This window comes from Vulpes lagopus, chromosome 15, assembly GCF_018345385.1.
Source record: "Vulpes lagopus strain Blue_001 chromosome 15, ASM1834538v1, whole genome shotgun sequence".
NCBI lineage: Eukaryota > Metazoa > Chordata > Mammalia > Carnivora > Canidae > Vulpes > Vulpes lagopus.
This window is the reverse complement of record NC_054838.1, coordinates 42,208,189-42,352,367: the sequence shown is the minus strand read 5'-3', so window position 1 is coordinate 42,352,367 and position 144,179 is coordinate 42,208,189. Positions and strand designations below refer to the sequence as shown.

Here is a 144,179-nt window from a genome sequence, read left to right as displayed (position 1 = left end):
ATCTGGGATGGGGCTGCAGAATTTGCATTTCTCACAAGTTCCCAGAAGTTGCTTTGAAGAGAGTCCAAGAATCATACTCTGAGAATCACCAACCTGTTATTTTTTTCCACTTAAAAAATACTATTTATTTTCTTAACATAAGAGCCATCAATCCTTGCTTCCCACCCTTAGGAACAAGTAGAAGTTTCAACTTGTATTTTGTACAAAGCCTTCCTTGATCAAATTCCACAAGCGGAAAAGAATATATTTACTATGCTCCCTGTTCTGTAAGAAAGAAGAAGAAACACAAATTTAGACATGTATCTCCACTTCTTGCAAAAAAGAAATTCAGGAAGGATAAACCAGAAACTGATAGAATTATTTACCTCGAGTGATTTGGAGAGGACAGTAGACAGGGTGACATTTCTCTGAGTATATTTTTGCCTATAGTTTTGACTTTTGGAAGCACGCTAGTATATTACATATTTAAAACATTAAAGTCAATCAACCAGTTTGGGGAGAGAAGCCTAGAACCGAATAAAGACAGAGACAAACAAAACTAACAATATATCAAGTGGTTGACAGAACTACACAGAAGACAAAAAAGGAGAATAAATCCAAGTCAGCTGGAAGACAGAACTTAGATATATACCTTGAATCTAAAGGGGAAAAGAAATACAAATGTTTTGATAGTGCTATGGGTACAGCAATTCTGAGGCTATTTTGTGTATATTTTAGGATTGAGCAAATGAACAAATATAATGATGCTTCTGGGGGCCAGATTTTTCACTGTGGAAAAAAGGTGATACAATTTATGGAATAGGGGGGAAATTAGGAAGAACCTATGACATTTGCTTAGCAGGTACCAGGATGAAATCATGATTTAAAAAACAAAATTAAAAAGTAGGTACAGGGGGATCCCTGGGTGGCTCAGCGGTTTGGCGCCTGCCTTTGGCCCAGGGCGTGATCCTGGAGACCCGGAATCGAATCCCACGTCAGGTTCCCAGTGCATGGAGCCTGCTTCTCCCTCTGCCTGTGTCTCTGCCTCTCTCTCTCTGTGACTATCATAAGTAAATAAAAATTAAAAAAAAAAAAGTAGGTAGGGGCATGTGGGTGGCTTGGTTGGTTAAGCATTGACTCTTGATCTTAGTTCATATCTTGATCTCTCAGGGTTGTGAGTTCAAGCCGTGCATTGGGTTCCACGCTGGGTGTGGAGCTTACTTAAAATACACACACACACACACACACACACACACACACACACTGGAATATTCCTCAGCCATTAGAAACGACAAATACCCACTATTTGCTTCAACATGGATGGAACTGGAGGGTATTATGCTGAGAGAAGTAAGTCCATCAGAGAAGGACAAACATTATATGGTTTCACTCATTCAGGGAATATAAAAAATAGTGAAAGGGAATAAAGGGGAAAGGAGAGAAAATGAGTAGGAAATATCAGAGAGGATGAGAAACCATGAGAGACTCCTAACTCTGGGAGACGAACAAGGGGTGGTGGAAAGGGAGGTGGGTGGGGGGTAGGGGTGACTGGGTGAAGGGCACTGAGGGGAGCACTGGACGGAATGAGCACTGGGTAATATACTACATGTTTGCAAATCAAACTCCAATAAAAAATATACAAAACAATAAAATAAAAAGTAAATAAAAAATAATAAAAAATTAAAAAGTAATATATGTGTATGTATATATATTTCCTTGCCCTGCATGCTGAAAATGTCCTGAAGTAAAGTTACCCCAGTAGCAATTGAACAATCTAGCATTAGAGCTTTTTGTGTCAATATCACTCCCTGTTTAGAATAAAAATAGCTGATTTTAAAGTATGAGATACGATTAGAACCTTTTGTTGTTCCAGAAAATAATGAAACGCTTAAAAAAAAAAAAAGGTGGGGAGGGTCAGAAAGACAGAGGAAAAATACCTGAAGGGACTTCTATTAGCCAAATCACTGACGATTTGAGCAAAAATAATACGAGAGAATGACAGAAATGAATTATGGCACTGGAGGAAGAAAACACAAAAATCTGTGAGTCCTTAATGATACTTAAAAAGGGGGGAAAAGAAAGAAACATTTAAGGATGACAGAATAGCTTTTCTTTACGGTAGAACACCAACTAATAAATATAGAGGTAATAATAGAATTAGAAAATCACCAATTTGGGGCACTTGGGTGGCTCTGTGGTGGAGCGTCTGCCTTTGGTTCAGATGGTGATCCCGGGGCCCAGACCCCTGCTAGGAGCCTGCTTCTCCCTCTGCCTGTGTCTCTGCCTCTCTCTGTGTGTCTCATGAATAAATAAATAAAATCTTAAAAAAAAAAAAAAGAAAATCACCATTTTAAACCATCATAGTATTATTTGGTTCAGGTAAGAATTATCAAGGGATACTAAAACCATTAGGTGAAAGTTTGTTGGGGATGAGCATATTTACACAGTCTGAAAATTTGTTCTCCTAGATTCTTAACTACAAAGGGAAAGAAAGTACTTTTACAGTAGACAACACTGTAGCTAAATGATCACAGACCAACTGGTATCATGTTTTCTGCAAAGATACTCTCAGAAGGGCAAAACACCACTTATGTAACATTCTTGCCAAAAATGTATAACCTGAATCTACATAGTTGACAAACTGGTCTGTAATTTTCAAAAATCTCAACCTCAGAAGAGACAAAGAAACGCTGGGGAACCATTCCAGATTAAGGGACACTCAAGAGCTAAACGCAAAGCATGATTATTGATTAGATGCCCAATAGGAAAGAAAAATCCAACATAACTAAAAAAGATATTATTGGAACAAAAGAAAAAATCTGTAAATGAACTACATATCACATAATACTATTATATCACCATTAAATGTTCTAAATGATGAGTGCTCCCTGTAAAGGAATGTCTCTTTTCTTAAAAGATAGATGCTAAAGTATTTAGTAGTGAATGGACATGATGTCTGCAACTTGTTCTCAAATGATTTAGCAAAACTAATGACAATAACATAGCAATATATGGAGAGAGATGAAGCAAATGTGGTAAAGCATTAGCAATTGGTCAATCTCAGTGAAAACCTTCACTTTCAACACCTACAGAGTTCCGTGCTCCAATTTGCAATTCTTTTGTAAGTTTGGAACTTTTGCAAATTAATGATGTGAAACAAAATTTTTAAGTCTATAGGTGAATTTCTCTTCCTAACTAGCTGGCATAAAAAAATTATTCTTCCTTTAAACCCAGTATTATTTTATCATTACCTTTTTTTTTTTGTTATTATTAACATGAGACAGGAGCTCAAAGGAGAGTTCTAGGCTAAAGAAATGGGATTGTTGGAGTACCTGGATAGCTCAGTGGATAGCTTTCAGCTCAGGTGGTGATCCAAGGGTACCGGGATTCAAGTCCCATGTCGGGCTCCCCAGAGGGAGTCTGCTTCTCCCTCTGCCTATGTCTTTGCTTCTCTCTCTGTCACCTCATGAGTACATAAATAAAATTTAAAAAAAAAAAGAAATGGATTTGTCAGATGGTGTTACCCCCTTGAGAATTTTGGGAGGAGCTTAGAAAATAAGAGTGACACTTATGAAGGACACTAAGAGTAAATGGTGGGAGAACCCAGAGGAGCTACATCCTAGAAGAACCCAGAGTGGGTGGGGAGTGGCAGAGAAGGACAAAATTTCAGTATGCAAGCCATGGTCAAGCCATGGATGTGAAATGCCTCAAGGAGTAAAGCAGACACCTGCAAAATCCACTGGATTTGGTAAATAGGTGGTCCTTGGTGACCTGTGCAATAGTAATTTCCAGGAGAGGTGAGCAGGGTCGGTGATGAAACCACACTGTGCTGCATGAAGGGGTAATTAGTAGGGAGTGAAATGTGTTGAGTCAACTCTTCCTATAAGCCTATTTTGAAGAATAAGAGAAAATGCAATAGTATCTGTCACAACAGTTGGGCAAAGGCAGAGTTTTAATTTTTGATTAAAAAAAATGCTTATTTATTTATGAGAGAGTGAGCATGAGTATACACACACACACTGGGAGAAGGGCAGAGGGAGAGAATCTTCAAGCAGACTCCCTGCTGAACGTGGAACCTGACAGGGCTGGATCTCACCACCTGATCATGACCTGAGCCGAAACTAGGAGCTGGATATTTAACTGACTGAGCCACCCAGGGAAATGTGATTAGGTAGCTTTTGTTTTTCATTTCATTGTTGTTGTTGTTGTTGTTGTTGTATGTGGGTTTGCTTGTTTGTTTTGGTCCGTTTGTAAATATTGTGGCAAAGATTCATTTAGCAGTTATTCATCAAAGGCGTACCACATGGCAGATCCTCTCTAGGATGCGGCAATGTTCCAGTGACCAGTAGACCCAGCTGTGGCCAAGAATGTTCTCTACAGCTGCTGGCAGGGGACTGGGCAGCTACACAGGATCACGTGGGTTTTCCTGTTTGGGGGCAGGGGGGTGGGACGGAGGGGTGGAAAGCCCATCCACACAGACATCATGGACTCTGGCTGTAGTTTGAATTGTAAAACATGTCAATGGAAATCAGTTGGCAAGGATCACAATGAGATAGATCCCTGTTGAGAACAGTTTTATCGGAATCTAATTTTCCACTAGGTGACAGCAGAGCCCGTTGCATTATTTTAATCATTCCTCTTGAACAAATAGTGTTTGAGAACCTTCTGAAAGAAGACACCCTGTCTTTCTGGAGAGAGTATTTATTGCTAAAACGGTGATACAGGCCCTGAGATGCCATTGTTGCTCTCTCGAGATAACTAAATCCCAGATTTTTAAATGGATTTTAGTTTTTGACATACTAAGTCACTTGAATTTATAGACAAAACTACTAACATTTATTAAGCATTTACTATGTTCAAGCACTGTTATAAATGTGCAGACACTATTTCTTAGAGATGTCCTCTAGTGAAGGGCTAAGGCTTCCCCAGGCCAGCTCCTGTAACCATAGCTCTAACTACATGAATATGTGCTCACAGCTTAACCGCACTGCCCAGGAGAGGAGGAAACTGATAAAGCATGGGCATGGTTTAGTCAAGGGCCTTTTACAGGGTTTTATTTTATCTTATTTTAAATATTTTATTTATTTATTCATGAGAGACACACAGAGAGAAGTAGAGACACAGGCAGAGGGAGAAGCAGGCTCCCTCCGGGGAGCCTGATGTGAGACTCAGTCCCAGGACCTCGGGATCACCCCCTGAGCTGAAGATGGATGCTCAACCACTGAGCCACCCAGGTGTCTCTTACAGGGTTTTAGAAACAATTTTCAGTTCCAATTGGCCTTTTTTTTTCAGTGCATTTATCTTCTTTTTTTAAAAAAAACTTTCTTTCTTTAGACTCTATTTTACTTTTCCCATTGGTGGTTCACTTATCTTGGGAACATCTCATGAGCTTCTGGGTAACCCAAAGTAGTCTTTTTTTAGGGCCCAAGACTGAGAAGCCAGGTAGACTGAGTTTGATCATCACAGTACAGAGTCTTAACCATCAGAGGTCAGTAGGAATTAGAGCAAATGGTGGGCATAGGACTCTGTCCCCAGGTCCCTAAAGACTTGCCTTGATCCTGAGCAGAGCAAGCCAGAGGAGTAAAATAACAGGGCTGTCTGAAACAGGCTGATACACAGGCAGGCCTGCTTAGTTTTTTCCTGTCACAATGTTACATAGAAACTGGGATGCCTGAGTAGTTCAGTGGTTGAGAGTTTGCCTTTGGCACAGGTCGTGATCCCTGGGTCCTGGGATCGAGTCCCACATCAGGCTCCCCTTAGGGAGCCTGCTTTTCCCTCTGTCTATGTCTTCTCTCTGTGTCTCTCATGAACAAATAAATAAAATCTTTAAAAAAGCAACAACAACAAAACAATGTTGCATAGAAATCAGAGAGCCATTCTAGCTGGTTCCTACACAGCTCTTTAAATTTTTAAATTTTTTCTATCTCTAAAAGAAGGTTATGAGAACATAAGCAAAATTTCAAAAGGGCATATAGTTAAAAAGTAAGGTTTCCCTCCTATACCTGTTAACAACAGGAATCCACTGTAACCCAGTTACCAGTTTCTAATGCTGCCCAGCTTTGATCCCCAGTGTATCAAAGGTATACTGAGTATGCTCTGCTTGGTGGAGCCTCCGTGAAGTTGCTGTCTCCTGACACATAGCTCAGGTAATGGAGTTTGTTAAGCATGTGACACCTCTTGATCATTCTCAAGGGCCAGGAAATCATACCATGTGGGAAAATGAGCCATGGAAAATTGGCAATTAATGACAAGGTGGCCTTATTGGTGGTACTCATAGACTAGTGTGGCCCAGGGAAACTCAGGGTACTATTATTATAGAAATGGCATATGTGGGATCCCTGGGTGGCGCAGCGGTTTGGCGCCTGCCTTTGGCCCAGGGCGCGATCCTGGAGACCCGGGATCGAATCCCACGTCGGGCTCCCGGTGCATGGAGCCTGCTTCTCCCTCTGCCTATGTCTCTGCCTCTCTCTCTCTCTCTATGTGACTATCATAAGTAAATAAAAATTAAAAAAAAAGAAATGGCATATGTTCTCAGATGAAAGTTTAAAAATACAGGTAAGTATATCTCCTCAAGTAAGTGCATATATGTGCACAAATATATATATATATATATATATATATATATATATATATATACATATATATATATGTGTGTGTGTGTGTGAGAGAGAGAGAGAGAGAGAGAGATACAGTTTTTCCTTCTGTATAGAGCCCAAGCTCCAGTCTCCAAGTCTTAGAGCAAGCCAAGTATTAGCAAACAGTATCTCCATGAGAGAGAAGCTGAGACTCCTAAGGTCACCCAGAATCATACCCCACAATGTCAACTGGGACTGTAACAAGAAGCCACCACTGCAGTGGCAGTCAGCCTCAGCCAGCATACCCCAGTCCTTGGCCCTGGCCCAAAGTGCATTCACAAGAGAGCACGTGTGCTGGTTGACCCAGAAAGTCTGAGTTGACATCAGGTGTGCTTATTGTCAATAAATTATATCATCACACTAAATATGGTTCCTCTGTGCTTCAGCTCCCCTAGCAGACCTTCCTTCAGGTGGTCAAACAATTACAGACCTCTGAGCTAGGATGGGCTTTCTCACCCTGGGGCTTCTTCTGAATCTAAAAGACCCCCTGTTTCTCAGGCCATTGACCACAAAACGGCCAATTTCACCTTCAGTCGGACAAGGGAAGTTCCTGGGCCTCCCTTCTAAGACTGTCTGCCCTTAATCCCTACATTCCCTTTCCACAAACAAGATTGGCACTCAGTAGCATGAAGGTAGTTACCACTGAGAAAGGTAATTTCTCAAGATAATTATTTTGGCCCCTCTCTCATCCCTACAATATCATCTGCAGCACAAGAAAAAGAGGAAACTAACACTCCCTCATAATCCCCAGTTAGAGATTTCCAGTGGTTAATATTGTTAAAGCATATCTTCTGGATAAATGTGTAAAATCTTTCACTGGAGCTAGCTGTTTTTCACTGGAATTTCATAGCTTCCAGTGCTATGAAAGCACAGGTTTGCAACTAATAATTACATTGACACTTGTCTGATACGTATTTATTTAATCTTTGAAATATTCTTAGACTCTAAAACTTCTAGAATAAAATTGAATAACAGTGATAACAAGCTTGTCTTCCTCCTGATTTAGTGGAATGCCTTGAGTAGTTTGCCATAAAAAATATCTTAGGATAGGAATTTGGGTGAAGGGAGTATCCTTCTAAGTTTACCAAAATAATTGTTGTATTTACAGGATACATTGTCAGTTTTTTTATTTTCACTTTCTCCAGATAAATGACACTGGTACTAGACTTCACTCAAATGCTCAACTTCTTTATCTCTTTCTCTTTTTACCTAACATAAAATATTAACTCCATGAAGAATAAAAAGAATTAGCTTTGGAATCAAACATGCCACAGTTTAAGCCTGGTGTGGGACTTTGTTAACTGCTCTGGATTTCTTTAGCTGCAAATGGAAATAATCATGCTGATTCCCCAGCATTGCTACATTAGTTTATCATGTCGCCTAGAATGTAGCTATTACTCAGTAAACTTGTTATTATAGTTCTTGTTATCCTTCAGTAGATTACAGAATGGAAAATTTATTTAGAAATTTAGAAAAGTCTTAGAAAAGACTTTTGAATGAATTAAGTGTTAAGTCCAAGACTGTCTAATGATAATTCTAACCTAAAGTCACTGCTCTTTTCTTTAGAGGTGGTAGGGTGAGCTGCAGTCCTCAGTTGACCAGGGTGGAGGGGCTTCTAAAGATAAGGAACTTCAGTACTAAAAGTGGGAAAGTCCTGGGGAATCAAGACAAGTTTGTCACCCTGGATTGTGGTGTTGGCTCTTTGCCTGCTTTCTTCTGATCAGTCAGGCTTCTCTAGAAGACAAAGATAGAATTCAAAAAAAAAAAATTATTAAAGCTCTGCTGATTGAGCAGATGTCATCATCATCATTCTCGTTCTCACCCTAATCATAATGACAATAATTTAAAAACCCTCATATTTAGGAAGGAGCTCCATTTCTTTAATGCATTTGCTAGCAAATCAAGGAAAACACGACTGGGATGGTTTTAACAGAAAAATTAGAGCACTAAGGATTGGCATCAGGAAGCTGGCTATTTCAGTGGGGAAGGAGGTAGGAAAGAGAAGCTGGGCTGCTTGACATACTTCAGGTAGTACAAACCTGGTGCTCCTAATCCCCAGAGGAGAGTGTGGAGGCGGCCAGCCCCACGTGAGGCGTGAAAGGAACAGAAAGAGGTGTGCTAGTGAAGTATCTATTCTCCTTGTAGAGGGGTTGGAATAAGCCTGGAGGGGATACTGGCTTTAGCCAGGACAGTTGCTGCCCACCTGTGCCCAACCTGGACCCAGACAAGTCATCCCCAGACTACTCTGATGGGTGGGAATAACACTAGTTGAGGAGACTTAAAGGTCAGGGTCAGATATCGATTCCTGGGCTATGGCACTGCTGGGAACAGAGGGTGAGGAGCCAAGATCAGAGGCATCGTGGGCCATAGGGGTCACAGCTGGGTAAATCCAAAGGGTTTAAGACACAGACTATGGATGTGGCCAAGGTACCAGGAACTTATTCTTACCGGGTGTTAGGCAAGTTGTGGTGGGAGTCAGATAATGCAAATAAATGCATAGTGTTGTTCATGGCATACAGTTAAAACTTAATATATGGGAGCATTTTTAGGTTTTTGCCCCTTGAAAATCAAGTAATTAATTTCCCTTGGGAGAGAAGCAGGAGAATAAAAGTTGAAGATTTCTTTACACATGTTTGTGTTATGTTTGTCCCACCATTTTTCATCTATCAAAACATGTAGTATGGAAAGATAAGCATTTGTGCCCACAGTGGCTATTAGAACAAGCAATGATATCAAGAGCATGTCTTCCAGGAAATATTTCTAAATGTTCTTTTTTTTTTTTTTAAGCTTTTATTTATTCATGACAGACACACAGAGAGAGAGAGAAAGAAGCAGAGACACAGGCAGAAGGAGAAGCAGGCTCCTCCTGCAGGGAGCCTGATATGGGACTGGATCCCGGGACTCCAGGATCATACCCTGGGCTGAAGGCGGCGCCAAACCGCTGGGCTATTGGGGCTGCCTGAAAAACTTCTAATGACCCTTTACAGGCCTCCCAAGATGGGATCATGACCTCAGTATATACCCATAAAGACCAAGAATGCTAATTTTGTCCACCCATGGAGATAAAACTTATCTCTAAGGAAAAAAAAAAAAACAACTTATCTCTAAGGATTAGTTCCATACATTAATCAAATTTACTAGAGAGATACAAAAAACAGTGTATCTTTTATTGGTAGCTTTTAATTTTAATTATTATTTTTATTTGTCAATAGTGTAATAAAACACTGATAAATAGAAGGCCAAGCATGGACCAATGGTGACAGTGTGTGTCACTAAACGAGGATATTGCCAAAGCAATTAGCAGTGTCTGCTCCAACAGGGTGTTCATTAATTTCTGATAAGAAATTACTATCTGAATGCTGGAGTCCTTATGATCAGTACCAAACTCTGTGAAGTGTCCGATCAAAACCAGAAGCCTGTTAGTCCACTCACAAGCAGAAACTACTGCTTAGGGACAGAATGCAAAATTCCATTTGATTAATAGAGTCATCTTAAGACAGAAGCTTAACCATAAACAAAAAGGTGGCTCCAAATGCAGAGCATGGGAGCTAAGGGGAAAGTTGACATCAGGTCAATGGCATTGAGTGAAGAATGCCTCACTCCCAGAACCAGAAATACTGGCCAGGTCACTGACTCTTGTATAGGCTGAGATGGGTGTTTCTAATATATGCCTTAGTGACTTTTTCTGGTTGCTTTTATTCCCTGTTTTGTTAGCTGACAAAATCTCTTTCTCACATATGCATTCTCTGTTTGGCCAAATTAATATATTCATTCCTGTTACAGATAAGTTTTGTATGGTCATAGGTCTCTTTGCCCTAGAAACAGCTGTGTAGTGTGGAGCTGCTTCCCTATCCTATATTCTTACTGCTTGTTGTTTGCTTACTGTAACGTTTATGTCTGATATTTGCTTAGCACACCTCTCCATCTGTTTCTGAGCACTGTAAAGAGGAAACAGTTCGCTGAGTGACAACACCAGGTACTTAACCCTTCCTCTGAGTTTTCAGGACCAGAGCTGTTGTGCAGCACAGAATCTATGACTGATGTGTTAGCAGTGCTCTTGGAAAATATAATGCACTGTTAAAACTAAAAATATCTGGATAATTTTCCTTTACTATTGGGCAGGTGGCTGCTTAAATGGTCTTGGAAAGAGAATGAGTTTCAAAAAGCAGCGACTTTACCAGATCCACAACTCCTCCAAAAAGTGAGGATATTGGCTCATGCCATTATGTCCCCCTGAACAGTACCAGAGATGTGGATGTGCCTTGCTGGAATAAGGGATGAGAGTGGCTCTCTGGGCATGGGCTCTCACATTGGAAGGAAACCAGTGCTATGAGTGCAGTGGCCAATAACCGACTATTCAAACTGGGACACCTGAAACAATAGAGTAAATTGGGACTATCTCTGGCAAATCAGGACCTCAGAGCATACATGGGTGATCCACTGGGGATGGAGTCAGCAATAGCCACTTCTTTCAACTCCAGGTGACAAAAGAGAAGGAGTGAGTCCTGAAAGCAAGTACAGAGATACTTTGATGTGCTGAATTAATCCCAAAGTGACTGATTGGGATGAATCCAATAGATCCCTGCCCTGAGACTTAATGTAAGAGCAGCCTTCTCAGAAGAGCAAGTCATGCTTTGCAGTGACTGAGAGTCAGTCTTCTCCTATCCCTGTGATGATGGGTAGGCATAGCTCTGCCTGAACTGGGGCTGCTACCTGAACTATATATTCCCAGAATATATAGTGTACACTGTACTTTCCATCCCTGCCACTTACTTATTTTATAATTAGAATTTTATACTTCTTAATCCTCTTTACTTATTTCACCCATGCCCTCACACTTGCTCTCCTCTAGCAACCATCAATTTATTCTCTATATTTATGAATCTGTTTGAATTTTGTTGTTGCTGTTTGTTCATGTGTTTTCTTTTTTAGATTACACATATAAGTGAAATCATGTGGTATTAGTCATTCTCTGTCTGACCTATTTCACTCAGCATAATACACTCCAGGTCCATTCAGGCTGCAAATGGCAAGATTTTACTCCTTTTTATGGCTGACTTATATTCCATTGTATATATGTACAACATCTTCTTTATCCTTTCATATGTCAGTGGACACTTACGTTGCTTCCATATCTTGGTGATTGTAAATAATGATGCAATAAACATAAAGGTATATATATATATTTATATATGGTATATATGGTATATATTTATATATGGTATATATTTATATATGGTATATATTTATATATGGTATATATATATATATATATATATATATATATATATATTTCAAATTAGTGTTTTTGTTTTCTTTGGATAAATACCCAGAAATAGAATTACTGGATTATATGGTACTTTTATTTTCAGTTTTGTGAGCAACCTCCATACTGTTTTCCAGAGTGGCTGTACCAATTTACACTTCCACCAACAGTATAGAAGGGTTTCTCTTTTTCCACATCCTTGTCAATTCTTGTTATTTCTTGTCTTTTTGATACAAGCTATTCTGACTGGTATAAGGTAATATCTCATTATAAAATTTTTTTTTTAATTTTATTTATTTATGATAGGCACACAGTGAGAGAGAGAGAAGCAGAGACACAGGCAGAGGGAGAAGCAGGCTCCATGCACCGGGAGCCCGACGTGGGATTCGATCCCGGGTCTCCAGGATCGCGCCCTGGGCCAAAGGCAGGCGCTAAACCGCTGCGCCACCCAGGGATCCCGGTAATATCTCATTATAGTTTTGATTTGCATTCTCTGATGATTAGTGATACTGAACATCTTTTCATGTGTCGGTTGGCCATCTATATGTCTTCTTTGGCAAAATATCTATTCAGGTCATCTGTCCCTTTTTAAATCAGATTATTTGTTTTGTGTTTGTGCATGTGTTGAGTTGCATGAGTTCTTTATATATTTTGGATATTAACCCCTTATCAGATATATATCGCTTGTAAATATATTTTCCCATTAAGTAGGTTGACTTTTAGTTCTGTGGGTTGTTTCCTTTGCTGTTTGCAAAAGCTTTTTAATTTGTTGCAGTCCCAACTGTTTATTTTTTATATTGTTTCTCTTGCCTGGGGACATATCCAGAAAAATATTGCTAAGGCCAATGTGTGTGAGTTTACTATCTATGTTTTCTTTTAGGAGTTTGATAGTTTTGGGTCTCACATTTAGATCGTTAATCCATTTTGAGTTTTTTTTTGTGTGTGTGTGTAAGACAGCTGTCCAGTTTCATTCTTTCACATGTAGCTGTCTAGTTTCCCAGCACCCACTTGTTGAAGAGACTTTTTTTGCCCGTTGCATATTCTTACCACCTTTGTCATAGATTAATTAACCATTTAAGCATGGGTTTATTTCTAGACTTTCAATATTGTTTCATTGATCTATGTGTCTATTTTTAGGCCAATATTATGCTGTTTTGATTACTATAGCTTTGTAGTATAATTTGAAATCCGGTATTTCCAGCTTCGTTCTTTCTCAAGATTGCTTTGGCTATTTGAGGTCTTTGTAATTCCATACAAATTTTAGGATCTTTTTTGTTCTAGTTATGTGAAAAATACTATTGGAATTTTGATAGGGTTCGTATTGATTCTGTAGATTGCTTTGGGTAGTATAGACATTTTAACAATATTAATTCTTCTGATCCATGATCACTGTATATCTTTCCATTTGTTTGTGTCATCTTCTATTTCTTTCATCAGTGTCTTACCATTTTCAGAGTACCTATCTTTCACTAAGTTCCACTTGGATAGATTTACTCTCAGGTATTTTATTCTTTTTGATGCAATTGTAAATAAAATTGTTTTCTTTTTTTAAGATTTTATTTATTTATTAAAGAGAGAGAGAGAGTAAGCATGAGCAGGGGGAGAGGCAGAGGGAGAGAGAAAGGGAGAAGCAGACTGTCCACTGAGCCCGGAGCCTAATACAGGGCTTGATCCCAGGACCCTGAGATCATGACCTGAGACAAAGGCAGATGCCTAGCCAGCTGAGCCACCTCAGCACCCCTAAAATTACTTTCTTAACTTATTTCTCTGCTATTTCATTATTAGTGTGTAGAAGAAACACAACCGATTTCTGTATATTGATTTTGTATCCTGCAACTTTACTGAATTCATTGATTAGTTTTATAGGTTTTTTTTGGTGGAGTCTTTAGGGTTTTCTATATATAGTATCATGTCTTCTTCAAATAGTGACAGTTTTATTTCTTCCTCATCAAATTGGACACTATTATTTCTTTTTCTTGTCTGATTGCTATGGCTAGGACTTCCAGTACTACATTGAATAAAAGTGATAAGAACAGATATCCTTGTCTTGTTCCTGATACTAGAGGAAAATCTTTCAGCTTTTCACCATTGGCTATGACAAAATAGCTGGAGAAGAATTTGTATTTCTAACAAGTTTCCAGCTAATGCTGTGGCTGGTGGTCTGAGGACCACACTTTGAGAACTACTGTTATAAAATATAGAAATTCCATCATGCTCTTTCATATTATCTTCTATAACAATGATTTTTGAACATTAATGTGCACACTAATTACCTGTGTTCTTTTTCTTAAAGATTTTATTTATTTATTTATTTAGAGAGAATATGAGTAGGGGGGAGGGCCAGAGGAGAGGGAGAGAATCTCCAGCAGACTCCATACTGAGCATGAAGCCCTGATATGGGGCTCAACCTCAAATAACCCCAAAATCATGATCTGAGGGCAGCCCAGGTGGCTCAGTGGTTTAGTGCCGTCTTTGGCCCAGGGCCTGATCCTGGAGTCCTGGGATCGAATCCAATGTTGGGCTCCCTGCATGGAGCCTGCTTCTCCCTCTGCCTGTGTCTCTGCCTCTCTCTCTCTCTCTCTCTCTCTCTCTCTCTCTGTGTGTGTGTGTGTGTGTGTATGTCTCTCATGAATAAATAAATAAAATCTTTAACAAAAAAAAAAATCATGATCTGAGCTGAAAACAAGAGTCAGACACTCAATGGACTGAGCCACCCAGGTGTCCTCCTGGTGTTCTTTTTAAAGTAAAATTCTGATTTATTAGATCTGGAGTTTGAGATCTGCAGTTTGAAAAGATAAGGATGCTCTTGGCCCATGGACCTGACTTTGAAAAGTCAATAGAAAGTGATACTGCCCAAGCTCTTTTACTGTCCAAGTAATGAGGCATCTGTCTAGGAAGAATTCTGGGAAGTGTTACTGTAAATTCAGAGTTTGCTAGCAAAGTAAACTGTTTTCCTTTGTAGGTCTGGATAAGCACATATAAAATTTCACACAGAATTCATGTGAAGGAAGGTTTCTGCTGACATTTTCTGTTAGGCTAACACAGACTTGAGTAAGAGTCTATAATCTTTTCTTCATATGATTTAGGCTAAACCTTGTAGTCATCCCAACAAAAGCTTATACTCATTAGCTGTGTGTGATAGGGATCCAAAATACAATGACTTAAGTAAGATTTCCTCTCTCATAAAAAGTCCAAGATGAAATGACCAGTTTTACTCTAGGAAATGATCAAGGGCCCAGGTTCATTCTGTTCTGTTGACTCACCATCCCTAGAATGTCTCCAGGGCAAGACTTATATGTTGCACATATTCTTTGATCATATCTCATTGATCAGAGTCTAGTCATATAGCAGAAATGATGAGACTGTCATGTGTAGAGCTAAAAGTTGTATTTCAAGAAAAGAAGGAAAGAGACAATGAATAGTCTCTGTTATAGCAGAAATCCAAGCACTAGCCAGTAACAGCAATTCCTGAAAGGCCAGGGAAAATTAGGACAGGAGAATAGCAGTTTGCTATTTGCTTGAGGAACTATCACTTAAGGCATAAAGATATGGTTATGCATTACTCTAGACATGGTGGAAAGATTCTGTTGCAAGGCACCCCATTTCCTGGTTTGTAATTCTTTCTCAACAGTAACAGAAAATAGCTACAAGGATGATAGATGTTTCAGCAACAAATTATTAAAAACACAGTTAAAGGGGTTTCAAGAGTCCTGCAAGGAAGGAGCCTATCCCTGTGAATAATAGCAGTTAACAATATGCTCTTCCATTGGTTTGGACCCAGTGTATAGGAAAACAGCCTCTTTTTTTTTTTTTTAATTCTTTGATCACTTAGTTAAATAATCTGGAATTCAGCCCAATTTTGGCTAGAGGCTTCAGGGCACACCCAAAGAAATCAAGCTGTGAAACGTGCATAGCAATTATATATTAATAGCAATTACTATTTAATGCAGCATGAGGCTGTTATTTATGGTCAACTCCAGGAAGTGCCCTCTTCTGTGTGGAAAACCTACACTCTTCCACCTCACCCCATGAATGGAAAGTCCACTCTGTCTTCATCTCTACTGTCCTCGTCCAAGTCCAGAAGGTATGAGGCCAGGTAAATTTTACCCAGAAAGCTATGCATTGCAGAATCAAGTTTTGGCAATTCAGATGAAAATAAAAATATAAATTAGAGCTTTATTTAAAATATCCTAAATATTATGATATAAATAACTTTGTTTTTTATTTCCTTAAAGAGCCACATTTGAATGATCTCTGGTGAAGATAAGGTCAAACTTGTTAGATGATAGGGATGTCTGAGTGGCTCAGCAGTTGAGCATCTACCTTCTGCTCAGGTCGTGATCCTGGGGTCCTGGCGTCCAGTCCCGCATCAGGCTCCTTGCAGAGAGCTGCTTCTCCCTCTGCCTATGTCTCTGCCTCTTTCTGTGTCTCTCATGAATAGATAGATAAACTCTAAAAAACAAACAAAAAAGCTTGTTAGATGCTAGAGAGTCTCTTGACACAACTACTGGAGGAACAAAGGATAAATTAGGGACCATCTATATCTATCTATCTATATATATATTTAAAGATCTTTATTTATTCATGAGACACACACACACACACACAGAGAGAGAGAGAGAGAGAGAGGCAGAGACACAGGCAGAAGGAGAAGCAGGCTCCATGCAGGAAGCCTGATGTGGGACTCATTCCTGGGGCTCTAGGATCATGCCCTGAGCCGAAGGCAGACACTTAACCACTGAGCCACCCAGGCGTCCCAGGGACCATTTATATTATGCAAAGTGAATTCTTCCTTGGTCAATCTCTCACTTCTCTAACTTAATGTAATAGCCCATTTTTAAGTAGTCAACCAATGATCTAAATTATTATAAAAAGGATGCACTCTATTGACAAAATAAAGTCAACACGCTTAGAAGTTTTCTTGAAAGATCAATGAGCAATTATTTGTTATTATGACTGAAAAAACAAAATTGATAAGAATAGTACCATATAAACAGAGAATCATGTGACTGTCTCCCTGCCTGGCCTTAAATGAAACAGGTTGGTGACATTTTCTTTTTAAAATGGTACCTTTTTCCAAGAACTTGTTGTCTTAATAACTTCCGAGCACATGAGCTAGAGTGCAGTCCTCTAGCTGGAACTTCTGAGTGGAACATTCTAACTTCCACGTCACTCCTGTTTATTACCAGAGAGCAGGTTATATGGCTAGTGCTTATTTTCTCTAACAAAGCCCACTGAGGACTGGCATCTCTTAGGCAAATTTCCTTAATGAGAAATGGTTCTATTCCTCCCCAACGTGGCTGGTATCACTCAACAGTGTCATTTAGTTGTGAGCAAGCTCCTCAAATCACCATGGAAAGTGTTCCAGGTAGTAGGAATTCTAAGATTTCTTAAGTATGACATGTGTCTCGGGTGACCTACTAACCATAAGTAAGTCTTTCACACTCTCTTTCAACTGTGATGAAAAGAGGGCTATACAAAAGCTACCAGATACAGCCCGTTGGATTAAATCTCAAACCAACCTTGATGTTAAAAGCCTGAAACAAAGAGGACTTATCAAGTTAAACTTACATGTGAGGATCATGAGTACTTAGTGTTCTGAGAAAACTAGGCTTTATACTCAGCGTGACAATAGTTTCATTAGAAGACAAATCAAGTTGAATAATTGCCATGTAGGTTAATGTATCACCAATACGTAGTACTTCAATGGAAAGAAGTGAATTTTTGGAAGGACCTTTTTCTTTTGAGACTGTAGAAGTACACTTGGGATTTATTTAAGCACAAGGTTTTTTTTTTTTAATTTTTATTTATTTATGATAGTCACACACAGAGAGAGAGGCAGAGTCACAGGCAGAGGGAGAAGCAGGCTCCATGCACTGGGAGCCCGACGTGGGATTCCATCCCGGGTCTCCAGGATCGCGCCCTGGGCCAAAGGCAGGCGCCAAACCGCTGCGCCACCCAGGGATCCCTAAGCACAAGGTTTAAAACCTTTTCACCATTGATGTTAAATAACAAGAGGAACAAATAACATGTGGGAAAATAACTGTGTGCTTCTTAGCACTAGCCATAAGTCACTTTTTCTATCACCCTTCAAAGAGTAATATTTTCAAAGGACAGTGTTAAACTTGTTGGTAGTGACATTTATGTCAGAATTAAGGTCCAATAGAGAAGCTCAACTGCCTGATTTCATGATGATTTTCCTAATCTCTGATTAGCTATATAAGAATGGATAGGCAGACATGTGCAATGCTCTAATGACTAAATCACACCACCAACCAGTGGTCAGCAGTCTGCAATGGCACCCACAACCTGCTAGCTCAGGAGCTTAGGTCAAAAGATTGTGAGGCAGAGTGGTATAGAGCATATATCCAAGAGTCATAAGTGAAGTTAACTACCAGCTGTTGGATTTTGGGCAGGTTGTTTAGTCTATCTAAGTTTGTTTTCTCAACTAAAAATTGAAGTAGGTGCTCCTGGGTGGCTCAGTTGATTAAGCATCAGGTCATGACCCTAGGCTCCCTGCTCAGCAAGGAGTAGGCTTCTCCCTCTCCCTCTGCCCCTCCCTACTGCTTGTGCTCTCTCTCTCTCTCTCTGTCTCTAAAATAAATAAATAAAATTTAAAAATCTTTTTTAAAAATAAAATAATATAACACCTACCTCACAGGGCTGTTGTGCAGGAGAAATAAGATAATTCTGAATCACATTTAGCATGGGGATTGACTCCATGAAAGTTGGTTTTCTTGCCATTATAGTCATTATACTCTTAGTACTTTTAACAAAATTAACTAGACCACTCTGATGTGAAAATTCTTATCTCCTTTCCTTTTCTGTATGACTCATAAGAAAAGGTGAAGAACAAGAATCTCATTAAGGGGACTAATCTGAACTAAACTAATTCTGCTCTTACCATTTTACTCTGTTTTTAACCCTCATCCCTGCCTCACTGCCAAATGGCAGAAAAATGGAGCCTCGATGGACAATTTTTCCCAGATAATTTATAGGTCTGATGGCACAGCCCTAGGACAGTATACCCTTAGTAGGGTTCTCCTGGGACTGGCCATGGAAGAGAAGATGAGGGGGAGAAGGATTATAGAAACTTCTGTTCCCAATTGGCCCTGAAGAAAGGGGAAGGGGCTGGAGATGATAGATGGCTATGGAAGGTGAGGTAACATATGACAGGGGCCTCTCTGTTGGCACCCTCATACCTCTTCATTTGGCATGCTTTATGTTTATGGTCAGAGGGCTTTGTGTTTGGCCAAAATCAGGGCAATAGCTGCTTCAGTAACTGCTGTTCTCCTATCAATTATTGGCCTGTATAAATAACCATCCATCACAAAAGTTATTGATGTGGTCATGAAAGCTCATAGGACTCTAAGATTGGAAAACTTTCTGGGATGGGAATGTGATTTCTCATTGCCTAAATAAATGTTTCTGGAGGCAGTGTAGTTGGATATTTAGCAACCACTTAACTTCTCTCAATCTAGATTTCTTCATTTGTAAAATGAAAACACTACTTGAAATTGTTTTATTTTTTTAGAGAAATAAATGACATCACGTATGTGCATTTATAAAGGTCTATCTAGGAAATGGCACACACTCACACAAACTGTTAATTGAGGGGGGCCACGTGGGGGAACTATTTTCCAATGAGATGGGCAGGTTTTTAGGAAAATTAACAGGGATGAGCAGGCAGTGGGGAGAAGTATTCCTGCCTCTAGGCGTGTACAAGCAATTGGAAGGAGTGTTTGGAGGAACCCTAAGGAGGGCTGCCCCATGGAAACTGTGGCTTTCATAGAGGGATGCAGCCAACTTGTAGTGATGCAGTAAGGAGGGCACCACAGGAGTGAACTTCTCAGCAGCTTGACCTCTTCTGATCTCCTTCCACTACCTTCAACCAACACACCTACCTAGAGGCCAGAGCTCTAGAAGTCCATTGAAGCATTCTGTACAGGGTAGTTTTACAGAGCCCAGAGAAAAAAGGAAAAGAAAGGAAAGTAGATCTGGAGGGTAAAATGGGAGACAACTAGAAAACATTATCACGTAAATAGTATTTTGCCTGACAATAGATAGTAATTGTAATTACTGCAATAAAGGAATGAATATACAGAACACATTTTAAATTCTAGTTCCATCTTTGGAGGTTGGGTAGCAGATCATTCCAGAACTTTTTAGAAATGTTCAAAGCTTTATAAGTATAAAATTTCTAAACATTTTATAATATGTTTCAGTCTGCTTATCCTCTAGAGGATTTTTCCAGTAATATTGTTTGTATGCTCAGTTGTACATGTTGCAAGTACAAGTTTAACAATTTTGCTCCAAATTACTGAGGAAAAAGAAAACATTAAGTGTGTTAAGTCTGGGAATAAATGTAATTCTGTCAACCAGTTCTTCAATTTAACTTCCTTTTTCTCTGGAGTGTCACACTTCTCTAGAGAACCTTCCTCAGGTCAGTCAGTGAAACAAATAGCATTTCAAGTCAATGCTTTTAATAAATGTCACATTGTGTGGAGAATTTAGCTTTTCTTAACACAAATGAAAAAAAGGACAATTTATAATTGGTGATGAAATTTTGCGCATAAATATTTTAAAGAGGTATGGAGTAGTGTTTGGATAAATTAATATATTTTAAGCCTACGTCTTATGGGTCAGGAATCCATTAACAAGAAGGTTCCCTCTTATTTTGACTACAAAACTTCAAAGGACTTTTTAGAAAGTCTGCTTTATTCACAGTCTTTCCCAGTCATTAAAACTTTAAGTTCTGATACTGTTGTCTCTCTAGTCATAGGGCTGGTTGGCATTAAAAAACGACTACACAGAGGGGTGCCTGGGTGGCTCAGTTGGTTAAGCATCTGACTCTTGATTTCAGCTCAGGTCATGATCTCAGTGTCATGGGATCCAGCCCTGAGTTGGGCTCTGAGCTAAGCACAGAGTCTGCTTGTCCCTCTCTCTCTGCTTCTCCCCTTTGTTCTCTTTCTCAAATAAATGAATAAAATCTTAAAACAACCCAACTACACATGGGGAAAACACAGGCATATTGAGTTAATAAACTTCACATTATAGATGACTTTTGGGATACTTGACTTAATCAAAATTAGTAACTAGCAGGGACCATGGCTTCTTTCTTTCTTTCTTTCTTTCTTTCTTTCTTTCTTTCTTTCTTTCTTTCTTTCTTTCTTTCTTTTTTTAAAGATTTTATTTATTTCTTAATGAGAGACACACAGAGAGAGAGAGAGAGAGAGAGAGAGAGAGGCAGAGACACAGGCAGAAGGAGAAGCAGGCTCCATACTGGAAACCTGACACGGGACTTGATCCCAGATCTCCAGGATCAGGCCCTGGGCCAAAGGCAGGCGCTAAACCGCTGAGCCACCCAGGGATCCCTGCTTTTTCTTTTTTTTAATTTAGTGTTTATTTTTATTGTGAACTTAAAGAATCAAATAATACATAACAAAAAACAAGTTCTGGCCCCTGTTTCAAGAGGCAATCAATCACTTTGAACCTTTTTTGGTAGTTTCATTTGGTACTTATCTCCATATTTCTAAATAATATACTTATAGAACTATTAATTTTTAAGTTTTAGAAACTATGTTCTCACAAATATGAAGGTGACAATTTAGTATTTTGCATCACTTCTTACAGAGCATTTCTCTCTGCTCCAACCACATCTTTTTTTTTTTTTAATTTTTATTTATTTATGATAGTCACACACACAGAGAGAGAGAGAGAGAGAGAGGCAGAGACACAGGCAGAGGGAGAAGCAGGCTCCATGCACCGGGAGCCCGACGTGGGATTCGATCCCGGGTCTCCAGGATCGCGCCCTGGGCCAAAGGCAGGCGCTAAACCGCTGCGCCACCCAGGGATCCCCCAACCACATCTTTAAACAGAACTGTAACACATTCTCTGTTATAGTCATATTTAATTTTTTTAGTATTATAGTTGTGTGTATTATTCATTGCCAAGGAAAATGGTGTATGGACTATACCTATATTTCTTTTAATAAATTTTTTCTTTTAATAATGTTCTGTTTATGGAGTATCCCTTCCTGGTACCTTCTGTCTTCCTGTTCCAATTTTAACTAATTGTTCTCCTTGGCCATCTGCACAAGTGTGATACTGGAACTTCTTTTTGGGATCCTCTTGGGACTTCTCTCTCCTATGTTAAATCCCTGGTTTTTGGATCCCAAGAATCCTTATTTCTAGGTTTACTCCTTAATTTTGATAGAGCATTCCTCTACTGCTTACTTTTATTTTTTAAAAAGATATTATTTATTTGAGAGAGAGAGTGAGCAAGAGAGAGAGAACATGAGTACAAGTGGGGGGAGAGGGAGAAGCAGACTTTCTACTGAGCAGGGAACCCATTGAAGGACTTGATCCCAGGACTTGGGATCATGACCTGATCTGAAGGCAGATGCTTAACTGACTGAGCCACCTAGGTGCCCCAGCCTCTACCACTTTCTGAGAAAAGGAACATGAGAAGTAAACAAAACTTTTTGTATAGAGCTTATATAAAGCTCTTTTGAGCTCCCATGTATCTTAAAATATGTTTATTTTACCCTTTTACTTGATTGACAATTTGGCTAGATACAGAAATCTAAGTTGGACATGTTTTCCTTCAGAAGTTGTAATGCAATGCTCCATTATCCTCTAGCCTGTGATGTTGCTACTGAATTTCAGTATCAAATTGAATGTGAGCCCCCTCCCTTTTATTTTTTTTAATTTAAGGAAGATTTTAGGATATTCCTTTTATTCTCAGTGTTCTAAAATTTTATAATGGTATGTCCTGACACAGGTCTGTTTTCATGTTGTATTGGTCATTCAGTGGATCCTTCTATTCTGAAAACAAATGTCCTTCAACTCTGAGAATTTCAGTTGTACTATTACTTTGGTTTTTTCCCCTTCTCTCTCTTAGCCCTTAAATTTCTTAATTAAGATCTTAGATCTGCTGGATGGATCCTGTAATTTTCTTATTTTTTCTATTTTCCTTTCCTTTGCTTCTTTGTTCTGCTTTCTGTTCCCTAAACATTTTTCTATGGCATTCTATTCTTGTTTTATGTTTATTAATGTTTATGTCATGTTTCCTCAGTTCATTAACAGAATGGAGAAGTCACATTTAAGCAGATTTTTTAAAAAGATGGGGAGAGGCTTGTCTCCATATCCACTGAAAACATAACAAAGTAAAACAGCCTGAAGATACATGATGAGTAATAGTTTACATAGAGGGGAATCAAAGTAGGGTGGACACCTAGGGTTTGGTCTGCTCACCCTTCTCCTTTTGAAAACTATTCCCCTTTCCACAGTCATTCACATGGTTCCATCAGTACCTACCATGATATATGACTTTCTCCACCTCTTACTTTAAACTAGTCTGGGATAGGGACCTGAGCCAAGGTAATTCAATCATAGTTTTTCTCTGGGAAAGTTTTAAATTAAAACCAAGAAAAAGATACCAGTATTTTTCTGGACACCTAAACCATAAGATATAGAAATTCACAGTTCTTAGGAACCATGCTTCCTGCCATGTGAACCTGAGAACCAGAGGGATTTTGTAGCAAAAACTAGCACAGATGCACAAGCAGATACACACAGAAAGGCAATTAGTGGAGAAGGAGTTAGAGTCTCAGAGGCATCAGGATCTGCTGTTCCTGAGCAAAGTCACATCTCTGTCCTGGGGATCTCAATATCCTCATTAAATTCTCCTTTGGCTTAAGCTAGTTTGAGTTGACCTCTCTTTCAATCATAGCAAAACCTTCTGAACTGATATGCACTGTTTATTTGATGCTTTCTATGAACTAGACAATGTATTAATATTTCTATACTTTGTCTCATTGAATCTTCACAACAACCTGTGAAGTTGGTAAAGTTATTTTACACATGAAGAGGTTTACAAATCCAACTACTGTGTAAGAGACACCACTATCTAGATGTTCCCTGGTATAAATCAGCATGTCAAAAACATACCATTTCCCCATCTATAACATGGGGAAAACTGTTCTCACTGCCTGAACTGCTCTTCTCCCTACATACTCCCACCCAACTCTTTCTGTCTTGAGGTGTCCTCTTAAATATTCTCAGAGAAGACTGTCCTGCCTACCCAATCTAAAATAGATTCCTCAATAACACCTTATTTTCTTCACCAACAATGTAATTATGCCATTAGTATTTTGTTTAGTTCTTTTTGTTTACACTCTCCTGTGCTAGACTTTGAAGTCCATGATGGCAGAGACTATACTAACATTGTTTGCTACCATAGCCCCTGCATCTAGCATAGTCCCTGGCACATGGAAAGTGTTCCATAAATGTGTTTGGATACATTAAATATTTCTAAATATTTTCTTTTATGTACCTGAGTACATATTTTCCTTTCCTTTGCTTCCTTTGCTTCTATGGCATTCTATTCTTGTGAGTGAGTAGAACATGCAGGGCACTCTGCCAGGGCCTACTGAAACAAAGATACAAACAGAGATATGGTTTCTGTCCTACAGGGGTTCACAGTATAGCGAGAGACTCAAGTAATTATAATACAAGGGGAAAAGATTTATAAGAGATATGAATAGGAGGAAATAATTGGGATATAATCCAGGAAGTTAAAGTGAGGAAAAGAAAGAAAGGAATCTCCAGGGTTGCCATTCAAATGGTTACATTCTTTATGTTTCTATTCTGATACAGCTTTTCCCCATAACCCCTTCCAATTTATAATATCTGGAGCAGAAGTGACAGTAAGTATCTTCTCAAGTAGTGGTATATGAAAACCAATTTTTTTTAAAAAAAGATTTTATTTATTTACTCATGAGAGACACACAGAGAGAGGCAGAGACATAGGCAGAAGGAGAAGCAGGCTCCCTGCGGGGAGCCTGATGCCGGACTTCCATCCCAGGGCCCCGGGATCACGACCTGAGCCAAAGGCAGATGCTCAACCACTTAGGTGCCCCCAAAACCATAATTTTCTTGAATCTTATGATTATCCCTATCATTTGGCTTGTCTTCATATCACTGTCCAAAGACACTGAGTCTAACTGCCTGTGGTGGCTCAGGCTTCTCCAAAGAAGCCCAGGCCTGTATTATAGGTCAGGCTTTTTTTTTTTTTTCCCCTCCACACTACCAGATCCGCTTTCCTGATGCTGAGATTAGAGGACAATGGCTTTTGATCCCTTTTAGCACTCAAATAATAATGCTCTGTTACAACAGTGTCCCAAGTATTCTCATTACAATGTGTGGTTTCATGGACAATTACCTGTCTGATGCCTGTTTGCTTTCCCACTCATCTCTTTTTTTCCCACTCATCTCTAACCCAGTATTCCAGAAATGCAGATTAGGGAATATCCCTTTAGCTATGATCTAGAATAGAATTCTTTTCTATCTCCCCTAAATCTTTGTTACTTCTCAGGGACATTTCAAATCAAATCTTTTCTTTGGGGTTTGCATGTGTATGTGTGTGAGTGATCGGGGTTGATGTGAGGGAAAACAAACGGTTTTAGCAAATTATCATTATCACTAGTAAAACCTACAAAAGATGCAACAGTAAGAAAAATGTAGATAATATGTAACTGTGGACTTTTTAATCTCAGAATTTTAGGGATCCCTGGGTGGCACAGCGGTTTGGCGCCTGTCTTTGGCCCAGGGCGCGATCTTGAAGACCCTGGATCGAATCCCACATCCGGCTCCCCGTGCATGAAGCCTGCTTCTCCCTCTGCCTGTGTCTCTGCCTCTCTCTCTCTCTCTCTCTCTCTCTCTGTGACTATCATAAATAAATAAAGATTTAAAAAAAATAATCTCAGAATTTTAAATATTTAATACCATCATCATGTAGTTTTATCACTGGTCCTAGAAATGAGACCCCCTCCTCAAAAAAAAAAAAAAAAAAAAGACTTTCCTAAAAAGACCCCACTGCAATGGAACAGACCAATAAAAAAAGTGTTGTCTAGTGTCCCGACTTCAAAGCACTATGAAATGAAAAATAAATGAAAGCATTTTCAAAGATAAAATATTTTCCTTTCAACCCCAAAGCTTGCTTCAATTATTGATTCATCAAATCTTAATTGGTACACACTGAAGAGGTCAGCTTTGTATATTGGTTGAGAGCCCTAGCTCTGGCTGCAGATAGAATTCCATCTTTGCCATTTATTAGTTCAGTGTCCTTGGGCAAGTTACTTAGCTTTGTGTGCCTTAGCTCCCTTACCTGTAAAATGGTTATAAATATTAGAATTATCTCACAGGGGACGCCTGGGTGGCTGAGTGGTTGAGCATCTGCCTTCGGCTCAGGGCGTGATCCTAGGGTCCGGGGATTGAGTCCCACATCGGGGAGCCTGCTTCTCCCTCTGCCTATGTCTCTGCCTCTCTCTGTGTGTCTCTCATGAAAAAGTAAATAAAATCTTAAAAAAAAAAAAAAGAATTATCTCACAGGATTTTCATCAGGATTATGTATAGTGCATAAGAATATTTGACACCACATCAGTATAATTATTCTTCACCTTAATTTTCTTTCAGCCCTGAGGTCAATATCCAATATCTTTGGAGAGCACCGAAAAATCCTTGAAGTGAAGCTATTTGATTGAATTAAGCCCTGAACTCGAGTGCATCCTGCATCTCTGGGAGAGGCGGCGGACGGCGGGAACCCACCCAGGAGGAGTCAGAACTCCAACGGCTCAGGGACGATCCTGCTCCGCATTCCCCCGGGAGCCCCGCAGGGTGCTCAAGTCTCGCAAACAGACGCCGCCGCAAACTGCAGCTCGGGGTCACCGGTGAAGCCCTCGGGGTGGCTGCCGGCCTGCGGCCCCGCCGCTGTCAGCCCTACCCACCCCGGGGCTCCGCAGCGCCCCCCGCCCGCGGCGATCCCGCGCTGTTCCGCGGCCCCCGGCCCTCCCCCGGCTCCCGCAGGCACTGCGCATGCTCCGGAGCGCGGGTGGGGTGCCCGGGGCGGGGGCGGGGGCGGGGGCGGGCGCTGGGCGTGGGTCCCGCGCGGCCGGGGAGGCCTCCGCCTGTCGCGGGCCACGCAGCGGCGGGGGAGCGCGCTCGGGGCGGCGGCGGCGGCGGCGGCGTCCTGGAGACCCCCGAGGGATGGAAGCGGCGGCGCCGGCGGCGGCCGAGGCGGCGGGGCGCGAGGAGCTCGGTGGGTGCGGCAGCGGCAGCGGCAGCGGCGCGGGGCCTGGGCCGCGGGGCGCGGCGGGTCGGGCTGGGGCTCGGGCTGGGGCTCGGGGTCGGGCTGGGGCTGCGCGGGGGGGCGGGGGGGCGGGGGGGGCGCGGGGGGGGGCGCGGTGCCCGCCGCGTTCCTGGCCGGGGCCCTCGGGGGCGGGGCGGGCACGGCTTGCATGGAAGGCCCAGCGGGGCAGCCGCGCCGGGACGGGGCCGAGCCGGGCGGCGGGGGGCGGGGGGCGCGGGGCCTCCGGAGGGCGGCGGGCGGGGGCGGGGGCGCGGGCGCGGGGTCCGCAGTCGGAGGGAGGGAGCCGCGCCCGCCCCGCCCCGCCCCCCGCGTCCTCCGCAGGGCTCCCCGCCCGCCGCCCGCCGCCCGCCGCCCGCCGCAGCCCTGCGGGTCCCCTGCGGGTCCCGAGCATCCCCGCCCGCCCCCGCCCCCGGCCCCGGCCCCGGCCCCGGCCCCGGCCAGGCCGAGCTTCGCGTTCCTGCTTCCTCTGCTCTCTCCCCGGGGACGGGGAACGCGAAACCTCGTCTGCGGCCTCGAGCTGTAGGAAGAACAAAAGCTCGGAGGGGGTCGGGGCAGTCCGGTCCCTGCGGGTCGCTCGCCCCGCCCGCTGTGCGCAGTATATTCAGGAATATTTTTAATTCGAGGCTGAAAGATTAAATGATTTTTTTTTAAAGTCGAGCTTTAAAGCAGCAGTTCATTGTAGTGACTGATATGTTGGCGTTAAGGGCAGGGCACTTTGCAGGTAGTTTCTTTCAAGTCGTAATAATGGTAGAAATGAACCTGGCGTTTAATTATTTGTTTGCTGTGCGTCAAGCGGCGCGCTAATTGCTTTACTTATGCATTGTTTCCTTTAATCCTTAAAACGATTGGGTAAGGTAGATTATTATGATTATCCTCATTTTATAGACTCAGTAATTCTAAGTTAATTAATGGCAGAACCCAGAGATGAAGTCAGGTGTATCTGACTGTTTTAAATTCCCTAATAACACAGCTTAGGATGTGGGGAGCTGTGCATTCTTATGTGCTGCTGGTAAGAGCAGGATAATGTATTTATTCTTAAAAATGCACATATCCTTTCCCCCATCAATTTTACCTGTAGAAAATTTCCCAAGGAAATGAGTTGTGTAACAAATACTTATCTCAGGAGGTGTTCACCATGTTATTTGTAGTTGAGAAAAATCTGGCAACTATCTAAACGTCCAGTTAAAAGAGATTGTTTAGGTGAATTTTGATATAGCCATATAGTCTTGTACTTAATAGCCATTCAAAGTCGTATGGGAAGATGTTTGCCATATATATTTTTATTAGCTGAAAAAAGATTCCAAACTATTTTTTTAAAGTTATGTCTGTTCATTCAACACATAAACATTAAGCTTCTCCTGTGTGCCAGACGCTGTTTCAGGCGCTTTGGGATACATCTGTGAACAACACAGATCAAGACTCCTGTTCTTGTGGGGCTTGTAAGAGGAGGCAGGCAGTAAACAGGGAAGACAGCAATCTGTTATTTAGATAGCATGTTAAGCAAAAAATGCTATGGAAAAAAACCAGCAGAGTAAAAGAAATCAGAAGTCAGGGTGGGGGCTGGACAGTTATAGTATTTTATAAAATGGCCAGGATGGATCATATTGAAGAGATTTGTGTAAAGACTTGGAAGACACGAGAGATTTAGTGAAGTGTATATCTGGCAAAAGGCCATTCCAGGTAGAAAGAACAGCTAGATTAAAGACAAATGGCAAGGAGGCTAAGGTGGCTGAAGCAGAATGATCAAGGTTGCAATGAGGCCAGGTCATAGAAGATCTTGGAGGTCATGTAAAGCTTTGGCTTTTATTCTGGGAGAATGGGGAACCAGTTAGGGATTCAACACAGAAGTGACATGATCTGACTTACTTTCTAAAAGGATTACACGGGCTGCTGTGTGAAGAATAGACTGCAAGGGGCAGAAGTAGAAGCAGAAGGGTATTTCTGAAATGCAGAAAAGAGACGTACATGTTCCTCACAGGAGTATGGTTGTAGCAATGTGAGTGGAGAGAAGTAGTTAGACTCTGGATATACTTGAAAGTTGAACCAGTATGATTTCCTAACAGAATGGATAAGGGTTGAGAGTAAACCAGGAAACAAAGATGTCTCCAAGGACCTGAGTATCTAGAAGGATGAAGTTGCCATCAATTTGGATGTTATGGTGGTTTTATAGAATGTCTACAGATTTTTTTGATGCTTGTCTCTTCAAGAAGAAGAGCTCGATTTTCTTCCTTTGGAGTGTGGATTGGATTTGATAACTTGCTTCTAATGGATAGAGTATGGTGGAAGTGATGGTGGGTGACTTCGAAGCCAGATCCTAAAAGATACTGTGCCTTGCTCTCTCTTTTTTGGATAACTCACTTTGGGAGAAGCCAGCTGCCACGTTGTGAGGATACTCAAACAGATGTTGAGTAGGCAATTAGATTTATTTCCAGAGTTAGTAAGAGGTCTGTTCTAGAGATAGAAATTTGGAAGCCATCGGCATGTAGGTAGTATTTAAAGCCATGGGACTGAACTCACACAGGAGTGAGTATATTGTATATACTCTAAAGTATCACCAGCGTCTATTTTTGGGTGGTGAGGTAATTTTAATTTCAAAAATGTTGCTTAGTTATATATATTCTGATTTTCTACAATGACCAATTATTATTTAGCTTTAAGAAGACTTTTTAAAATTGGATGTCTATGAAAAAGGCACCAAAAGAGATGTAAAGATACAGGTTTCCTTAAACTATATAAATAGCCATGTGTATAACTTAAGATCTACACTTCATTTCATAGGCAGTACAGACCTCTGGAAGGTTTCTTGCTGTGCATATCTTTACCACTTCAGACATGAATAAATGAATAAGATAGTTACTGTTTCCATCTTACATAATCATTTGTAGATTTAGACAGCTACATTATGTTATATCAAAAAAAGAAATTATTTTTACTTAGTTTTAGTTTGTCCATTGTCAAAATAGAAGTGATTTCCTTTATTTTGCTATTATAAAAGTAATGCAAGCTTATTAGTTTTTTTCTTTTTTGCATTTTCCAGAGAAAGACAGTAAAAGGTATTTAAGATCCCATTGCACAACCCTATCTTTGTTAACTTATTCCCATTTTAAAAATATATATTTGTTTTAGAGAGAGGGAGTGAGCAAGCAGGGGGAGGAGCAGAAGGAGAGGAAGAGAATCTCAAGAAGGCTCTGCACCAAGCGTGGAGTTGGACTCAGGGCTTACTCTCACCACCCTGAGATCATGACCTGAACTGAAATCAAGAATCAGGCACTTAACCAGCTGAGCCACCTAGTTGCCCCTTATTCCCATTTTTGATGTATTTCCGTGCTTGCATTTTAAATTAACTTTTTTTAAAACATCATTGAATTCATACTTTTTTTTTCATCCAGCTTTTTCACACTCAGCATGTTTTACTCAAGACTTCAAAACTATAATTTAATGTCAGCATGTTTTATAAAGTGGAGGTCCAGTAGTTAATTTAGCAATTTCCTGATTGTTGCGCATTTAGGTTGTTTCCAAATTTTCAACATAAATAATGTTTCAGTCAACATCTTTGTGCAGAAATCCTTTTTTTCTACATACTGACTTGTCAGAAGTGGAATTATGAGGTGATATTGCTAAATTAATGTGATTTTTTTCATTCTAACTACAACTAGAAATTTAGGTTGATTTTAGGTTGGGAGATTGAGGTTGAGACAATTGTCTGGGCAGTATAAGAGATGATACAAGTATTGCCTAGTTTAAGAATGTTATAGTTTTATTTACCATTAATGTGTATGTATGGTATATCATGCATGGTGTATAATACTGAACGAAGCTAGTGTTTCTTATTCATCTATAATTTTTCCATTTGTAAACAAATAACTGTGTTTAGGTAGTTTGATATCCATTGCTTAATAGTGTAACTTTTAATTATGTTACATCAGTGTTCTGATTTTATTCCCCACCTTCTTAACTTTGTTAAAGCTTTTACCATGTTAGGTTTTTGGGTGTCTCTCCATCTAGTCTCCATTTCCTCCTGGCTGGCATAACACATTTTGCCTACTCAGTATTACAGCACAATTTGTAGCTCATGAATGCTCAGAATTATTCATTGTTGGTAGTAAATTAACTAATTTCTTGTCAAAGATTTATATTTAGAATCCTATGCAGCATAATTTGCTTCTAGTATGTCATTGTGGGGTGCCTGGATAGGCTCTGTTGGTTAAGCATCTGACTCTTGGTTTTGGCTCAGGTGGTGATCTCAGGGTGGTGGGATTGAGCCCATCGGCAGGCTCTGCACTGAGTGCGTTCTGCTTGAGATTCTCTCTCCCTCTGCCCCTCCCCCACCACTTACCATGTGCCTGCTCGCTGGCGTTCTCTCTGTCTCAAATAAAAAATAAATAAACAATAATCATTGTGTAGGAAGGGGCAGAATGAGAAATGAGAAGATAATAAATACTAAAAAATAGTATACTAGTATGAATACTATAAATATAAGTACTATAAATACTATATAATATAATACTATTTTATAAACTATAAAATACTATAAATACTAGAAAACCAGTATTTATTGATGACTTACATGCCAAGGACTAGGCTCTGTGCTTCCTAAATGTTATCTCATTCCGTTATCATAGCACTCCTATTAGGTAGAAGTCACTACTCTCATTTTACACTTGAGAAGGTAGGCTCCACAGTAATCCTGGTTAAAATAGGAATCAGATCATATCACTCCTCTGCAGAAAGCCCTCTATTGCTTTGTTGTCTTCAGCCATATGTGCTTTGGAAATATGGTTTGTCCAAATGAAAATATGCTGTAAGTGTAAAATACACACTGGATTTCTAAGACTTAGTATGAAAAATAGAATGTAAAGTACCTTGTTAATAATTTTTTATGTTGATTGCATTTTGAAATGATAATATTTTGCATATATTGAGTTGCAGAAGATACTAAATTAGTTTTACCTGTTGCTTTTCTTTTTTTAAAAAAATTGTAACTATTAGAAAAATTCAAGTTATATTTGTGGCTCATGTTACATTTCTGTTGTTCAATAGTGCTGTAGGTGGGTCTCATATCACTCAGAATGGTCTGCAGAGCTGTATACCATCTGTCCTCTGTTACTTTTAATCTCTCCTACTATCTCCTCCTTCATCTCTCCTCTCTGGTTACTCTGGCCTCCTTCAGTCTGAAGTACACCAGGCTATATCTACATCCTCAGTCTTTGTCTTCGCCTTTGCTGTTCCTGCTGCCTCATTGCTGTTCCCCTAGATAGCCACATTATTCACCACTCTCCTCCTTCAGGTCTTCTTTAAAATCCTTCTTTCTCAATTTCTTCTTTCTCTTTTCTCAATAATATAGTGCTAACTAAAACTACAGGCTGTCCCCTGCAATCCCTATTTTCCTTCTTAGCATTTACCAATAGCATACTCTCTCTCTTATTTATTATGTTTTTCCTTTACTAGAATTCAAGCTCCATGAGAGCAAGAATTTTTTTAGTTTTAGTAATTGCTTTATTCCCAGTATCTAAAATTCCTGACACATATTGGGTGTTATATTTGTGAAACTGAATGAAAAAAGATTGCAACCTCTTGTGTGAGTACATTCAATCAGAAGGCCTTTCGTGATGGGGTCTCCTGTTGATAAATGTTGGTGAGAGGCCATAACAGTCCATTAACAGAGGCACTTGAGAAATCCATGGGAGACTCGGGCATCTGCATAGCTCCTGCCATGTGCTCTGCCTGTAGGGCTGCTGTGCACAAAGCTTAGTACTTGCCAGTCTCTCCTCTAGTACATCCAAAGGCAGGCCATCAAAATTTATTGTGCAAAGAAACACAACTCCTGTGTCTTACTCAGCTCAGGCTTTTATAACAAAACACCTTAAGTTGGCTGACTTAAACCACAAACATTTATTTCTCATGGTTCTAACAGTGGGGAAGTCCGAGAACCAGTGCCAGCTGATTCACTTCCTGGTGAGAGCCCTCTCTGGTTTATAGATGGCCATCTTCTTGCTGTGTTCTCACATGGTAAAGAGTGTCCTCTCCCTAATAAGGGCACTAATCCCATCATAAGGGTCTGTCCTCACAACTTTATCTAAATGTCATTGTATGCCAGAGGCCCTACTACCTCCCAGCACTATCCCATTGGAGGCTAGGCGTTTGTTTGTTTGTTTGTAGGCTAGGGGTTTAATGCAGGAATTTTAGGAGTACACAAGCGTCAGTCCAGAACATCCTACTAACCGCATCCACGTACACATCTCTCTGGTTTCCTGCAATGGAATGGTTGCAGGACAGAGGAGAGAAGATGAACACTAATTCTCCCTGCCTCCACTTCTCTGAGTGGGAGTGAACACTCAGAGTAAACAGTGGGAAGATTAGTAGGAGATGAGGTCACAGAGGAACCAGTGACACAACAGTGTGAAATAGCCCAGGGAAAAACACGGTCAGTGGTGCATCCTTGAACCTAAGCCAGGAACTGCTCACCAGGAAGGACTTGCAGTTCTTGACAACTTTAATCTTTTGTTTCCAATTTTATATATCTGTTGTACCAAACTCAGGAGGCTTTGATCATTCCTTTTCGGTTTCTTTCACCAACTTTTTACTTGAATTTAAAATGTTAGTGGATCCCCATTATTCTGTCTTCGGCTCTGAGTGACCCCACATCCTACCTTTTGATCCCAATTATTAATTACTTACATTCTGATGTCATTCTCAAATCTTTATATTTAGCCCCAGATTTTCTCCTTACTTCCAGACCCTGTTTCTAACTGCTTATTCAGGGCATAATTTCAGGTTACAGGACTTAAAAATTAAATTTACATTTCCTCCTTAATATTCTGCTATCTCTTTTACATATTTATTTGATCATTTGTTGAGCATCTACCATGTTCCGAATATTGAGGCTACGCTGGCAGATGAGTTGGATATCACTGCTGTCACTTCATGGAGAATGCAGACAAATAGAGTGGCCCATTACAATACAGTGTATTGCAGGAGGATTGTAGGGTGCTGTGGGGACACTCCGGAGGCAGACAAGCCAAACTTGGGATAAAGGAAGCTACTGGGAAGAAGTGGTGTCTAAGGGGGAGACTTGACGGATGAGCAGGTAGTAGATAGGGTTGCAGGGGAAGGATGGAATGGGTGAGTAGAGTATGATTCAGGAGGGAACAGCATATGTAAAGGCCAGGAGCAAGAGAAAAAAGGCCACTAGGGGAATAGAAATCATTCCCTATGTCAGAACTGAAGTCACAAGACTAGCTTAGATTCCCAGACCTAGTACAGGTAGGATTGGGATACCCTCCCAGGCTTTTAAGTTTGTGATCAAGGACTCTGGACCACACCCTGCTGTCTCCCTGTGTCTCCTTTCTCAAAGACAGTCACCTAGGAAGCATCCTCTGCTCCTTTACCTTCCACATCTCATTGGTCAACGAGTCTCACTCTTTCTGTTCTCTAAATAGCCATTCTTTTCTCTGCAACAAAATTAATTTAAGCTTTCACCAGTTTCTTGCCTGGACTGTATTCTAATTGGTCTCTCTGACTCTAATGCCACTACTTTTCCAATTGATCCTTAACGCTGCTGCCAAGGGGATAGATTCAAATGCAGAACTGATCATTTCAACTTAATTCTCTCTCTGGCTTTTCACAGCTTATAAGATCAAGTCCAGATTCTTTAGCGCAGTTGAGAAAATCCTTTCAAGCTTTACAGCTAATCTGCCATATACACATGCATTAAATAACTAAACATAACCAAGGAGGTGCATGTTCTCAAGCGTGGAACATCCTACTCATTCTCATGGCTGATGCCAATGCTAATAACTCTCCTGAAAAATTAAGAGTTAAATATAAGAAAATAATATTACAATATTTCCTTGTTGTCATGGCTGGTTCCTTCTGAGGGCTAGGAAAGAAGGATCTGTTCCTTGGCTTATCGATGGCTGTCTTCAAATTCATAGGGTATTCTCCCTGTGTGAGTCTGTCTTCATTCTCCCTTATTCTAAGGACACCAGTCATACTGGATTAGTGGCCCACCCTACCCCGTGTGGCCTTTTCTTAACTGATTATATCTACAATGATCCTATTGCCAAGTAAGGTCACATAGGGACCAAAGGTTAGGACTTCAATTGATGAATTTAATCGATAACAATCATCATTATTCGTTATGTCACCCTTAAGCAGAAACGTGTTAATATTTTCATTCCAAAATTTATTCCATTGCCCTTGTTGACTCTTGAGTTCACCTGCATTTTTCTATTCATTCAGCTATTCAAATTGTCAATTATTTGAACTCTCTAATTTCTTTCTGCCAGAGGAGGTACAGTATGTTTTGTGCATTACTAAGTACAGTATTTAGGTTCTCCATAATGATAGTTATCACTACCAATATTTCAAAAACTGAACAATCTATTATTTGAAGCATATCTCCCAAGAGATCACAGCAGCAATGGAAAGTCAGAAAAAAGAAAAAGTCTTCTCACAACTTAAAAAAATTTGAACTCTAAAGGATAAGTTTACTGTTAATGGCATCATCAGATAATTTATTTTTAATATCTTTTAGTTAAACCTGAATATCTAGAAATGTCAAAGTGATCTATAAGTATTAATTCTACTAGTTCTATAATTCACTGAATCAAGTTTTTAAGATGGGTTTACAAGGTGCACTCAAATTCCCAACTAAAAGTTATCTGGGCTCTAAGCTACTCAACAAATTTAGACTGAGTAGAAACTGTCTTATTTAATTTTAACAGTGTGATAGCTCATGGTTTAAACTTTTCCCTAGTTCTTAAATTCATTATTTCTCAATTTTATGTGGTCTAGGAAACATTAACTATGATGTACTGTGAAAAATAACTTCATATATTTCTTTGGTCAAAATCCATTTGTCTCACCCTGCACTATTAAAAGCCTGAGAAAAATGTAATAATTCTAGGAAGCTTCATGAACTATAACAGTGAGATTAAAGGGCTAATTTTTTTAAAGTTGAAACTATTTGAAATAAAAATTATTCTTAACAACATTAGAAACTTAAGAAGTACACATTAATGAATGGTTTCAAATCAGCCACTGAAGCAATGTGACACATTATTAGCTAAATTCTAAGCTCATGCTTAAATGTATTTTTTAAAACTACACTTAAAAAAATAACTAAGACTTTCTCTGTGGTTTAGCCTATATTATTTAGGTAACATTACATACCAAGAAATATGTATTTGTTAAATAAGTAAACTGAGAGTAGGTGAAGAAATCAGGTTTTAGGGCTGATTATATATATCTTATCTTGAAGGATACAAAATAGTTACTGAATCTAAAGAAAACATTTGAAGATACCTAACTACAAATATCTAAAAAATTGATACATATCCAAGAAGTTGCATCTTTAAATGGTAAGAGCCCACTGAAGCCTGGATTTCTGAGGATGAGATTTATCAGTAAACAGAGTCAACCAGTCGTTTATAACTTTTCAAAGCTCCATTTAATACTTTTTTTTAATTATTTTGTTTATTTATTCATGAGAATACACAGAGAGAAGAGAGAGAGAGAGGCAGAGACACAGGCAGAGGGAGAAGCAGGCTCCATGCAGGGAGCCTGACGTGGGACTCGATCTAGGGTCTCCAGGATCAGGCACTGGGCTGAAGGCGGCACTAAGCTGCTGAGCCACCCGGGCTGCCCTCCAGTTAATACTTAAATATAAAATGAGAAATTATGTTTTTGTTCTAAAGTCAGTCACCTTGTAAACCCATCTTAAAAACTTGATTCAGTGAATTATAGAACTAGTAGAATTAATACTTATAGATCACTTTGACATTTCTAGATATTCAGGTTTAACTAAAAGATATTAAAAATAAATTATCTGATGATGCCATTAACAGTAAACTTATCCTTTAGAGTTCAAATTTTTTTAAGTTGTGAGAAGACTTTTTCTTTTTTCTGACTTTCCATTGCTGCTGTGATCTCTTGGGAGATATGCTTCAAATAATAGATTGTTCAGTTTTTGAAATATTGGTAGTGATAACTATCATTATGGAGAACCTAAATACTGTACTTAGTAATGCACAAAACATACTGTACCTCCTCTGGCAGAAAGAAATTAGAGAGTTCAAATAATTGACAATTTGAATAGCTGAATGAATAGAAAAATGCAGGTGAACTCAAGAGTCAACAAGGGCAATGGAATAAATTTTGGAATGAAAATATTAACACGTTTCTGCTTAAGGGTGACATAACGAATAATGATGATTGTTATCGATTAAATTCATCAATTGAAGTCCTAACCTTTGGTCCCTATGTGACCTTACTTGGCAATAGGATCATTATAGATATAATCAGTTAAGAAAAGGCCACACGGGGTAGGGTGGGCCACTAATCCAGTATGACTGGTGTCCTTAGAATAAGGGAGAATGAAGACAGACTCACACAGGGAGAATACCCTATGAATTTGAAGACAGCCATCGATAAGCCAAGGAACAGATCCTTCTTTCCTAGCCCTCAGAAGGAACCAGCCATGACAACATCTTTATTTAGGACTTTAGCCTCGAGAACTGTTAGATAATAACTTCTATTGTTTGAGCCACCCACTTTGTTGGACCTTGTTAAGGCAGCCCTAGCAAACTAATACGGTGGTTTTATAAATTAAAGTATCAATTTTCTTTGTATAGAGTGTAACAGAAAAGGATGTAGAATCTGTTCAAACAAGAGATGAACATAATTTATAATAGTAATAGGTACCAGAATAAATGTAATTTAGTAGATATCCCAGTATTAGCTCTCTAATACTGAGAAACACTTAATATTCACTGTGCACAGGTTTAGGGTGAGCCACTTTTGATACTGAAGAAAAAGAAACTAGGAAATCCTACAAAATAGTCTGTGGAGAATACCCTAAAGATCAGAGGGTTAGAAAAACTACCCAAAGGCAAAGTTAGGGAATTTGAGTTATAGAAAACCCTCATTAATTTAGACTCTAGGCATTTGGAACTTTTGATTGATAAGTCACCAGATTTTACTCTACACATACTAGTAACATTGTTAGAGGAAGAATATATTTTTTAAAAGATTTATTTAGAGAGAGAGAGTGCATGAGTGAGTGGGAGGAGGGGCAGAGGAAGAGGAAGGTAGAGAATGTCAAGTAGACTTACCACTGAGCACAGAGTCTGATATGAAGCTCAGTCCCACGACCCTGAGCTCATGACCAGAGCCAAAATCAAGAGTCACATGCTTAACCAACTGAGCCACCCAGCTACCCCTAGAGAAAGAATATTTAAATGACTTAAAAATAGACCATTTTCATGCTTTTTTCCAATATCTTGCTTTTTAAATTGTAGTGAGCACTTGTCATGAGATCTATCCCCTTAACAGATATGAAGTGTGCAATACAGTATTGTCATCCATAGGTACAGTGTTGTGTGTCAGATCTCTAGAACTCACTCATCTTGCATAACTAAAATTTCATACATGTTGATTAGTGGCTCCCTGTTTTCCCTCCCCGCTGGCAACAACCATTCTAGTCTTTGCTTCTGTGAGTTTGATCATTTTAGATTCCTTGTATAGGTGGAATCATGTGGTATTTAAACTTCTGTGGCTAGCCTATTTAATTAGCCTAATGTCTTCAAGGTTCATCCATGTTGCATATTGCAGAATTTCTTTTTTTAAGGCTAAGTGATATTCCACTGTGTGTATATATCCTATTTTATCCATTTATCTGTCAGTGCTTGCTGTTTACACAAGCTGGCTATTGTGAATAGCACTAAAATGAGCATGGGATTACTAACATCTCTTCAAGTTCCTGGTTTCAGTACTTTTGGGTAAATACTCAGAAGTGAGACTGTGGGGTCATATGGTACTTCTGTTTTTAATTTTTTGAGGAATCTCCAAACTTTTCCTTCACAGCTATAACATTTTTCATTCCCACCAATTGTATACAGGTTCCAATTTTGCCACATCCTCACCAATACTTGTTGCCTTTTGTTTTTTTGATAATGGCCACCCTAACAGGTATTGAGTGTTATTTTATTGTGGTTTTAATTTGCATTTCCCTCATGATTAGTGACATTGAACAGCTTTTCATAAACTTATGGCCATTTGTATACCTCTTTGGAGAAGTGTGTGTTCAAATCTTTAGCCGATTTATTAATTGGATTACTAGGTTTTTTTGTTCTTGAGTTGTAGGAGTTTCTTACATATTTTGGAAATTAATCCTTTATCAAATATATAGTTTGCAAATATTCTCTCCCGTTCTGTAGGTTGGCTTTTCACTATGGTGATTGTTTCTTTTGTTGTGCAGAAACTTTTTAGTTGGTGTAGTCCCTTGCCTAGTTTTGCTTTTGTTGCCTGTGCTTTGGTGTCATATCCATGAAATAAATCATTGCCAAAACCAATGTCTGAAGCTTTTCAAATATTTAAGTCTTTAATACATTTAGAGTTGATTTTTGTGTCTGGTATGAGATAAAGGTCCACTTTCATTCTTGTGCATGTGGACATTCAGTTTTCCTAGGACTATTTGTTGAAGAGACTTTTCCCAATTGTGTATTCCTGGCACCATTGTCAAAGATAAGTTGGTCATATATACATAGATTGATTTCTGGGCTCTCTATTCTATTTCATTGGTCTGTGTATCTCTTTTTATGCCAATATCATACTGTTTTAATTTAAAAAGACCCCAAACACCCAAAACAATCTTGAAAAAGAAGCACAAAGCTAATCATACTTCCTGATTACAAAATTATGTATTATAAAGCTGAAGTATTTTCTAATATCTTAAAGCATAACTTTACTTTTATAAAAAATTGTTGTCATGAGTTCCAGTTAGCACTGGGACAGTGGAAGCTACCTAAATCCTAATCTCTCCACATGTCCTCACCCAAAAACCTGTTGATTCAAAAGAGGAGCACAAGTAAACTGAAGATATTCTTTTATCATTTGTAGGAGACCAAGATACCACAAACCTCAAATTATCTATAAGCAGAAGAATAAACAGTAAATTTCAGAGTGCAAGACCTCTCTAAAGAAGAGCCTTTGGAATCTCTGGAAAAGAGGAGGTGTAGAAGCACAATAGCCTTGGCAAAACATAGCTTCTGGAGGAAAAAGAGATAAAATGAGCAGTTGAGATGTCCCTATGATACCTGGAGGTTAAGAGAAAGAAGGAAGGTAGGGGGTGGGAGGTGGATAGGGAATTGAATATCCTGCAGAAATGAAAGAAAACCAAAGAATACCAATGTTTTCCCATAACTCCAATAAGTCAGCATCATCTGTTACTTAAAGGGAACTTCAGTATGCCAAAAGAAGGCACTACGTTCAAATTGTGCAAGAAATGCCTAACAGTAGGAAAAATCATAAATAATAATAAATACAAAGTGTCCAAGGGAGAACATATTGAAATAAAAATTTAGTGGACTCATTTAATTTCAAAGAAGATTTAAATAAGGTAAAAACATCAGAAGGGTCAAAGAAAAAGTGGCTGAAGTGGAAGACAGGCAGAGGAGATCTGACATATAATTGGAATCTCTAAAGGAGAAAAACAAAATATTTGAACTAAGTATTCAAAGCTATAATCCAAGAAAAATTTCCAGAAATAAGAGAAAACCTAAATCTACATATCAAAAAGGCCCACTGTGTCCCTGGGAAAATTGACTCAGAATGCTTAAACCGAAGATAATAGTAAAACCATTAGATCTTAAAATCAAAGAGAAATTTCTCAGGATCTCAAGCAAAAAGGACAAAATATGTAATGGCTAAGAAAATTAGTTTGCCCTCAAACTTCTCAAGAGTAGCTTATAAAGCAAGGCAAGAGTGGAGCAGCATTTTCAGGAAACTCAAGGATAGAGAGTATGAGTCAAAGGTGTTACTATCTAGCTGTCCTTCATATCAATGCTATAGAAAAACAGTTTAAAGCATGTGAGAACTTAAGGAATCCTGTGCCCCATGAGTCCTTCCTAAAGAATCTGCTAGAGCAGTGGTTCTTAAAGTGTGGTTCCCAGACCAGCAACATCAGAATTACCTGGAGACTTAGAAATGCATATTCTAAGGCCCACCCCAGGACTGCTGAATCAGAGGCTTCGGGGTGAGGTACGTCAATTTGTATTTTATCAGGTCCTACAGGTCATTATGGTACATGGTCCCCAAGTGAATGAACTTCCTCCAGCCAAGAGATGACTGAGAACACTTTAGCGGAGGACTGATAGCAAACATTTAATATACTAATTATAGGTCTAACTTAATATACTAATTATAAGTCTAAGACATGGGTGGAGACATGATTGGAATAACAATGGATAAAGCATCATATATATTGCCAAAATAGAAAGAACACAACTACAAAAATGAGAGAATAGGGGCACCTGGCTGGCCCAATGGTTAAGCCTCTACCTCTGGCTCAGGTCGTGATCAAGTCCCATGTCAGGCTCCCCACAGAGAGCCTTCTTTTCTCTCTGCCTTGTCTCTGCCTCTCTCTGTGTGTCTCCCATGAAAAGATAAATAAAATCTTTAAAAAAGAGAGAGAATAAAATAAAGGCATTTCTGTGGGGAAAAAGCAGTGTGGTTTTCTGGAAAATGAATGAACGGTAAAAGTAGAATAAGACGTTGTATAGGTATTAGGTGGAATTCAGAGGATACTATTTTTTAAAAATATGTATTTATTTTATTTGGGGTGGAGAGGGGCTGAGGAAGAGGGAGAGAGAGAGAGAATCTCAAAGCAGATTCCCTGCTGGTGGGGTACCCAATGCAGGGCTGGATCTTATGGCCCTGAGATCGTGACTTGAGCCGAAATCAAGAGTTGAATGCTTAACCAACTGAACCACCCAGGTGCCCCAGAGAATATTTGAGAAACCTGACAAACAAGATTGTCAGAGATTAAGGAAGAGAAAGGAAAGATTAAGGGCATCATAAAAGACATAATGACAAAGGTAACCAGAATAACTCAATTAAATGCAATACATGATCCTGTGCCAAAAACAATTGCTGAGAGAACGTTGTTGATACAATTGATGAAATTGGAATGTGGAACATAGATTAACATATTGCATCAATATTAAACTGAGTTTGATGACTGTGATGTGAATATTCAAGAGTCTCTTCTTGTTCTTAGAGAATACATGCTGACTATAGGGTAAAGTGATATGATACATGTAACCCATTCTCAGATAGTTAGATACACATTTGAGAGAGGAAAGGCAAATATGGCAAAATGTTAAAACTTGGTAAGTCTGTAAAGGATACATAGTTTTTTTGTACTATACTTGCCAATTTAATGTAAATTTAAAATTTTTCCAAAATAAAAAGTTTTAAAAAAGTATATGTCAGTCAGTCCTTCCTAACTGTTTAAGTTATCCCGGTTGTCTGTTTTTTAGGTTTATTGTATGTATTTGAATGGAACAACCTTTCATTTCTTTAAAATATCCTATGCTTCAGACCTTGCTAATATGTCTGTCATCTCAATAAATTTGAATTGAGTGAGTTTTAATAGAACAAGGCATACAGTGATCACTAATGTTGTCATCATCAATCTTGCTAAAAATTTTTAAATATGAGTACATTTTGGGGGGTGCCCAGATGGCTCAGTCGGTTAAGAATCCAACTCTTGATTTTGGCCCAGTTTGTGATTTCAGGGTCATGAGTTGGAGTGCCATGTTGGGCTTCACCCTGGGCATAGAGCCTACTTAAGATTCTCTCTCTCCGTCTCTCTCTGCCCCTCCCCCTGCTTCCACTTGCACATGCTATCTCTCTCTCAAACAGTACATTTTGATACTAAAATTTTAAAGATTATAACAGCTTTATAATTTTCTTAAAGTATTTAAAAAATGATTACTATTTATGTATGTGGTATGCTTGAAGCTAAAAGAGGTAAAAATTCATTTGATTATTCACATTTTTTATCATAACTCTGATCATTTGCTATAAACCTCATGTAGACAAAACAGAAAAGTTTTGCATTGCATACTTAAGGTTTGTACTTTGCATTGCTTAGTCCAAGCAAAATATCCAGCAAATATGTCAAGTTGTTTTTTTTTAAGTTATTTTTTAAATACACAAAAACTCAGAGTATTAATGTGAATTACCTTAGGGTGGAAATAGTAAAGATAAGTACAAGTGGTATGTCCTTCTATTAAAAAATTCATTTATACCAGCTTTAACTCAGTGTTAAAAAATCATAGTGAAGTACTTTGTTTTTTCCTTTTGAAGATATGGACGTAATGAGGCCCTTAATAAATGAACAGAATTTTGATGGGACATCAGATGAAGAGCATGAGCAAGAGCTCCTTCCTGTTCAGAAGCATTACCAGCTTGACGATCAAGAGGGTATTTCGTAAGTGTTATGAGTTATCTGTCTCCTTTTCATTTAGAATATGTTTTGTGCTCTTTTATAGGTAAAACACTTTTCTAGATACTACAGAAGATCTGCAGATGAGTAAGATATTGTCCCTACCCTCAAGGTATTTATAGTCTATTTGGAAAAGAAGAAAAACATCTAAAATACAGGGTAGCATGTGGGAATTACTGCAATGATGGTACACATCCTATGCTAGGGGCCTTGCAAGAAGGGAGATCTGATTGAAAGGAATAGAAATTTTAAGAGCAGCGGCTTCTGAAATGGTTAGGAATTAGATGGTGGGAGGTATTTAACACTCCGTTATGCTGAGTGAATGTTGTAAAACAAAGTCATGGCAGTGGAAAGGCAGTGGAAACTTGAAGGATGTTTTTTGTTACTTTATCATCATTAATAGAGTTGAATAAGTTTTTACTGTAATAGTAACTTAGCCATTAAACAATGTTACATTTGTTTGATCAGAAAAGAATAATATACAGTAAAAAAAATTTAGGCAAGCAAGTTTGTTTCATAAGTTTAAAATTTGAGCTATTCTTCCTAGTTTAATTTACTTTTTCTTTGTCAAGAGACTTTCTTCAAATGCCTTTTGGAAACTTCGGTGAAATTCCTTAGGGAGTACACGATGTCTAAATGCTAATTAGTATTTACCTTACCTGATGATACACTTGTTTTAAAACTTGTGCGCTTTTTCTTTTAATTAACTTCCTGTTAGGTTGATAGTCATAGATCAAATGTGTTTAGTACCATGATTACATAGACAGTGTCAATAAATTGCTCTGTCTTATCAGCCTAGCTGTATGTAATCTTCAAAATAATTCTGAATGTCGTAATAGCAAAGAATCTTAAGAGACAATTACCTTTTCTGTGTTTCTTTAATATGTACAAAAATACTTTCCTTTAAGTATCTCATTTAATCTCTATAATAATCCTCTGTATTCTGCTTTTTAAATGACAAAGGTAGCACTTGAACCAAATATGACTTCTGGCCTATTCAGCTTCTGGTAGAGTGGAAATGTTATTTGATTCCTTGCCTAGATTGATTTTTAGTTCTCTTTTAATGCTAAATCCATGATCACATGATTTTATTAGCTTTTTTCCTATAATGTTTAAATCTAACAACTTTTACTTTTCAGATTTGTGCAAACTCTTATGCATCTTCTTAAAGGAAATATTGGAACTGGCCTTTTAGGGCTTCCACTGGCAATAAAAAATGCAGGCATAGTGGTAAGACTTATCTTTGTGTACTCTAGCTAAATTACAGTTATCAATCTTAATTACAGCAAAAATTACAGGCTAACCTCTGGCCTAGTCATGTATAACCTGATCAGGTGACAATGAAATTGTTCCGTTAAGATTGTGTGAATGATAGTAATATTTAACAAAAAATGAGAATTAATTACTCTTTTCATTCTGTTTAATTATTTTTTTGTAGTATTTGAAAGAAAAATCCTAAAATAGTATTTGATTTTTCCAAGTGTGGTTATATCCTATTATTCTTTTGGATTTTCAGGGATGTAGGCAAAGTAGTCATATCAACAAATATACAAATAGAGTAGATTATATTGGTGAAATTTTACAGTTTTTTAGATTCAGAATAAAATATGTGGTGTTCAGATTTAAAGTGTAATCATTAAGAAAAGGAATAACAATGTCTTTTGAAAACAAATGTACAAAGTGTCGTTAGAACTAATTATTGTCTTTACAAAGAATCTTGATAAGGGAGAATTTACTTATGAAGTAATAAAATTATATTTAATCATTTTTTAGAGGTTTAAAACCTTACTAGTTTTCTAAGAACAGTTTTAACTATCATATTTCTCTGCATTTAACTTGTCCACCCAAATTAATTAGGGAAATTTAAACATTTTGGTTATAAAAATACATTTTGGCAATATTTTGTTGGGGTCTCAATAACCCAGGCATTATTTTAGTTTTAGTAAACGAATACCTGAAATTTTTTATGTACTGCTTTTTAAAAAAATTTTATTTATTCATGAGAAACACAGAGAGAGAGACAGAGACACAGGCAGAGGGAGAAGTAGGCTCCCTATGGGGAGCCTGATGTGGGACTTGATCCAGGACCTCGGAATCACGACCAGAGCCGAAGGCAGATGCTTAACTACTGAGCCACCCAGGTGTCTCTATGTAGCACTTTTTATAATAATCTTTTCCTAGGCCTACTTCCTTATACATAGTAAGTACACAAGCACAATTCCAAATTAGTATAGTGTTTTTTAGTCATTCAGATAATGATTCATAGTTGCATTTAATTAATCATGGCTTCCACTGGCAATAAAAAAATGCAGGTATAGTGGTAAGACTTACCTTTGTGTACTCTAGCTAAATTACAGTGATAGTCATAGACTTGCTGTCTAATGTTAAATGTGATGTTGTATTCTATCCTACCATATTGCATAGCTATACTCTATGTTCATAGATTTGGCTAAGCAAACTGATGAGATGGAATCATATGTGTTTGTCTTAAGTATATTGTTGAAATTCTTTCAGTATCAAGTTTATGAATTTTCCTATATGCAACTGACTAATCATTTTGTCCAACCAAATTGATTCACACAAATGAGTAGTCCATTGTCTCATTGCTTATAAGGTAACTTAATTTTTGTTAAACTTCAATATTTAACCTTCTACATTTCCCCCCTCCCCCTCACAGCTTGGACCAATCAGCCTTGTGTTTATAGGAATTATTTCTGTTCACTGTATGCACATTTTGGTACGGTGCAGTCACTTTCTGTGTCAGAGGTAAATGAGGATTTGTTAAGTGTATTTTATTTGTTTTAAAGCTATGTATTTATTTACTTTGCAACTAACAATCCTATTTCCTATAATCTGTAATGTAGACAAGTCTAAAATTATGAATATGGAAAAAGATAATATTTCCTGTGATTGAAATCTGGTCTGGATATATTTACTTCTTTTAAAATATAGCCCTGTCAGTGAAATGGAATGGTTTCTTTCCATATAAATTTTAAAAATCAGGAAAGACATGGGGGGGGAAACGGAGACCACAGCACTACTTTCAGTTATAGACTAATAGTCTTCAATTTGTTAGGAATTCATTTTAGGGTATGGTGCCTTTGGTGTTCTTGCTGATAGGTGGGCTGATGAATAGTCAATAAAATCATATTCTTTCATTTCTTTGTTTCTGTTTCATGAAATGTTTCTACAGCACAGTGGACTATTTAAAAAATAAATATTACCTATTCTAGTAAACTAATATTCTAATCCTAACACTTTTTGTTATTGTCAAATGTTCTTAAAACTTTGGGCAAGTCATTTATGATCTTTAAATAACAATGATACTTGAAAAAAAATGTGGGAAAGAGAACAAGGGAAATAATGCCTATCTCTTGGGGCTGAGTATTAAGTAAAATAGCTTATATGTAAATATGTTATAAAGCTGTGTGCAGATGTGTAAAATAATGCTCTTCCAAGAATGAATAATTTAGGCATGAACAATGTAGGTAATGTTTTTAGGCAATTTAAATATGTAAATCAGTGAAACACAAATATTGCATTAGATGACTTCTATAAATATGTAAACTTTAATAGTAGATGGAAACTAATATATGGGTAAAAAGAACAGATTTAAAATTTCATGAGATATATCTTAGCCTATGCAGATCTTGAAATTTCAAAAACTCTTCTGTCAGTGCATAGCCTGGCATTTATTAATTCCTATTTATTTGATGTTCTTTTCAAGCATTGGATTTATGAACCAACCTAAAATTTTCCTCTTTCATATGCATGTATGTCCTTAAATTACAGGTTTAAAAAGTCAACATTAGGTTACAGTGACACTGTGAGTTTTGCTATGGAAGTAAGTCCTTGGAGTTGTCTTCAGAGGCAAGCAGCATGGGGACGGTAAGCTTTTGCTATGTTAATTAATATCTGCTTACAGAAATTATATTATTTTACAAGAATTTTAATTTAATAAAATACATGAGTAGAAGTATGATAAAGCTGGGGGAATAAACATAATCTTTAGAGATATATATATATAGACTATATATACTTATATATAAAATATTAAATATTAAATTTTATATTTAAATATGTATATATATATACACACATACACATATAGACTTGGGTTCAAATCTCAACTCTACCATTTTTCAGTTTTATGACCTGAGTCAAATGATTTATCATTTTGTTTTAGTTTTCTCACCATCAAATGACTTCATGGTGATACTTATTTCACCAGATTACTATAGTAGTTTAAATAAAATTATATTTATAAAGCATCTGGCTAACTTGTGACATAATTGTGTTAATATTTTTTTAAGGAAAGTAGAAAAAAGCAAGAAAAATGTTGTAGTCTCATTATGTTAGATAAAATTGTGGTGTTTAGCTACACATAGGATGTATGAAGTGTGTATTTTAGCACAATTTCATTTTACTAACTTGTTTAAATGTAACTTTATCATTGGTAGACATGACTGATCAAAGTCAAATGAAACAGGACTAGAAAAATAAGCATAGGTTGTGTCAACGAATTGCTCACTATGGTACAAGTGATATGTGCAGTGGAAGTTAAAAGAAGAAAAAGAACAATGCTAGTAGAGTTTATGGTTAAATATGGCCTTCCTGGGGATTTGTAGGAAGTTAGATTTGTTTATGAGCTGCTCAGAGTTCTTGATAAGCCAAGGAGAAGAAGGAAAAAAACAGCCTCATGCCCTGGGATGTGCTCCAGAACCCTGTCTTTTTCCTTCTGCTCCAGAATAGAGGTAGCTTTATCTGTTTTTCCCATCAAGAAGAATGACTTTCAGGTAGATGTGGCTGGAATGATTGTTGGTAGGATACTAAATTCTAAGGTGGATAAAAAGATCTTAAGGGAATACTTAAATGTAATTCTTCAGAGTGAAGAAACCTGAATTCATTTCAGGGTACCAAGATTATTTACAAAGGAGATCCCTGAAGAACTTTAAGAGCTATAGTTATGGCAAGAATGAAGATAGGCAAGGACCCTTCCAATTTCAAATGAGAGAAGGAAGGTCTGTAGGTTTGTAGACCAGATTGTTTGGCAGCTTGGCATTGATGGTAAAATAAAGACTATAATGAATCAGTAGGTGCATGCTGTTGTAATCATTCATTGTCCTCTGAACAAAATAGAGTAATATGGGCTACAAATTAATAACATGTAGGTAGATTTATAACTAGACTAACTACTATACCCAAACTATGCTAATCTGGTGACATCCCCTTCCCACTTCTTTTTTTTTTTATAAAGATTTTATTTATTTATTCATGAGAAGACAGAGAGGGAGAGGCAGAGACACAGGCAGAGGGAGAAGCAGGCTCCCCTGGGGGAGCCTGATGAGGGACTCGATCCCAGGACCCCGGGATCATGACCTGAGCCAAAGGCAGATGCTCAACTGCTGAGCCACCCAGGTGCCTCTCCCTACCCACTTCTGTACACTATTTCATGTAGCTAGAATTTTCTTAAGTATCACATTAAAAAATAAGAATAGAGCTAAGCTATTGGTGGGGTCTTTGGTCTTATGATTTAATCCTCTCTCATTTCATGTTCTTATTAGTGATTTGGATAGTGGAGAGCATGCTCACTCATCATATTTGCAAATGACAGGAAGCCAGGAGGGCTGGAAAATACACTGGGGTAATCAGAAAAAGATCTTGAGAAGTAGGAGAAATGGGCTTAATCTGAAAGATGAAATGTTTTCATGATATCATTTTATAAGCAGATACTCAGACTGTTGAATTTCAGAAATAAATGAGAGGGAAATCTTGGCCTTATAACTTAACAGGACATCTTTTTGTTCAGTAATTGTAGGGACGTACTGATCATAAATGTGTGATCTTTGTAGAAAATAAGTATATCATTTCTTATTTTAAGGAAGTAAAAAGAATATAAGCTATAATAAAATGTTTGAAAATAGTTTAAGAAGAAAAAATATATTGATATATCAGCAGCTCTTATTGATACTTATTTGTGGGTATCTCTTTTCAGGAGTGTGGTTGACTTTTTTCTGGTGATAACACAACTGGGATTCTGTAGTGTTTATATTGTCTTCTTAGCTGAAAATGTAAAACAAGTAAGTATTTTGTCCAGTTATTGAGATCAGTTTCTTCCAAGTCCATAGTTATGGCATCATATTTCCCCTGAGTAAGCCATGGTTGAATATGAAAATGTGCTCCTTTCTTAAAACATGTTCCTATGTAAATTTTCCTTTAGTCTCCTTTTTTGCAAGTTGGATTTTCCGCCACTAATATTGACTTTGCTTTTCTTGCCATTGTATACCAATAATGTTTGTTCTGTCAGATATGACTCTTAGATAATTAAAATTCAGGTTTCAAAATCAGATACACAAATGTCTTGGGAGCATGTTTTTATATTGATTTTTTTATGAACAAATATATAAGGCTTTAGCCAGCAGCCTAAAAAATGAAGTAACAAAGTGGACATTAGTAAAATCCAAATAGTTATTGCTATTGTCTAAAAAAATACTATGTCCAAAAATGAGGAGTGTTCTGTAATTCTCTCCATATTATAAGGGTTTGCTTTAGAAGGAAGTGGTTTGCAGTCTTGGCAGAGACTGTCAATTTGAACAAACATGCAAAGCACTGAAATAAAAAAGCTCCCCTATCATAAACAATGCTGAAACACATTTCTTCATGCGCTTTAGCTTTTAACTAGTACATTACTCCCTGTTCTTCTTTAATCAATAACATTTAGTAGCTCTCCACATATGCACTGTGTAATAGTAGATATTTACATAACAACACATAGTACTTAAAGGTATTTTAATGCAAAATGATGATGTGACTATGCTTTCTAAAGAACCTAGATGGAGATATCAGTATATCTTTGACTCTCTTTTTCAAGTATAAAGTATACTTTGTTTTATATTTAGACTAGGAATGGCAAAACTTTTTCTGAAAAGGGACAATAATAAGTATTTTCAGTTTCGCAAGCTATATGGTCTTTTTGACTTAGCTATATAAAATAATATATAAATAAATATATATGGCAATATTTCAATAAAATTACATTTGCAAAATTAGGTGGTAGGCTGGATTTGGTGTATGGGCCATAATTTGCTACAGCCCCTAGCCTAGATTTTTAATGTTGGAAAGGCTCATTGAGTCAACCCTTCTATATAAATAAGAGAGTTGATGCTTTCATTAGCATTACTCATTATAGATGATGTACTTTTGATTTATAAGTATATAATTCCACAAGTTGCATGTTCTTTGGACTATTAACTCAGTCAAGAGGCTATCTGTTGTCAAGAACTGATAAGACACACCATTTACCAGTCATTTACATAGAATACAGTGGAAATGGTCCCTTTCTAGAATTATGCAACTTGGTAGTAATATATCTTTTCTAAGCTACCAACAAACTTGATTTGAATTTATGGATAATATAAATAATGCCTTATAATATCATGTTAATAAGATGTGACATTTTTCATTTAGTCTTTACAACTACTCTGTAATACATTACAATGCTTATTTTTTGAACATGTAAACTGACTCTCACAAAGCATGAGCAGTGTGCCCTAAGTCATGTGAATTAAGCTGAGATCTAGGTCTGTGATGTAGCTGCCACCCAGTATTTTATTGTTCATCAGTGGACAGGACCTTGTCTGATTTTAGTTGTGTGTATGCGTATGACATAAGTGCATACAATAAATATCTGTATAAGCTTAGGATTGGTAACTTTCTCCTGCAAAATATTATCAGTTGCTTCCAAGGTTAATTGGAAGTATTTAACTCATTTGCACATATTCTAAGAAGACCAGGTAGGAAAAGTGACTCTCTGGGAGATAAGGAGAAGGCCTGCTGTAGGTAGAATGACACAAGTCCTTTTGAGGCATGAAAAGCAACATGGAAAAAGACATTCAGACTTGGGAAAGTTGAAAGCAATGATGAACACACCTTGGGAGAACAGACAGATTGTCACTGAAACAGCAGCAGATGTTTATTCCCACATTTTATAGCAGTCTCCAATAGTAGACATACTGGTCGATTATACCTTTCCAATTACTACTACTGTTAGAGTTAAAAACTGTAAGTTTATTACTGTGTTAATCTACATAAAATCAAAGGTGTAATATTTTATCAAATCAAAGAAGGAAGAGTTTAGTTGCCATACAGATGTGTGAATCTCTTGCTCTGTAACTGCCACAGGGTTGTTTTTGGTCCCATTAAGTCATTGTGAGCAATAGGCAGGGGGAAATGGATGGGTAGTGGCTCCAATGATTCTAGTCCATCGTGGTTTATAGTAGCTCCTTTCTATTCTCTAAGAAGCTCTAGAAAATTTTAGATAGATAAAATAGTATATATGGGCATGAAGAGTGAGGAACGGATATTACATTAACAGAAAAATATGTATAATAGTACATAAGACCATGGCTTTAGAGACAGAAGATCCAAATTCAAATTCCTACTCTCTCAGTTTTAAATCACACATTGGGCAAGATCTCCTTATCCCTGGTCAAGCCTCGGCTTCCTTACAAATGAGAATAGCAACAAATCTCCCATTGTTCCTCCTTAACTTATCCTGAGACTCAGCTGACAAAAGGTTTGTGAAAACCTTGCAAAATGTAAAGTAGTATACAAATACAGGGTGTTAAGGCTTTAATTCTGCATTTATTTTAGCTTTGCTGAAGAACATAGTCTACCTTGGGATTTTAATCATTAGGTTACTGAATCATTGAAAACTAATAAGTAGTAGATTTTAGTAAATTTAAGCTTTAAATGGAAACAACTGAATTTAGTAATTTTATTTTATAATATTTATTTCAGTGTTTTGCATTTTGGTAAACATGTGAGATCATAGGAAGTCCTATTAGATAGCCAATATCTGTCTCTAGAGGGCACCAAAGGACTCAAATGTTTACCTGAATCTTGCTCTGGGTATGTATCTATACTTTATTTTATTTTTTAATCCTGACAATTTTAATAACCATCTTTCTGCCAAAGAATACTAAATTATTATATTTGTGATAGAATTAATTTCATATTCTCAACCATCTCACCATCCAAACCACCCCTTTTTAAAATTGGTTGTGTAACTGATTTTCTCTTGCTGGGTATCCTTGTTAGAGCTTAATTTTGATCATTACTTAATCTGATAATTGGTGGTACTTCTTGGATACAGAAGCAATTGGCTATAAATAATTTTGTAACTGGAAAAATTGAGTCAACAAAAAATATATTTTTTTACAAACCAAGTGATGTGAATTATCAATCTTGCTTCTACTTCAAGTTATAAAATATAAAATACGAAGTTTTGTTGGTCAGGTACAAGATAAACGTGAGGTATGCATTTCTTAAATGGTTCATGGTGTAAGCTGAGAGTTCGTCAGTGCAATATGAATTACAAGTTGCCTATCTAGCTTAAAACTAGTAAATAAATTCCTTACAGTTTCAGATGTGTGCATTTATAGTGACACTAAACATTGCTTATCATAAACTGTAAGTATAAAATTAAAAGAAATGCTTGAATTGTTAATCATACTATAATTCTGTTCTAAACTTCTGACTTGTAGACCTCTTAATATGTAACTATATTTATCGAGAGAGATGTCAGAGTAGAGGCCAGGTGGCTACTTGGGCAGGGACCCCTTGTAGGATTGGGGTATTTTGGTTTAGTTAACATGCAGCTGTCACAAGCTAAATTCTAGTCTCACACCTGGGCTAGAATCCTAGAACTACCACTTACTGGCTTGATATTATGTAAGTTTTTTTTTAATCCTCCCTAAACCTTTCTCAACTATAATATAAAATGAATACTACCACCCACCTCAGAGAGTTGTTTTGAGGATTAGATGGGATGTTGTATATAATGTAGTTAGTTCAGTACTCAAAAAAATGCTTCCTATTATTACTAAGGATCTGGTTCTTAAGAATTGATGTATCCAGAGACAGAATCATATCATCGTGCTTGGGGTGGGGGGGTACAGTGCCTGGGGGCAAATAGATTTTCACTCTTATTTTAAATTATCTGTCTCTGCTGTGAGTTTTTAGTAAATGTGCTGCCAAAGCAAGTACTTTGCTATGAGTTTTTAAGAGTGTTTTAAAAATACTCTAAAATTCATTTCTATTTTAGTAAGTTGGATTATCTTGTTAATTGAATAAGACAATTTTTAATAATATGGAACCTATAAATTATGTATTTCTCTTGAACACTGAATGTTGATTTATAAATGTGGCTGAATAAATTTTAAGGTAAAATTGATATATTGAAGTTTTTTGCTCTAGCAAAAATTTATTTACATCTAACACATGGCCATGAATGAATTTAGTGGATTCTTAATAAATATTTATTGATAGTGATGATAGTTTATAAACAGTTGTTTTATAAAACAGTTTTAAAGTTCAACTGTGACTTCTGAATTTTATTTTGGCAACTGTACATTTCTCAGAGGTGCTTAGAGGTGCTTAGAGCTTGTTTCCTCCTCTGAAGAAAGTAAGTTGGAGTAGGATATCTGGAGTAGAATATAGTCATTCTCAGTGAATATGCATCTCTTTTGATGATCTCCAAAACAGATTGAGCCTTTTAAGGGATCATGAGCACAAAACTTCGAAATAAATTCATAAATTCATCCTCATAACTTTCTAGTGAACTTTATTTTTACAGTATATGATAAGTTATTTTACAAAGATTATCCTAAAAAAAAGATTATCCTATTTTAATTATCCTTAAATTTGATACATATATATGTTTCTAGGAAGCTAGAATATCTTGAAAAAATGTAAACATTCTTTATTGTAAAGGAATTTATCATAGAGTATATAGATAATAATTTTCTTTATTTTTTTTATTTATAAGTTGATGGAAGTTTTTTTTCTCCCCCTCTTTCTTATTCTCGTGGTAATCCTATTATAGGTTCATGAAGGATTCCTGGAGAGTAAAGTGTTTCTTTTGAATAGTACCAATTCATCAAATCCATGTGAGAGAAGAAGTATTGATCTAAGGATATATATGCTTTGCTTTCTTCCATTTATAATTCTTTTGGTCTTCATTCGTGAACTAAAGAATCTATTTGTGCTGTCATTCCTTGCCAACATTTCCATGGCTGTCAGTCTTGTGATAATTTATCAGTATGTTGTTAGGGTAAGTATAACGTGTTTTTAACTGAGTGTCATGTGTTTCTTAATAAGTAAATTCTTTACTTTGAAGGTAAAAGTAAAGATATGTAAAGATTTCTACTTCATTATGTGGCACACAGGAGATAATCAGTCAACTTGGGTCTCCTTTTGGAGGATACCGCTCAGCTGGAAAAGTATGTGACACAGCACAGGCTTTGTATTCAGGTCTGGTTTTGAATCTTGGTAAATATGCCTCTAGGCTTCATGACATCGCTGCAGAAGAGAATACCTACCTTATTAAGCTGTGAGATTTAGGATCATACCTCAGTACAATGTGATGTGAAACAGAGACCTCATTAGTGTTTTGTTTATTCTTTGAAGATTTGAATCAGTCTCCAGATGGGAGTATAGATGTAATTTTGTAATTTTCTTTTACTTCTGAACCACTGTTTGCTGCCACCACTTCAGTTCACTGCCAGTACCCTAGTCCATAACCTCTGTCTGAAGTATGCAACCTCAACTGATTTCATTGTCCATAGTCTGAGGATCCTAACCATAAAAGAAATATTCCTTGAAAAATTGTGGGTTTTTTTTTTTAAAAGGTTTTATTTATTTGAGAGAGGGAGAACATGTGAGAAAGAAAAGAGAGAACACAAGCAGGGGGAGGGGCAGAAGGAGAATCATACACCCTGCTGAGCAGGGAGCTCAATGCAGGGCTCTATCCCAGGACCCCAGGATGGTGACCTGAACCAAAGGCAGACATTTAACTGAGCCACTCAGGCACCCCTAAAAAACTGATTGATGGGATTCAGAGGATCTACAACCACTCAAAATATTTGCAAGACATATGTTTCTGTCTGTATGTATGCATTTCTCTACTGAGCAGTATATAGCTTTCATTTCTCAAAGGAGCCAGTGACTCAGAAAGGTCAAGCATCCTTGTTCTATTCTTTTCTGATCCAGTCCATTTTATATATTACTGCTACAATTGTTCTAAAATCTCCACTGGCAACTTACTACAAACTCTGTTATGATGGGTCTGTTTCATACCCCACCCCCCGAATTCTAAAATCTGTAGACATTTTCTTATTGCAAATAACAGTGGAAGGGGACAGGCAGGAAGATCTCATAAGGCTTTCTGTATTTCATGACCCCTTAGCTGAACGTGTATGAGTTAGTAGGAGCAAAAAAGAAGGTTATTTATGTAGAGGAAACAATGTGAATCTTAAGTAACAGTTTGGTGTTATCAGATGACTCAGACATTGACTGCCCTTTTCATTTTGACCAAGCTTATATTTTCCACCATGTATCACCATCCTATCACACAAGTCTCTCTGTGCTTCAGATGTTCTAGACCTATTTCCCAAATTATCCATGTGCTTTCACACTTGTTTCTTTTTTCATCTTCTTTCCTTGACCCTGAATTCCACTTCCAATTAGGTAAGGTAGAGAACACAGGATGGTAAGCAGAGTAGGAACCAGTCTTGGGGTAGCTGGAAGACATAGTCATTGTGGAACCAGAGAACTTGAAGAATATGTGCAGTTTGAGTTTCCAGATAGTGAAAGTTGGAACAAGGCTACGAGTCAAGACCAAGAAATCAAAGCCAGAGACAAGGAATATGTACAAATAATAAGGGTAATGGCAACTGTCTAGGTAAAGAGTCAGACCCTGAAACCAGGAGGAGACCTGTACTAGGAAGCAGAGTTATGAGGTAAAAAGCCAAAGTCAGGAACCACGTACTGTGGAGACTGAAAGAGCAATGAAAACAGTAGAAAAGGGATTTCATTGGACCCCATGAACAGTGGCCGATACTCTATGGCTCCAGCTCAGACTGAGTATGCTTATGTATTTCCTGTTGTGCCAGGAGCCATACCCAGTGTGAACAGCCCAGGACTTGAAGGTGCAAGCAGGTAATCAGGAGCATTTAGCTCAGATGGAATGTGTGAGCATGAGGGAAGCAATGGCTTTGGCAGTGAAATCCTAACTGCTTGGCCATATTTAACATAGGTTGCCTAAAGTGTTTATTGAAAGAATTATTCACTTTTATAACATACATCTGCTGCTCTGAAACTCAGAAGTATATGATTTCGCTCTTTATTTTACATTCTTTAAAATAAGTAAAGAAGTAACCTCTCTCTTTTTTTTTTTTTTTGTTTTGTTTTCTTTTTTTTTGTTTCTCCAGAATATGCCAAATCCCCACAACCTTCCAATAGTGGCTGGTTGGAAAAAATACCCACTCTTTTTTGGTACTGCTGTGTTTGCTTTTGAAGGCATAGGAGTGGTAAGGATTTATTCTTTATTATTATTTTTAAAAATTTTAAGTCAACACAAAGACTTATGTAGTCAAACGATATTTAAAAATGCATTTTTCTTTTTTGTTTCCATTTTCTTCATTGCCAGAACATTATTTGCAGTTTGGTAGGTTACACTTGAATTATAGTTTAGTTTAGATGATTTTCAGCATTTTGTTATGGAAAATTTCAAGCCTAATACAAAATCTAGAGAAGAGTATGATGAGTTCTTGTGTAAGCGTCACCTAGCTTCAAAAATCAGCTTATGGTCAACTTTGTTTTATCTCTCTTCCATCTACTCACCAAGCTCAGGTTACATTCAGACAGACCCCAAACATCATATTTTATAGACTAAATGATTTAAAGTGAATTGAAATTGTTACAAAGTTACAATTACATAGAAGAATCAAATATAAATTCTCCCTCTAGATTTATACATATTTGTTTTGAGAAATGATGTTATTATAAAGCTAATACCAAGAAATACAAGCATCCTGAGGATTCTAATTCCATTTAATATACTTCCAGTTAATTTAAAGTCTGGAATGTGTAGATTTGGGGAAAACAAAATATCACTCTCTACTCTGCTCTATAACTTGTTTCATTGTCTGTTGGTTTGGTATGGGAGCGAAACCACTTATACATACCTATATGAACCACAGATGAAATAGGCCTAGAAGATAATTTTATATCATTTTACTTGGGTTCTTGCTTTCTCTGAATTATCCATTATTCCATTAGAGAAATCTCACAAATTCCTATAGTTCCATTTATTACTCTTCCAGACATAACTGTAGATTTTCATTTCTGTCTTTAACGTGTAAACTCTAGTAGTTAACTATTGGACATTTCCAGTTAAGTTGTTCCTCTAACATTTCAAGTTCAACAGCTCCAAAGTCTGACATAATCTTAATCCAAAACCTGTTTCACTTTCTCATTTCCCTATTTCTTTTAGTTTTATTTTCAGTTGCTCAGGCTTGAAACATTGGAGCAATTTCTTTCATTTTGTCTCTCATTCCCCGGTTCCAGTAATTAAGGCATGTTTATTTTTCTTTCATTTTCCCCCACAAATGAAATTACATTTAGAACACCCACAGTGCTGCTAATCACAGAGGGAGCCTACATAAATGTGAATTTCCTTCCTCTCCCCCTTTTCTAGCTGCACTGGCACCATTCTTAATCATAGCCCCCTATTTCAGGTCTGGATTATCTCCAGGGCATCCAGATGGTTCTTTCTGATATTAACCAGTTAATATTTCCATATGGACCTGACTTACCTAAAAAGTGGAGATATTACTAGAGTTATTATCTCATAGGGTTATTGTGAGGACTACGTGAAATGCTGTGTGCAAAGCATCTAGAAAAGTACCTGGCAGGGGCGGTCTAAGATGGCAGTAGGGGAGGATTCTGAACTCACGTTCTCCCATGAACCCACTACCTCTACAGCTACCTATGGGATAATTGCCTCTGAGAAATAGCTGAAAACTATCCGGATAGCTCCTCCACGACAAAGAATAAAAGGGCCACATCAAGACGGATAAGGGATACAAGAGATGAGGTCTCACCAAAAACTGTACCTCTGGTGCAGCAACCCAATATAGGGAGGGATCTTACAAGTCTGGAGCTTTTCCCAGAGGAGCAAGGGGTTTGTGCCCCACATCAGGCATCCCTTCTGGCCCTTCACACATGCACTGGAATACCCCTGTAGGATCCAAAGGCTATAGGGATCTGAGAAACTCCTTTTAAAGGGCTTGAATATGGACTCACTTGCCCCAGAATCTAGCATAAAAGCTGCAGTTTGAGAAATGCCTAGACTATATGTGAAGGAGATTCATGCACTGATCTTAAAACATCTGCTGGAGGGGCAGGGACAAGCTGGGACTTTTTCCAGGGATGGAGGCACTGGTGAGCACCATACTTGTAGTCTCCCTCTATGATGCTAGCACAGATAGACACTCACAAACACAGCAGTGTCCTGCTGCCTTGCTAACACTGGTGGGCATGCCCTGCCTTACTAAAGCTGTAGGCAAGTGTAGTCCACACAAGGAATGCCCCTTGATCACCTGGCCCTGGTGGCTGAGAGGGCCCCTTGGGACTTTAACAATGGGAAGGACAGTTCTTGGCAGGCTACCACACTGAGTCCCTGCACAGACAGCACACTGATAATGCACCCCAAGTCTGCCAGTGAAAAAGCCCAGTTTATTGGTGCTGAAACTTTAACCTGAGGGACAGGCTTCAGGTTTGTCACACATCTCAAGGCTATAGAAGCACTCTCAGGGAACATAGAGAAATGCCATCTTGTGCCCTCCTTTGATCTTGCTACAGCTTGCTGAAACCTTCCAGAAAAGAGCTTATACAGTTATCTGAAACTTTGAATTTTAGAACTGTTCCCTAGGAGACCCGTCCAGATCTCCTGGTCTAGAGGCCAGCAAGGTTTACAATTGTGGTTCCATAGGACTCTATATTTCCATACTTTAAAAGCTGCTGTCTGAGAAGCTGACTTCCAGTCATCCTGAAACTTGGTACTGACTGAGATCCCCACACTGGAGCACTGGTAGGTCTTGGCACACGCTCAATAGCTGAAGCTTATCAAGAATAAATCAGGCTACTTAGATAATCACAAAGGTCCAAGAGACAACCACAAACTAGGACAAGGTTGAATGATAAAGTTCATCTCCTTCACAGGGTCACTCCTTCAAGACTGGGAGATGTAGCTGTTTCAGCTAATACATAGAAACAAACATAGAGAGTCAAGAAAATTGAGATGTGGGAATATGTTCCAAATGAAGGAACAAGACAAAGCTTCAGAAAACGACCTTAGCAAAGTGAAAATAAGTAAGCTACCTGATAAAGACTTCAAAGTCATGGTTATAAAGATGCTTATGGAACTTCGGAGAAGAATGGATGTTCTTCAGCAAAGCAAAAGAAAAATATAAGTACCAAACAGAAGTCATAAAGCTGAGGAATACAATTACTGTACTGAAAAATATACTAGAGGGGTTCAGTAGACCAGATGAAGCAGAAGAACTAGCCAGTGACCTTAAAGACAGAGCAGTGGAACTCACTCAAACAGAGCAACAAAAAGGAAAAATAACGATAAAGTAAACAAAGCTTAAGGGACCTATGGGACAACACCAGGCAGAATTGGTATTCGTTTGCATTATAGGGATCCTAGGATGAGAGAGAAAAAGAAGAATAAAAATAATAAATAACAGCTGGAAAATTCCCTAACCTGGGGAAGGAAACAGACATGCAGATCCACAGATATTCCAAATAAGGTAAACCCAAAGAGATCCATGCAGGGACACATAGTTTAAATGCAAAAGTTAGAGAGGGAATCTTAAAAGCAACAAGAGAAAAACAACTTGTTTTGTACAGAGGAATCCCAATGAAGCTGTTAGCTGATTTTTCACCAGAAACTTTGTAGAACAGAAGAGAGTGGCATGACGTATTCAACATACTGAAAGGAGAAAACTTCCAAACAGAAATACTCTACCTGGCAAGGTTATCATTTGGAATTGAAGGAACACTTAACCTAATTAAAAGTGTGAGTATAAGCATCCTTGACTTGTTTCTGATCTTAAAGGGAAAGCTCTTAGCTTTTCACTGCTGGACACTAGCTGTGGGCCTATTATATATGGCCTTTATTATGTTGAGTAATGTTCCCTGTGTACACACTGCATTGAGTGTTTTTATTATGAACAGATATTGAATGTTGTAAGTGCTTGTTCTGCATCTACGGAGATGATCATCTGATTTTTATCCTCCATTTTGTTAATTTGGTGTATCCTGTTGATTCATTTGTGGATGCTGAACCATTCTTGCATCCCTGGAATAAATCCCACTTGATCATGATGTATGATCCTTTTAATGTATTGTTGAATTTAGTTTGCTAATACTTTGTTGAGGATTTTTGCATCTATGTTCATCAGGGATGTTAAATTTCCTTAATTTCCCTTAAATTCCTTAAATTTCCTTCCTTCCCTTCTTCTCCTCCATCTCCTCCTCCTTCTTCAGTGTCCTACTCTAGGTTTGGTATCAGGGTAATGCTGGCCTTGTAAATGAGCTTGGAAATGTTCTCACCTCTTCTATTTTTTGGAAGTATTTGAGAAGGATAGGTATTTAAAGCCTTTTTTGAATGTTTGGTAGAGTTTGCTTGTGAAATCATCTGGACCTGGACTTTTGTTTGTTAGGAGTTTTTTGATTCGTGATTCAATCTCCTCATTACTAATCTTTCCGTTCTGATTTTCTGTTTCTATAAGAAATAGATTCAGATTCTGAATCATGAATCATTCATTGTATTGGAATATTCTATATTTCAAGGAATTTATCCATTTCTTCCAGGTTGTTCAGTTTTTTGGCATATAATTTTCCATAGTAGTCTTTTATAACCATTTGTATTTCTATAGTATCAGTTGTAACTTCATTTTTGATTTTATTTGTTTGAGCTCTCTTTCCTTTTTTAGTTGGTGAGTGTAGCTGAAGGCTTGTCAAATTTGCATGGCTACTATAGGCAATACTACTTTATTACATCTTTGAACGTTGCCAAGAGAGTAAATCTTTAAAGTTCTCATTACAGAAAAAAAAAATTGTATTGTGATGGATGGTAACTAGATTATTGTGGTGATCACTTTGGAGTACATATAAATATCAAACTCTTATGTTTACACATGAAAATAATATAATGTTATATGCCAATTTTATCTCAATTACAAAAGAAAAATACCTGGCCCCTCATAAGTAAATACTTGCTGTTATTATTTCTTAGTATCTTTTACGTATGGCCAAATCATATGGCCAGAACCTCTGAAGATTGGCCTTAAAACACTTAACTCTTCAATTAGCCTTTTTTCCTTTTCTTTAAAGGTTTTTTTTTCCCACATAATAATAATAATAACTTTTCATCTCACTAAATTGACAGACAATATATACAGATGGATAGATATAGAAGCAGTTATAGACATGGCTATACCTGGGTTATTATGCACACATGTATTTCCTAGTACTTCAGCTAAGAGATACACAGTAGCTACAGCCACATCCAGCACCCAGATCTTGACTTTTAAATACCATCTACAACAAAAAAAAAGTTCTTTGGAGAAATATCTGATTCTAGGACTGAAACAATGACATTTAAGATGAGTCTGGAGCATCTTATAGCACCAGAAAGTGTGGAAATGCTCAAAAAACGAAAGAACAGAGGCATACAAAGGAATACAGGAAGCAACCTGGTGGAATTCACAATGACCGAAGCCGGAACAATATGAGCAACAAAATCAATAAGTGTTTTTGGATTCATATTCACAGTATAAAACAAATATACATGAATGCATACTAACATAAGTAAGTGATGCAATAAATATGTACATGGGAGGATTCCCAAATAATTTATGTAGGTACTTCCCCTCCAGGAGCTGTAGCTTAATCCCCAGTCCCTGGAATGTGGGCTGCATTTAGTGACTTGCCTTCCAATGAACAGAGTGTGGTAAGAAAGAAGAAAAGACCTTTATTAAGTAGAGAAACCTGGCAACATTGCCTTAACCAAATGATGAAAGTTAATTTCACCAGTGACAAATCATGTTGATAGCATGTGTGATGAGAAGGGCATTTTACCTCAGTGGTATCTTGTTCTAAAACCTATAATCCCAGTGTACAAACATCAGACAACATCAGACAAACCCTGGTAGAGCGACGTTATACCAAATACCTAACCAGTATTCCTCAAAACTATCAAGGTAATGAACAATGAGAAAGGAGTGTGAAGCCATCACAGACCAGAGAAGACCAAGGAGATATGGTGACAAAATGTAGTGTGGCATCCTGGAAGGGACCCTGGAACAGAAATAAAGGACATTAGTGGATTTAATGAAATCCAAAAAAATTTAGAATTGAATAATAATATATCAATGTTGGTTCTTGGTTGTAACAAATGTAATTTGGTAGTTTAAAATGTTAACAAAAGAGCAAATTGGTCAGGCGTATATGAGAAATTTCTGTTTACCTTTGCAACTTTTCTGTAAATCTAAAATTATATAATAAAATAAAGTTTATTGGGGATCCCTGGGTGGCTCAGTGGTTTCGTGCCTGCCTTTGGCCCAGGGCATGATCCTGGGGTCCTGGGATCGGGTCCCGCATCGGGCTCCCGGCATGGAGTCTGCTTCTCCCTCTGCCTGTGTCTCTGCCTCTCTCTCTCTCTCTCTCTGTCTATCATAAATAAAAATAAATCTTAAAAAAAATTAAATAAAGTTTTTTTTTTTTTCAAATCTGACAGGTTTGCCTGCTAAGATCTAATTTCAGATCTTTTTATTTTAAGGATTTGAACATCTATAGTGTAAAATATATATATAACACCAAGAAAAATATTCAGCAATTATAAGTTTTATTTTAAAGGAAATTTAAAAAAAGGAAATAAAATTTGCATATAAGCTATAGGAAGATTAATTTGTGTATATATAAGATGGAATACTAGATTGTTTTAAATTACTTGTATTATCTGCATTCTCTTCTTAGGTCCTTCCACTGGAAAATCAAATGAAAGAATCAAAACGCTTTCCCCAAGCATTGAATATTGGCATGGGAATTGTTACAACTTTGTATGTAACATTAGCTACCTTAGGATATATGTGTTTCCGTGATGAAATAAAAGGCAGCATAACTTTAAATCTTCCCCAGGATGTATGGTAGGTATATATGAGTTTGTTAATCCTAGTTTGTATATTTCACACATATAGCTTACTAGTATTTGATATTAAAGGTGTATTTTTGGATTTATGGTTTAAACATTTAGAATTTTTATTGTGATTTCTTATTTGTGTAACCTAGAATATTTTTATACTTTTCAGAGGAGACCGTCTGTGATTTTACAGATTCATTTGGGATCCTTTAAAACGATTAAAAGTTTTTAAAAAATTAAAAATTGTAGGATGTTCCAAATTTGAGTAACATATGAAAGTAAAACATGAATTCTTTTAATATAGACTCACTATAATAAAAAATGTAATACTTGCTGCAAAAAATCCAACACTCTAGGTTCCTGATAAAATGATAAAACCCATCATTATTAAAAAACAATATGGTGCATCTTAATATTCACTTAAATTTGGAAACCATATTCTGCAAAATGATGCAATATAGAGGGTTTTTCCTTTTTCCAGAGATTGGTCTCTGGAGATTTTAGAAAGGTATTGGCAGCAATTACCATGGAGACGTGCTCCCTTATTCGTTAAATTGAAGGTAACTCCTTAGCTTTGATAAATACAAAGAAGAAATGTTAAATTGCTGATTTAATTAATGTCACACTGCTCCTTTAGCTGCTTGGATAGAAGTCTGTGAAACTTGAAATGTTTTTGAATATTACATGTTCTGACTGGCTTCCTGTTGATAGTTTGAGAGTTTATCTTTGGGTTTTTCTTGGAGTTGAAAATACTGCAAGAACAAATCCACAAAGGAGAGCATTTGTGATAGAGAGAATATACATAGAATAGTTTTCAGGCTGCACATTTGTGATAGAATATACCTAGAGTAGTTTCCAGGTTGCACAATGGGCACACACGCAGTGGGTTCTTTTTTTTTTTTTTTTTTTTAATTATAGTTCTACTTTAGCTATGGCACGTTTTATAAATATAGTATTTCACGATGGGAAGGTGTCAGATATCATACATTTGTTTCAGACTAGAGACATGCCTACAAACAATTTTAAGCATTTATTTCATTAACTTACATTATGGTTGATTATATAATTTTGTTTCCTCCAAATATGCCCCTTTTTGTAGTAGTTTAATACAGGCTAGAAGCTTAAATGGCTTAAGAGAGTCAAGGTTAAAAATTATGGTAGCATGGCATAGTTCTTTTTCTCAAATACTATATAATATCTAGAAAACAGAGTGGTATTTTTCCCCACTTAGAATAATGGTCAGAATAAATCTGAAGAATAATTTTATAAATAGAACTGACAAGTACTTTTAGTGTCAAATATAAAATGTAGATGGAGGGATCCCTGGGTGGCTCAGCGGTTTGGCACCTGCCTTTGGCCCAGGGCACGATCCTACAGTATACCAGGGGGCAGTAGAAAATACGGGTTTTTATGTAACATTTTACTTATACTTATTGCATTACTTTGTGTGGGTGGCAGTGAGTTTTAAAATAGTTTTTCATGGGCCTTAAATATTATTTAAAAGTTGTTTATGTTCTTTTGTGTCTTCAAAACAAGTTCTTAGAACATTAAGAAAGTTTTTTATCTCTTGGAGAGATAGTTTACAGGGTAGATTCTTGTTTCAGCTCTTCAGTTTTTAAACTGAGTACGTAGCTGCCTGCTTAAAACCAAAATGAGGGGCAACCTGTGTGTGGCTCAGTGGGTTAAGCATCTGCCTTTCAGCTCAGGTCGTGATCCCAGCATCCTGGGATAGAGCCCTGCGTGCTAGGCTCCCTGCTTGGCGGGGAGTCTGCTTCTCCCTCTATCCTTTTTCTCTGCTCATGATCTCTCTCTCACACATTCTGTCTCAAATAAATAAAATCTTTTTAAAAAAATGTGCCAAATGCTGATAATATCTATAGAAAAGTTGATTAGAGAAAAATAGAGTGATTGAAAATATAGATGTCAACCATACAAACTAGTAGGTTCTTAAAACAGAAAAGTCAAAATAGAACAATTGATCAGTGCTTTTCTTAAACACCTTTACTTCTATATTACTTTTCTTTGATAATTAGCATATATATTAGCTTTTAAAAGACTCATACCATTTTATTTCCCATTTTTACTCTGTAATACCTAATTAATATTATTGACTTGCTTTAGTAATAACCAGATTCTTAGCCTATATAACTTGTTTTAAATCGATAGAAAAATAATTATCTTATATGCATAATGATGTATTTTTAAATATATTGTTAACTGTATTTAAAAACCTGTAAGTTAAAATACAACTAGAACAAAAGGAATGTACTAATAATAAACTGATATTCATTTGTCTACAATTACATATCAAATTTTTTTTTTTTACATATCAAATTATATGAGGCAGGAGTCTTGGAGTTATTCTGTGCATTGCAGTAACTTGACCATTTATATTTAGACTTTAAGCCTTAAAGCTGAGAAATCTATACTGAAATCATTTTAAAATTAGTATTTTATTGTTGCTAGCCCTAAGGAGTTCCTTCTTTAATTATGTTTGTGGTATTTTCAAATCTATTTCAACTCAACTTTTTTCCTTTCTCTTACTCCTATGAGGCATGTATTATAGGAGGAGACTTCGGGAATTCCTTCATGCAGGGCCATAGTTTAGAGAACTGTTGATAATCTTTGCTACATTAGGTCTTAAGACACCAGAAATAAGCATAAAGTCTAATGTTGGCCTTTCTTTACCAAAAGTGGAATATTTCATGTCACTTTAAAATGATTTTTTCTTAAGAAAGAAACACCCTTCCTTTGCATAGGCCTTGCAGGTGGGAAAGCAAGACTCTTAAGGGAAATTAGGGCTCTTGAGGAAATTTCTGCCTCGAGAGGATGTGTGTGTTAACCATAACCCCAGAACAGCGGAACATTCAATCCATGGTCTCTTGGCCAGTTGTTTCCTAAAAGGATATAAGAGAAATTGTTTTTTTTTTTTAAGCTGTTGTAAATATTCCAAATTTCAAAAAAACAACATAATTTATTGTCTGTAACCCAAGAGAGTAGATTCTATAATGCTTTTGAGTCCTGTTATTCTACATTTTCTGTCATTATCAACATTTAAAATGTATTCTTTTGCCAGACAAAAGGAAGTTAACCAAAGTCTCTATTCAGACATGTATAACTGATTCTGACAAGATGTTGTCTACAATGGAGAAATCTAAAGATATTTATAAAACTGAACGTTGCTATACTGTTGTGAAATACTGGGCATCAACCCAACCTAATAAACTTTATTCCCCTATTAATGCAACTTTAGCATAGGTGGAATTCCTATAGAATCTGGAGAACTTTTTAAGTTAAAACCATTTAGATGCCCTCCTTTTGGACCTAAGAACAATGACATTTTTGGAACTAATGACATATATACCAAGATTTTTAAGCAAAGAGAACTGTAACTCAGAGTCCAATGTGAAGTTTTCTTCTATATATAGATCAATAAGTTTTCAAAGAGATAGAGTATGCTCAGTTATTGAAAGAAAGTTGAGAAAACATTAACTCTTCATGGGACACAGCCTAGCCTTTAGAACACTGGTTTAGCCTAAAATAGAATCTTAGCAGCAATATTCCCAAACCTTTGCATTGCCACATGCAAGCTCTCTAGGCTTGTCAAAATGAACTGTTCACCTGTCATCTAAAAATTGAGTAGAGATCAGCTGGATTTATTTATTTTTTAATAAATAAGCATATAATTGGTAAGATATTGGCCTAAGTTTCTTTTGGATTTCTTGCCTATCCAAATATTACAGATAAAAGAAGAAAGCCAGATTCATATTAAGACAACAGTGTGGGTGAACATGGAAGGCATTATGTTAAGCGAAATAAGCCAGGCAAAGAAAGAAAGATAACTGTGTGGTATTACTCATAGGTGGAATCTAAAATTATATATATATAATTATATAAATATAAATATATATTTATATATATATATAAATATGCCTGGGTGGCTCAGTTGGTGAAATGGTCAGCTCTTGATTTCAGCTCAGATCATGATATCAGGGTCCTGGAACAGAGCCCCAGGTCAGGCTACACACTCAGCAGGCAATACTGCTTGAGGATTCTCTCCCTCTCCCTCTGCCCATCCTCCTGCTCACATCCTCCTGCTCTAAAATAAGTTTTTTTAAAAAATTAAAAAATATGTAGAGCTCACATAAGCAGAGTAGATTGACAGTTGCCAGGGGACTGGTGGATGGGGAAAAAGAAGAGAGTTTGATAGAAGGGTGCAAACTTTTAGTTATAAAATGAATATGTTCTAAGGATCTGATGTATAATGTGGTGACTGTTGTTGATAAGAGTGTAGTGTATAACTGAAATTTGCCAAGTAGAACCAGTGTTCTCACCAAAAAGAGAGAAAAAAAAGCAAATATGTGAGGTGATGGATCTGTTAATTCGGTTGTGGGAATCCTTTCCCAGTGTATACTTCTATCAAATCATGTTTTACACCTTACCTATATTACGTTTTGTCAGTTATACCTCAATAAATCTGGGGAAAAAAGAATGACTGAATTCTGAAATATTTTTTAACAGGTCATATCAATCAGTGAAAATTCTATATTCCTTTGGCATCTTTGTGACATATTCAATTCAGTTCTATGTTCCGGCAGAGATCATCATTCCTATGATCACATCCAAATTTCATGCTAAATGGAAACAAATCTGTGAATTTGCAATAAGGTCCTTCTTGGTTAGTATTACATGTAAGTATGACTACATATTTATATCATAATTTTTTTCTTGTTGAATTTCATATAATGAAGCTAAAGTATATTTTTTAATATTTTAAAAACAATTTTATTTATATAGCTGAGATACTTTCTGGGTTAAAATTTTGTTATTCTATTACTGTAAAAGAAAAATATAAACCAGATATTATCATGATTAAAGGAAATAATCAAATTATTATCATGAAAACTACATCAGTGGTGATTAAAATATAAGTATATTTAAATTAGATGCATAAGGGACTCATTGTTGATACACATTTTACTTGGGTTTTAGTTTTCCTCAGGTTTTTTATTTCTGCTAACTTTTATATATTTAACAGTTTAACTCTCCATGACTACCTATAGAAATGGGTTTTGTTTTGTTTTTATCTTTAATAATTTCAGTGGCTAATTTTACTTATTATTCAAAGCAATGTGTGCAATCTTGTCTTAAGGTTTCACATTATAAAATGCCTCCACTGGAGAGCACTAATCACAGAGACCTGTGGAAAAGCTTGGTTTTGGTTGGAAATAGTGGGAGTTTTGAGGTCACACCAACCTGATGATTCAAACCTGCCACTCACCTGCTGGTGTCTTTAGACAGGTTACATACCATCCATAAGCCTCTCTTTCTCAACTGTGAAGTTCGTGGCATTTTTATAGAGTTTAAGAATATTAACAAAGTAGCCAGAAGTTATCATTGTCACCATTATTACTGTAACCAAAAGTATAAGATGACCATAGTCCTGAACAAACGATTACCTAGAATGATACCAGAAACATTGGAAATTGGTCAGCTTTCTGTGCAAGATAGGAGTAACCATCGTGGCCCAGTCAAGGCAAGAGAATGAGAGAGCTAGGAATTCAGGCCAACTTATAAATAGCAGTGAACACCTTAGAGTGGAGCTTATGGCCTAGATTTAAAGAAATGGCAAAGCTGAGAAAAGTAAATTAAACCTACTTTCCAAAGTAATCATTTAAATGAATTATAACAACAATAAGGTAAATCATATTGAGGAGTGAAGACACAAGCCCCTCCTAGGGTGACTAATAAAACATTCAGTGGGAAAAAGTTATTTTAAGACTTTTGAAATACTTCTTATGCATTGTTTTTGTTGATATTTTGACAATTGTACTAAATAAAAAGGCTATTTTCATGAGTCCTTTTATCATAGATGTAAGACCATTCTATTCTGAAAATGTATCTCCTTTTAAAATTAGTTATGGAGGTTCACTTGAAGGAGCTTGAAGAATGTTAAAGGGATTTAGTAACTTGGGATGTTTCAGTAACTTCTCCCACTTCCACGCTTTGTTATGTCAAAGCTACCCGTGTGCTGAGGCACAGACCACACCACACATCTGCTACTGCCATTTATTCCCAGAAGCCTGGGCCTTTTCTCAAGAGCTGAGTTCATGGCACAGAGAATTCATGGCCAGTTTTTCTTCACTTCTCTCTTTTAGTTAAAAACAGTTAAAGCTACTCAGCAGCATGTGAGGGTTATATTTACAGCATGCTTTGGACAAAGAGAACACAAACCAGTTTGTCTTACCTTCTACTTCACTGGGATACATCATTGGACACTGAGCCTCATTTGAGTCTTTGGCACATTCTTCCAAATTAAAGTAAAAGCCAGCTGAAAAAAAAAAAAAAAGCCAGCTGATATGCATGACAGGACTGTTGTTTATCTGTTCATTAAAGCACTTGAGGAGAGGGCGGGGCAAGATGGTGGAGGAGTAGGGTCCCCAAGTCACCTGGCCCCACAAACTTACCTAGATAAATTTCAAAACATCCTGAACACCTATGAATTCGATATGAGATTTAAAGTGAGAACAGCTGGAACGCTACAGACAGAAAAGCTTTCATTTCTAACAAGGTAGGAAGGCAGAAAAAAAATTTTTTTTTTTTAAAGAATAAAGTGGGAGAGGGGAACCACAAGTAGCAGGGCTAGAGCGGAATGGTAAAAGCCTCTAGGGCAGGAAAGCCCAGCCCTGGGGAAGCAGGAACTTTTAAAATCTACACCAGAGTTTTCCATGAAGGAAAAGTGCTCAGCAGGGAAATCAGGCACAATTGCAGGAGGGGCAGTGAGGCCTCAAGATTCCCAGACTCACTATAAGTGGAGGGGTGCCCAGGGGAAAGCTCACCACAAACCGCGGCCCAGTAAACGGCTGGAGCCCCGCAGCCCTCGGGGCATTTGGGAGAAGCTCATCGGTTAGACAGCCCTGGACAGAAGTGGCTGTACCCCGTTACCTTCAGGACAGGCAGTCCACAGGAGTGTGGGTCCAGTGACACAGAACCCCAGATTCCAGGGCGCCCAAATGGACAAAGCCAGCAATCCTGTGTTTCCCTCAGGACAGGCAGAAGTGGGGAGGGCACAGGAAAGCAAGAACTCTCCTGCTGCTGGGTGCCCTGCAAGCTGTGCAGATCAGGGCACCCACACCAGCCCTCAAGAGCATCTAAGCCAGTGCAGACTGGGAGACTGCACACTCACAGGGAGCTTGACTCCTTAGCTGGAAATCTGGCTACCACCATTGTTGTTTTTCCTCTGTTTCATCTTGTGCCTGGGAGAGCCGGAGCCACCAGGGAACAGAGGCCTCCTGGGGTCAACAGCTCCTACTGAGCCCAGGGCAGCTCCCCCAGGTACACACACCTTTTTCCTTTTTGACTTTCATATTTATACAATTACATGTCTTAGATATATTTTTCACTTCTGGATTCCCTACAATGTATTCAGTTTAATTTTGGTAGATATACAAGATATGGGTTTTTGTATTTTGTTTTTTCTGCCTCGTTTTATTTTACAATGGTGGAAGTTGGTACCTTCTAAAACATGACCAACATGCACCCAGAACCAAGTCGAACACTATGTTGGTTCATTCTGTGAGATCATATTCTCTCTTCTTTCCAATTCTGCCCCCCTCTTTAGTCTTGTTTATGCTTTTGTGGTCAGTGTTGGGGCTTTATATAAATATTACTGGTTTATATAAATTTGGGATTGAGCATCTTCTAACATACAGAACAAAATCTACTCAGAACCAAGAGGATCACCCTCTAGGACCCTCAGGTAGATTACATTTTCTCTCCACTACCACTCCCTCACCACCACCATCCCCCCTCTTTTTTCTCTTTTCCTCTTTACTTTTTTTTTCTTCATTTTTGGTTTTTGGGTTTTTATTTTTACTACTTTGTTTTAAAATTTGTTTTTCACTTTAGTGCTCCTTTTGTTTTGTTCTTCTTTTTCTTTTATTTTCTGGTCTCTGAACCAGAAAATAGGATATATTTTACTTAGGTTGTGGTTGATATTTTTGATTCAGCCCACTCATACAACCACTCTGCACTGGACAAAATGACTAGAAGGAAGAATTCACCACCAAGGAAAGAACCAAAAACAGTACTCTCTGTCACAGAGTTACAGGATTTGGATTTCAATATGATGTCAGAAATTCAATTCAGGGCAGCCCCGGTGGGCAGCGGTTTGGCGCCACCTGCAGCCCGGGGCATGATCCTGGAGACCCAGGATCGAGTCCCACGTCTGGCTCCCTGCATGGAGCCTGCTTCTCCCTCTGCCTGTGTCTCTGCCTCTCTCTGTGTGTTGCTCATGAATATATAAATAAAATCTTTTTAAAAATTTAAAAAATGGTTTTAAAAAAAGAAATTCAATTCAGAAGTACAATTGTAGGGATACTGGTGGCTCTGGACAAAAAGCATAAAGGACTCTAGAGACTTTGTTACTGCGGAATTGAGTTCTAACCAAGCCAAAATTAAAAGTAGATTCATCTATTAAAAATTAAAATAGATTAGTCTAAAACTAGAGATGCAGTCCAAACTGGATGTTCTCTAACTACTAGTGTTAATGAGGTGGAAGAAAGTGAGTGACATCTAAGACAAGTTAGTGGTAAGAAAGGAAGCTGAGGAAAAAAGAGAAAAACAATTAAGAGCCCATGAGGAAAGGCTTAGGGAAATAAATGATAGCTTGAGAAGGAAGACTATACATCCAATTGGGATTCCAGAAGAAACTGAAAGAGAGAGGACCACAAAGTATATTTGAACAAATCATAGCTGAGAACTTCCCAAATCTAGGGAAGGAAACAGGCATTCAGATCCAAGAGATAGAGAGGAACCCCCCCAAAATCAATAAAATCCATTCAACACCTCGACATTTAATAGTGAAACTTGCAAATTCCAGATGAAAAGAAAATCCTTAAAGCAGTAAGAGATCCCTAACTCATAGGGGGAGAAATATTAGATTAACAGCAGACCTCTCCACAGAGACCTGGCAGGCCAGAAAGGGCTGGCAGGATATATTCAGGGTCCTAAATGAGAAGAACATGCAACCAAGAATACTTTATCCAGCAAGACTGTCATTTAGAATAGAAGGAGAGATAAAGAGCTTCCAAGATAGGCAGAAACTGAAAGAATATGTGGCCACCACCCCAGCTCTGCAAGAAATATTAAGGGGGACCCTGTAAAAGAAAGAGGAAGCCCAAAGAAATAATCCACAAAAACAGGGACTGAATAGGTATTACGATGACACTAAATTCACATCTTTCAATAGTAACTCTGAACGTGAATGGGCTAAATGATCCCAGCAAAAAACACAGGGTATTGGACTGGATAAAAAAGCAAGCCCCATCTATTTGCTGTCTACAAGACTCATTTTAGACCGAAGGACGCCTCCTGCCTGAAAATGCAAGGTTGGAGAACCATTTACCATTCAAATGATCTTCAAAAGAAAGCAAGGGTAACCATTCTCATATCAGATAAATTAAAGTTTATCCCAAAGACTATAGTAAGAGATGAAGAGGGACACTATATAATACTTAGAGGGTCTATCCAACAAGAGGACCTAACAATCATGAATATTTATGCCCCTAATATGGGAGCTGCCAAGTATATCAATTAATAAAGAGATGCTTAGATAATAATACACTAATAATAAGAGACTTTAACACGGCACTTTCTGCAAATGACAGATACTCTAAGCACAACATCTCCAAGGAAACAAGAGCTTTGAATGACACAGTGGACTAGATGGATTTCACAGATATATACAGCAGTTTGCATTCGACCACAGCTGAATACACATTCTTCTCAAGTACACATGGAACTTTCTCCAAAATAGACCACATACTGAATCACAAGTCAGGTCTCAGTTGATACCAAAAGATTGGGATTGTCCCCTGTATATTTTCAGACAACAATGTTTTGAAACTAGAAATCAATCACAAGAAGAGATTTAGAAGAAACTCAAACATGTGGAGGGTAAAGAGCATCCTGCTAAAAGATGAATGGGTCAACCAGGAAATTAGAGAAGAAAGATTCACGGAAAAAAAAAATAAAATAAAAAGATTCATGGAAACTAATGAAAATGAAGATACAACTGTCCAAAATTTTTGGGATACAGCAAAAGCAGTCCTAAGAGGGAAATACATGGCAATACAAGCCTCCCTCAAAAAATTGGAAAAACCGCAAATACACAAGCTAACCTTACATCTAAAGGAACTAGAGAAAGAACAGCAAGTAAAACCTACACCAAACAGAAGAAGAGAGATAATAAAGATTCAAGCAAAAATCAGTGAAATAGAGACTAGAAGAACTGTAGAAAAGATGAACAAAACCAGGAGTTGGTTCTTGGAAAGAATTAATAAGATAGATAAACCACAGGTCATCCTTGTTAAAAAGAAAAAAGACTCAAATTAATAAAATCATGAATGAAAGAGGAGAGATCACAACCAATACCAAGGAAATACAAATGATTTTAAAAATATCTTATGAAAAAAATAAAAAATATATTATGAGCTGCTGTATGCTAACAAATTAGGCAATCTAGAAGAAATGGATGCATTTCTAGAAAACCACAATTTACCAAAACTACAACAGGAGGAAATAGAAAACCTGAACATGCCAATAACCAGCAAGGAAATTGAAGCAGTCATCAAAAACCTCCCAAGACAACAGTCTATGGCCAGATGGCTTCCCAGGGGAATTCTATCAAACGTTTAAAGAAGATATAATACCTATTCTACAAAAGTTGTTTCAGTACTTCCAAACTCATTTTATGAGGCCAGCATTACTTTGATTCCAAAACCAAAGACCCCCCCAAAAAAGGAGATTTATAGGTCAATATCCTGATTAACACATATGCAAAAATTTTCAACAAGATACTACCCAATAAGGATCCAACAGTATATTAAGTGGATTACTCACCATGATCAAGTGGGATTTGTCCTTGGGATGCAAGGCTGGTTCCACTTAAAATAATCAACGTGATAGATCACATCATCAAGAGAAAAAGAAGAACAGAGAAAGCATTTGACAAAATACAGCAGCCATCCCTGATTAAAACCCTTCAAACTGTAGGGATAGAGAGAACATTCCTCAATATCTTAAAAGCCATTTATGAGAAGCCCACAGCGAATATCATTCTCCATGGGGAAAAATTGAGAGCCTTTCCCCTAAGATCAGGAACACGACAGGGATGTCCACTCTCACCACTGCTATTCAACATAGTACTAGAGGCCCTAGCCTCAGCAGTCAGACAACAAAAAGAAAAGGCATTCAGGTGACAAAGAAGAAGTCAAACTCTTCCTCTTTGCAGATGACATGATACTGTGTATAGAAAACCCAAAAGACTCCACCCTAAGATTGCTAGAACTCCTACAGCAAGCAATTCAGCAATGTGGTGGGATACAAAATCAATGCACAGAATTCAGTGACATTTCTATACACTAACAATGAGGCTGAAGAAAGAGAAATTAAGGAATCAATCCCATTTACAATTGCACCCAAAAGCATAAGATACCTAGGAATAAACCTAACCAAAGAGGTAAAGGAACTATACCCTCAAAACTACAGAACACTTCTGTAAGAAACTGAGGAAGACACAAAGAGATGGAAAAACATTCCATGCTCATGTATTGGAAGAATAAATATTGTGAAAGTGTCTATGCTACCCAGGGCAATTTACACGTTCAATCCAAGGCCTATCCAAATATCACGGACTTTCTTCACAGAGTTGGAACAAATAATCTTAAGATTTGTATGGAATCAGAAAAGACCCCAAATAGTCAGGGGAATATTGAAAAAGAAAACCAGAGCAAGGGGCATCACAATGCCAGATTTCAGGTTGTACTACAAAGCTGTGATCATCAAGACAGTGTGATACTGGCACAAAAACAGACACATAGATTAATGGAACAGAATAGAGAACCCAGAAATGGGCCCTCAACTCTGTGGTCAACTAATATTTGACAAAACAGGAAAGAATATCCACTGGGAAAAAGTGGATAATAATAATAAATGGTGCTGGGAAAATTGGACAGCCACATGCAGAAAAATGAAACTGGACCATTCTCTTATACCACACACAAAGATAAACTCAAAATGGTTGAAAGACCTAAATGTGAGACAAAAATCCATCAAAATCCTAGAGAAGAACACAGGCAACACCGTTTTTGAACTTGGCTACAGCAACTTCTTGCAAGATACATCTATGAAGGCAAAGGAAACAAAAGCAATAATGAACTATTGGGACTTATTTTTTTTAAGATTTTATTTATTTATTCATGAGAGAGAGAGAGAGAGGCAGAGACACAGGCAGAGGGAGAAATAGGCTCCATGCGGAGATCCAGATGTGGGACTCCATCCCAGGGCTCTACGATCATACCCTGGGCCGAAGGCAGGCCCTAAACCACTGAGCCACCCAGGGATCCCCACTATTGGGACTTAATCAGGATAAAAAGCTTCTGCACAGCAAAAGAAGCAGTCAACAAAACTAAAAGACAACCTACAGAATGGGAGAAGATATTTGCAAATGACATATCAGATAAAGTGCTATTATCCAAGATCTATAAAGAACTTATTGAACTCAACACTCAAGAAACAAAAAAACCCAATCATGAAATAGGCAGAAGACATGAACAGAAATTTCACCAAAAAAGACATACACATGGCCAACAAGCATATGAGAAACTGCTCCACATCACTTGCCATCAGGGAAATACAAATCAAAACCACAATGAGATACCACCTCACACAGTGAGAATGGGGAAAATTAATGACAGGAAACAACAAATGTTGGAGAGGATGTGGAGAAAGGGGAACCCTCTTGCACCGTTGGTGGGAATGTGAACTGCTGCAGCCACTCTGGAAAACTGTGTGGAGGTTCCTCAAAGAGTTAAAAACAGAGCTACCCTAAGACCCAGCAGTTGCACTGCTGGGGATTTACCCGAAAGATACAGTGAAACACCGGGACACCTGCACCCCGATGTTTCTAGCAGCAATGTCCACAATAGCCAAACTGTGGAAGGAGCTTCAGTGTCCATCAAAAGATGAATGGATAAAGAAGATGTGGTCTCTATATACAATGGAATATTCCTCAGCCATTAGAAACGATAAATACCCACCATTTGCTTCAACATGGATGGAACTGGAGGGTATTACGCTGAGTGAAGTAAGTCAGTCGGAGAAGGACAAACATCATATGGTTTCACTCATATGGGGAATATAAGAAATAGTGAAAGGGATTATAAGAGAAAGGAGGGGAACTGAGTGGGCAAAATTAGCAGGGAGACAAACCATGAGAGATTCCTAACTCTGGGAAATGAACAAAGGATTGTGGAAGAGGAGGTGAGTGGGGATAGGGTGACTGAGTGACGGGCACTGAGGGGGCACCTGATGGGATGAGTGTTACACTATATGTTGGCAAATCGAACTCCAGTAAAAGCAAATGGAAAAAAAAAAAAAGATGAAATGGACAGTTACAGAAAATTTCCCAGAAAGGCTTAAGCTACCAAATTTGAGTTTTAAAAGAGATAAAAAATTTGATAATGAAAAAATGTATTGAAAGCATAATCAGTACCTACCTTTCCCCCAAAAATTCACAAGATCCGGTTTTCATGGTCAATTATACCAAATTTAGGAAAGAATAGATAACATCTAGGTTCTTTAAATTTATGCAGAACATAGGAATAGATCAAAAGCTTATCCAACATTGAACCAAAATCATTATTGTTTACAGAGAAACTACGGATACTCTAATTCATGAGTAGAAACTTTTATGACAAACATATCAGCAAATCAGGCCTAGGATTCTACCATGTTAGGGTTTATCACAAGAAAGAAAAGTTCTATACTAAAATATCTATTAATATAATTCAAATAATTAACAGATTGTCTTTAAAAAAGGACTGTGTTGATCAGTGCTAAAACATTTCATGTCATTTCCCCACATGGTGGTTCTAGTCTGAGGCCCTATCTGTAGCCACAGGGTTCAGGATGATTTCCACAGTGTCGCACAACATGGGTTAAGGAGTGCACTTCTTGGGAGAAAGGGGCAAATATATGCCAATAGTCAGCAAGAGGAGAGAGGGCATAGACACCCCTAACCCTGCCGACATGTCACAGGGTGGCCAACCAAGCCAGGATACTGCGGGCCCAGAGGACCCCACCCCCTGCCCCCCCACCATCTCCCCGTCTTCATCTCTTATAATTCAAGCATGAGAGTCAAACTTGTGGGTGGAGAGAACACTCAGGCTACTTAGCATTGGATTCTCCGGATTTGGAGTGAAAGCAGTCCATGGGAATTACCTGGGAAGTTTAGCCATCTGTTGTATAGAAGACTTTGGGGCAGCAGGATGCTACAGGTCCTCTTGTGCAGGTCGGGTGGCAAGGGGGTAGGAGCTGCATTTCATTGAGTTTTCTCCCCCTGAAGTACAAGCATCCTTTTCTCAACTAGCCTGATGTCCAAGCCAGCCAGCTGGAACAACATCAGCTGAGGACGTTGGTGGACAATTCTGCCTGTTGCCTCACAAAAATTTAATTCCTATGTATGTCTCTTCAAATCTTCATAAACATGAAATAGAAATAAATCTGTTACTTCATTGAGGAAAATCTACCAAGAACCTGAAGCAAGCCTCGCATTAATAATAAAAGGTCAAAGATGTTCCTTATTTAAAACAGGAAAAAGACAAGAGGTCCTTTTAACATTTCTGGATATACTTTTTAATATAGTAGGAGCAAAAAAAAGATGTATTTTTGAAAGACATGGTTGTCAGATTTGAAGATATGATTGACTACCTAGAAAATAGAGGTTTCTGAAATAGTGATAATTTTATTTTTTGACCTAACTTATGGTTATATGGTGTAATCTTTATAAAAGTCATCAAGGAATACCTGGGTGGCTCAGTCAGTTAGGTGTCTGACTCTTCATTTCAACTCAGGGCCAAGGGATCTAGCCCAGCATTAGGTCCTGTGCTTATAGAGGAGTCTGCTGGAGATTCTCTCTCCTTCTCCTTCTGCCCCTCCTCCCTCCCCCATATGCACACATTCTCCCTCTATCTCAAATAAATAAATATTTTTTAAAAATAACCAAAAAATCACTTGACAAGCTTTGGGGGCAGGCTCCTTGCTGATGAGGATGTGGGCAGCTGATGGGACTTTGTAATGTCCACAGAGCAGGCTGTACGACACTAGCAATGAGAGTGGAGGCTCAGCTGGATGTGCTTTGAAAACTGAGTATCTTTCAGTGTTCCGTAATCCTTTCCAAGTACCGAATCCAGGTTTGTAGTCTCGGTGTTCAAAGTAGTGAGTTTATCAGCTTAGATCATACTGGTTACATCCAAGTCTGTTTAACATTTGAATCGTCATTTCAAAGTATCTTCTTAGTGGAGCTCAAAAGCTTGGAAAGGTGGGTCAGACTTTTTCTACATGTTTCCTGTAAGGCATTTACTTGCTAGACAGGCATCTTACAGGTGAGGGAGAAGAGTGAATGGAAGCTGGCCAGCAGCCACCATCAACTATTAGTTTTTATAGACCCTCTGTCAATATCTTTGGTAAGACAAGGGTAAGTAGGATCAAGAAAGTACCAGATCAAAACTTGTCAGAAAGCTTGCCAGAAGTTTGGAAGATTTTATCGAGAGTAGTGGTACATTTTTTTTAAAGTTTTCATTCTGAAATAAATAGAAAAGTTATAAAAGGAAGTAGAGTTACCATAAGCTCTTTACTGAGCTTCCCCTAATGTTAACACACCCCACATCAGGTGTCAAAATCAGGACATTAGCATTGATACAATGCTATTAACTAGTCTGTAGATCTTATTCTGATCTTGCCAGTCTTCTCACTACTATTCTTTTTCTGACCCATGAACCCATCCAAGGTCCCACTCGTGTTTAGTTGTCATGTCTACTTTTGTTTCCTCCACTCTTGACAGTTCTTGTCTTTCTCTTTGTTTACCTCGACATTCTTGAAGGGCTGGCAGTTTTGTTGAATTCCATTCAGTTTGGATTTGTGTGATGTTTTCTTAGGATTAGATTGAAGTTAAGCATTTTTAGGAAGAATTCCGCAAGTGATATTTTGTATTTCTCAAACACACGGTGGCATCAATGTGACTTATTACTGGTGATGTTAACTTTGATCACCTGGTTTGGGTGGCATCAGACAGACTGCTTCACTGTACAAGTACTCTTCTTCCCTGTAGAGAATTAACAAGTTGCAGGACATATTCTGAGACCATGCAAACATCCTCTTCTCCTACAGTTTTTGTCCACAAATCTTAACATATTTCATTGACTTTCCTGCCACAGTTATTACTGGGGTGTTCACTTAATAATGATTTTCTATTTCCACTGCTCCTTCTGTTTTGGTTAATTGAAATTCCAGCATAAGGAATAGCTATCTCTTCTCTCATTTATTTAATGAGGATTTCATATCCTGCCATCTTGTGTTTTGCAAATTCTAGAATGAGCTGTATGGCAGAGTAATGGAAGTGCTTTGGAAATAAACTGTCTGAACTTTTTCACCCAGAATTTCACAGCTAAAAATTAAGTCGTTGCTATAACAAACTCTGTTGAAAGTCATGATTCAAGAAGTGTCACTCACTGTTTTGGTTTCTCTGTGGGTTTGTTAGTTCAGAACAAAATATGACAGATTCTGCAACAGGCAGTAATTTAGTAGTACCTACTTGATTAATTTTTAAATATTGAAACATCTACATTTAGTACTCATTTAAGTATTAAGTATTTAAATAAGGACAATATGTATTTTCATTTTCCAGGTGCTGGAGCAATTCTGATTCCTCGTTTAGACATTGTGATTTCCTTCGTTGGAGCTGTGAGCAGCAGCACATTGGCCCTGATCCTACCACCTTTGGTTGAAATTCTTACGTTTTCTAAGGAACACTACAATATATGGATGATCCTGAAAAATATTTCTATAGCATTCACTGGAGTTATTGGTTTTTTCTTAGGTACATATGTAACTGTTGAAGAAATTATTTATCCTACTCCCAGAGTTATAGCTGGCCCTCCACAAAGCCCTTCTCTAAATTTGAATTCAACATGCTTTACATCTGGTTTGAAATAGTGGAAGCATAATTATGAGTCTTTTCCTTTTATCTTAATTCTGAAAATGATGAAAATAAGAACTAGTAGACTACATTGCCATAAACTTAAAAATAGAACCAAATTTTCTTTTGGCACGTAATGGTATTTCAGTAGTAAGCTGTAATTCTTTACCAGTAGTGGTAAACTACGACAGATTTTTTATTTGGGGTATTAGCAATAATTTAAAAAAAATTTAGTTTTGAAAATTTTTTAAATTAAAAAATTAAAATATAGAAAACTTAAAGAATAAAAAGATTTCCATTATGCTTCATTCAATTAGAAATACACCAAGATTCTCTTTTACACCCATGCTTCTCTTTCCCCACCCAGTTGAGAAGAGAACAGGGTTCTGACAATAAAGGAATCAAAGAAGAACATAGTTAACAAAAATCTTCTCACCATCTAGGTGAATGTCAAAGTGTACTTTGTGTATAACGTGAAAATGTCTTAATCATGTTTTTATTAAAAAGCAAAATACCTATGATTTGTCCCTGGAAGGATAGAAAACTCATTAACCTGGATGCAAGCATCAGAAATCCCTACAACCAGAATTATTCTTCCCTAGTCTGTGATGGTAGTTGATCTGCACAGTGAAAACTCTGAGATACTGTGCGAGATCCTGACTTAGTATCTCAGTCAAATTTGAAAGAGACTTTAAGGCTTATCTAACACAATTCCCTTATTTTTTACCTGAAGAAATTGAGCCAGAAAGGTTAACTTGGTCAAGACAACTTAGCTTTGAGATCAAGGAAGAGAACCTGATCTTTTGACTCCAAGTCCAGGATTTTTTATTTTTCACATCATACCAAGGAAAAGAATAAGTTATGTCCAGTTTAGACTTTAGCATTGCATCTATTTAATTATATTTTAATATTTGGAAAGCCAGTGATCTTTGAATAGGACACGTGACCTGACTATAAAATCAGAGAACTCTAAAAAGCATTGCATTACAGCCATATCAACCCCAACAAGAGAAAGAAGTTTGTTCAGTTTTAAAGATTAGAAACCACTTGCTGGTTTAACTGCTGGCTAGTAGAAGGTACTCAGCTCTTCTGTTTGTGGCTCCAACTCTTCTAATTAGTTCTTTTCTTTTCAGGTTTTGTAGTCACCGTTTTTCTCAATGGCAGAAAATAGGTATCTGACAAAATACAGGATTTGTGTATTCCTTCCAGCCCTGTGGCTTTCTTATCATAGCCTCTTACTAATCTAAATGGGCAGAATTAAAAAAAATAAATTTATGCAGAGGAAAAATTGAGACAATAATAGACTACTAAATCTTGAGACACTCCAGGTTTCTTCTAGAGAAATACCTTTTATTACTCCATATTTGGCAGGCTCAGTTATTAAGCAAAACAATCTCAGTTGACATGGAAGATGAAAATTTTTAAGTTTAAAACATTAAGAATCTTGACTTTTTAAAAGATTTGTACTTTAACACACGTTGAACTTTTTAATCAGACTGGTTGTACTCTAATTTGTAATATATTAAGATATCATCGAGATCACTGTAGTGTATGTATTGTGTATTTTTATATATAAATGTTAACTTAGTTCAAGTATTTTTTTGCTTTGCATCATTAATGAATCAAGTACAATTCTAACAAAGTATCAGAAGCTTTATTTTTGTACAAATTCATAAGACTCAAACTTTTTTTAAACACTTACATTAGATATCACCAATAATTGTGATACTTTTATATCAAAGCCATTATGTTAAACTTTTAGTCATACTGAGAGAATGTGCAAGAAGTTAGAGGAAAAGTGATTGTCATTGACTGTTAGATAATCGTGTTTCTAAGAATAAATTAGATTTTTTTAAATATATAACTTGGTATAAAATGACTTAAAAACCATTATTTAATAGAAAGCACTATTATTTTGTCAGCTGTCATCAGATATTTCTAGTCTATGCGTGAAATTTTATTTTTATACTTTGACCTGTTTATTTTCCTTATTAATTCATCAAATTCAGTGAATTTGGAATAGTTGATCATAGCAATAAATAAGTTTTAGGTTCAGCATGAACAAAATGTTGAGTGCATTATCAGCCAGGCTTCCTTATACAGCAATTGCTGATTCGACAGCCAATAGTTAGTCCACTAAATTATTGATACTTTAAATACAAGAGAAAAGTTGAAATCATGAAAAAGGGAACTAAAAGGGGAGAGAGGTTAGTTTTCATTCTTAACAAAAAAACTATTTAGATGTAAAGTATAAATACACCTTTATCTAAAGATTGTTGATGATGTATTTTAGTTGCAAAAAAATCAGTGGCAATATTTTTCCTCTGAAAATTGAGTTTTAATGAGTCAGACATTTCCTAAAGATTTTTGGAGAAGATATTTTGATGAGACCAGCTGTTGCTTTGATTTTGGGGCCTGGAAAAATGAAAGCAATTGCACCTGTCAAATTGTGTATCTGGTATCTTGGTCTATTACAATATGGCTAAGATGACTTCAGCATTTCATTTGCCACAATGAAGAACCCTGTTTTCTGAGAGCTAATCAGGTGCCTGAGAGCCTTTCTATCACTGAGGTAGGGGAGAGAAGGGAAAGCTTCTTTTAGCTCTGCTGACCTCTGTTTGAAGTCAGTCATCATTAGTCCCATACATTTCAAAAGGGTTTTGCCAGTTTCAGGGTCAACTTGTCAAAACACTGGTTTTCAGATACTTTTTAATCTTTTTCCCACATGGTCAGATTTCTCCACATTTAAATTTTTTTAAATAATAAGAACTAGTTTTTTTTTTCTTGGTTAAAGACCCAATTTGTATGATGTTATCAAATAAAAAAGTGTACTGGATTAGAAAATGCCACATTATGTTTTAATTCTGTCCCTGCTGGATTCTCCTTTCTTAAAACCATTTCTGCCTCTCATCTAGGCACTGCACCTAACGTTTTTATAAGCATTTTATGCAATGTGCATGTTGTAAATTTCCTAACAGGGCCTAATTTCATTTGGTATTTTCAGAATAGTTACAGGAAAGCTGTCTAACTGCAAAGTACTATACAAATATTAATAGAACTGTTAATTAAAGTTCCACATTAGTGCCATTTCTAGCTGTGGCAAAGCACAGGTCTTACTATAGCTTACCTGTGGCACTTCTTCACTGTAAGTGTCAGCCAATACAGCATCTGAATAGTACGTTTGTTTACTGATAGTATATACCCACATTAGGTTTTGACCTCAGTTCTCCTTTCTTCATTTAAAAAGGAGAAGATACAGAACTGAGATAATGGAAATGATAAATAAAAATTTAAAAATAATACCAGCAGCTCAATGAATATTTTCTGTTGAGGAACAAAAAAAAAATTGGTAAAAATACAAACCATTGATCATGTAAAATGAGTTTGTTTTTTCTAATGTGTCTATTTTGTTCATTTTGGCTGAACTAGCTTCCCCCTTCATAAGAAAATTTGGGAACTTCAATCTAAAAGGTGTAACAAAACACTTCCTAACATTAAATGGCTGACTGCAGTGGTTAATACTTTGGAAGTATTATGGATAATTTTGTTTATGCCCCTAGTGCTTACTTGGCTAACTGCTTTAATGAAAGTGGTTCGTTTTCACCTAGGAAATAAGAAAACATGCTTAAGAAACAACTAGAGGGCAGCTCTGGTGGCTCAGCGGTTTAGCGCCACCTTTAGCCCAGGGGCGTGATCCTGGAGACCTGGGACTGAGTCCCACGTGGGGCTCCCTGCATGGAGCCTGCTTCTCCTTCTGCCTGTGTCTCTGCCCTCTCTCTCTCTCTCTCTCTCTGTGTCTTTCATGAGTAAATAAATAAAAATCTTTTAAAAATGGTTAAGATGGTGAATTTTAAAAAAAGAAACGACTAGAAATGCTATTTATTACCCTATAATAAATGAAATCACAACTTACTCTCATTCTTAAAATGTCATATTAAAATAAGCTAGTTCTTATGTGTGTGAGTGTACACACACACACCAGTAATGTATATTAACTTACCATTTAAATTGGGTCCAGAAAGATGATGTGTTGAAAGGTCACTCCAAAACTTATTCCATTAGAGTTTTCTTGATAACAAATAGGAAAGTAAATGCTTCTACCGTGAGTAAATTAAGCTCTGGGTTTTTGTGTTTTTCAAAATGATTTTGTTAGTCTGAAAATGAAATATCATTGCACTTGAGTCAATTATTTTTCTTTTAACTTATTTTTCTTTACAGTATGAAAAAGGCTGTCTTAAAGTACTGTAGCTCTTCTGAATTTTCAATAAAATGTAATTAATTTGCTTGCAAATGCCTTTTTAAATGAATTTGTCTTCTATAAGGTTAAATGATATTGACAAATGTCATAAGCTGAAAATGGCACTAGTATATCCTCATAATAGCATTTTAGTCACTCTCTGTGATTAATTCTTTGTCATGTGATCTTCAAACTTGGAAGGTGATATAATGTACCTCTAAGATGTTAGAGCAGATGTTGATTAAAATTGAAGGGATATACTCAGAACCGTGACCTGACCTTCCTACAAAGTAAATGCAGAATGAGCAGCCTGCAGATGCTGTATCTGAGATTTGATTTACCACTCTCCTTAGGTCAAGAATATGTATCAGTTACACTTTAATATGTTTCACTTGCATTGTGCCAACTCCCCATATCAAAGATCATAAACATATTTATACTTTTATGTCAATAATCCTGCTCTTGTGAACCTAACCTAAGGGCATGCCACGGTTCACCAGAACTATGCCTGTGCCTAAAAGTGCATCAGCAACATTTCAGTAGTGGAAAATTGGAAACAACTTTAATGTTCAACAATAAGGAAACCATAAATTATTATTTATTAACCTAGAACACAATGAAGGTGGTATTAAGGTTAATAATTTGGGAAAGAATAAATACATACAATTAATTTTTAATCACAGCTTTGTAAAAAGAATTGCTTTTGAACCTACACAAGATACACAGAAAGTAGAACCATAGTGTTAGGAAAAATAAAGGTTTGGGCCCCTGAGTGGCTCAGTTGGTTGAGCATCTGACTCTTGGTTTCATCTCCGGTATCTCATGAGTGGTGAGATTGAGCCCTGCATCAGGCTCTGTCCTCAATGGGGAGTCTGCTTGAGAACTCTCTCCCTCTGCTTCTCCCCCTACTTCTGAGTGCTGTCTCTCAAATAAATCTTTTTTTTAAGGTGGGCTTTGCAGTTTTTGAATGAATAATAAGTGGAAGACTTCAAGAGAAAGGGGAATAAAGTTATAAAGCCTTAGTAGGAGAACATGCTCTTAGTAAGCAACAGAAGGAACAGAAAAGAACAAATGTAGTATAAGAGTACAACTAGAGAAGAAATGTGATGAAAAATCCACAGAATACTTGCTGAAGGAAAACAAATACAGCCACTTTGTAAAATTAATTTTAGGGTTTTTATGCAAAAGATTTATTAGAATGGTAGTTTTAACATACATACGTGATCTCAAAATTTTGCACATAGGCTGGTGGGGTTGACATATCAAAGAACTGCCTTGATTCAGTTTCCTTTTAAGGGTAGATTTGTTTGAAGGCTTAAAATTGTGGAAGAGAATCAGGTCTTCTGGTCTTCAAAGTTTTCTGGTGCCGTGAAGCCCAGACACTCGATACCAGGTGATAGAATGCTTCTCAAACTAAAGCTAATACATGAATCTTGCCAAGGAATCAGGGAGTGATTTAATTCTTCCCCATCCTGGATCTTGATCTGGGCTGGAGGATGGGGACCAGACACAGGGACACCCCACCCTGCCTAACCTGCACTAAGCAGGAAAGTGGTGTTGAGCATGGATCAGTCTGTGCACGTCAAGACTGAACAAGAATAGACCAGGAACCTGGGCAGTACAGAAGGAACACCGTCACATCACAGACCCCCGGGGTCCTACGTATCTTTGTAGCTCCAGCCCCTCAGTCTCCACAAGGCAAGAATAGGCACTAGGAAGTCTGTTATCATCACTGTCCTGTCTTAAGTCTTTTCTCCTTCTGCAATCTCAGCTGTACAAAGATCAGGATTCTTAATGTGGTTCACTGGCAGGCCTCACTCCCTTGCCTGCCCTACAAGGTACAGTAACACCAAAGTGTTGGTTGCCCCATAAACATATGGCACGTTGTCTGGTTTTCACCTGCGGGACTCCATCTCGTCATATTGATACAATCTCCTTCTACTTCTGCCCCTTGTGTTTTCCTGGCAAACCCTTAGCTATTGGTAAGATTCAGCCTACCCAGTGGCTCTTCTATCCTCTTTCCTACCCTGAGTGAGTTGTGTCTTCTTTCACGCTAGCAAATGACCTTGGGTTTGTGATCACACTTTCCATATGGTTTAGTAATTCAGTTTCTGTGTCTGTCTCCACTACCTTGGAGTTCCACAAGTATGCTATATGTTTTCATTGTTTGGTTTCTTCTCTGTCCACCCTTAGGGACTATAAACTCCACAGAGGAAGTGATTTTGTCAAAGGTCTTCACAACTGAAAATCCAGTGTCTAGAGGAAGGCTGGGCACATAGTAGATGCCCCCAAAATATTTGTTGAATGAATGTATGAATTGAAAAAAAATAACAAGGAAAGACCCATATTAGAGCTCCGGTACATGATAAAATCTTTAGGCACAGGGGCAAAGTCATGCATTTTCTACAGTCCTCTGTACCCCATGCCTATTTGTTTAGTCACTGTAGCCAGCTCTCTTCCATTTGGTAACCCAGCAGGCTGCGATACTGTAAAACAAAGACTACCAAGTCTGAGCGTCTTTTAAAAAATCCTATGAATCCGTCAAACCTTAAGAACATATTTAGGAGCTCCTGGTAGTACATGTGAAGTCTCAAAAAAAGGAAAAAACTGTAAACCCTTTCTCACAAGCCTTGATGTCTTCATGTTTGTATATGAACAGATTTTTGTAGAAAAAAAATCAGAGGTTATACTCTCTACCCATTGTTAGAAAAAATTACATATGATCTAGAATGCAAGTCGTCCATTTCTGTCTTAAAAGTATAAAGAGAAGTAACTAAAGTGTGACATTGGGGCACCTGGGTAGCTCAGTTGGTTAAGCATCTGCCTTTGGGCTCAGGTTGTGATCCCAAAGTCCTGGGATTGAGTCCCACATCAGTCCCCCTGCTCAGTGGGGAGTCTGCATCTCTCTCCCTCTACCTCCTCCCCCCTGTGTGCTCTCTCTTTCAAATAAATAAAAATAAAAATATAAAGAATGACATCTAGTCCTGATGTCTAGATGTACTAGACATCTAGTCCTGATTCAGAGTACTTTCCTGAATTTGTCAGGCCTAAAGGTTCCCTGCTTGTAAAAGAGTAATACATTCAGTAATTTGGGGGAACCATTTCACAAAGGAGAGTATTCTCTTGCTGTTCTGAGAAGCTACCTACTGTTAAAGTGCGTTGTGGTATATAAGTGGACCCCAGTAGAAATCAAGAGCGGGAATTACAGTGTTGGGAAAAGTGACTGCCAAGAAGATCATGTTGCAGAACTAGCTAGGAATGAAAAGTGAAAATAAGAATAGCAATGGATATCTGGAAATTGGAATTAATTTGATTGAAGATCCATGGCTCCATACATTGTCTTTTATGAGACTTCATCCATGTTTTATTTGCAGAGTTTGCTCTAGGACCACAGTCATAACTTTCACTATAAAATAGATGATTTTTTTCCCTGGGTGAAGACAAGAGGCCTCAAGATTAAGTTCTTCATGTTGTCCAGGTCACCTTCTTTAGGATGTGCTTGTAAAAAAAAAAAAAAAAAAAAAAAAAGGATGTGCTTGTACTAGTAGTCACCCAATGTTAATGACTGCTCAATATCTATATTAAAAGATAGTGGTGTCAGAAATCACATAAGAACCAGTGTTGTGTGATGTGGAAGATATTCATCAAATATTGCATGCCGGGAATGGTTTTATCTTTCAGCTAATGCTGTATAGTAAATATATAATGAAAGTGTTTGGTGACTTTTGGTTATTGTAATACAGAAAACCCATAACACAGAAGAGATTTTTAAATGATTATGGAACCATTAGATAGACTGGAGATGTGTTGTGCTCAATTCTGACAGAGGCCCAGATTGTTACAAGATTAGAAGAATAGGGGCAGCCACGGTGGCTCAGCGGTTTAGCGCTGCCTTCGGCCCAGGGCGTGATCCTGGAGACCCAGGATGGAGTACCACATCAGGCTCCCTGCATGGAGCCTGCTTCTCCCTCAGCCTGTGTCTCTGCCTCTCTCTCTGTGTGTCTCTCATGAATAAATAAATATTTTTTTAAAAAAAGATTAGAAGAATAGATCCCCTAAATGCAAATCCACACACTGGCTTGGTTTTTAGAAATGCGTTAGCCATCTACCATATTGCCTTTTGATTGCAGTTTTATGTTTAATGCGATAGTGAAAATTATACTATGATCATCTCGCAGTTCTTGAGTCGTATACATTGTTAGCATGTTCTGCCAAGAAGTGTACGGTGAATATAAAACCCTGCTTTCCTGGCTGGTAAATACTGGTTGGCAGAGGAAAATGTGCTCTCAGGAGCTATGAAATAGGGATGGGGAAATCCCTCCATGACATCGATAATACCAATAAAGACCATTTCTTTCTATCATTTCAAATTTGTGGAGCATCTTAGCAATATCCTCAATTACCTTGACAAGCCTGAATTTATCACTACAGGGATGCATTATTGCCAGTTTTCAATGTGAAGATAAGGTGTGAGGATCAAAACAAAGCAAAACAAGCTGTGGTACCAAGACATTTGTGCCCTGGTCACTGAAGATTTTCTTTCTCAGTGGAGAAAACATGGCAAAGAAATCGTGGGTATGTTTAAAAGCCACATCAGGATGCTGCAATAAGACATGAAGAACTATTCAACAGAATGCAGTGCAATCAAAGAGTAGATTAGGAATTTATCTGTCACTACTCCTAACCAGACCCAGTCAAACTACCAGGTTTCATTTGGACTTAAGAGTTTTCAAGGTACTATACTCATTAAACCTCTCCATTAAATTCTGGGTCCATGCAAACATGGACAGAATTATCTGACAGAGCCATCAAACATCTGCTGAAATTCCCAAACATCTATAATTTTAAATTTAATCTTCCAATTTAGCAGCAAAAAAGAGAGAGAGAGAGAGAGAGAGAGAGAGAGAGAGAGAGGCAGGGAAGAAACATTGCATGTAGAAGCTAATGCTTGAATTATTGAGCCAAAGCTTAGTGAAAGGTTAGCAATGAGATCACCTCTCTTCCACTGACATGAAAGAATTATTTTTTACCATTAATATTATGTTCCACTTTTATAATTTAAATACTTATCATATTTCTTTCTAGTCACTTAAAATTAATGGTCCAAGAGTACACTGAGCAAACCATTAAGTAGTTTGGGGATAACAAAAATCTGAGAAATGGTAATGAGAGATTGTTGGTGGAAATGAGTGACTGAGGGAATTGTCTAGGATACACAAAGCCTACAAATGGCAAAAGAGAGCCCTCAAGGGTTTCTTTCTTGTCATGGCCATGGAAAATTGGGAATAAATATTGAGAACTGGTATAAGAGAGAGAGTATGACAAATCCTAGGATTTGCATTTGATGAATACAATAAATATGGGGATGATTGAATCTTTTAAGACTCCTAAAACACAGTAGCTCCGCTACCCCCACTTCACCTTGGAGGCTATGTTCCAAGACCCTCAGGGGATGCCTAAAACTATGGAAAGTGGTGAATCCTATATATACTATAGTTTTTTTCCTATACATGCATATATATGATGAACTTTAATTTAGAAGTTAGGCACAATAAGAAATTAACAAAAACTCATGATAAAATGGAACAATATACTGCAATAAAAGTTATGTGAATGTAATTTCTCTCCCTCGAAATACTTTATTGTACTGTACTCACCCTTCTTGTAATGATGTGAGATAATAACAGGCCTTGGTGATGAGATGAAGTGAGGTGAATGACGTAGGCACTGTGACATAGCATGAGAATACTCTGACCTTCTAAAAATATGTCAGAAGGAAGATGACCTGCTTCCAGGCCATGGTAGATTGCAAGTGTCTAAAACACTGAAAAGTAAATCCGTGGACAAGAAGTACAGCTACATAAAAGATGGAAATTATGATATTGGCATAAAATATTGCATCATGAGTCATTATCTTTCAATAAAAATGAGACACTGAAAGGGTGACAACAGGTCAGAAACCCTTTAAATCTGCTAAATGAAGGATGCAGCATTTCCTCTTGGCTGAAATCTCAACCCAAACCATTGCAATTTTGCATGGTGTTCTGGGCATCTTCTCTATGATTACCCTAATAGAACTCATTGAACTTTGGGGGAAAAGAAAGAAATAAAAGAACAACTGGTTTTGATATCTACTCATTTTTTGTAAGCTTGGGGTCCAGACGTATTATAACAGCAAGAAAGAAGAGAGAGATGGCCTAGATACTAAATCTGATAGTGTCATTCTTCGATTCAAAATTGACTCCATGAAACTGTACCTTGTTGAGTATAGCTGGCAAGGAAATATTGTTCTCATGGTACATTAGTCAAGTAGTATAGCTGCTATAACATACCACCCCTAATGTCTTAGTGACTTCACATAATAAAAGTTTCTTTCTTTCTTTCTTGTCCAAGTCACAAAGTGCTATATGGACATACCAGGATTCTGGCTCTTTACATCTTGTGTCACTATCATACTAAATACATAACTTCCATGGTCACCCTGGAAAGGAAAGAAAAAGCATGGGCAACTGTGTATGGAGTTTTATGGCCAGGCCTAGAAGAGGGGTACATCACTGCCACCCACACCCCATTGCCTAGAACCTGATCAATTGGCACTATGTTGCTAATTGCAACATAGGCTTGGAAATCAGGAATTTCTATATGCCCAGGAAAAGGAAATGGGATTGGTAAATATCTAGCAAGTCTCAGCAGGAGATGTTAACTGAAAATACTATTATACACACACACACACACACACACACACACACACACACACACGGTCGCTGGGAATTCATCTGAGTGTAAAACAAGCCCTTCCTCTGGGGGGGGCACTCAAACCCCAACACGGAATAGGAAGCTCAGAGATTAACTGAGAAAGAGAGTGAATGGACTGCACCTCAGACCCCAGCAGGGGGAAAGCATGTGCCCTCCATGACCCTGCAGTCACAAAGGCCCCATATAAACATTGACTTCCTTTTCCCATGTCCCTGCTCTTCCTGACTTCCTATAGAGCCTTCCCTCCCTTCTACCAGAGGCACTTGGTTCCTTGATGGTTCCTTGCTCGACCAACCTTTTTTCCTCCCCCTCTCACCTTCCCATGCATGGAGTGAGGAGGGGAGGGAGGTTACAGGTGGGACAGCATATATGCTTATATGCTTATATGCTATAAGATCCAAAGAAGGATGTGAATTTTTAAAATATAGCACAATGCCTTCAGGAAATTTTGAGTGTAAGGATTTCAAATTGGGTTAAACTACAGACACCTGAGAAAACACAGTCACATGCTGCCGTCCTAACAGGTGTCCTAGTAAAGAAGTCGGAGAAGTTGGTAGCCATGTCTTCAGACCGAGCTATCCATACATTGTCATTCTCAGCTTGGTCATCGACATCAGAGTGATACTGATACATAACTTGCACACTTCAGACAAAATTTCTTCTCATACATTCCTCCCCATCCCCTTAAGGGAGATACTTGGCTCCCGTGAGAGACCCAAGGGCTGAGCTGCTGATATGATTAGCATTGTGCTCAGAACCAAGGGACCCCAACATGGGCACGTAAAGAAAGACAATTGAGGATTAACTGCAGTTATAAAAAAGGTGAAAGGAATCCAGTCTATTCAGCTGTTAACATTAAACATCAGCAATGGGACAATATGAAATGGTATTTCACTTCTGAAATTTGCATGCACTTTTTCTCTTCAGACCTTAAGGGTCAAAACTGGGCAAGCATCTTGCATGGAAGCAGCCAGTGAACTATATTTAAAAGTCCCTTCTGAACACAGCAAGGTATCAAACATTTGATGGATTGAAGAACAGAGGTAAAGAATGATATTGCTGTACTGACAACTCCTGAATACAGCACCGTATCATTTTTCATTAAAAAGAAAAGTCGGTAATTAAACTTGTATAAGGAGAATTTCCTGAAATGATGTTAGTACTAAATATGTAATTATGATTTGACTATAAGTAAATAGTTACCAAAAGCTTCATTTTTTAAGTAAAAAGCATAGCTTAGCACAATGTGGGAATAAAAACCTCTGGAGATAATAGATAAAAACAAAAAGCTACCAAACCTTTATAATAGAGTATAGACTTCATCAAATCACAGATTAACCCTTTGTGGTTTGCAAGGACTTTTCCCCCAGACTGTACACTGCTTTCTCTCCCTTTCACGGGGTATTTTGCAGAGCAAAGTTTTTAATTTGAAGCACAATTTATAAACTTTTCATTTTATGGGTCATAGTTCTGGTTTCAAGTCTAAGACCTAAATCCTAAGGACTTTCTCCTACCTTTTAAAAAAGTTTTAAAACGATTAAAAAGTTTTATATTTTTATGTCTTATGTTTAAGTCCATGATCCATTTTGAGTTAATTTTTTTTTAAGATTTTATTTATTTATTCACGAGAGATACAGAGAGAGAGGCAGAGACACTGGCAGAGGGAGAAGCAGGCTCCAAGCAGGGAGCCCGACGTGGGACTCCATCCCGGGTCTCCAGGATCAGGCCCTGGGCTGAAGGCAATGTTAAACCACTGAGCCACCCGGGCTGCCCAGAGTTAATTTTTATTTAAGGTGTGACACATAGGTCAAGATTTATTTCTCCCCTTTGGATGTTCAATTTAGCAAAAATTCCATCTTTCCTCCATTGAATTGCTTTTGCACCTTTTTTCAAAAGCATTTGGGGTTATCTGTGGGTCTATTTCTGGGTTCTCTATTCTGTTTCACTAATTTATGAGTCTATTCCTCCACCAATACTCACACTGCCCTGATTATTGTAGCTATGGAATATGTCTTAAAATTTGGCATACAATAATTTCTACAACTTAATTTTTCTTGTACAAAATTGTTTTTGCTATTTTGTACCTTTACTTTTCCACACAAATTTTAGAATAATGCTGTCTGCGTCTACTAAAAGTCTTTTAGTAGATTTTTTAGCTCAGTTGTCTGCTCACAATTTTATTATTTTTTTTTAAAGATTTTATCTATTTGTTCATGAGAGACACAGAGAGAGAAGCAGAGACACAGGCAGAGGGAGAAGCAGGCTCCCTGCAGAAAGCCTGACATGGGACTCCATCCAGGGTTTCCAGGATCAGGCCCTGGGTTGAAGGCGGCGCTAAACCGCTGAGCTAACTGGGCTGCCCTGCTCACAGTTTTAGAAACAACAAATGTGAGAGGTTATTGTGCTATCATTTTGTTTCCATAGATTATTCTCCCTTATATCTGGAGGGTTCCAGTTTCATCCTCTGGTTTCCAAGCTGGGTAGCTATTATTATTAGAACATATGCAACCCAACTATGTGAGAGCACAGAGTGATGCTAGCAGAAAGAGATGGAGGTCCTCATTCTTAATGCTTCCACCAGCCTCTCACCCCGGAGAAGTTGCCTCCTTCGGCAGCCTGACTGTAGTGCTGTCTCATCCCTTGGATTGTGTCTTGCCTGCTACTCTATACTGCCACATTGTCTCTCTACCAGGCTCCATTAATGGACATCCAAAGCAGAGAAAAAATATTCTAAGAATTATTCCAATTACTTCTGATAGCCACTTTGCCAGTGGTAGCTGACAGTTGCCACCCAACAAACATCATTGTCTGAAGATCTTTCACAGTGAAGCTTAGCAGGACTTAAGGTCACTTGACTTCTGTGAAATGAGCAAAGCCAGAAGTAATTGAGAATAAAAATTGTTTAGTTTATAAAGACATTCAATGTATTCTCTCTTCTTCTGGACTTAAAGAAATATTTTTAAAAATAAATAAAATCACCATCATTGCTTTCAAATTTGGCCACATAGAGTAATGAGAATGACAGATTTTCTCTTAAATAATTCATAAGGATAATTATCTATTACATAACATCTCATTGCTCAGCTTTAACAAAATTGGCCTATTGTAGTTAATAAATGATAAAAACAAATAGTTATGAGGCACCTATTATGTGTGGAGCCCTTTTTATAGGAAGTATCTGTTTAAATCTCACAGCCACACAAGGAGGCAGCATTATCATCCCAATTCACAAAAGAGGAAACTGAGGTTTAAGAAACTTAAGCATTGTACCTCAGGAGACATAGCTAGCAAGTGGTAAAGCCAGGATGGAGACTCAGGTCTGACCAACATGAAACCCCATGCTCCCAACCAATACACTACATATTATATATTTGATTACTTCTTTGTGGAGGGAAATGACACTGAACAGTTAAGAATCAAATTAATTATCATTCTATGACATTATTCAACTTTAATGATAATAACTCTTGGCATTTTTCAAAAGTCAGACAATGAAGTAGTAACTTCTTTAGGCAATTATGTGAATGCTTCCAGGCTGTTTTACTCTCCTTAAAAATGTCAGGAGACAAAAGAAAGGAGACAAGCTCAAAGTGGAGCAGGTCAGATGTAAAAAAGAAATTCCCAATAGCGTAATAGGTATGGAAATGTTTTACTGAGAGAGGAAGAGCAAAATCTTAAGATGTCCACAAAAGGTCTAAAGATTTCAGCCTAGAGCAAGAGGAATTGAGTTAATTATTTCTGAAAATCTTAATGGGTTTTCATTATTAAGGACATTCTGAACCTTGAAAACACATCCCATTATTAGGGACATTTCAGAGCCTTGAAAACATATGCCTAAAATATATTTTTTTAAGATTCATTTTATTTATTTATTTTGGAGAGAGAGAAAGAGAGAGAAATTGAGCATGGGGTGGGCAGAAGGAGAGAGAGAGAATTTTCAAACAGACCCCTTGCTGAACACAGAGCCTGATGTGGGGCTAATCCCAGGACCCTGAGATCATAATCTGAGCTGAAATCAGGAGTTGGATGCTCAACCAACTGAGCCACCAGGTACCCCTCTTTTTTATTATAATAAGGGAAGACCAATAATCTCAAATATCTGAATTTGAGCACTATTTAGACAATTAAGATTTTGAAACATTCTATTACTAATTAAGACCTCCAAAGAAGAGCAAAAAGTCAAAGTCAGTTTTGCAAAGACAATGCCCCCCCCCCCTTTTTTGAACACTCATCTTAATGAGAGAAGATATTAGTCAAAAGAAGCTTTCTATACAGGGTAGTTTCAAAGATTTAGGCATGCAGTCCTTTATGCAATGGGATTTTTCAATGTTAATTCAATATGGCTACAACATCTTGGACACACACACGGAAACAAAGACAGAGAAAGAATTTCCTTAAATAAGTAGAAGGAACTTCCTGGAAAGAATACTGTCACTTCAATGTAGCCCCTTTACCCTGGTACTTATTAAGCAAGCCAAATAGCCAGTTCCTTGCCCAAGAACCCAAAAGTCAATCTTCTCAAGTAACCTCTCAGATTACTGCCCTTCTTGGATGGTCTGCCCACATACACAGAGCTCCCGGATAGCCTTTTCATTCAAGGGAGACATTTTTTTTTTTTTTTTTAAGATTTTATGTATTTATTCAAGAGACACACATAGAGAGAGAGGCAGAGACACAGGCAGAGGGAGAAGCAGGCTCCATGCCGGGAGCCTGATGCAGGACTCGATCCTGGGACTCTAGGATCACACCCTGGGCTGAAGGCAGATGCTCAACTGCTAAGCCACCCAGGTGTCCCCAAGATTCATTTATTAGAAAAATGGATCTCCTATACAATGGCAAAGAAGCTTTCACCATCTATCTCCAACAATTATTCTTAAATATGTGTGAACAACCAAGAGTCCTCAAACAAAGAAAACATCAAGATGGAAGAGGAAGGCCAACATAAACAAACGGGGGAAAAAACTGAACCTCGAAGAAATAGACATAATTCTGAGATCTGAAAACAGATCATACTTTTAAAAAATCTACTTGGTGTTCTTTAGAAAGATTTGATAAAATACCGCTGCCACAAGGGAGAATGGGATGTTATGAAAAATGATAAAGAATAAAATAAATGAAAAATGACTCCCAAAATAAAATAATTCATCAGAAAGACTGCTGAAATCCAGTAAATCTCACAGATCATGAACCAAAAAAGGATAAGGAAACAAGAGATACAAGAGAAAAAGTAAAAGATATAAAAGAATTTACCCAAGGGCACTTGGCTTTCCCCACCAGGCAGCCTGAGACTGAATAACACAGGTGACACAGTTAGTTGGCATTCTCCATCCCTCTGTCCCCACCCCCATCAGAGAAGCTGAAAAGGGAAAAGAACTTCCACCCTCCCCCAAAGGCAATGAGACAGTGAGAGTCAAGGCTTCAGCTGCACCAGGAAGTATCAGTGGGGCCAAATAGGGAGCTGAACTTCCAGCCCCATCTAGGCCCCTATGCTGCAACTGAATGAGATGATTTCCTACAAAAAGAGATCCAGGATCTCAAAACATAATATCCAAACTGTGTAGGGTACAATAAAATCACTTGTCAAGCGAAGAACCGTTTCAACTTAAACTGGAAAAGACAATCAAGAAAAGCAACACAGGGCACCCCGGTGGCTCAGCGGTTTAGTGCCGCCTGCAGCCCAGGGCGTGATCCTGGAGACCCGGGATTGAGTCCCACTTCAGGCTCCCTGCATGGAGCCTGCTTCTCCCTCTGCCTGTGTCTCTGCCTCTCTCTCTGTCTCTCTCCCTCTCTCTCTCTCTCTGTCTCTCTCTCTTTTCTGTGTATTCTCATGAATAAATAAATAAAATCTTTTTTAGAAAAAAAAAGAAGTTCTGGATGCCTGGGTGGCTCAGTGGTTGAACATCTGCCTTTGGCCTAGGGTGTTATCCTGAGTCATGGGATCGAGTTCCACATCAGGTTCCCTGCTTCTCCCTCTGCCTATGACTCTGCCTTTCTCTCTCTGTGTGTCTCTCACTAATAAATAAATAAAATCTTTAAAAAAAATTAAAATTAAAATAAAAAGAAAGTTCAAAAAAAAAGAAAGAAGAAAGAAATGCAACACTGAGATAATACAGATGTTGGCTTTAGCTATGAAGGATCATTGAGTAGTGACCATAAAATGAGTAATTACAGCTATGTTTGAAACAAAAGACAAAACAGCCTCAGTGAAGAAATAGAGGGTGTAAGGTGAACAAAATAAAAGTTTTAGAACAGAAAAATATAACTGACATTTGAAAACTCACTGGGTAGACTCAATGGCAGAATGAATATAACAGGAAAGAATCAGTGAACTTGAGGATAGAACAGGAAAAAGAGAAAAAAAAAAAGAACAGGAAAAAGATGGAAAAAAAAGTGAATGGAACCTCAGAACCCCATGGAACAATGGATCTAACATTTGTATAACAGACACGCAGAAGGAGAGAAAGAAGAGTGGGGCTCAGAAGAGTTGAAGAAATAATAATAATTCAGACTTTTTTTTGAGGAAGATATATGTTTTTAGAACATCAAAAATTTCCAGAAGCCACCTCTTTATAGTTGCCATACTTCTGACTTTTATCTATAGGAAAAATGCAAATAGCAAAAACTACAATAAATTCAGCCATTTTAAGTAAATTCATTCTGTGTTATCACTACCACCCTAGAAATTTGCAGACATGGGTCAATGCGTGAAATACTTAGCCCTCCAAATCCTAGTCGATGCACACCATGGCTTGCAGGTCTGATGACATAACTGACTTCTGGGGATGGTCACGGGTTTGTCCATTTGTTCTTCATTCAACAAATACTTCCTGTTCCCTTATTCTGGGCCACATAGTGGGAAGTGCTGTGCTACAGCAAGATTTCTGTGTTGAGTTTTGCTCTTCAGCAACCTACCCAGTGTATTCTGCTGTTCTAGAAAATGTCTTCTCATGGCTCTGACCAGAGTAGAGCTTGTTGTTCATCTGGTGAGAATCTACTTAGCTTTTTGGGTTTTTGTTTTTTGAAGTGCTATAAATCTTTTTGTATGGTAAGAGCCATTTTGCTGTCTGCTATGAAATGCTTTACAACCAAGCTTACCTTATAGTTGGTATTCGTCTTTGTTTTTGCTTTTGCAAAGTCTTGTATTTATTCAACTACTCACCAAGATCTCAGTCTCATTCTGGATGGCTTTTTGTGACATAAGCTCTTTCTATCTCCCTGTGACAACAGAGGTCTACTTAGCTATTACCATCACTGTTGTATCCACTCTCAACAGGCTTAACATAGGAGCCCATGAATTACTATCAGATAAATTAGAAATTTGGGTGAAAGGAACTTGTCACTACTTGGATTGGATTTTAGGACAGCATTTCCCAGCATTCAAGTTCTAAATATCTTGTGCCTATCTTGCTATGCCAACCAAAATGACGAAAGGCCACATTTCTATCCTACATCTTACTGATTACTGAATTCACAATTCAGTACAATTACCAGTTAATTTAAAATCTGTGCAAATTAAATGTGAAGTCAAAGGGTAATTTTCAAAAACTGATGACTCATGGCTTTCAGACGTCAGACGAATATATGTCAAAAATTTTAATTCATTGTATACACAAATTGTAATGCCGTTAATAAATGCTGAACTGACCTTGCAAAACTTGTTCTGTGCATTAGAGCAATAGTCATTTTTATTCCAATGGGGGCACATCTAATTTATGTTCTTGTAGATAAGAATTGTTTTCACTGCTGTCAGTTTGCTACTAAGTTAAATCTTACCTCTCCAGGTTTACAAAATAGCCTAGTCAGAGTCACCTCCACATGGAATTAAATAATTCCGGAGCCTTCAGCCTTTCATTGAAAAGATATTCAGTAGTCTCTTGCTCATTCCCAAATCTTGAGTTTTTCTCTAGTGATAAAAACTATAATGCTGCCTTAGCACAGTTATGGAAGGCAGACCAAAGAACACAGTTGCCTGAAAGTACATAGAAAGAAATCACATCTTTTTTTTTTCATTTTAATTCCAGTATAGTTAACATTCAATGTTATGTTAGTTTCAGTTATACAATATAGTGAGTCAACAATTTCATACAGCACCGGTGCTCACCACAAGTGCGCTCCTTAATCCCTATCACCTCTTTCATCCGTCCCCTCACCCATCTCCCCTCTGGGAAATAACATCTCTTTTATAGCTTGTGCTTAGTTTTTTTCTTAAACACATAAAACAGGATAAAACAAATAAATGTTAACGATCTTGAGCAAGATATTGTAAATGTCACTTCACTTAGGTTTTATCTAAGATAACAAATAGAAATGCAATAACTATTAACTAAATGCAAAATAGAAATGTGGTTAATTTGTTTTGCTTACATACAAAGGGCATCCATCTAGCAAAGGAAAACAGAGATTTTTTAAAAGACGTGAATTATTCTCATCAATTATTTCCCCCTATAATGAAAAAACATGCTCTCCCATGTCAGTGAGTCAAGCCGCAGAAGTGGAGGAAGATGGTCTGAGAAGGTAGGCTATTCCAATTTGATTTAAGTAGCCTAAAGAGGACATTCAAAGGCATCTGAGAAGGAATTTCCTTAAACTACTGGCATGCAATTGACTTTCTTGCTTTTGGATGAATTTATTCCTTTGTCTGCAATACAAGTCCAATGCATCTTAATTTTCAAACAGTAGTTTGTTCAGCAAACATTTATGTCCTTACCATGTGCCCAGAACCATGCTAACCACTATTATCTTCTATCACTCAGTACTCTGAAAAATCCTACTAGTGAATCTGATTGTAAGCAGAACTTCCTTAGACTTTAAACATGAGTGGACAGGCTGGGCTGCAGAACTAAGATCAAGGCACAGTGTTTTAGCTCAGCTGGTGGGAGAGCCAACTGGGGAAGGCAGGGCTGGAAAATACTTACTTCTTGGACTCAGATTTCCAAAAAGCATTGATATCTAAGCAGCTTTGCCTCTCCTGCTATGCTGACTTAGGTCACAAGCTATCTAAAGTACTTTGTATAGTTCACACAAATGTTTATTCACTTTTCACAATTGTACCAAAACAGAATCCCAAACCTTGTTGTATTAATTTCCATTGCCTGAATCCCACCACACCTCCTCTAACATCCTTCCCTCCTAGGCTGAATTGTTTTGAGGGCAAGATTTGCACCTTGAACCTATGTAAGCCTCTCTGTATGTTCTTAGCACCTAGGGACTTCAGCATATGGCAGGTGCTTATAGTGCTTGTTGACAGAAAGAAGATAGAATAAATTGAAAAAAAAAAAAAACAATCAGAGATTTTTCTGGATTCTTAAATATCCTCCATAAAAACTCAAATTTCTTGGAAAGAATTAGAACTTCATCAGTTAGACTGATGCCTAACTGATTCTTTTCTAACACCTGGGTAAAATCAAGAAGACAGTGGACGTCTTGAGGGAAGAGCATAGGGAGAAGGAAGGAAATGTGATTTCTGAGCTGGGGGCAGGAAGAAAAGGATATGCTGAGAAGTGAGGGGGTGGTGGTGGAGGGGGATGCCTTTGAGAAACAATCTATTTTCCTTTATAGCCCTGCCACTCACCTATTTGCCAGGGAACTGGTGAAGAGCCATTTCTACTTTGGACACCTGTGTCTAGCAGTAATGAAAAAAAAAAAAATCTGCACTGTTACTCATCAGCCCATCATCCAACCTAGGAGGGCCAAGGAGGCCAGTGCAAAGACCAGGTGCTTGAAGCCTGTATGAAAAACTGCTTCTCTGGACCCCTCTCTTCCCCTGATTTCCGTCACCTACAGCAGGGCAGGGGGTGCGGTGGGGTGGGATGTCATCCAGGAGGAAGAGCAAGGATCAGATATGCTGGAAGAGGAGCCCCCGGAACTGTCAGCTTGTGTCTCGCAGGCAGACTTACCTCTGACTCCACAGAGATGCCATGTGGGAACTCCCTCAGATTCCCTCTCCTCCCTTGTTAACACTCCTCACAGCAGCACCCGGCTGCATTTTTTCTTTCCTGGGTGCGCAGCTACAGTTGTAGACATGACAAATGCTGAATCTTGCAACCAAGATGGCCTTCGGTAGGCGAATAGACAGATAAACTGTGGTAATTCAGACAATGGGCTGTTACTCGGCACTAAAAAGGAATGAGCTATCAAGCTAGGAAAAGACATGGAGAAAGTTTAAATGCATGTTCCTAGGTGAAAGAAGCTGGTCTGAAAGGCTACGTACTGTGTGATTGCAGCCGTGGAGCAGTCGGAGTGAAGTCAAGGTAAACGTGGACTTTGAGTGATGATGACACATCACTGCAGGCTCAGCAATTGTTGATGATGGGGAGGCTATGCCTGTGTGGGGCTCTCTGCACAGAGGGCACCCACCCTGGCAGGACAGCTGATGCCAAAGTGAGCGCAGGTCAGACGCCCCAGGGTGCTTGGTACAAGGGGTGGCCTGGCGGGGTGGCTAGATCTGAGACACGCACGAACCAGGGTTTCCCACAGTACTTTGTGCAGAGGCACCCTGTGGAGTGCAGCTGGAGCCTGAGTGGTGCGGGCCTGGAATGTTCCAAGGACTCTGCCCCTGTCACCTCGGTGCAACTCCTGGAGCTGTATGTGGTGAGTAGTGACCAGGGGTGTCCTGCGTGCACTGTGCTGACGCCAGCTTGGTGGGATGGCTTGAGCTGGTGTGGGCTGGGGGCCCTGGGGCCCACTGAGGCAGCAGGCAGGCTGTGATGCCCGGAACCCTGCTCCTATCCACGCTATCAAGGCGGAGGGGCATCCTAAATCACGCGCTCCACAGAGTTCTGGCCGCTCCCCAGCCTTTGGCAGGGCTCCAGGGCTGGTTCCTCTATGTTCTGGTTGCTCTCCTCGGTGCCCCGGGCGTCAGGGCCCCGGAACCCCGCTCCCATTCATGTTATGAAGGTGAGGGAAGCAGAAACCACAGGGCTTGCCAGCCCCTCCAGCCCCGGAGAGAGTTCTAGCAAGCCCTCCCCTGTTTAGTGGAGGGCAAGTTCCCTTATATTCTATTTGTGCTTTTAAACCTCAGCTTTTTTCTGTGCCCCAGGGCAGAGGACTCTACTCCCAGGCCCTCAGTACCACCCCTCTCCAGTGCAGGGGTAGGGCTGGGGCTTTTCCTCCTCACCTGGCATGGCTCTGTCGCCTTCTCAATCCCGCCTCTATGTTTCTTTGTGCAGAACCTGTCTGGTCAGCCCTCAGTTCCCCATAAAGATCTGTCTGTAGAGGGGGTGGATTCAGGGCCTTCCGGGGCCACCGTCTTCGACCGGAACCCCTCTGGATCCTCGCCTCCCAAACTGGTCCCAGGACCAGCCCCTAGAGCAGCATTCCCCGAGGCCCTCAGAAATGCAGAATCGCAGGTTCCCCGGCATACCTGCTGAACTGCAGTCTTCACTTTGACCAGATTTCCAGGGAAGGAGGTGACATCAAAGATGACTCAAGTTTTCAGCCAGCTTTGGAAAAATGGGATTCAAAATAAAAATTAATGTCAGTTTTATTTATTTTTTAAGATATTATTTATTTATTCATGAGAATACACAGAAAGGAGAGAGAGAGAGAGAGAGAGAGAGAAGCAGAGACACAGGCAGAGGGAGAAGCAGGCTCCATGCCGGGAGCCCGACGTGGGACTCGATCCCGGGTCTCCAGGATCGTGCCCCAGGCCAAAGGCAGGCGCCAAACCGCCGAGCCACCCAGGATCCCCTAATGTCAGTTTTAAACATTAAGGACATCATGTTCCTCAGTACCTTGGTAACTTTTGTTACTATTTGTTATTATTTTATTATCCATTTGTTACTATTTCATAGGTATTAACCTGATTAAATCCTTATAATGACCTATTAAGTAGGCTTTTATGGGTGAGAAAAAGAAGACCCAGAGAGGCACAGTCCTGACATTGATCCCAGAGAAGCTGTTCTTTGTCTTCCATTTGCTCACTTATGACATGAGCATAGTTTAATATTGTTGGCTTTTGAACCAGCTGAAACTAATTTTGGTTTAAGAAAGGAAACAGGGATCCCTAGGTGGCTCAGCGATTTAGGGCCTGCCTTTGGCCCAGGGGGGCGATCCTGGTGACCCGGAATCGAGTCTCGTGTGGGGCTCCCTGCATGGAGACTGCTTCTCCCTCCTCCTGTGTCTCTGCCTCTCTCTCTCTCTATCATAAATAAATAAATCTTAAAAAAAAAAATAAAGAAAGAAAACAAACACACACCTGACATTAGCCCCCTGTATCAGGAGCCTGTGACCAGGTCTGTCTTGGCTGGGTCAGAGGCACAGCCTGGCAGTCTGTCACCCCCCAGTCACCGCTTCTCCACTTGGGTCCCTGTTTCCCTACGCCAGCCACTGGGAATAGGTACCGTCTCTGCTGGTCAAGGACAGTGTCAACCAGGAGGTAACTTAGAGCCAGGCAGCCCTGGGTCAGGATTCCTCCCTCAGTAGGGCAACAGGACACACTCTGGTCCACACTTTGGTGAGCACCAGAGGCAGAGAGGGGTGGAAACCATAGCTCACTCTTCGCTCTGGACAACACTGAAGTTTAAGTTCAAATGTCTATCTTTAACATTACCTCGGAGACCTGTGAAAAATATCAACATGAAAGGAAAACTTACACGAGTGTTTTTTCATAGCAGCATTATTTAAAGGATGCCCAAAGCGGAAACAATCTATGCATTGCTCAACTGATGAATGGATAGTGGTTCAGCTTCACAGTGGGATATTATTTGGCAACAAAAAGAAGTGAAGCATCTATGCAAGGTCCCTGTAAGGATGAACCTTGAACACATTATGTTAATTGAAAGAAGTGAGTCACAAAAAGTCTCATATTGTATAAATCCAGTTGCATGAAGTGTCCAGAACATGCAAACTCACAGAAAATAAAGTAAATTAAACAATTGCCTTGATCTGTGAGGTTGGATGAGCTGGAGGATGATGATGAAGGTATGAAAGGTTTCTTTTTGGGGAAATGCAACTGTTCTAAAATTCACTGAAGGGATGGTTGCACAAGTCTGTGAATATCATAAAAGCCTTGCAATCCTATGCCATAAAGGGGTGAAGGTAGAGATATAGTAATATCTCAACAAAGCTGTTGGGGAAACTGCCTGTGGGGAGTCCTCCTTAGCACCTTCATTCTGGCCTGCAGTAGCCGAGAGGTCCCAGGATGTGAGCCCTTTGAGGGAACCCTGCTGACCATCTCAGTTCAGATCCAAATGCTTGTAAGACCTTGGACAAGTTACTTCACTTCTCTGGCTGTGTTTCCTCCTCTGTGATATGGGGATGGTGTTATACATTCCCTATAGTGTGACCACACGTGACCTTTGCTCAGTGCCTGGCAGATGGGAAGATTTGGATAAATGTGGGCTTGCATTACCCTCTGGGAAATGAGGATAATGCTACCTACCTCACAAAGTTGCTATGATGACAAAACGAGTTAACGTAAGGAAATTATTTAACTGTGCTGGGCACATGGACAGTCACCAATAAATGGTGGGTAGTAGGGATAGCTATCATCAGGGTTGACCAGATTATTATTTTAGTGTGATTTAGGAACAGGAAGTGTATGAGGAGAAGGAGCTTCTAAATTTCAGTCCCCACACACATACACAAAATCTGTTTTAACAGTCCCAACAAAGACCCCTGGTTGTCTTTAGCTTTAAATTAGGACCCAGCATCATCAAGCCCCCAGAGTCATGACCTGTGATGAGTCCTGCTGGCTGCCCTGAGGCAAGGAGGCAGGAAAAGTCACAGTGTTGAGGATGATTCCTTCTTTAAAAGTTGTTGAGTGGAAGCAGGGAGGTGGAAGCCTGGCCCTCAGAGGCAGGGTGCCCTCAGAAAGCCCTAGAGTGGCTTTGACTTTGACCAAGCAGTTCTCCAAGGTGAGGCAGCCCTGACTCCTCCTTGGGAGAGATTCTTTTTCTGCCTCTTGTTCCTGAATCTTCATTTTCTCTTCTGTTTCCACTCCAGTGGAATGGAATCAGGGCAGAATCCCCCACAGGGAGCAGGATCAAGCTGCCCCAACTCACTAGAGGCAGGGTACTGAGATGATTTGTGGAGCTGGGGCCCAGAGAAGCCTGGGCTTCTTTTCCAGGCCCTGGTACACATGTTCTCTGTGAGACCCTTTACAACCACAGGGACCAGCCTGGCAGGGTTGGAAGGGTCTGGAAAGATGAGCCTCCCCTGCCTCCCAAGCCACCATGCTTCTGTCTGAGCCTGACCCCATCTCCAGTATTTTTTTTTTTTTTTTTTGGTCCCTATACTCAGTGTATATGCCATTCCTATAAGCTCCATCTAACCCTGGTGGCGCAGCGGTTTAGTGCCGCCTGCAGCCCAGGGCGTGATCCTGGAGACCCTGGATCAAGTCCCACGTCAGGCTCTCTGTATGATGCCTGCTTCTCCCTCTGCCTGTGTCTCTGCCTCTCTCTCTGTCTCTATGAATAAATAAATAAAATCTTTAAAAAATAAAAAATCAAAAAAAAAAAAAAACAAAACATGGCCCTCATGTGGTCCCCTTTCAGCCACTGCTGCCACAGCAACCCACACCACCATCTCCACTCACTTGGATTTTAAAAATAGACTCATGAGGGACACCTGGGTGACTCAGACGGTCAAGCCTCCAACTCGATTTTGGGTCAGGTTTTGATCAAAGGATCATGAGATCGAGCCCCGTATCAGCATGGAGCTTGCATAAGATTCTCTCTCTCTGTCTCCCTCTGCCCCTCCTCATGTTCATGTGTGCTTCTCTTTCTCTCAAAAGCAAACAAACAAATAAATAAAATAAAAAGAGACTCATGACTCTCCCAGGATCAATCTGGTCTTCCAACAGTCCATCATTGAGTTACCAGACTATTTTTTTTTAATTTGTATTATATTATGGGGTGTCTAGGTGACTCAGTGAGTTAAGCATCTACCTTCAGCTCATGTCATGATCCTAGAGTCCTGGAATCAAGCAGCCACTGGCTCTGCTTCTCCCTCTGTCTCCCCAACTTCTTGTTTCCTTTATCTTGCTCACTTGCTCTTGCTCTCTCAAATAAATAAAACCTTTTTTTAAATTTTGTATTATATTTTTAAAAATTTGTATTATTGGGCACCAGGGTGGTTCCATCTTAAGCAGCCAGCTCTTGATTTCGGCTCAGGCCAGATCTCAGAGCTTGGGATCAAGCCTTGCATCAGTGCTTGGGATCAAGTTCTGCACTCAGTGAGAGTTTGCTTGAGGATTCTCAATCTCTCTCTCTCCCATCTTGCACTATTTATTTATTTATTTATTTATTTATTTATTTATTATTTATTTATTCATGAGAGACACAGAGAGAGGCAGAGACACAGGCAGAGGGAGAAGCAGGCTCCCTGCAAGGAGCCTAATGCTGGACTGGATCCCAGGACTCCAGGATCATGCCCTGATGTTCAAAAGGGCATGATGCTCAACCACTGAGCAGATGCTCAACCACTGAGCCAAAGGCAGATGCTCACCCAGGTGTCTTGCACGGTCTCTCTTTAAAGTGAATAAATAAATCTTTAAAAAATTGTATTATAAAATCTGTAACATCTATGAGAGTATGATTTAAAGAATAAAAATAAACTGAATATCTCATAGGTGCCACCAGCTTAAAAAATAGAAAACTGACACTGTAAAAGGCCCCTGTCTTCCCTTCGAAATTACCTTCCTCCCCTCCCCTTACAGGTAACCCGCATCCTGAATTTTGTGTTAATCATTATTTTGCTTTTTATTTTATTATTTTATTTTTTAAAGATTTTATTTATTTGAGACAGAAAGAGAGAGTACAAGTGGGGAGGAGGGTCAGAGAGGGAGAGGGATAAGTAGACTCCCCACTGAGAAGGGAGCCCAACGACACAGGGTTACGTCCCAGGACCCTGAGATCATGACCTGAGCTAAAGGCAGATGCTTAAATGACTGAGCCACCCACACACCCCTATTTTATTTTTTAAAATAAAATTGCATCTCTATATAATCGATCCATTAGTATTGTTTGTGTTGGACTCATTAGTTCTTCCCTGATTTGCTTCTTTTTCATCATTATGTTTTTGAGATTCATCCATTTTGATGCATTTTAAAATTTAAATCAGATTGTGTTATTCACCTACTCAAAACCCATCAGTGGTTGTCCACCCACTTAGGAATTAAGTCCAATCTCCTTTCTTGTGCTAGAAGTTCTGTACATGATTGGCCATTACTTGTTTCTCTTGTTTTATTTCCTATACTTGCCCCCTCACTTTTTCTGTTCCACCTCCCCTGACTTCCTTGTTTCTCAAACATGCCAACATTGTTTGTGCCTCAAGGTCTTTGCACTGACTGTTCCCTTTGCCTGGAATTCCCTCCCCTATTCCATATGACTTGCTAACCGTACTTTGTTCAATTGTCTTCTCAAATGTCACTTCTCAGAGGGCCCCTATTTAATTTATGCTACTTACCTATTTCCTGCCACTCTCTATACTATCTCTTTACCTTGATTTATTTTTATTTATAATATGTCACCATTTGTCCTTATGTTATATATTAATTTGTTTATGTTCAATTTCCCCCATTAAAAGTTGTAGGGCAATTATCTTATCTTGTTGTTTATCAGAGAATAGGATATATTAGGCATTCAATAATAATTTTGTGTTAAGGGATCCCTGGGTGGCGCAGCGGTTTGGCGCCTGCCTTTGGCCCAGGGTGCGATCCTGGAGACCTGGGATCGAATCCCACATCAGGCTCCCAGTGCATGGAGCCTGCTTCTCCCTCTGCCTGTGTCTCTGCCTCTCTCTCTCTCTCTGTGACTATCATAAATAAATAAAAATTAAAAAATAATAATAATAATAATAATTTTGTGTTAAATGATTGAATGAATTAATGAGGGAGCATAATTTCTATTAGTCCACAACCAAATCACCCAAATATAAGCAATCTAAGTGTAAATATTGTGTTTGTTTTGTAAGTGCAGCTTTAACATAGACACCTGCTCCCACCCGAAGACCCACCCAGTATAGTTGTGCAGATTGCACACTGCACAATGTTAGAGATCACCAAGCATATACACTAGCAATTTTGGAATAGCCACTGTCTCATTATTCACTAGCTTATGTGCCAATTGTTTCACATTCATACCTCACATTCATATGTCTTTACTTGCACATAATAGAAAATGCAATCCAAACTATGATAAATAAGAAGGGGAATTTGTTGGTTGGTGTGCCTGAAAAGTCCAGCAGAAAAGCAGTCATCAGGGTGACTTACCCAACAGCTCAATAGTGTTATTGCATTTTCTATGGTTGCACTTTCTTTGCACTTCTTTCTGCTCTGCCAATAGGAGGGCTAGCTCCATGTACGAGTGTACCACAAATGATTAGAAGTTGCCTGATTTCTAATTCAAGACTTAAAGGAGGAAAGGCAGAGCTTCTGCCCCAGCATTCCAGCAGGAATCCCGATTGGTCTAGAGTAGATCATGTGCAGAGTCTCAAGAAAATGAACACAGTGAACAGTCTCATGGTTGCACGTGCTGCTCAGCCCTTGTTATCCAGGTTCACTGTGTCCTGGAGGCTGGTCTCCCCAAGCATAGTGTCTGTAAAAGGCAGGAGTAGAACCCAAGTTCTGTAAGTGTGAAGGCAGGTATAGAGGGAGAGTCTACAACAGATACTGGGTGGACCCCTGTAAATATCCACTAAGTCACCTATATGGAAACTGTGAGGTTAAGGGAGATCATAGATCTATGATCTGGGAGTGATTGAATGAAGCCATGGGTATAAATACAATAATGCTCACTGTGAATTTTGTGAGCATTTCTTCCTAGAGCTAAGGGCAGTCATTAATGTGAGAGCTTGTTTATTTTCAGTTAGAGAGCAAAATCTTCATTTTTAGGTGTCAGATCTGAAACTGTGCCCTAGCTGAGTATGAACTTATGCCCTGGAGGGGTAGTTTCCTCCTGGGCTTTACACACCTTGGATGAGAGTGAGGAGGAAAAGAATATTGTGCTCTTGAGACTTCGATGCTCTCTGTGTTGGCTGATTTGCATTCCTGGGACAGATCCTGCCTCTTTGAAGTGAAGAACCCCACAAGATGTCAGTGGTCAGCGAAGTGCATATGCTAAGTGTCTGGCAATATCCTGGCCTGGGAAAAGAAGCCTCGACCTTCCCCAACGTCGAGCATTTTTTCAAGAAGCTTGGGGCTCCTCCACCAGGTATCACCTATCTGCTTTGGGCCACTTAATGCTGTGAGAAGCACTTCACCTTGTCATGACTCCTGGGTTTCCTCATTGTCCTTTACTAATACATGAAGATGAGCTGCAGGGGAGGGGTGTTAATAAACGTGAAGGAAAGAAGAGGACAGAATGGTTGGAGCATGTACTGGCATGCACTCCTGTGTTTGTGTATGTGTGTGAGTGCCAGTGTGCACGTGTGAGCGCATTACCTTTGTGTGGGGGTTGTGTGTGCATGCATGCGTGTGTCTATGCGTGCATGTGTGACTGTATGGGTGTGCTTGGACCAATAGAGGTGGAGTGATAAATGACTTCTCAGGTTCTAACTCTTTTTTTTTATTATTTTATTTATTTATTCATGAGAGACACACAGAGAGAGGCAGAGACATAGGCAGAGGGAGAAGCAGGCTCCATGCAGGGAGCGCAATGTGGGACTCCATCCCAGGACCCCAGGATCACACCCTGAGCTGAAGGCAGGAGCTCAACCACTGAGCCACCCAGGCACCCTCTATTTCAAGGCATATTCCAAAATGTTCCTTCCTTGTCCTTTTGTGTTTCCTTGGTCCTCTTCTCTCTGTCTGAAGAATCTGGTCTGCATATCTGAGTCCCCTGGACTTTATGTTTCTAGAAGGGTGAACAGGAGGGAAGCAGATGGAGTACACCATGTGGCGTCCACATGCACACAGTGCCTACCACACACTACCCATGGAGGCTCCTGCCTTTCAGACCCAGCCAGAAAGCTGCACTGTGCTGCTACCCATGAACTCCCATCATGCAGGGAGGAGGTTTAGTCAGGATTCAACTTACCAGGAACAGGAACTCTCTCAAATTACTGCAAATAAAGAGGAATCTTCTAGACCCTAGTGTGACATACACAGCGATGCCTTGTGGGGTCTGGAAGTTTCTGGGCAGCTTCCCTCTCCACCTTGCTCTCCATGACCTCATGACCTCTTGAGTTCTCTCTGCACTTCTGCTCCTCCCTGCAGACAGCATTTTCTCCCTCCCATAAATTCAGCTTGGATACGGCTTGGTGAACCATGGTATTACTTCTGATCCCAGCTCTGATGCTTAAGACCCTCTGCCCACACTTCCCGCACCATTAGTTATTAGTTAATTAGTTAGTTAGTCCTAGAAAGCAAGAGAAGGAGTATATGTATGGCCATGGTGGAGTCTCCTGGCATAAATATGGCAACTTTGGCTCATCTTTTCAGTATGGGCTATGGGGACAAAGTTGTCATGCAATATTTGGGGACATGCTTGTACTAAAAACTAACTCCTTCTTTCCCTGAAATCCAAATTTGACTGAGTGCTCAATGTTTTTCTTTGCTAAATCTGACAGTGCTCTTTGGGGCACTCTGAAAAAGTCTATTCTGAGGGCCAAGGAAATGATAATGATTACCTAGCACTGTTTTTGTCTTCCGGCACAGGTCTCAAATACCAGCTTTACCATTCATAACAAGTATGAATCATGTAGTATTCTGAAGGTAAATTTCTAGACAGGAATCATTATCTTATTAATTAAAAATAATATGATAAGATTACTATTTACATCCTGCTTTGTTCCAAAATAAAATATGAAATGGAGGGGAAAATAAAGCTAGTATGAGTGCACCACAGATTTGTGTTCCAGGGGCCGGACTGAAGATTCCACCAGGTAAAGTAAGGCAGGCTCTTGAAGGATGGTGGAGACTTGGTGATTTTTGGTTCCCTTGCAGGCTTCATCTTCCCCCTTTGTTAATCCTCCCTGTGGAAGGAACAATTCTCACAGCTCTCTGAGAAGTATCATCACTCTTTTGGGGTGGGGGGGCTTCTAATCAGTAACTTGAGAAATACTAATTCATCGTAAAGTGCAGTTAATGCATCTATGGAATTCCATGGCTATCATGTTTTAAAAAAATACTTATAGGAATTACAAAGAAGATACAAGGATAGTTAAGGTGATGAGATGATGAGAGATTTCTTTATAATTTCATTTATGATTAGTATACCGTCATTCACTAATGTGAAAAATAAAATGTCTTTCTGGGGGCATTGTATAAGACAGGACAATTTATTCAAAACAAACAAAAAAACAACAAAATCTCCATGTGTTCTTGGGAAAGGTTTCCAGCAGCTTCTGCCAGTCAGTAGCAGCTAGTTTGACAGATAAAAATGAAGACATTGGCAAGCAATGCCATTATTTACAAAGATGATAGACTCCACAGTCATAAGACCCAGAACTGGAGCAAGGGACATGAGGTTATTCCTGAGGCAACTTATAACATCTGAGCAAACACAAGTCTACAAGATGAGGAACCTGGCCTTTCAATCTCTCCGATTTTTACAGGAAGGGTAGGGATCTGGCTGGGCATTAGGAGTATCTGGAGTCTGAGACTCAAATAACAGCAGGACCTGCTGTCTTTTTCTCAAGGTTGTAGTAAAATAAATGACTTGATGTAAAATAGTGCTTTAACCAGACAAGTGTGTAGTAAGCTCTGTATGCGTATTAGCTATTCTTATGATTATATGTTGTGGATTTCCTGTCAACCTCACTTTCTGGTGAGAACTGTGTTTTCTACATAGGAAATACTGCTACTGATAGCGTTTTGGTTTTATATCTTAGTATTTTACTGGAAGGGATTTCTGTCAAGTTCTAAATTCAGTTAGGAAAGTTCCACAGGTATAAGCAAAGAAAGAGGTAAACCAACTCTTGCAAGAATTGAACACCAAATCTGGGCAGCCCCCATGGCACAGCGGTTTAGCGCCACCTGCAGTCCAGGGTGTGATTCTGGAGACCCGTGATCAAGTCCCATGTCAGGCTCCCTGCATGGAGCCTGCTTCTCCCTCTGCCTGTTGTCTCTGCCTCTCACTCTCTCTCATAAATAAATAAAATCTTTAAAAAAATTTTTTTTAAAGGAATTGAACATCAAATCCAAGTCAACTGGATGACAAAGATGTATTAATCTATGGAAATGGATTAAGATTATCCTGATTACTAACATCACTTGGCACCTGGCAGAAGCATACAAAATTCCTCTCTGGAGGAAGATGACATAATTCTAGGCTTTAAAATATTACTCAAAAAATTTTGTTTTCAAATACCGTGTCTGACACATCATCAATGCTAACCAGGCTTTCAAGAACATGAGATGATGAGAACAAATACCAGCTTAACAGCAGACAATAGAGACAGACAGGCAGTGACCCAGACACTAGAGTGACTTGATGTAAATGTCAAACTATGCTTACTATATTCATGAAGATAAAAGACAAGTTTGAAACTTTCAGCCAAGAACTGGGAGCTACAAAAAACGACAATCATTTTAAAAGGACCTTTGAGGGGTGCCTGGGTGGCTCAGTCAGTTGAGTATCCAGTTCTTGATTTCAACTCAGGTCGTGATTTCAGGGTCCTGGGATTGAGCCCCATGTTGGGCTCCCTGCTCAGTGGGGAGTCTGCTTCTCTCTCACCCTCTGCCCCTCCCCCCCTTTGCTTGTGTGTACTCTCTTTCTCTCAAGTAAATAAATAAAATATTTTAAAAAATAAAATATAAAAAGGACCTTTGGGGTGCTTGGGTAACTCAGTTGGTTGAAGATCCAACTCTTAGTTTTGGCTCAAGTCATAATCTCAGGGTCATGGGATCAAGTTCCAAGTAGGGATCCATGCTCAGTGGGGAGTCTGTTCAAGATTCTCTCCCTCTCCCTATCCCTGTCCCTGTCCCTCTCCCTCTCCCTCTACCCCACCCCCACTCTTTCTCTCTCTCTCAAATAAATAAATCTTAAAATAAAAATAAAAATAAAAAAAGACCTCTGTGTTTCGGTAACTAGCAGTAGACTAGCAGCCCCACCCAGAAATGGGAAATAAAGATACAATTCAAGTCATCTCCTGAAAGCAATGGGGAGCTGTGGAAGCAGAGAATTAGTGGGCCTAAGATTGAGAGTTGAATTCTGAAAAAAACATTGAAAGTCAAAATAGGGAATTGGCAGAAAGAAAAGCTGCCAGCCTAGCCTTCTATACCTAACACATTTCCTTCAAGAATGAAAGTAAAATCAAGGCATTTCAGATATACAAAATGGAGAGAAGACTCTAAAGGCAGAAAGAATATCATCCCTATAGAAGTTTTCAAATACTAGAATGAAAATGAGAAATGGGAAAAGGCAAATATATCAGTAAACCTAAATGAATATTGTTTTTATAAAGTAATAATAATAATAATATATTGTGACATATACCCATGTGTTAGAGAGTAGAAAGGAAGACTAAAAGGGAAGGAAGAGAAGAAAGAGAGGAAGGAAGAGAAAAAGAATAGATAGAAAAAATGTAAACATACAATAGCATATACGCCAGCAAAAGCACAAAGTTGGGAGAAGGTAAAAAAAGTTAAATTATTTTAAATTCCTAGCTTTAGTAGGGAGGAAGATAACTGTAAATTAACATTTGATTTTGATAATTCAAGGATTCACAGTATAATTTCTAAAAGACTAGTAAACGAACATAGAAACATAAAAAAATATTTAAAAATAAAGAATTCCCAAAAAAAAGAAAAAAAAAGAGTAAAAAGGAAGTAACATTGAATAGGCAGGACAAATAGAAAATACATGCATATGTCTGTACCAATGTATATGGAGTAGATATAAATTTGAATGTATCAGTAAGTACATGTAATGTAAGTAGCCTAACCTCTATAAAAAGGCAAAAAAATTCAAATATTAAAGAAAAAATTCAAACACATGCTGCTTACCAGCAGCATATCTCAATACATGGATACAGAAGGTTGACTATAAAACAAACAAACAAAAAACAGAAAAAATATGTAGCTATACTATTATCAGACAAAATTGATTTTAAAGCTATAAGCATTACTAGAGATGAAAGAGAGACATTTCATGATGATAGAAGGTTCAATTCACCAGGATAATATAGCAATTCTAAATTTGTATGGATGAAATAACATGGCCTCAAAAAATATTATAGCAAACACTGATAGAACTACAAGCAGAAATCAGTAAATTAACAATTACAATGCAAGATTTTGAATACTTCTCTCAGTAACAGAAGAAATAGACACTAATTATTAAGGCTATCAAAAATTTGAACATGATAAACGACTTAATGGACCTGTCTAGAACATTGCACATGACAGCTGCAGATAGACGTAATGGGTAGTATAGCAAGTTGCAACACATTATAGAGTGGAAATCATACTGCAGTTCTCCCTCCATGGTTCCTAGGAAGTGGTTTCCAAAGCCCTGTGAATTTCCTAAGTGTTGAGAGAGATAAGGGGTGTCTTTTGTTATGTTAACGAAGTGACTTTTGGAAAGTTTAAGGATGAAGACTACTTGCCAGTGGAGCCAACCATAGGATTAAAGGATTAGATTTTTTCTGTTTTACCCCTGATCTCCTGGAGGAGAGAGAGAGAGGCTGGAGATTGAGTTCAGGCACCAGTGGTCTATGATTTAATCATCATGCTTATATAAAAAATCCTCCATAAAAGCCCAAAAAGACAGAGTTCAGAGAGCTTCTGGATTGGCAAACACGTGGAGATTCGGGGAGAGTCATGTGGCTGGAGAGGGCATGAAAGCTCTGCACCATTCCCTAGACCTTGCTCTATGCATCTCTTCATCTGGCCATCCCTGAGTTATATTTTTTATAACAAACTAGTGATCCAGTAAGTAAAAAGTTTCTCTGAGTTCTGTGAGCCGTTCTTTCTAACAAATTAATCAAACCCAACAAGGAGGTTTTGGGAACCTCTGATTTATAGCCAGTTTGTCAGAAGTATAGCTAACAGGGGCACCTGGGAGGCCCAGTCACTTGAGCGTCTGCCTTTGGCTCAAGTCATGATCCCAGGCTCCTGGGGATCAAGCTCCACATCAGGCTTCCTGCTCAATGGGGAGCCTGCTTCTTCTTCTCTCTCTCCCTCCGCAGAACCCCCTGATTGTGCTCTCTCTCTCTCTCTCAAATAAATACATGAAATATTTTTTAAAAAGTACAGCTAACAAGTTGTACTGTAGGAGTGAACCATAACTTGTATAACCTGATGCCATCTCCAGGCAATAGTGTCAGAATGGAGTTGAATTATAAGACTCTCAACTGGTATCCAGAGTATTGCTTTGTGATGTAGAGGGAACTGCACCACCACACACATGTACAGGTCAGAAATAATCTCAGAATCAAGAGATATATACTCTATTTTCTGATCACAATGCAATCGAGCTAAAAAGCAATAACAAAATATAACTAGAAAAATTTTTATGTTCTGAAAGGAATAAACATATTTCTAAATATTTAAGATGTCAAATGGTAAATTAGGAATATTTTGAACTGCATAATAAAAATAGTGCATATTGAATCATGGGACTATAGCTAAAGCAATGCTTGAAGAGAAGTATTTCCTAAATGCATATATTTGCAAAGAAGAAATGCTGAAAATCAATGAACTCAAGATTCATCTAAAAAAGTTGGGGAAAGAACTGCAAATTAAAATGAAAGAAGTAGAAGAAAGGAAATAATGATGAGAACAGAAATTAATGAAATAGAAAAAAAGTACTGTAGATCAACAAAACCAGCATGGTTTATGACAGCCCAGGGGAAAGACACTGAAATATGCTGCATGCTTGTTATGTGTTTTACAATCTGAAGGGTCTTTAAAAATGTAATTTAATTTTATTCTTTTTAAATAGCCTTATTAAGATATAATTCACAAACCATAAAGTTTCTCTACTTAAAGGATACAATTCAATGATTTCAGTACATTCATAGGATTGCACAACCCTACATCTAATTTTAGAACATTTTGGTCCCTATGTAAAGAAACTTCATCCTCTTGAGCAGTCACTCCCCATTCTTTTTCGTGTTCCCCTCTCCCACCCAAGCTTGGCTGCTGCTAAAATAAATTTTTTTCTTTATGAATTTCCCTTCCTGACATTTCATAGAAATGAAATCTTACAACATGTGGTCCTTTGTGTCCAGCTTCTTTTGCTTAGCATAACATTTCTGAGTTTCATCCATGTCGTCACATGGATCCGTACTTCATTCTATTATATGGATGTGCCACATTTGTGTATCTTTTCATCAGTTGAATGACATTTGGCTTGTTTTCACTTTCTGGCTTTTAGAAATAATGCTGCTGTGGACACTCACATATAACTTTGTGGATGCATGTTTTCATTTCTTGAGCTGAAATGTTCTTTATTTATCCTGGGTGCATGTACTTTGTTAGATATATGATTTGCAGATATTTTTTCCCATTCTGTGGGTTGTTTTTTTGCTTTCTTGATGTTATTATTTATATAACAAAAGTTTTTTTAATTTTGACTTAGTCCTAAGGATTGTTTAGTTCATTTTGTGTATAGTGTAATGTTTATATCAGTTGTGTAAGATGAGTGTTGCTGTAATCATTTTATATGAAAAATAACTGTGACTGAGTCTAAATGAATTCCCCAAGACCAAACCAATATGCATGGAAACTGGGATTTATTTTTTTATTATTTTTTAAAAAGATTTATTTATTTATTTATTTATTTATTTATTTATTTATTTATGATAACAGAGAGAGAGAGAGAGGCAGAGACACAGGAGAGGGAGAAGCAGGCTCCATGCCGGAAGCCCGACGCGGGACTTGATCCTGGGATTCCAGGATCGCGCCCTGGGCCAAAGGCAGGCGCTAAACCGCTGAGCCGCTGAGCCACCCAGGGATCCCTGGAAACTGGGATTTAGATATAAATTTCAGACTAAGGCCAGACACAAATTTTACTTTATCACAAAGTCCATCTAGCATTTATACAATATGAAATCTCAGTGACATTTTAAGTTGGAATTTTATTTAAGGGTATACTCATTTAATGAAATACTGTTTCATTAGCTATTTAGATCTAGGGGAAAAAAATCTTCTGGGGCTGGAGTTCATTAAAAAGACATGTATTATGAGATGAAAATACATATCAGAAAACCAACTAGACTCTCTAGAGCAGGTTTAATGAGTCTCATAAACCACATTCCATTACATTTTATCTCTTAATTAAATGCTACATTAGCTATTAAAATACAGCATTTCTGCTGTATAGCTAGCAATATCACTAATATCAAAAGATAGTAAATAGATATCTTAAGCCAGCTACATCATGGCATCAAGTAGCTGATGTTTTCTGTGGGTGAAGAAAACTGAAATGGAGCATGAATGAATAATCGTTACCAGAAGGAAAAAGAAAAATAAGTGGGGAAGAAAAGAGTAATCATTTACTTTTGAAGGCAAATGATCTAAACAATACTTGTTTATGAAACTGTTGATCTGAAATGAAAGTCAAATGATCTGGCCATTTGGGAATACATTTTGTTGGAAAGTTTCAAAGTTCAGTACAAAGTATAGGAAATTGTTAGTGTGTGACTTCTGGGGAAGATGGCAGAGTAGGAGGATCCTAGGTTCACTTCGTCCTGTGGATATAGCTAGATAAAACTCAGAACAGTGTAAATAATCCAAGAAATGACCCAAAGGCTAGCAGAATAAACTCCACAACTAAATATAGAGAAGAGGACACAATGAAGAAGGTAGGGAAGGCAAAGACACAGTTAGGAGCTATAGGACTCATGGGACTATCCAAAGGAGGGAGGGCCACCATGGCCATGGAGAGAGGAGAGAAATAAACCCCACACTGGGGACCCTGCACAGGAAAGATCAATCTCCATAACATTTGGCTTTGAAAATCAAATTTTGTGAGTTCTTACAACCAGTGGGACTTAAAACCTGGAATTCTTAAAAATCAGTACCTTGGCTCTGGGAGGCCTGCTGAGCTGGAGAAAACTGAGTCTCTACCCTTAAAGAGACAGCACAAAAAAACAGCCCACAGGATACAGCATCAAAGCAGAAGTTTGAAAGGTGTTTGGGGCATACCAGAAGAAAAGTTGTTTACTGATCTTGGAGCATGTCCTGGAAGGATAGAAATTACTGGGGAGCTCCTCCAGGAACAAAGGAACTGGCAGGAACTCTCCCTCCCACACCCCCCAGCATAAACATACAGCCACTCATAGGACTCAGAACATAATTTGCTAGAATTACCACCCCGCCCCCCACACTTTCACTGATCCACACCTCTGGGTACCCTGCCTCAGTCCCAGTGTTCAGGAACCCCTTCTGCAGAGAAAGAACAGTGTTCAAAGCTTCTGAGCACCACTGCCCTGATGCCCCAACCCAATGCTTCCAAAAAAAATTTCTTCCCCCTTTTCTTTTTCTCCTTTTGGGACTCCTATATGACAAATATTATTACATTTGATAGTGTTGCTGAGTTCTTAAAGTATGTTCTCATTTTGCATAATTTTTTTCTCTCACCTGCTCAGTTGAGTTACTTTCCTTACTCTGTCCTCCAAGTCACTGATTTGGCTAGTCCACTATTTGTTCCATTTAGTGATTTTTTAAATTTCATTTATTGTTTTTCGTCTCTGATTGGTTCTTTTCTATCACATTCTTAAGGGTCCTACTGATGTCCTCTACACTTTTCTTAAGTTCAGAGAGTTTCTTCATGATTGTTATTTTAAATTCTCTATTGGCTATATTACTTATTTCCATTTCCCTTAGGTCTCTTGCTATGATTTGTTCCTATTCTTCTATTTGGGACATATTCCTCTGTCTCCTCATTTTGCCTAATTCTCTGTGTCTGTTTCTGTGTGTTAGGAAAGAAAACTATGTCTCCTACACTTGAAAGCAATGGCCTTATTGAAGAAGTCTTGTTATGCCATGCCATGCAGTGTTCTCTGTTCACCAGAATCTGGCACTTCAGAGGTGTCTCCTATGTTTGATGCATGTGCCCTACCATTGTAGTTGAGCTACTTTTTCTTTCAGTTCAGTAATTTGCAATGGCTCTCTTTGCCTGTTGTGAGCCACATTGGGTCCCTACGGTGTTAGTGGGCCAGTTTACGGGTCTACCTTGGGCTTGAGTTGAGTCAGACCAGGTGTTTGCCAGAGACACGCTAGCCCTACACCATAAGGCACTTACCCTGTGTTATCCCCTGAGAAGCTTTCATTATTGAGAAGGGCCTATAGTCAGACCAGTTCTCTTCTTCCAGCCTTCCTGATGGGGGTTCCATCTGACTGGTGTGTGTATGGTTATTTTTTCCTTTCTTCAAGACAGGAGTCAATTTAGAGAGGGGATGGGCACTACAGGGGATGCTGGCACACTGCGAGGTCTGTGGTACCACCGTCTATATATTCTGGCTAAGAGAGTATTGGAGAGGGTGGACCTCCTGAAATATAGTAGAAATAATAGCAGTAAACTTCCCAAATCGGGGAGGGGGGGAGAAAACAGAAATCCAGATCCAGGAGGCATAAAGATTCTCCAACAAAATCAACCAAGGAGGGCACACTAAGACATATAGTAATAAAGATGGCAAAAAAGTAGTTACAGAGAATTTTAAAAGAAGCAAAAGAAATCAGTCACATACGAGGGAAACCTCATAGGACTATAAGTGGATTTTTCATCAGAAACTTTGCAGGCTAGAAGGGAGTATCATGATAAATTCAAAGTGCTAAAAGGAAAAAAATCTTCAGCCAAGAATACTCTATCCAGCAAGGCTATCATTCAGAATAGAAGGAGAGTTAAATAGCTTCCCAAGCAAACAAAAGTTAAAAGAATTAGTGACCACTAAATCATCCCTACAAAAAATGTTAAAGCAGTCTTTGAGTGGAAAGGAAAGACCATAAGCAAGAGTAGGGAAAGTGGGAAGCACAAAAGCAGTAAAAATAAGTATATCTGTAAAAATCAGTGAAGGAATTCACAAAATAAAAGGATGTAAAGTACACCATATACCTAAAACATAGGGAGGAGAGGAGTAAAGAATGGGTTCAAATTTAAGTGACCATCAACTTTATATACACTGCTATATACAGAAGATATCATATCCAGACTGAATGGAAACCACAAAGCAAAAACCAGTAATAGATATGCAAAGAATAATGAGAAGAGATCCAAATATATCACTAAATAAAGCCAGCTACTCATGATAGAAGAGAGCAATAGAAGAAAGGAATGGAGAATAACTACAAAAACAATCATAAAACAAGTAACAAAATGTCAATAAATGCCTCTCATCTTAATTACTTTGAATATAAATGGCCTAACCACTCAAAAGACTCATCTATATGCTGCCTATAAGAGATGAGACCCATCTCAGACCTAAAGATGCTTGCAGATTGAAAGTGAGGAAATGGAGAAACATTTATTACACACAAGTGAATGTGAAAAGAAAGCCAGGAGAGCAATGCTTATCTCAGACAGGATAGTTTTTAAAACAAAGACTGTAAGAAGAGGCAAAGAAGAACACTATGTAATAATTCAAGGAAGAATCCAACAAGAAGATATAAGAATGCAAATATTTATATACCCAACATCGGAGCACCCAAATACTTTAAGTAGTTGATAACAAATATAAAGGATGCAATCAATAACAATACAATAACAATAGGGGACATGAACACTCCATTTATATCAATGGATAGGCCATCCAAACCAAAAATCACAAGGAAACTGTGCCTTTGAATATTGGTATGACATATTGGACCAGATGGATTTAACAGACATATTCAGAGTATTCCATCCTAAAAAAAACAGAAACACATCTTTGTAATGTGCTCCTGGAACATTCTCCTAAATAGATAACATATTAGGCCATAAAACTAGTCTCAACAAACTCAAAAATATCAGTCATACCATGCATCTTTTCTGACCACATGCTTTGAGACTAGAAATCAACCACAAGAAAAAATCTGTAAGGAGCACAAATACATGGAGGTTAAATAACATACTACTAAACAATGAATGAACTAACCAAGAAATCAAAAGGAAAATTTAAAAGACACATGGAGACAAGTGAAAATTAAAACACAACGATTCAAAATCTTTGGGATGCAGCAAATGCTGTTCTAAGAGCAAAGTTTATAACCATACAGGCCTACCACAAGAAGCAAGAAAAGTCTTAAGTAACCAACCTAAATTTCTACCTAAAGTTGCTAGAAAATGAAGAATAAAAAAGCCCAAACCCAGCAAAAGGAAGGAAATAATAAATATCAGAACAGAAATAAATAATATAGAAAATTAAAAAATCAATAGAACAGATCAATGAAACTAGGAGCTGGTTCTTTGAGAAGATCAACAACACTGGTAAAACTTTAGCCAGACACATTTAAAAAAGAGAGAGAGGGCTCAAATAAATAAAATAAGAAATGAAAGAGGAATAATAACTGACACCATAGAAAGACAAAGGATAATGAGAGTATTATGAAAAATTATATGCTAACAAATTGGAAAACCCAGAAGAAATGAATAAATTTCTAGAAACATATAACCTAAAATTAAATCAGAAAGAAACAGAAAATTTGAACAGATCAATTACCAGCAATGAAATTGAATCAGTAATCAAAAAACTCCCAACAAGCTTAAAGTCCAGGAACAGATGGCTTCATAGATTAATTCTACCAAATATTCAAGAAGAGCTACTACCTATTCTTCTCAAACTGTTCCAAAACAGAAGAGGCAGAAAATCTTCCAAATTCATTCTATGAAGCCTGCTTTACCCTGCTACTGAAACCAGAAAAAGACACTAAAAAAATAAAAGAGAAAGAGAGAGAACTACAGGTCAATATCTTTGATGAACTCTGATGCAAAGCTCTTCAACAAAATGCTAGCAAACTGAATCCAGCAATATATTTTTTAAAATCATACACCATAATCAAGTAGATTTAGTCCCTGGATGCAGGAGTGGTTCAATTTTCATAAATCAATCAATGTGATACATCACATCAACAAGATAATATTAAAATCTGTATAATTATCTCAATAGATACAGAAAAAAGCATTTAACAAAATATCCATTTATGATTTAAAAATAGTCCACAAGTGGGTTTAGAGGGAACATGCTTCAATGTAATAAAGGCCATTTGTGAAAAACCCACAGTTAACATCATACTCAATGATAAAAAACAGAGCTTTCCCCCCACTAATATCAGAAATAAGACAAGGATGTCTGCTTTCACCACTTTTATTCAACATAATACTGAAAGTCCTAGCCATAGCAATAGAACAAGAAAAATAAATAAAAGCCATCCAAATTGGTAAGGAAGAAAAAAATGAAAGTAAAACATTCACTATTTGCAGATGACACAATATTATACAGAGGAAATTCTAAAGACATCACCAAAATCTACTAGAACTGATCAATGAAATAGGTAAGATCAAAGGATACAAGATCAATGTATAGAAATCTGTTGCATTTCTTTTTTTCTTTTTTTATTATTTTTTTAAAAGATTTTATTTATTTATTCATGAGAGACACACACACACACACAGAGAGGCAGAGACACAGGCAGAGGGAGAAGCAGGCTCCATGCAGGAAGCCTGATGTGGGACTCGATCCTGGGTCTCCAGGATCACGCCCTGGGCTGAAGGTGGCCGGGCTGCCCTCTGTTGCATTTCTATACATTGATAATGAAGCAACAGAAAAATAAATTTAAAAAGCAATCCCATTTATAATTGCACCAAAAATAATAAAATACCTAGAAATAAGTTTAACCAAGTAGGTGAAAGATCTATACTCTGCAAACTATTAAGACACTGATGAAAGAAATTAAAGACGATACAAACAATGAAGAGATAATCTGTGCTCATGAATTGGAAGAACAAATATTGTTAAAATGTCTTTACTATCTAAAGCAATCTACAGATTTAAAGCAATCTCTATTAAATACCAAAGCATTTTCATAGAAATGGGACAATCCTAAAATTTGTGTGGTACTACGAAAGACTCCAAATAGCCCAAATAATCTTGAAAGAGAAAAATAAAGCTGGAGGTATCCAGATTTCAAGTAATACTATAAATCTGTAGTAGACAAAACAATATGGTTCTGGCACAAAAATAGACACATAGATCAATGTAATAGGGTAGAAGGCCCAGAAACAAACCCATGCTTCTATGGTCAATCATAGAATTCTTTGACAAAAGAAGCAAGAATATGCAATGGGAAAAAGATAGTCTCTTCAACAAATGGTATTGGGAACACTGGGAACATGCAAAGAATGAAACTGAACCCCTTTCTTATACCATACACAAAAATAAACTCAAAATGGATTAAAGACCTAAATGTGAGTCCTGAAACCACAAAAATCCTAGAAGAGAGCACAGGCAGTAATTTCTCTGACATCAGCCATAGCAACATTTTCCTAGATATATCTCCTGAGCCAAGGGAAACAAAAGCAAACATAAGCTATTGAGACTACATCAAAATAAAGTGCTTCAGCACAGCAAAGGAAACAGTCAACAAAACTAAAAGACAACCTACCAAATGGAAGGAAGTATTTACAAATGACATATCTGATAAATATATAAAGAACTTATACACTCAACACCAAAAAAGCATAATCCAATTAAAAAATGGGTAGAAGACATGAACAGAAATTTCTCCAAAGAAGACATACAGATGGCCATTAACACATAAAAAGATACTCAACATCACTCATCATCAGAGAATTGCAAATTAAAACTACAATGAGTTATCACTTCACACTATTGAGAATGACTAAATTAAAAAACACACACACACTCAAGAAACAGCAGATGTGTGCAAAGATCTGGAGAAAAAGGAACCGTCGTGCACTGTTGGTGAGAATGCAAAGTGGTGCAGCCATTGTGGAAAACAGTATGGAAGGTTCTTCAAAAATTACATCTAGAACTATGCTATGATCCAGCAATCACACCACTGGATATTTACCCAAAAATACAAAAACACGGATTCAAAGAGATATGTGAACCCCGATGTTTATAGAAGCATTGTTTACAATAGCCAAACTATGGAAGCAGCCCAAGTGTACATCGATTGATGAATAAAGAAGAGGTGGTATACTATGGAATATTATTGAGCTCTAAGAATGAAATCTTGCTGTTTGTAACAACATGGATGTAAGGTATTATGCTAAGTGAATTAAGTCAGTTGGAGAAAGACAAATACCATCTGATTCCAGTCATATGTGGAATTTAAGAAACACAACAAAGAAGCAAAAAAACCCAAACAAATCAACAAAGGGGAAAAAATAGAGAGGTAAACTAAGAAATAGACTCTTAACTATAGGGAACAAGCCAGTGGTTACCAGGCGGTAGGTAGGGGGATGGGTGAAGTATGTGATGGGGATTAATGAATGCACTGGGTGATGTATGGAAGTGTTGAATCACTTTAGTGTACTCCTGAAGCATAAGAGTATTTGTTAACTATATTGGAATTAAAATAAACATAATTTTTAAAATATTTTCTTTATTTGAAAGAGAGAGAATGTGCAAGAGAGCACGAGCAGGGGGAAGGGCAGAAGGAGAGGGAGAAGCAGGCTACCTGCTGACCAGCCTAATGTGGGGGCTCGATCTCTGGACCTGAGCCAAAGGCAGACACTTAACGACTGAACCACCCAGGTGCCCCCATAATAAAATTTTTTCAAAAGATCAGTGCAAAGTACTGAGAAAAAATAAAAGAGAGACAGAGAAGTTCATAAGTGATAACTTTTCTTTGTTAGAGAAAATTCAACCACTAAATCCTTGTTTCCTGAATTAGAGGTGGACTGTAACTCAGCCTTCTTATCCAAGAGATTAACTAGAATGAGAAATTGGCAAGGATGGAAGAAATGCACCAGGCAGGGTGTATTGACATTACAAATGTCTTAGCAAGGACACTAAAGGAGAACTCTGCTTTGGGATTACTGTTTTAGTTCCGGCTTTTTTAACCAAATACCAAAAACTGGGTGGCTTAAACAATAAGCATTTCTTTCTCACTGTTCTGAAAGCTGCAGTCCCAAAAGAAGATAATAGCAGGTTCAGTTCCTGATCAGGGCTCTTTTCCTGGTTTGCAGAGCAGATGTCCTCTTGCTGTGTCTTCACCTCTCTTCTTTTCAGGACACTAATTCGATTCACCTACAGGACCTAATTACCTCCCAAAGGCCTCATCTCCAAATTCCATCGCTCTAGGGATTAGGGCTTTAATTTATAAATCTGTAGGAGAGGCTAACATTCAGTTTACAGCACTTACTAGTACATGAATTGCATAATATAAGGACAGAGGACAAATTGATGTCTGCTGTCCCAGGACTGTGAGGAGCAACTGTTTATATACTTTGGGGTTGAGGGGGCTAGTAAAGATAAGGGAGGTTCCAAAAGGACTTTCATATGCTAAAGAAGACTTCTAGGATCCTGGAGGCCTTGCTATTGTCAAGCTAAAGTTGTTTTCCCTCCCTCTAGTAAAGCAATTAACACTGACAGTTGGGAGTTTTCTGCAAGAGTGTTATAATCTTCTTGCCTCAAGTATTTGTCAGTGGGCTGCAGGTTATAAGGACATTTAATTCCATCTACATTTCCTTCTGCCTCTTTCCCATATCCAAATTACTAAAGAGGAATCTAGTGAGTTTCATTCAAGTATCCCAGAGCAGACATGGACAAAAGATGTTTTGTTGTTGCTGTTTTAGTAGCAAACATCCAGATTTCCTAGAATTACCCAGAATTACCACCCTGTATGTGAAATAAAAGCTTAGGTCTTAACCTCTAGGACCTCAGAATATGACCTTATTTGGAAATAGGGCCATTAGGGAGCTAATCAAATTGAAATGAGATTATTAGAGTGGGTACTAATTCTATATGACTGTCCTTTTAAAAAGGTCATCAGCAAGCAAGGAATGTTGAGGCAAGGAGAGTAGAATGTACCAGATTTCCCACCAAGTCCTCCGAAGAATCAGTCAATACCTTAATTGCAGATTTCTTGCTTCCAGAACTGTGAGACAAGGGATACCAGATATGTCACACACAGTTTATGGCACTTTGCTATGGCAGCCTTGGGAAACTAATACACAAACCAAGAAGAAACTATTGATGCTTGAAAGTTCAAGGTCCAGAGAACACTGGATAAGCAGATTCAGAAGAAAAATTAGACACTGTGTATTCCCAGAGAAGGAAGACAACCAACTTCAGTGGAGTCCCTGCCATCTACCAGGCACTTGGGTAAGTTTGGCTTGACATGTTAGCTCATCTAATTCTCATTGCAGTACTAAAACATTGGTTTTGATCCATGTATGGGTGAAGAAATTAAAGTTCAGAGAGAACCATCTGACCTTGTCCAAGGATATACTAAGTTTTTTTAATTCCAAAAAATTATGATAGCTAATATTGAGCACTTCCTATGTCCAGGAGCTGCTATAAAGGATTCACACGTATTAACTCATTCAATCTTCACAACAATCCTGTTGTGTAGCACCCATGAACATGAATTATTTCTCATTTTAGTCATTTTTAAGGTTTTTATTTTTATTTTATTTTTATTTTTTTAAGATTTTATTTATTTATTCGTAATAGACATAGAGAGAGAGAGAAAGGCAGAGACACAGGCAGAGAGAGAAGCAGGCTCCACGCCGGGAACCCGACATGGGACTCGATCCCGGGACTCCAGGATCGCGCCCTGGGCCAAAGGCAGGCGCTAAACCGCTGAGCTACCCAGGGATCCCCCATTTTTAAGGTTTTTAAAAAACAATTATCTTCAAGGACTTGCCTCCATAGTCATCTTATAATTCTTTCTTGGATTAATTTCCAAATAATGGAATGATACCTATGCTACTGTTACATTTTCCAGTTGGTTATTACAGGTAGAAATGAATTGTTGTAAATTATATAATACTGTGCTTAGAGTGTATGCTCTAAATCTATACTATCTGCAGTTCACCCCTTGCTCTGTGACCTTGGGCAAGATATTTAAATAAATAAATAAATAAATAAATAAATAAATAAATAAATACAAGTTTTTTTAATTCCAAAAAATTATGATAGCTAATATTGAGCACTTCAATATTAGCTTTGCTATGGCAGCCTTGGGAAACTAATACACAAACCAAGAAGAAACTATTGATGCTTGAAAGTTCAAGGTCCAGAGAACACTGGATAAGCAGATTCAGAAGAAAAATTAGACACTGTGTATTCCCAGAGAAGGAAGACAACCAACTTCAGTGGAGTCCCTGCCATCTACCAGGCACTTGGGTAAGTTTGGCTTGACATGTTAGCTCATCTAATTCTCATTGCACTTTTTTTTTAAAGACTTTATTCATCCATTCATGAAAGACACACACACACACACACACACACACACACACACACACACAGAGGCAGAGACACAGGCAGAGACACAGGCAGAGGGAGAAGCAGGCTCCATGCAGGGAGCGGATGTGGGACTCGATCCCCTGTCTCCAGGATCATGCCCTGGGCTGAAGGCAGGTGCTAAACCGCTGAACCACCCGGGCCGCCCATAAAATCAATCTTAAAAAAAAAAAGGGAATAAACAAAATTTTGTGCTGCTTTAGATTTTTACAGATTGCCGTGGCATATCTGCTTTGAACCAGTACAGAAGACCAGAGATGACAAAATGGCTGTTATCTAAAATACCAGATTTATTTTGACTTCCTTATGGTGTTAAAGAACACTGAGTTCAGCTTTAGGCAGGAAATGGAAGGGAGACACAGATAGAGAAATAGACAGAAAAATGAAAGCCTAATAAATTCAATTTGAGTTCAGTAACATCTAAAGTGATTGAAAATATATACAACTTATTAATGACTTCTACAACTATTAAAAAGTGTTCCACAATCTGCATCGAGTAGTGTAGTGTTCTACACCTAGTCAAACATAGATAAGGGCAGGCTTTTTAATAAAACCATTTCAAGTTTTGCATTGACCAGGAGAAGAGCAGGAGGGCCAAATGTCCCATTGACGGAGGGAATGGTGTAGACAGTTCAGTCTTACTTGGAATCAACAAATGAGATCTGGATTTCCAGCATTGATGCAGCTGCTTGTCAGCACTTGGTAAGACCACTAGAGCATGTGTAGAATCTGCATGAGCTAAGTACTTTCAGGAATATTTTCCTCTGTAGTTTTCCTTTATTTAAAGCTGATTCCTTTCATAAAGGAATACTGCTGAGACTGCACATTGTCCTTCCTCAAAAGGAGGCCATATTTTACTCTTACACTTTATGGACCTGTTATAAGGATTAAATGAGATAACTGCAAAGTTCTTAGCACAGTGGCTGGCAATGAAAAAAACAATAAATCTCATAATCATTATATTTCTCTGGAAACCGAACCAAAACTTTCTATGAGAAGGAACTCAAAGATGATTCTGTATTTGCAGCCAGTACCTTGTAGCTTCTTGGAGAAATGTGTCCTATTTCCCTACCTTTCTAACTATGAGCTTTAAACCTTTTTTTTTTTTTTTAAGACATCTATTTGGCTATGTCAAGGCCCTTAGGGATTTTCAAAGCTTGAATTTTCATACCTTATTTTCAAATATAAAACAGGGAATAATAAAAAAAAAAAAACATAGGAAACGGAAAGATATTTGAAACAGTATTTGACAGTTTGATCATCAAAAACAGCAATGTATTTGATTCATTCCTGACTTGGGAAAATAAATGCCATTTATTGATGTTAGTATAGACTTGTTCTCTAGAAAAATCACATAAAAATCTCAGAGCTCAACTCTGCAGGGAGCCACCCCACCATCTCAGTTCATCATTTCTGGAGAAGTTTGCAGTGCTGTCTCCTGAATGACAAATGTGAAAGAACAGATGGCATAAAAAGGAAGTTTCACAGAGTCATAAGAATAGTTCCTATTATTTTGAAACAGCCCTTCAAAAAGGACTGCAGCTACCTCAAATTATTATGTAATTGTAACCAAACTCTCTATGAAAAAAATATGGTTATACTCCAACCAATTTTTTCATAGGATTTTAAAATAGCTCATACTAGAGGAATTTCAAAAAGAATAATTTCCTATTCAAAGAGAATAGGAAAAATTTAATTGATATAGGAAAAAAATTATTACCAATTCTTAGGCAACAGCATCGTTAATGTTATTAGTATAAAATTTTGTTCTAAATTTCCTGGAAGCAAGGGCAAAAAGGGAGCTTCATTTCAGGAAAAAAAAAATCCTTTGCAAGGCTGTTAGAACCAAAGAATGGAAGAATAAACAGAAGCCGCTGCTGATTGCACGGTTCTCTGGGCTGGACCTTCTCATCTGCTCACTCCTGGAAGGTCAAACCCCATCCCTGGGCACCCACTCACAACCAACCCCAATACAACATGGCCAAAGACTAAAATAAAAAGGTGCATATAGCTGCTCAATGCAGTGTTCACACAACCAATTTGTTTTGTCTATTTAGTTGACAGGGTTTTTTTTGTTTATTTTTGGGGCTGAAGTGAATTGACCAACTCATTGATATGATCAGAACCATATAGTAATTTTGGCTGATACATCCGGTTGCATGTAACAGGGTCACAGCTTAACCAACTAGTCTTATCCCCTCTCCATTAAAAAAAAAAAAAAAGTTTTCACATGAAGAGGAACTTGGTGAGTGTGACTTTGGCAGCCTCATGACAATGGAAATCAGCTCTTTCTACCTTTCCATTCCACCATCCTTCATATGTGGCTTGTTTCCTCATCTTTGAAAGATGGATACTTCACCCCTAGGTATGTGTCAATGTTCCAGGCAGGAAAAAGTGGAGAGAACAGAGTTAGGGATAAAAGGCAAAAGATGCATTAATTTTGTAACAAGCTTTTCAAGAACCTTACATTCACCTGTGTCTCATCAGCCAGAACTTAGTCACATGGCCACTCCTAGAGGCAAGGAAGCCTGCAGAAATATTTCTGACTGGGCATCCTGACATCCCAAACAAAACGGAGTGTTTGTTGATAAGGAAGAAAAGAAAGGATATTGGGTGCATAATTAACGACAATTGTTACTTAAAGCCATACATACAGCTTTGACCTCAATACAAAAAGAAAAAAGAAAAAGGCACATCCATTTCCTCACTCTCAACACTTTCACTGAATTTCAGAAGGGTAGGATTTGTGTGTGTGTGCAGGAGATTTCTGAATCATACTATTTTAAATTTTAAAAGATTGTATTTATTTATTTATTTGAGAGAAAGAAGGAGAGAGCATGAGCAGGGGGAGAGGTACAGAGAGAGGGAGAAGCAGACTCCCCGCTGAGCAGGGAGCCTGACAGGAGGCTTGATCCCAAGACACTGGCATCATGACCTGAGCTGAAGGCAGACGCTTAATTGACTGAGCCACCTAGGAACTCCTAAATCTTTCATATTATTTTTAATAGGCTTTTTTTCTCCCTTAAGCACAGTTTTAGATTTATGGAAAAATTGAGATGAGAGCACAGAGTTTTTATATACTCCCTTATCCAATTTCCCCTTCTGGCACACTTGTTACAATTAATGAAATAATGTCGATACTGTGTTAGTAACTAAAGCGCATAGTTTATTCATATTTCTTTACTTTTACTTAATGTCTTTTCTGTTCTAGGATCCCACCCAGGACATTTAGGTGTCGTGTCTCCTTAGGTTCCTCTTGGCTGTGAGTTTGTCAGACTTTGTTTTTGACTGACCTTCACAGTTTGGGGGAGTACTGCTACTCAAGTACTTCTTAGAATGCCCTATGGGAATTTGCCTGGTATTTTCCTCATGGTTAAACTGTTACTCATTCTTGGAAGAAAAATGATAGAGGAAAATTGCCATTTTCATCACATAATATCAAGGGTGCATACTATCAACATGATTTATCACTGTTGATATTGACCTTGACAATGACTGAGGTAGTTTGTCAGGTTTTCCACGATGTTACTCTTTTTTTTTCCCTCCCTTTTCTGATGGGACTCGGTGCAACCCACACTTACGGAGGGAGTTATGCCATCTTGAGGGTGGAGTATCTACATACACTATTTGAAATTCTTATGCAATTCTTATTTCTTTAATCATTTATTTATATCATTATGGATTAATGGGTATTTATGCTGTACTTTGGATTTATAATCCAATATCACTTTATTATGTTGCCCAAACTCATTGAGAATTCTTTTGGTTGGCCCCTACGTCCCTTTGACACATCCCAACAGCATAGTTGTTTGTTGCTTTGTTTGTCTATTTTGAGTGCTTTCCTATTTTCTGATACTATAAAATGTTACAAGCTCATCTTATTTCCTGCTCGGAGTCTAGAGTCAGCCATTTCTCCAAGAAGGAAGGCAGGACTTTTAAGATCATTTCTCCCACTTTACAGCTGAGGTAATTGAGGCAGATTAGGTAGCTCACTGAAGTCTCCAGAGCTAACTGGTAATAGTATTAGTAAAAGAACCACAGGCATTTTCTTCTAGACCGTGATTTTTATCTTTTTGTTTAAAAAATCTTATGAATCTCCATAGAAATTTCAAGTAAGCATAGATTTCTACAGACCTTTGTCTTTATCGTAGAACAAAACCCCAGATATATCCCTGAGAATTGTTAGTTAACATTGAAACCTAGTGAATGGCACACTCTAAAAGAAAAGAAGAAATATTGTGGGACTATTGAAGACGTGGGGGAAAACCTTGCCTAATCCAGCGAGAAGTTGTCCTTTTTCAGTCCCTGCCCAAACAGGGTCTCTGTGGGCATCTGAGTAGTTCTGCCATACCTGATGGGAATGCAATCTCCACTGGCCTGCAGGGATCCTGAGACTCAAGTCAGAGGGGCTGGGTCACCCTTCAGGAACCTGACTCTCCATGTCAGCCTCGGGTCCTCCTATACTGGATTCTTAATCCTACAGGGAGCTTATGGAAACCCTTGAGTAGCTAACAAAAAAAAAGTCTCAAGATAATTTAGGATGTTTGGGGCATAAATTTAGCATTTTGAATCAAGTTGGGGATTATTACAACAACAGTGTGAGACTGAAGCCCTCAGACATTTTGGAGGCACAGCACAGTGCCTGGAAAAGATATTAAAACTGCCACACTGGGGATATAAGCGTGAAGTGTGCTCTTTCCATGACGAAAACCCATTAATGTTCACATCGTATCACTTAGGGGAGAAAGCTTTTGTTAATCAAAATGGACTGGTGGGATTTATCATCCTAGACTCTTCTCCATTGATTTCTTTACTTAAAGAAATTCCCTAGTGTGCTGATCCAAAGTTCCCTCAAGGAACTCCCACTCTCCTATTTTAATTTAATTTCCTACCAGTAGTTTATTGCTGTACTAAATGTACCTTTTTTTAAAAAAAAGTTCATTTCCTACAGATTTGGTTGCCCTCCTTAGTGTGCCGTTGGCCTGTTGCCTGCATTTTCAGAGACCCCCCATGAAAAGTAGGATCAAATTACATGATAAATCACATCCATCAACCAGGGTCTCTATTTTGCTTCCCTCCATAGTTTCATCATACACAAAAAATCAGATATGTTAACATTCTTGACAAATGTTACAATTCCAGGAGGCATATTCAAAGCTCGGAATATATGTAATAATGATCTGAGTCGTGTAGAATAAATATGCTCCATTATGCCTTTTCCTCTGGGGGCATTCTGCGATGAACTTTGTTAAGTAGTGGGGAGCATCTGTATTGATCAGAGTCCAGTCAAGACATAGAAACCATACCAGTTACATCTTATAGAATTTTATATAAAAGATGGTTAGCTAGGCATCAAGAATTGTTAACTAGGTAACGAAAAAGCCTGAAAGAGAACAATAAGGTATCACAGAGGTAGCATATACAGGAAGCAACCACCATCTTGGCTGGGGGATCAAAGGGAAGAGATTGGAATTGATTATTAAAATTTAGAAGCTTGAGGAAGAGCTTCTGCAAAACTGTAACTTTGATCTCTGAGGGGAGGGCATCACTCTGCTGACCCTGGCATATCTGAACTTAGCACTTCTGAGAAGCGGGCACCGACTGACTGGTGCTAGAATCTGAGGTGGTACAATAAGCTGGCTCTGAGAGTGTTGGAAGAGCTGCTGCTTCTGGAAAAAACTGCCACTGCCAGGGACAAGGAGACATGTGGCCAGGAGATCCTGGCTGGAAGGGAAACCAGGCTGTATAGAGTAGCAGTTACAAGTAATTGCCCTAAAGTCAGAATGATGGCTTGTGTATCCCCGCTCTGCCACTACTTAGCTCTGTGCAAGCTAGCATCAATGTTCCCATACATAAAAGGCGGCTAGCATATTAATAAATGTATAAAGTAATACATTATTTTATTTATTTTTAAAGATTTTGTTTTAAGGAACTTCTACACACAACATGGGGCTCAAACTCACAACCGTGAGATCAAGAGTCACACACACACTCTAGACTGAACCAGCCAAGCAACCCAATGTATGAGAGTTTAAATCAATGCTTTTCAATCCAGGGTGATTTTGCTTCCCCAGGAACACTCAGCAATGCCTGGAAATATTTTTGATTGTCATGACTTGGAAGCGGTGCTCTGGCCTCTAGCAAATAGAGGCCAAGGATGCTGCTGGATATCCTACACTGCACAGGACAACAAAGAGTTATGTGACCTAAATAGTGAACAGTACTGAGGTTAGGACATCTTATTCTGATAAAAAAAAAAACACAGATATGTTCTAAGAACATGTGAAGAAACAGTAATTCAGAGGAGGAATGCTCAGTAAAGGCTAGAGTAGTCTGAACACACTGTAGAGGAGGCCCTGGAAGGATAAAGACATTTGGCTCAATTAGTAGAGGAAGGAGGGCATTCCAAGCAGAGGAAGGACACAAGAGAATGTTTAACAGTGAGACTTTGTCTTATTTAAAAAAAAATTTTTTTAAAGTAATCTCTACATCCAATGGAGGGCTCAAACTCACAATCCCGAGATCAAGAGCTGCACGCTCCACCAACAAGCCAGCCAGGTGCCCCAAGACCTTGTCTGTTCTCTACCTGTATTACTAAGCTGTACATCCAAACCCTCACAGAGATGGTGTAAATCAGTGACTCAGAAAGAGAATGCCAAGTATGAGTCTCCATTCAGGTTGCTTTTCTACCAGAAATCTTGCACAGCCACCTGTCACTTTTAGGAGGAAGAAGATATTCTGGCAGGATATATCCCAAACTTATCTGTCATGTCAATCAGCATTTCACACAACCAACACTGTAGTCAGTAAAAGCTCAGATGATGAGGCTGATGAGCTACACAGAAAATGCAACTACCTTTTCAGAGTGCTACCTTCTAGATCAATTTCTCTCCCAGACACTTCCTCAGTGGCCCTAACAGGAAGCCAGTCATTCTACCTAAACCATAGCTTGGCAAATTGGCTGGGCTTTGGACTCCATACTTGAACTCATGCAAATATGCAGTCAGTATTTTAAAAATTTAGTCTTTTGTTTATTTTTGCTTTTGTTGCCTTTGCTTTTGGTGTCATGTCAAAAAAAGCATTGCCAAGACCAATGTCAAAGAGATTATTCCCTATGTTTTCTTCTAGGAATTCTGTGTTTCAGGTCTTATTATGTTCAAGTCTTTAATCCACTTTGAGTTGATTTTATCTGCACCCCCATGTTCAGTGCAGCATTATTCACAATAGCCAAGATATGGTGTCCATCACTGAACAAATGGATAAAGATTATGCAACACACACACACACACACACACACACACACACTGGAATATTATCCAGCCACGAGAAAGAAGTCAATCCTGCCATTTGCAATAGCATGGATAGAATTTAAGGATATTATGCTAACTGAAACAGGTCAGACAGAGAAAGACAAATACCATAATATCAATTATATGAGGAATCTAAAAAAAAGCTGAATTCAAAGAAATAGAGATTAGAATGGTGGTTACCAAAGGTTGGGGAGTGAGAGAGAATAGGGAGAGTTTTGTCAAAGGCTTCCTGCTCAATAATGAATAAGTTCTGGTGATCTGACGTAGAATGGGGTCATGTAGTTTATAATCCTGTATCATATACTTGAGAGTTCCTATAAGAGAAGATAGGCAATGTTAATATGTTGTCAGGCAGGTTTTTATAGAAGTCTATGTGAACACTTGCTTTGAAATTTGAACTGATGGGGTAATTTTCTCTACTACTCTCCTTTCCAGAAAAGCAATATTTGTAATATAAATCACTTTTTACCAGGCAATATCGATATTACCTAATGGGCTCAAGTGAAAAATAATGAACAGTTTCTTAGTTTCTTGTTATTCTGAGATTGAACATGTCCTTCTGGACAAAAGCATGCATGATGCTTATTAAAACTTTGTTTTCATTTTCCTTTCACAAATACACCCATGTCATTTTCAAGGTCTCTGTGTTCTCCTATGACCATTTAACTTTTTGTTGTCTTTCCATATATGCCTGTCTTCATATCAAAAAGGGAAGACTGGCCATTAGGGCCCAGATACCACTCCCATTGTCAGATTTATTCACTTCATGGAAAGGGAGAGGCCACAAATTTACCTCCTTCCAACATTTTCTTTCTGGGTACATAATTGTGATGTTTTTATAAAAAAAAAAAATGGCAGAACTCCTTTGTATTTAATAGAGTACATGCTCTTCCCTAATCAGCAAAGAGAACCATTGAGTGGGTGACAATGTACCATACCATTTGCGCTCAGTTACCTCATTACTCTGTTTTAATTAGCCCTCTAATTACTTTCAGCTGCTGCTAATGAGCTTCAACTGTGGAAAGAAACACACACACCTCCCCACCACCACCCCACCTCCCTAAACATACTGAAAACTACAATTGCTCACCTCTTCAGGTCAGTGGAGAGGGTGTATTAGCAGGTTTATTAGCAGTAAAATTCATGGTGACTTTTCTCTTGTGGACACAGTTAATCATGTGGAACTTTTTTTAAAAAGATTTTATTTAATCATTTATGAGAGACACAGAGAGAGAGAGACAGAGACAGAGACAGAGACAGAGACACAGGCAGAGGGAGAAGCAGGCTCCATGCAGGGAGCCCGACGTGGGACTCAATCCCAGGTCTCCAGGATCACGCCCTGGGCTGAAGGCGGCGCTAAACCGCTGAGCCACCTGGGCTGCCCTCAAGTGGAACTTTTATCAAACTGACCACTCCACTCCCGAGTTTTAGCTTGGGTTTTCCATGAGTTTTCTCTATTTGTGGAATGGGAGGTCTCAGTCTCTAGCCTAAATGCAGGCTTAGTTTAATTTCATTCAGTTCACAAAGATCTGGAGAAGTTTCAGCTGAAAGATTAATTTTTCTCCCTGCTGAGCACCTCCAGGTCACACACTCAGAATGACTGTGTAGATTCTTTACAGACTTGGTAAAGCATAAAAGGAGCCATGAATAGTGTTTTCTGGAATCAAAGTACCCCCTTTCCTTCCAATCTTTGGTTATTCACTTGGCATTTACTATCTGCTTTATCACATCACATAAAAATTTCTTGGTGTTTTATGGTTTATAGAATCCAAATCCAAACCCCTGGAATCTAGTATTACAGGCCCTACCAGGGTGGTTCCATTCTTCATCTTCCCTCAGTTCCTACCAATGATGTAGGAATGAGTTAGGCAGGGAAAGGGAAAGGCCCCACAGTCAGGCTGCTACCCATCCCAAGAAAACAGAGATAAGACAGTAAAAACAGAAAAAGTAAACTGGGCTCCGTAGCTCCAAAATTTAGGGAGTATCCCCCTTTAATGGCTACTACTAAGTAATCACAGAAACATGTCATTAAGGTGTTATCAATAGTCCCTGCTCAAACCATGATGGCACAAGAATCTCAAGGCAATGGGCTCCGTGACTAGGCTCACAGAAATCCCAGATGTAGAGAAATATTATGGAGGAGATATTAACCAGAGAAGGGAACACCTTGTTTGGGCTCATGATATTTACAAAAACATCTTGTTATTAGGATAGTTACAAGTCCGCCAAGTGTGTCCTAAATATCATAGTGACAAGAAATTCACCAAGTTCCCTGGTCAGTTTCCTATAAAAGACAGACCCTGCACGCCCTCAGTGGCCGCCCTGCCGGACCCCCTCTTAATTCTGTGAGCTTTCTCTGTTTGTCTGCTTAATACACTTATATCACTTTGCTCACTGTTGTCTGCGACATTCGTTCTTTGACTCCGTGAGACAAGAACCAAGCTCTCCCCGTATCACCAACACACACACGCACACACTCCAAACATGAATACTATTGCTTCTTTTGGATCTTTGCTCCTGCTTGGGCTACTGCCTAGAGTTCCCCTTGCATTGCTGTATATATGGATCTTTATCATCCTTCAGGGACACCTACTACAAGGAAGCTGTAATGTGCCAGTAAATATTTCACAACCAGTTCCCCAGGAACACACACACACACACACACACACACACAAGCAAATAGGCAGGCAACCTGAATTGTGGCATTTACTTATTTCCATAGAGTAAATATTCCCACTATGGCCAACTTCATTCTGTCAGTGTGATGTCGTCGAAGAAGAGTTGGAAGAGATGAGTAGAAGCCCACAGTTATAAATTATTCCTATCATCAGATACAATCAAGCAATCAAGCAAGAGTGTAGATAATGGTAAAAGAAAGTGAAATAATTAAGAAATGATAAGTCAAGTGTTTATTACCTTTATTTTCAGTATAGTGTAGCTGTAACTTTCTTTAACTTAATTTTTAATAAAGGCTGTATTTAACAACTGTAAAGTAGACAGTTGTCTCTTGTGGGCTGTTTTAAGCCAGGTCCATACAGCTCATCCCTGCACGGACACTACCATTACTTCCCTAGCCCACAGAAATCTCCCTCTCTCTGCACCTACCAGCTATAGAAATATTTTGACAATTCATTCAAGCAAACATGTGTTGAGTACCTACTATGCATCAGGCATTCAAGTTCAGGGATTCAGGCAAGAAAGTGCCTAAGAAAATAACACAGTTTCAGGTATAATCAGTTCCACCAAGAGGATAGTGACTGGAGCTGAGTGGTACCATTTACAAGAAAGAGAGAGCCTAACAGATAAGAAATCAGGAGGTGGGGCAGAGGAGCAGGGACTCAGGTTTAGATAAGTTGGGTTCAGATGCCCTGTCAGATATCCAATGAAGAGAGGCAATGAGACCATTTATAGAGTCTGTAATATTTAGAAATCAGGTTTTATAGGATGAATCATCTATTGCCCCCAGAAGTTTTATGTTGAAGTTTCCACCTCTAGCACCCAGAATGTGACTGTTTTTGGAACTAGGGTCTTGAAAGACATGATTCCTTTAAAATGAGGTCATAAAATGAGTCATGAGAAAGTAAATTTCTCTTATTTAAATCCCTGGGTCTGTGGTACTTTGTCATGGCAGCAAACTCATACACCAGGCAAAGACATTAACCAGATTCCACCTGCCATGAACTTTTCACATATGTATATCTGCATTCCTCGCTCAACTCAAAGGTCTTTGAATGCAGAAACCATGTCCCCCCAGCATCTGTCACACAGTGGTGGCTTCCCATGGTTGCCCTTGCAGGGCTTTCATTGGACCCAGTGGCAGCCAGAGGAGGCCCAGGACCCTTTATGTAAAGCCCAAAAGGAGCCAGAGCACCTTATCTTTGTTTTATACAAAGCAGAATCCGGTATTCACATCAGCCCTGGGCAGTGAGCTGGTGCTGTGGGAGCACCAGAGTACCTTTCATCTGCATTGCATTCCACACTCACCACCCTTTCCTCCAGTGAACAGGCTTGGCAGGCCCAAGAAGGATGATCACTACCATTCTGCAGCACAGCAAGCAAGCCCAGAGAGGGGCAGAGACCCTCTGAAGGCCAGGTTCTGAGCAGGACCAGCGATTGAACTTGGGTTTCCTTGTCCCCTTGTCTGTTCAGGCTCCTGGGGAGTTCTTGGTACAAAGGCCAATTGCTCAAGGCAGCCACGGGACCCAAGAAAGTATCGAATTAAAAGTATCTTCAGGAGTGCAGGGCAAAGACTTCCCCAGAGAATGTACAGCACTTGAACCCAGAAAGAAAGAAAAAAATAAAAATCTTGGTACCAGAGTCAGGAGTAAACAAGCTTGTGTTATGCATTATTCAGAAAAGACATTCCTTATCATGACCCAGGGTGTCATTTTACTTTACATGGCTGGGAATTTATCATTTTAATAATAGCCTCTGGGATTCCAGAGGCAAGAACACTTTCCGCATTTGTAAATACAGCAACATTTCCTTTCTTCTAAAAAGGACCAAACTACAGACTTCGGGTACCAACAAGGAAATTCATATAATTTGCTCATACAGTCTTTTTCTCCAAGGACAAGCCTAGAAGATGTATTCTGACTTCCTTGTGACCTGCCACCACTCCTGGCACTCTGAGGGCTAGAGGCAGACTGACCTGTAGTGTGGGTTTTTTGGCACAAATTCCTTTTTCATCTTTCTCTTCCCACAGAATGAAATTCCTGCTCGGCTGGTGAACCTGCCGGTGCCCATGTGTGGTTCGGAGCAAGCCCTCCGAGCCTCTGTATTCCATTCTGCAGGGAGGACAGCCCGGCCTCCTGGAAGCCCCAGTTGGAGGCTGCACACAAAACATTTAAAAAAAGGACTGAATGGCGCATTTGCTTTTCTTGTTTAGTTTTTACTTTCCTTTGTTTTTTAAAGCCACCGGAAGTTTGGTTTTATTTACTTGTGGTCAAAAACTTCCTAAAAACAAACAATTTGTAAACATTTTCTCTCTTCCCATCTATTACCTGCTTCTGTGACATGCCATTTCTTTTTTTTTTTCCGATTTTTTTATTGTTGCAAAATACACATAATATAAAATTTACTCTTAACCATTTTAAGTGGACAGTTCAGAGATATAACGTACATTCATATCACCCTGCTAGCATCACCACCGTCTACTACATATATGTATTTATATACATCTTTGCATATATTTTTTTTAAAGATTTTTAAAGAATTTTTATTCATTCATGAGAGACACACAGAGAGAGAGGCAGAGACACAGGCAGAGGGAGAAGCAGGCTCCCTGCCCGATGTGGAACTTGACCCCAGGATCCCAGAATCATGCCCTGAGCCAAAAGCAGATGCTCAACCACTGAGCTACCCAGGTGTCCCTACATTTCTAACTTTTTTTTAAGTAGCAAATGAGTCAATCAACAAGTCACATGGCTGCAGTCCACATGATGATTCACATACCTCATAGGCAGAAGAGGAGGCAAAGGAGAAGGCTGTACTGTCACAGGGGAGCTGTCAGATAAGGGGAAGATGGGTCAGATCTCTGGGAGGCCTCTGGAAGTTCTTGGAGGAAGACAGCATGAGTATGGGCAGGTCAGAAGTTGCGTTTGATTAAGAAGGGAATGCAGTTTGAGATACTAGAGAGGGACACCTTCAGAAGAAAATGTTGCTGTGGCCTGAGAGGAGGTAGCTAGAGAACAGAAGTGAAAGTCACAGAATGGAGGAAGTCGTGTAGCAAGCAGAAAAGACAAAAATGCTGTCCTGCCTGTTTCAGGGGGGGTTATGGAGCTGTCCTACCCGGGCAGAGGAGTCCCTCCAGGGGGTCCAGACTCAAGGCTCTGTCAAAGTGCTAGTTCCATCCATTGGCTTATGGCTTGTCATCAGCAAACCATGCTCAAGTTGCTAATCTGGCTGAGTGGTGCCTCAGCCGTCCTTGTGGCAGAGGTCTGGCGTGAGGCTTCAGGAAGACGCATGATTCTGAGCACTCTTGCTACAAGGGCTCAAGGCTGTAAAGAAGTCATGTTCACACGTAGGCAAAACACGTGCTCCACCACGTCGTGATTCCTGTGACAGTATCAAGTGCACTCGAGGTGATTGGCTTAGTGTCTGTGAGGCCTCTGACCAAATTTATCTCAGCCCTTGAGTAATACTTGGAACAATTTTAGGGTGAGGGAACAGGTCAAATACAAAGAGTATGTTGCTAGACACCTCCTGATTCACCCATAGAACATAGTCCTGTATATGCACAACTATAGCCTGAACAAGGCTCATGTGTTTTGAAATGCAATCTCCGGTCTCGAAATTTAGGTCATGATAAGGGGTATGAAGGATTTATACAGAGTGGGAAGAAAGGCTAAGAGGGAACCTGACCTAGTCTGAGGAATCAGGGCTCTTTCTCAAAGGAAATGACACTTGGGCTGATATCTGAAGGATGATTAGTTGCTGAGTAGTAAAAGGGAGGGTGGAAAATATTCCAAAAAAAAGGGCCAAAGCACACACAAAGGTCCTGAGGTGAAAGAGAGAATAAAAATAAATTTGGGGCACTTAACATGGCTAGCCTGGCTGGAATCTAATGATGCATATCTAAAGTGAATAATCTAGAAAGGCAGAGAGCTCTCAGAGCCCACTAGGGCATCTTCAGCTGTAAGTAACAACAGACCCTCAATCACTTTAGCAGAAGTCTTCAGGTAGAACAGGGGGTGTGACACAAACTTTAAGGTCATAACAGGCCCAGAGACCTTTCATCCACATCAGCCATATCAGCTTTCTTTCAGGACTGGTTCTCACCAAGTTTGCTACTAACAGCTCTGAGCTGTACTTACTCCTAGAAACAGTATCCAGAGGCAGAAATGAACTTCCCTTCTGGAGTCTCCTTAGGAACAAGAAATCTTTCCCAGAAGCAACTCTCCAACACACGCTCACATGCACGCAGGCATGCATGTACACATGCACAGAGCAAATCTCTCCTTGCAAATGCTGGAACCTAATGGGGTCACATGATCACCCCTACACCAGACCCTGCCAAGGGAATGGGAATTGCCATATTTTACATAATCACGATTTACCTTGGAGCTAGGAATGGGATTCCCTTCCCAGAAGTCAGGTCGAGAACTGGTAGACACAAGCAAAATTGAGGTTCTGCTAGCAAGAAATGAAGGTAAAATAAAGGAAAAATACCAGAAAGCCATTGGCAATATTTGCCGTAGCTTTTAGGCCACAACAAAAACATGATTTTTAAGACAGAAGCTGTTTGTGTAAACAATCTCCAATCTCCTTCTCTTGGGGAAATACCCCAACGAGATGGCCCTAGGGCTCCAGTTTGTTTTAAAAACAAATGAGTTTGTTCTGGATTAGGAGAATTGTATTTCTGGAAAATTATGGCAAAATGAAGGCAATCTTTAAAATGTTTCTACATTTGCAAAAATTTCCTTGAGTAGGCACCAACTCTACCATGTAGATTTTTTTTTTTTTTTAGAGATTTTATTTATTCATGAGAGACACAGAGAGAGACAGAGACAGGCAGAGGGAGAAGCAGGCTCCCTGTGGGGAGCCTGATGCAGGACTCTATCACAGGACTCGGGGATCATGACCTGAACCAAAGGCAGATGCTCAACCACTCAGCCCCCCAGGTGCCCCTACTATGTAGATTTTTATTGCTGTTTTATATGAGAGGTACAAATACTACAGTAAAATGCACTAATTTTAAGCATATAGCTTATTAAATTATTTCACATGAAAATGCCCATGTAACTACCATCTAGATCAAGATATAAACATTCTCAACACTATAAAATTCCATTGTCTGTCTCCTAGTCAATGCCCCGATTCCTGTAAGCAGTATCATTATTCTGACTGTTATAAGCTTTTTATTAATTTCATCTGTTTTTGAACTTCATATAAATGGAATCCTATTGTATGCTCTTTTTTGTTTGGCTTGTTTCATTCAACATAGTGTTTGTGGGATTCATCCGACTTGCGTGCAGTATCTCTGGTTTTTTCCTCACTATGCAGTATTCCATACAATGAATATACACAATTATCCTTTTTTCCTGATAATAGACGTTTGTATTATTTCCAGTTTGGCGAAAAAAACAATTGTCCTGGTTGCTCTACATCTTCATCAACAATGAAAACTCTCAGGTTTTTTGTTTTGGGTGTTTTGTTTTTTTGATGTTATGTTTTGTTTTGTTTTAGTTTTAGTTATTGTGATAGATGTGTAGTTATATCTTGTTGTGATTTTAATTTGCATTTCTCTGAAAAGTCATGAAGTCTCTTCATGTTTATTAGCCATTTGGATACCCCTTCTATGAAGAGCTTAAGTCTTTGCCCATTTTTTATATTGAGGTGTTTGTCTTTTCCTTATTGATTTGTAGAAGTTCTTTATGTATTCGGGATATATAAGTCTTTGGTTGGCTATCATTATTACAAAAACCTTCTCCCAGTAAACGGCTTGCCTGTTGCAGGACCATGAGGTGTGACTGTCAAGAAAGAATTCTTGAGATGTTTTACCATGCAACCTTGTAAGTTTATTTAAGTACATTGGGGACAGGACCTGTTGGCAGAAAGAACTGCAATTTTGCTGTATGAAGCTGGTAACTATATACTTAATGCTTAAGGCAGGTGGAAGAGGGGCATGCAAGTAGTATTCGGTCATAACTGTCTGAATTTCTACTCATAAAATTACTTTCTCAGGATCTTTCTGATGCTTATCATTCAGCTTGATATTAGCTATGGATGAGATATACAGGCAACCATGAGACCCTTTAAGAATGTAGCAATCAGCACACATTTGATCTTTCAGGAAACTATGCAGGCTATAGGTCAGCCTTCTGGACTAAAGGTGCATGCTTTTTTGCTTCTATCCCTTGTCATGTCTTTTCACTTTAATAGTGTTTGAAGAAACAGAAGTTCTTCATTTTAATGAAGTGCCATGAATAAATATTTTCTTCTATGGTTAGGATTCATACATATTATTTAAGAAAATTTTGTCTACTCCAAGATCATGAAATTGTTTTCTTCTAAAATTTTTATTGTTTTACCTTTAGAGTTTAAGACTATGATCCGTATGAAATTAATTTTGGGCAACAGTAAAAAGAATATATCAAAGATTTAGAAACTTTTGTTTAAAGGACCACACTTTAACACATACTGAATTGCTGTAGGATCTTTGT

At 38.5% G+C, this 144,179-nt stretch overlaps 1 protein-coding gene and 1 long non-coding RNA gene across 12 annotated transcripts; one reads left to right on the top strand and one right to left on the bottom strand.

Moving 5' to 3' along the window:
- Nucleotides 1-26,829: 26,829 nt before the first annotated feature.
- SLC36A4 (solute carrier family 36 member 4) lies at nucleotides 26,830-83,560 on the top strand. The gene is made up of 11 exons (XM_041729944.1): nucleotides 26,830-26,979; nucleotides 43,183-43,306; nucleotides 44,461-44,551; nucleotides 45,999-46,087; nucleotides 47,114-47,209; nucleotides 49,317-49,401; nucleotides 54,207-54,434; nucleotides 56,593-56,691; nucleotides 63,212-63,381; nucleotides 67,896-68,065; nucleotides 80,122-83,560. The coding sequence occupies exons 1-11, from the start codon at nucleotides 26,928-26,930 to the stop codon at nucleotides 80,427-80,429; spliced, it is 1,512 nt and encodes a 503-aa protein (XP_041585878.1). The 5' UTR covers nucleotides 26,830-26,927; the 3' UTR covers nucleotides 80,430-83,560.
- Nucleotides 60,675-140,996, bottom strand: LOC121476229. 11 transcript variants are annotated; one of them, XR_005983885.1, is made up of 14 exons: nucleotides 140,806-140,996; nucleotides 140,470-140,520; nucleotides 139,667-139,846; nucleotides 139,000-139,287; nucleotides 102,768-102,846; nucleotides 101,302-102,613; nucleotides 99,179-99,374; nucleotides 84,413-84,566; nucleotides 83,540-83,736; nucleotides 79,302-79,539; nucleotides 77,658-77,912; nucleotides 69,622-69,705; nucleotides 68,656-68,833; nucleotides 60,675-62,533 (listed from the first exon to the last, which is right to left on the bottom strand). It is a non-coding gene; the product is annotated as an uncharacterized LOC121476229 (long non-coding RNA). The 11 variants fall into 11 exon arrangements; XR_005983887.1 differs by lacking the exon at nucleotides 140,470-140,520 and having other exon boundaries at nucleotides 101,302-101,485; nucleotides 101,616-102,613; XR_005983889.1 differs by lacking the exon at nucleotides 140,470-140,520 and having other exon boundaries at nucleotides 101,302-101,485; nucleotides 102,522-102,613.
- Between the last annotated feature and the right edge of the window lie 3,183 nt (nucleotides 140,997-144,179).

What these genes read in the sequence shown, in the direction of transcription:
- SLC36A4 (XM_041729944.1), top strand. Translation starts at nt 26,928, where the DNA reads ATGGAAGCGGCGGCGCCGGCGGCGGCCGAGGCGGCGGGGCGCGAGGAG. An exon ending in AGTCACTTTCTGTGTCAGAG is followed by an intron (nt 46,088 to 47,113) that starts GTAAATGAGGAT and finishes CTTAAATTACAG; the next exon opens with GTTTAAAAAGTCAACATTAG. An exon ending in CTTTTGAAGGCATAGGAGTG is followed by an intron (nt 56,692 to 63,211) that starts GTAAGGATTTAT and finishes TTCTCTTCTTAG; the next exon opens with GTCCTTCCACTGGAAAATCA.